The 118,771-nt window shown below is 42.2% G+C and overlaps 1 protein-coding gene across 6 annotated transcripts; it reads right to left on the reverse strand.

The window, feature by feature from the left end:
- Positions 1 to 41,871: 41,871 nt before the first annotated feature.
- Positions 41,872 to 109,180, reverse strand: LOC115654988 (solute carrier family 22 member 15-like). Of its 6 annotated transcripts, none has more exons than XR_004001313.1 (12): positions 108,952 to 109,180; positions 102,673 to 102,819; positions 91,769 to 91,901; positions 87,917 to 88,081; positions 86,070 to 86,199; positions 83,044 to 83,265; positions 72,953 to 73,093; positions 70,434 to 70,519; positions 63,505 to 63,613; positions 45,997 to 46,069; positions 44,171 to 45,297; positions 41,872 to 43,817 (listed from the first exon to the last, which is right to left on the reverse strand). XR_004001313.1 is itself a non-coding variant. In XM_030569932.1 (12 exons), the coding sequence occupies exons 1-12, from the start codon at positions 109,033 to 109,035 to the stop codon at positions 43,791 to 43,793; spliced, it is 1,476 nt and encodes a 491-aa protein (XP_030425792.1). In that variant the 5' UTR covers positions 109,036 to 109,180; the 3' UTR covers positions 41,872 to 43,790. The 6 variants fall into 6 exon arrangements, 5 of the variants coding, with proteins under 5 accessions (XP_030425792.1, XP_030425793.1, XP_030425794.1 ...); XM_030569932.1 differs by having other exon boundaries at positions 45,139 to 45,297; XM_030569933.1 differs by having other exon boundaries at positions 45,134 to 45,297.
- Between the last annotated feature and the right edge of the window lie 9,591 nt (positions 109,181 to 118,771).

The raw sequence follows: 118,771 nt of genomic DNA on the forward strand, positions 1-118,771 counted from the left end.
TGTACCTGGCCAGCTCATTTCCCAGGTTCCCAGGGCAGGAAGAGACGGAGTGACCCAATACACCATAGTAGAAGCAGAGATTATGCTAGTGGTAGCGTTCCTTCTCTACAGGGGTGAGCTATTGACAGCCCATATCTTCTTGCATCGATTCAGCAGAAAGTGTTGATGACAAAGTAACAGTATGTGGTTAAGATAATTTCAGGATTCCTCATCCTACCCCATTTCTCCTTCCTTCCTATGACCAGTTGTCTATATGGATGGAGAGATCCACTAGGGCATCCAGATTCATAGGCATCTCCACCCAAAGGCCAATTCATCTTTAATTTCTTCTTGCAGACCCCACCAGAACAAATATAGCTATGCTACCCAGCTCCAACTTGTTTTGCCCATGAAGCAATGGACATGCACTACGTTGGAAGCTATGTTACCCTGTCCCTGGTGGAGCTTTCTTAGGGCATTCTGCCATTCGAACTTGGTGCCCCTCATCAAATAGCACTGATATGGCTTGGAGGAAGACCCCTCCTCCCCACACGGGACAGCACCAGGATGTCCAACTTAAAGGGAGAGACTAAGTCTAATGCTTCTCCAGACAGCAGGCTGATAATCAGGCTCACCTTTGTACAATAAATAGAACAGGACTGGGGATGCATCATGAACAGGAAGTAGCATTGGTTTATAAAACCTAAGCATTGCTGGGGTTATAAATCAAATTGTTTGAGCAGATGTGTCAGGAAACAAGGCTTCACAGCATTAGGGTGGCTAGGTATTTGGTTTTCAGCCAGAAAGTCCAGTCAAAAAGGGGACCTGACAGTGTTTGGTCAGATCTACTGACTGGACACCACGGGCAGGGAAGGCACTAGGTTGTCACCTGTGCCAGCCCCTACTCAGCCAGGGCTGCCTACCTGCCTCGGGCAGCTGCAGCTCTCAGCTGTAGCTCTGCGAGCGAGTCCCTCCCAACCTGGGTAGGGTTGGGATGGCTAGAGAAGGGAGAAGCAGCAAACGATGAGGGGAGGACAGACAAGCAAATGGGAAGCAAGGCCTTGAGGGGAAGAGGTGGGGCAGGGAAGGTTCTGGTATTCCAGCTGGAGTGTCCAGTTTTTAAATATTACAAAGTTGGCAACCCTACAGCCTACGTAGAATGCAGCATTTACTCCAAGGTGAGCTGGAAGACCCAGGCCTTCAGGGCTTGGTTGTCCACCTGAAGGTAGGCAGCCCCCTCGAGCATGGCTGGTGTTTCCAAAAGGCAGCTAGGTTGCTAGGTCCATTCTGGCAGCACCAGGCTCACTCCTGTGGCCTACATATCTGTGCAAACTGTCACAACAAGATGTGAGTAGTCTTATCTAGCGTTCAAAGTAGGAGTCAGAAGCCAGGAGGCAGGCTGGGTCTGGATACCAGGAAACCAGAATCAAAGACTGGGCAGACCAAGAGTCAGGGTAGGCTGTACTAACAGCATCAGGCCAGTAGAGTGAGTGCAGCCTATAGGCTGTCACAGTGTCCGCTGTGTGACCAGTGCAGGTCTGCCCATGTGCAGACAGGATTCCTGGCCTGAGGAGCATGGGACTCCCGGTCCTGTTGTGGCTGTAACTCATGTGAGGGTTACTAGTCCTACTCTGCCCAGCAACAGTTTGATATATAGTTACCAGTTCTTTGGCAAGCATGCAACACACAGGTGTGTATGTGCGCGTGTGTGTTTGCCCAACCACAGCTCCTGTGCTTATGGGTTTACTTTCATTTCTCTAATAAAAAAGTTTATTTAAAATACTTATCCAAATTCTAGCATTTTTTATATCGGACCAGACAGGTAGCAGGAGGAATCTGCAAAGCAGCACTATCGCCTCAAAAGGAAAAGTCTTAGCCATGCCCAACATCAGAAGGCAGGCAAAGGTTACCACAAGCCAGAGGGCAAACTGAGAGTCCTGGCAACATCAGGAGGCAGGCAAGGCCAGTAGACTAGAAGGTGAGAATCAGGTAGCAGGGAAATAGCACGCGGACAGCACTCCTAAGCAAGCAAAAAATGCAGTTACTTGGATGGGTTCCCGTTCCTCTGGTTGGTTTAAATAGAAGCAGGGAACCTATCAGGACCTGCAGAGTTTCGCCAATCAATCACTCCTTAAATCTTCTCTTTAAGAAATAGCACTTCTTGAGTCTATTTCTGTAAGGCATGTTTTTGTTAACACTGAGTCTGAACACAGTATTCCTGTGGTGATCATTCCAGTGCCAAAGACAGAGGTAAAAAATCTTCCTATTCCCATTTGAGACTCCCCTGCTTATATAGCTCAGGATCACATTAACCCTTTTGGACGCAGCATCACATTGGGAGCTCAAGCTCAGCTGATTATCCACCATAATTCGTAAGTCCTTTTCAGAATCTTGCTTCCTAGGATAGAGTTTCTCTTCCTATAAGTAGAACCTAAATTTTTTTCCTAGATGTATGATTTTATAGCATGTTACTTGCTTGAGCCAACTTACTAAATCATTCAAATTGCTCTGTACCAGTGAGCTGTCCTCTTAATCATTTACTGCTTCCTTGATCTGTGTGTCACTAGCAAATTTTATCAGTAGTGATTGTGTTTTCTTCAAGGTCACTGATAAAAGTATTAGATAGCATAGGATCAAGAACTGATCCCAATGGGACCTCACTAGAAACATACCTGCTTGATTTCTTATTTTCTAGAGGAAATATTCATGTCCCAGGGAGACCAGTAGGGCCAGGATTGAAACACATACTGAGGTGGAGGACATATGACGGTAATACTATCATGAGGATTCTTTGAGAATCCCTATCTTCTTTCAGGATCCTCTGATGGATTCCTCTATAGAGTTCCTACTGAATTCTAGCTGAGCCATCCAGGGTGCAGAGTGAAGATGGAAAGGTGAGGAACATCCTCTGAGAGGAAGAAGAGTAGACTTCATCCATAGGTAAAGAAGTCCTATCCAGAGTACCAAGTCTAAAAGAAGGGATGCCAAATCAGTTTGAGGCAGAGGAATGGATGGCATGAAACTCACATCTCAAACACTCCAGTAAAGGATACTACATTATTTGATCTATGAGTAAATCAACCAGTACTGTGAAAGGCTTCAGTACCAGAATGTTTGCTGCCACAACGTTCATCAGTAGTGTGAAAGTTTTGATCAGTACCGGGATGAAGAGATGGGTGCTGAAGGCGATGCCAATAAGCATGGCACCATGATGGACAGTCCTAGAATCCTGACTTGGATTCCACCACCATCATCATAAGAAGTAAACCCCCCTATGGGAGGAAGGGGAGAGAAGATGACTTACCTGTAAGAATCCATCTTTTGTTATATATAGATAGTGATGGGGTGTACAGAGGTACCTACATGAGTCATAGAATCATAGAATTTTAGGACTGGAAGAGACCTCATGAGGTCATCTAGTACAACCCCCTGCTCAAAGCAGGACCAACACCAGCTAAATCATCCCAGCCAGGGCTTTGTCAAGCTGGGCCTTAAAAACCTCTAAAGATGGAGATTCCACCACTTCCCGAGGTAACCCATTCCAGTGCTTCAACCTCCTAGTGAAATAGTTTTTCCTAATATCCATTGCAACTTGAGACCATTGATCCTTGTTCTGTCATCAGCCACCACTGAGAACAGCTTAGCTCCATCCTCTTTGGAACCCCCCTTCAGGTAGCTGAAGGCTGCTATCAAATCCCCCCTCACTCTTCTCTTCTGCAGACTAAACAAGCCCAGTTCCCTCAGTCTCTCCTTGTAGTCATGTGCCCCGGCCCCCTAATCATTTTCATGGCCCTCCGCTGGACTCTCCAGTTTTTCCCACAGCCTCTGTAGTGGGGTGGGGGGGGGAACTGGACACAATGCTCCAGATGAGGCGTCACCAGTGCCCAATAGATAGGAATAATCACTTCCCTCAATGTGCTGGCAATGCTCCTACTAATGCAGCCCAATATGCCATTAGCCTTCTTAACAAAAAGGGCACACTATTGATTCATATTCAGTGTCTTGTCCACTGTATTCCCCAGATCCTTTTCTGCAGAACTGCCGCTTAGCCAGTCAGTCCCCAGCCTGTAGTGGTGCATGGAATTCTTCCTGCCTAAGTGTAGGACTCTGGAGTTGTCCTTGTTGAACCTCATCAGATTTCTTTTGGCCCAATTCTCCAATGTGTCTAGGTCACTCTGGACCCTATCCCTACTCTCCAGCATATCTACTTCTCCCCCAGCTTAGTGTCATCTGCGAACTTGCTGAGGGTGCAATCCATCCCATCATCCAGATCATCAATGGAGATGTTGAACAAAATCAGCCCCAGGACTGATCTCTGGGGCACTCTTCTCGATACCGGCTGCTAACTAGAATCGAGCCATTGACCCTGACAATCTAAGCAACTTTCTATCCACCTTATAGTCCATTCATCCAATCCATACTTCTTTAACCTGCTAGCAAGAATTCTGTTGGAGACCATATCAAAAGCTTTGCTAAAGTCAAGGTACATCATGTTCCCCGCTTTCCCCATATCCACAGAGCCAGTTAGCTCATCATAGAAAGCAATCAGGTTGGTCATGCATGACTTGCCATTGCTGAATCCATGTTAACTGTTCCTGATTACCTTCCTCTCCTACAAGTGCCTCAAAATGGATTCCTTGAGGACCTGCTCTATGATTTTTCCAGGGACTGAGGTGAGGTTGACCAGTCGGTAGTTCTCCAGATTCTCCTTCTTCCCTTTTCTAAAGATGGGCACTGAATTTGCCTTTTTCCAATTGTCCAGGACCTCCCCGGATCGCCACCAGTTTTCAAAGGTAATGGCCAGTGGCTCTGCAATCACATCAGACAACTCCCTCAGATGCATTAGATCTGGGCTCATGGCCTTGTGCATATCCAGGTTTTCTAAATAGTCCTTAACATGTTCTTTTATCACAGAAGGCTGCTCACCTCCTCCCCAAACTGTGCTGCCCAGTGCAGCAGTCTGGAAGCTGACCTTGTCTGTGAAGACCGAGGCAAAAAAAGGATTGAGTATTTCAGCTTTTTCCACATCATCTGTCACTATGTTGTCTCCCACACTTTCCCTGACCTTCTTCTTGTTTCTAACATACCTGTAGAAACCCTTCTTGTTACCCTTTACATCCCTTGCTAGCTGCACCTCCAATTGTGCTTTGGCCTTCCTGATTATACCCTGCATGCTCGAGCATTATTTTTATACTCCTCCCTAGTCATCTGTCCAAGTTTCCACTTCTTGTAAGCTTCCTTTTTGTGTTTAAGCTCACAGAAGATTTCTCTGTTAAGCCAAGCTGGTTGCCTGCCATATTTGCTATTCGTTCTGCACATCAGGATAGTTTGTTCCTGCACCCTCAATAAGGCTTCTTTAAAATACAGCCAGCTCTCCTGGACTCCTTTCCCCCTCAAGGCTCAACTGCGTTCATGGGCTGCCTTGGGCCCAATCATCCATGCCTGTGTATGGCGTTAACGGAAGATCTAAGAAACTGCTGCCTGGCTAAGGGCAGGAGAGGAGACCTTGAGTTCTCGCTGTGGGACAGAATCAGTGCCTCTCTGAGGGAAGGAGCGAGTTTGTATCTTGGTTTGTTTTGGATACACTGAAAGGCGTGGAACTGTTACATTTCCTAGCCAGAGAGCTGAGTCACCACAAGCCAATATGAATATATAATGATACAGCCAGGGCACAAGGGACCCACGCAGAGCCCACTGCACGTGGGCCTGTCAGCCTGTCCTCTGGCCAGGGCAGTCCAGAGTCCCACTACTGGTGCTGGCTCACCAGGGCCGCCACACAGAGTCCGCTGTGAGCGAAAGCCCGCTGGCAGGGCCCCCAGAGCCCAGCCCGCTGCTGGGATACAATGGCACCACAGCCCCACCAGGCACAAAGGGGTTGGGGATTCATAGATTCATAGACAGTAGGACTGGAAGGGACCTCGAGAGGTCATCGAGTCCAGTCCCCTGCCCTCATTGGCAGGACCAAATACTGTCTAGACCATCCCTGATAGACATTTATCTAACCTACTCTTAAATATCTCCAGAAATGGAGATTCCACAACCTCCCTAGGCAATTTATTCCAGTGTTTAACTACCCTGACAGTTAGGAACTTTTTCCTAATGTCCAACCTAAATCTCCCTTGCTGCAGTTTAAGCCCATTGCTTCTTGTTCTATCATTGGAGGCTAAGGTGAACAAGTTTTCTCCCTCCTCCTGATGACACCCTTTTAGATACCTGAAAACTGCTATCATGTCCCCTCTCAGTCTTCTCTTTTCCAAACTAAATAAACCCAATTCTTTCAGCCTTCCTTCATAGGTCATGTTCTCAAGACCTTTAATCATTCTTGTTGCTCTTCTCTGGACCCTCTCCAATTTCTCCACATCTTTCTTGAAATTTGGTGCCCAGAACTGGACACAATACTCCAGTTGAGGCCTAACCAGCGCAGAGTAGAGCGGAAGAATAACTACTCGTGTCTTGTTTACAACACACCTGTTAATGCATCCCAGAATCACGTTTGCTTTTTTTGCAGCAGTATCACACTGTTGACTCATATTTAGCTTGTGGTCCACTATGACCCCTACATCTCTTTCTGCCATACTCCTTCCTAGACAGTCTCTTCCCATTCTGTATGTGTGAAACTGATTGTTCCTTCCTAAGTGGAGCACTTTGCATTTGTCTTTATTGAACTTCATCCGGTTTACCTCAGACCATTTCTCCAATTTGTCCACATCATTTTGAATTTTGACCCTGTCCTCCAAAGCAGTTGCAATCCCTCCCGGTTTGGTATCGTCTGCAAACTTAATAAGCGTACTTTCTATGCCAACATCTAAGTCATTGATGAAGATATTGAACAGAGCCGGTCCCAAAACAGACCCCTGCGGAACCCCACTTGTTACACCTTTCCAGCAGGATTGGGAGCCATTAATAACTACTCTCTGAGTATTGTTATCCAGCCAGTTATGCACCCACCTTATAGTAGCCCCATCTAAATTGAATTTGCCTAGTTTATCGATAAGGATATCATGCGAGACCGTATCAAATGCCTTACTAAAGTCTAGGTATACTACATCTACTGCTTCTCCCTTATCCACAAGGCTCGTTATCCTATCAAAGAAAGCTATCAGATTGGTTTGACACAATTTGTTCTTTACGAATCCATGCTGGCTATTCCCTATCACCTTACCACCTTCCAAGTGTTTGCAGATGCTTTCTTTAATTACTTGCTCCATTATCTTCCCTGGCACAGAAGTTAAACTAACTGGTCTGTAGTTTCCTGGGTTGTTTTTATTTCCCTTTTTATAGATGGGCACTATATTTGCCCGTTTCCAGTCTTCTGGAATCTCTCCCGTCTCCCATGACTTTCCAAAGATAATAGCTAGAGGCTCAGATACCTCCTCTATTAACTCCTTGAGTATTCTAAGATGCATTTTATCAGGCCCTCGTGATTTGCAGGCATCTAACTTTTCTAAGTGATTTTTAACTTGCTCTTTTTTTATTTTATCTTCTAAGCCTACCCCCTTCCCATAAGCATTCACTATGTTAGACATTCCTTCAGACTTCTCATTGAAGACCAAAACAAAGAAGTCATTAAGCATCTCTGCCATTTCCAAGTTCCCTGGGAAAGGCATACTGGCCATACGAGGCAGGCTCCAGCTGGAAGCCACCGTGCACCTTGGTGGCCTCCCCCGCCGGGCTTCTCAACTTGCAAGGCATTCCACTGAGCGGCACCACACCGCTGCCTCAGGGTGCTGCTCCCGCAGGTATCTACACCAGCAGCTGCCTGAAGGAGACATGTGGAGCCCCGGGTGGAGGCAGTAGTGGTGGCTGCGCCGGGTAGTTCATGACATTGATCTGGGTCATGCAGCAGGCCAGGTGACCTAGGAGCTGGGCAGACTACCAAGGGGGAAACAGAAGCAGAACCACTACTTCACCATGCCACACTGTAAGGAGGATTGTCATGAACAGATAGTTAAGGGTTAATGTCTCTTTTACCTGTAAAGTGTTAACAAACAGGGACCCAAACACCTGACCAGAGGACCAATCAGGAAACAAGATACTTTCAAATCTAGGTGGAGGGAAGCCTTTGTTTGTGGGTTTTGGGTTTGTGCGTTGTTCTCTCTGGGTGCTGGACAGGACTAGAGGTGCAACCAGGTTTCTGCCAATCTCCCTGCTACAGTCTCTTATCTATTCAGAATAGTGAGTAAGTACAAAGGCGGTTATAGTCTTTTAACTTGTTTTTCTTTATTTGCAGATGTGTACTTGCTGGAAGTAGCTTAAATTGTGTTTCTGCTGGAGAAAGCTTCTTTCTATTGTCTATAAGCTAAAAAACCCTGTATATTTACCATCTTGATTACAGAGACAATTTTTATGTTTTTTCTTCTTTATTAAAGTTTTCCTCTTTTATTTAGAATCTAATTGATTTTTTGGTTATCTTTTGTAAGACTCCAGGGAAGGGAGTCTGCACTCACCAGGGAATTGGTGGGAGAAAGGAAAGGGAGGAGGGTAGAAAAACCTGCTCTCTGTGTTTATCTCTGTATCTCTCTCCGGGGAAGAAGGGAGGGAGAAGGTAACATTCCTCTCAGGATGGGTCTCCTAGTGTACCCGGGGCAGGAAAGAGCTGGGAGGAAGAAAGGAGGGGGAAGGGAAATGGTTTATTCCCCTTTGTTTTGAGACTCAACGAATCTGGGTCTTGGGGGTCCCCGGGGAAGGGTTTGGGGGGACCAGAGGGTATCAGGCCCTGGAATTCCTGATTGGTGGCAGCGCTACAGAATCTAAGCTGGTAATTAAGCTTAGAGGACTTTAGGCTTGTACCCATATCCTGGAGGCTAAGGTCCAGAGTTGGGAATTATACTATGACAAGGATAAATTACTACATATGTATGTATATTAGCAAATGGGCTAAGAAAATATACAAAACTAATTCTAGCTTCACTAGCAATGAAAGTGTTTTAATTTGTATTATGAAGCTTCCACTACTTTGTTGTTTCCTGTAGTTAGTTGGTATTAGTTGTCAAATAAGGGAACTTACTCCTTTCAACTATTGCAATACAATTTCAATATCCATTTCTATAATCAGAATATAAGTTTTTAGTAGCATTTAAGAACATAAGAACGGCTGTACCGGGTCAGACCAAAAGTCCATCAAGCCCAGTATCTGTCTACCGACAGTGGCCAATGCCAGGTGCCCCAGAGGGAGTGAACCTAACCGGCAATGATCAAGTGAGCTCTCTCCTGCCATCCATCTCCACCCTCTGACAAACAGAGGCTAGGGACACTATTCTTTACCCATCCTGGCTAATAGCCATTTATGGACTTCACCACCATGAATTTATCCAGTTCTCTTTAAAACACTGTTATAGTCCTAGCCTTCACAACCTTCTCAGGTGAGGAGTTCCACAAGTTGACTGTGCGCTGTGTGAAGAAGAACTTGCTTTCATTTGTTTTAAACCTGCTGCCTATTAATTTCATTTGGTGACCCCTAGTTCTTGTATTATGGGAATAAGTAAATAACTTTTCCTTATCCACTTTCTCTACATCACTCATGATTTTATATACCTCTATCATATCCCCCCTTAATCTCCTCTTTTCCAAGCTGAAGAGATCTAGCCTCTTTAATCTTTCCTCATATGGGACCCTCTCCAAATCCCTAATCATTTTAGTTGCCCTTTTCTGAACCTTTTCTAGTGCCAGTATATCTTTTTTGAGGTGAGGAGACCACATCTGTACACAGTATTCAAGATGTGGGCGTACCATGGACTTATATAAGGGCAATAATATATTCTCAGTCTTATTCTTTATCCCCTTTTTAATGATTCCTAACATCCTGTTTGCTTTTTTGACCGCCTCTGCACACTGCGTGGACATCTTCAGAGAACTAACCACTATGACGCCAAGATCTTTTTCCTGACTCGTTGTAGCTAAATTAGCCCCCATCATATTGTATGTATAATTGGGGTTATTTTTTCCAGTGTGCATCACTTTACATTTATCCACATTAAATTTCATTTGCCATTTTGTTGCCCAATCACTCAGTTTGGTGAGATCTTTTTGAAGTTCTTCACAATCTGCTTTGGTCTTAACTATCTTGAGTAGTTTAGTATCATCTGCAAACTTTGCCACCTCACTGTTTGCCTCTTTCTCCAGATCATTTATGAACAAATTGAATAGGATTGGTCCTAGGACTGACCCTTGGGGGACACCACTAGTTACCCCTCTCCATTCTGAGAATTTACCATTAATTCCTACCCTTTGTTCCCTGTCTTTTAACCAGTTCTCAATCCATGAAAGGACTTTCCCTTTTATCCCATGACAGCTTAATTTACATAAGAGCCTTTGGTGAGGGACCTTGTAAAGGCTTTCTGGAAATCTAAGTACATTATATCCACTGGATCCTCCTTGTCCACATGTTTGTTGACCCCGTCAAAGAATTCTAATAGATTAGTAAGACACGATTTCCCTTTACAGAAACCATGTTGACTATTGCTCAACAGTATGTGTTTTTCTATGTGTCTGAAAATTTTATTCTTTACTATTGTTTCAATTAGTTTGCCCGGTACCGACGTTAGACTTACTGGTCTGTAATTGCTGAGATCACCTCTAGAGCCCTTTTAAAATATTGGCGTTATATTAGCTAACTTCCAGTCACTGGGTACCAAAGCCGATTTAAAGGACAGGTTACAAACCTTAATTAATAGTTCCGCAACTTCACATTTGAGTTCTTTCAGAACTCTTGGGTGAACGCCATCTGGTCCCGGTGACTTGTTAATGTTGAGTTTTATCAATTAATTCCAAAACCTCCTCTAGTGACACTTCAATCTGTGACAGTTCCTCAGATTTGTCACCTACAAAAGCCAACTCAGGTTTGGGAATCTCCCTAACATCCTCAGCTGTGAAGACTGAAGCAAAGAATCCATTTAGTTTCTCCGCAATGACTTTATCATCTTTAAGCACTCCTTTTGTATTTCGATCATCAAGGGGCCCCACTGGTTGTTTAGCAGGCTTCCTGCTTCTGATGTACTTAAAAAATTTTATGACCACCTTTGGAGTTTTTGGCTAGCCGTTCTTCAAACTCCTCTTTGGCTTTTCTTATTACACTCTTGAACTTAATTTGGCAGTGTTTATGCTCCTTTCTATTTGCCTCACTAGGATTTGACTTCCACTTTTTAAAGGAAGTCTTTTTATCTCTCACTGCCTCTTTTACATGGTTGTTAAGCCACAGTGGCTCTTTTTTAGTTCTTTTACTGTGTTTCTTAATTTGGAGAATACATTGAAGTTGAGCCTCTATTATGGTGTCTTTAAAAAGTGCCCATGCAGCTTGCAGGGATTTCACTTTAGTCACTGTACCTTTTAACTTTTGTTTAACTAACCCCTTCATTTTTGTATAGTTCCCCCTTTTGAAGTTAAATGCCACACAGTGTTGGGCTGTTGAGATGTTTTTCTCACCACAGGGATGTTAAATGTTATTATATTATGGTCACTATTTGCAAGCGGTCCTACTATAGTTACTGCTTGGACCAGCTCCTGCGCTCCACTCAGGATTTACCTTTCTCCCATGAGAATGAAGCCCAAATGTAATCTGAAATCCTAACAAAAATTCCTGATTTCTGTCCACACTTTAAAAGTAAAAAAACAAGGAACTTTCATCCCGCTAAACCAGATGTGCATCTGTGTATCATTTGATACAATATTTAATACAAAGATCAATCTCCAGCACTTATCTGAGTTAGGAGAGAGTGGCTGACTATTAAAAAAAAACCAGTACTAACTAAAATAAAAAATAATAGTAATAATTTTCAAAATGCAACTGTTGGCAGAACTCAGGCTGAGAAAGTTGTCAGACAATATTCAACTAATACTTGTATTACTTTTGCTAAGCTCACTAAAGATAGTTATGGGACTCTTAATATACCCCATTGCTGCACACATGCAGGAATGGAAATGTTTAAGTCAGATCAAGACTAGACCTTTTTGAGGCATGAAAACATCCTAACAATCTAGAAAGAATGTTTCTGCAGAAAAGTACTGTATATCACACGCACAAAACAGGTATGGCCAAACACATTGAGTTTTAAATATCCTCTTTCTACACAAGCTGTGCAGTTGACAGGAATATACTGTATAAAATTGTCCACAGCTGTTATATTCTCACCGGGGCTGGTGCAAGGATATTTCATGCCCTAGGCGAAACTTCCATCTTGCGTCCCCCACCCCAGGGATGCAGGGCTGTCTCTAGCTATTTTGGTGCCCTAAGCAGCCCCCTCACAGGGGGGCTGTGTGGGACCCCAGGCCTCCACAGGGAGGGAGGGGGCAGTGAGTGAAGGGGAGTGGTTCTCCCCTCCCCCCAAGCCTGGAAGCCAGAGGAGCGGACCCAGCTGGGACAGGGTCACTCCTCTTACCATGCAGTGAGTGCAGGGTCGGACCTGGCTACAGTCTTCATGGGAGTGGGGGTGGGGCTGAGGTGGAGCAGGGGCGGGGTTGGGGCGGAGCAGGGGTGGGAGCCATGGGGAAGAGCTGGGGAGCCCCCCCCTCCACAGCAGCTCCCTGCCCTGCGGCAGCCCTCCCCAGCCCCCCCTGCCTGAGCAGCCCCCTCTGCGGCAGCTCCCCACCCCAGCTCACCTCTGCTCCGCCTTCTCCCCTGAGCATGCTGACACCGCTCCACTTCTCCTGCCTCTAAGGCTTGCCGCACCAATCAGCTGCTTGGTGCGGCAAGCCTGGGAGGGGAGGAGAATTAGAGCGCGGGTGGTGTGCCTAGGGGAGAAGGCGGAGCGGAGGTGAGCTGAGGCAGAGAGCGGTTCCCCTGCACGCACCCCCTGACCCCTGTTACTTGCTGCGGGCAGCCCTCCCTCCGCCCCCACCCTCTCAGCTCACCTCCACTGCACCGCCTCCCCTGAGCGTGCTTTTGGTGCCCCCAACTACTTGGCGCCCTAGGCGGCTGCCTAGTTCGCCTAGTGGTTGCACTGGCCCTGATTCTCACCAAACTCTTCTGTAAATAGCTTAATGCATGTCAAGGCTACAGTCAGGTCTATTGCACATGATCTTCAGCACATCTTAATTGGCAGTTATGTTTTGGAGGTACACTAATTTACACAAGCTAGGATCTAGTCATTTATTTTTAGATAAAGCAAATGCTGGCAGATGTAACTGCTTAGGGGAAAAGAGACTGAAATTATACAGTATTTAAGTGTGCAGGATCTACACAGACCAATTAATATGCAACACATTAGGTGCACTAAAGGCATGTGATTTCTGAAGTGCACTATTACCCCATCATGTAGACAAGTTCTTAGTCTTTAATCACTATTATATTTTAAAGAGTCCTGTATTACAATAATTTAATATTATGCTGGTTATCTAAATCTTATTCAATGTTTTTCCTCTAACATACATTTTGTCAAAGTTCAAAATTCTTAGTTATATCAATTCACAAAGTCAAATGGACATAATGTTTTGATGCGTTAAATGTAAAGATATTTCCTTAACACCTTAATTTTTATCTTGTTAGAACAAATAAAAGTTCAATGAATGTTTCTAGTATTGTGCCAATGCTGTAAAGATTTACCAAAAAATAAACCCCTGAGTAGAGACACAGTGCTGTGCATTCAGAAGTGAGCAATGAAATGTTATTAAAATTACTGGAAACATGTTACTCTCCACTCAACAGGAGTTGCCAAGTCCTTAAAAATACACATTGGGCTTAAAAAAAAAAGCTTCGCACTAACATTAAATAAAATTTGCTATATGCAAAGCCAATCTGGAGAAAGGGAATTAAAACACACTTTCTGATATTTTAGCCCTTGCTGCCACCTGCAGTTCTCATAAAAAAAACAGTGTTCTCTCATTAAAAGTTTCCATTTCAGAGCCCTAGACACTGAAAATTGAGGAACCATTTCAAGCAAACTAACTATAAACTCTCCATTACAGAACTGTGGCAACAACTTAAATAAAGCTATTGCCATGATTATCAATTCCAATGTAAGTGTTGTACCTCATTTAATATCCACATTACACAGAGGAATACAAGAGGCCAGACTCTGTTCTCATTTACCTCACTGTATATTAGAGTAATACTGTACTGAAGGCAATGGTGATAGAATGGCATAATACCAGTGTGAAAGCAGAGTCAAAACCTGTATCTTTTTGTTAAAGCCAACTGTCTTACCAGGAGTTTCACAATATTTAGTGTTTTTCTAAAAGCCCCAGTCCATGGAACATGATTAAAAGAGAATCTTAGTTTTCATTTTTAAGTAGTTGTGTGATTACAAGGAAAAGCTTGAAAATCTGAATGCTACACTCTAGGCTCAAAAACTAGAAGGCAAATAAAGAGAACCCAAAATGTATCATTTTTAAGATCTCATGATTTTTAAGCCAGTATTATGACCCAAGTTTTGAACAGTTGTGGTCAGTAATACATCTCATATTTAGCCCTGTAGATTGTTGTTGACGGCATAGCCTGCTTTGTAAAAATATGAAGGATCATGTATACTCTATGCGGTGCATTTAATCTAGATCTTCAGCTAACTGGCCTGAGGAAGCAGTCTGTGGGGTGTGTCCATTTATCTTCTCCTCAGTACTCTGGCCCCTTATATTCATTTTTGGAGGAAACTTGCCCAGGGTCACTCCACATCTGGACAGTTATCAGGATACACCTAGATTCTACTTTGCATCACAGCAAGCCTAACAGCCCCTTGCTTTGGTCAGCAGCAGGACTAGAACCTGGCACCAGACCTGTGCAGTCTCCATTATGACTGGGAGGCTCCTGGGATCAGCTGCTCCCCAAATTACTCTTGTCATTGAATATTAAGCCTGATTTGGGGAGCACAGAAGATATGCTAGTCTGAATAACTATGGTTATGGCTACTCTAAGCAGGATTTACCAGGTTGGTCCTCCAAGACTCCAACCATAGAAACCCATTGAGGAGTTCTCTACCCAAAAAAATGTAGTCCAGAACATTGTTTCCTCACACAGCAAGTTGCAACTCTAGAGGGTCACAGAAAGTAATGGAGGGGTGGTGGATAGAATGGAAAATGTTATTACTATTTAAATCAAAGAAAGTCCGACTTCTCTATACCCCACACACTCTTATCCTTCAAGGCCACGTGTTCTCCATCAACCTCTCAAAATACCCACACAAATAAATTGTATAGGCTTATGAGTATAGTTTTTACTCTTATTTTTATAGCAAGTGTAAACAGGTTACAAGAGTGTTTTGACTTTGAAAAAGAGATTGACAATCTGAGAAGGCTGAAAAACACTAGTCTATCTAGCACATCATCTCACAGTTAGCCATAACTTGGAGCTACGGCTAGAGCACCATCTCTCACCCATGCCTGGGAGCAATAACTAGGGAAAAGCAGATACAGCCCATCCCACAAACCAGGATGCAACTAGAGCTAGACACCCACCAAGGGACCAGTCTCCCTGCCAGACCACCCCTCACAGACCAAAGAAAGGAGCAACTGGCACTAGGGGCTAGCAACCCCACCCCAGCCTTCCACCCACTCCAAGGTTAGAGTAACCACTGTCAGAGATGAGAATGTGAGTAGTAATACCTACTGGCTACAGCAGAAGTCAGGAATCAGTACCAGAGCCAGAGCCAAAGGTCAAAGCCACGGATCAGGAATCAGAGCCCAGGGCCAGGATCAGAGCCAAAGACAGAAGTCAGGAATTGGAGCTGAAGGTTAGAACCCAGATTACCTGGAGTGAAGCAAAGGTAAGGCCAAGGCACGAGCAAGACTAAGGGTACATCTTCACTACCCGCCATATCGGCGGGTAGCAATCGATTGCTGGGGGATCGATATATCACATCTCATCTAGACGTGATATATCGATCCCCGAACGCGCTTATATCGATTCCGTAACTCCACCAACCCGAATGGAGTTGTGGAATCGACAGGGGGAGCCGCGGACATCGATCCCACGCCATGAGGATGGTGAGTAATTCGATCTTAGATACTTAGACTTCAGCTACGTTATTCACGTAGCTGAAGTTGCGTATCTAAGATTGATTTTCCCCCATAGTGTAGACCAGCCCTAAGAACAAGCAGATACAAGGGCTACTACAGCCATAGGCAAATGTTTAGAGTAGCTACTACATTGCTGCTGCTGGGCTTAAAAGCTGATCTGCTGACACTTCTAACCAATCAGGCAGTATAGCCTGTCAGGCAACCTACTACAGACCAGCTGCGCTTGTTAAATTGCCCAGAGATTGGCTTTGCTGCCGTGCCTGCTTCCCTATTAACTCTACTGCAAGCCCTGATTCCTGACACCCATCAAACAGCACCCAAAGTTTCCTGAAGAACAAAGTCGGGGAGATGGTCCCAAAAGCCTGCCAGAAGTATAGCAAATCATATATTCCTGAAGCTCATGCCACACTGTAGCCTTGGCAGGCTTAAGTTCCAGCAATCAGAATATTTGCTGTTGTTAATGTAAATAAGGCAATACATATTTAGATTTTCAAATTAGGGTTTTGAGTCATTTGCATAAAATCTCCACATTTTTATGCTTTCAGCTTTGACAGGCATTCCTGGGACCTTCATGCTACAGCACAGATCATTACCACTTTACAGAGCGTGAATAATATCAGAAAAAAGTTATATGTTAACAACTTGTGTGTCCATGTAATCCATTCATTGCTTTATGGACAAGCAGTCAGTTCAGCATCCAAATCCACAGAATATTCCTGTATGCTACAATTTCCATTTTGATTGCTGAAATGTGAAAGATATGTATTACCACACACCTCTTCTGTGATTACACACATACAGCTGCTGAAAAGCACAAGTTATTCCAGCTAAAGTCAGCATCAATGCAAGCTCAAAATGTTTCATTCTGATCCACTCTCTGCAATTATATATTCCAATTTAGTGTTTTGTTTTGTGGTTTTTAAAGATTCCACTAACTTTTCCTCATATTTCTTTCAACACAGGTAAAGATCTCCAGATCTTCTTTTTTATTTTTTTGCAACACAGCAGCATAGAATCTGAGCCCAAGAAGAGATGATGCTGTCAGGTTTTCAAACACATAAATAACATGACATTTCAGAAATATGCAGTACTTATTTATTTATATTAATCTGTCATTAATATTCCGGCATTTGGAATAATATTTAATAAAGCATTTTGGAATGGAGTTAATTCCTGTTTTCCCCAACTACTATTTTTTATTAAAATCACCACCACTCTCCTAATTCTCTAGATCAGAAGGTAGACAAGCAACTTTAACAAGATTTGGTGCTGTATCTCAAATCAGTGTTACTGTGTGCTATATCTGAAATGCAAGCTAGAAATCTGGCTGTATCACACTGGAAACACCTCACCATAGGCGGGCAAACTGTGGCCCGTGGGACTGTCCTGCCAGGCCCCCGAGCTCCTGGCCCGGGAGGCTAGCCCTAGCCCCTCCCCTGCTGTCCCCCCCACCCCTGCAGTCTCAGCTCACTCGCTCCACTGCTGGCGCAATGCTCTGGGCAGCTGGGCTGAGTTCCTGGGGCAGCATAGCTGCAGAGACCGGCCTAATTCGGTCTCTGTGCTGTGTGGTGGAGGCGGCAGTGGCAGCAGACGGTGGGGGCATGGCTTGGCTCCAGCTAAGTGGCTCAGCTGTAGTGCTGCCAGCCACTGATGCTCCAGGCAGCGTGGTAAGGAGGCATGGACCAGGGCAGGACATTGGATAGAGGGCAGGGGAGTTTGGGGATGCATTCAGGGGACAGGGGTGTGGATAGAGGTCGGGGTGGTTGAATGGGGTCAGGAGTCCTGGAGGGGCAGTCAGGAAGGGGGGGATTGGATGGGGCGGCAGGGAGCAGTCAGGGGCAGAGTTTCCAGGGGCAGTCAGGGGACAGGGAGAAGGGGTGGTTGGATGGGACAGGGGTACCGGGCGACGCGTCAGGAATGAGAGGAGGGGTTGGATGGGGCGGCAGGGGTCCAGGGGCCGTCAGGGAACAGGGGGAGTTGTATGGGGCAGGAGTCCGGGGGGGAGGGGCTACGACCCCCTCCCCTAACCGGCCTCCACACAATTTACAAAATCCGACACAGCCGTCAGGCCAAAAAAAGTTTGCCCGCCCCTGATTTAGTGTACGATGGTAGTTTCCAAAGACTCCGGCTATGATCAGGGCCCCACTGTCCTAGAGACTGTACAAACAGTGAGAGACAATGCCTGCCCCAAAAAGCTTACAGCACACCTCCCAAAAATTCTGGATTTCCCCCAACCTCCTGTTCCAGTTAAAGCAGGGCATTTCCCACATTCAGGGATATCTGGGGGGCAGTTTGCCTCAGGCCCCCCATTTGAGAGGGCCATCAGATCAAATGGCATTGCAACCTGGCACACAGGGTCTTAGTGCCACTCAGGTTTGGTCTGGCCACCTCTCTATCTCCATTTACAGAAGGGTGGCCAGGTCAAACCTGAGTGATGCTGCTTCCTGCCTTAACCACTTGAAATGCTAGGAAGTATGTTACAGTCTATATAGTTAGGACAGATGGGGAGAGGGGGGCAGAGAAGGAACAGAAGCTTGTCCAAGGCCACAAAGCAAAGAAAGGAATAGAACCCAAGTCTCTGGTAGTCCAGTCCAGCACCCAACCACTGGACCACTGTGCTTCTCTAATGCTTACCCACTTATCTAGATGTTGCAATCAAATCTAGCTTCAAAAAGACTCTACGTTTGTTGCCCTGTATTAGAAATAATTAGGGAAACAATGTTCTTAAAATATAATACCTTTATGGTAACACTACTGACACTTGTTTTCTTACGTCAGCCCTGTTTCCTCATTTCTAAAAACCTTCACTCCAGCAGTAGGCAAGCAGGAATCAGAGGGGTAGCCGTTTTAGTCTGTATCCACAAAAATAAAAGACACCTCGTTTTTGTGGAAGCAGGAATGGTTCTCAGTAATAAATACAGTGATTAATGTGCTGGCATTTATTATGTCTACACTGCAGTTAGAAGAGTGTTTCAAAGTGCGAGCAGACAGACTCATGCTAGTTCTGCTCAATCTAACACACTAAAAATAGCAGTGCAGCTTATGGCAGCGTGGGCAGTGGCTCATACCTACGCAAGCTAGCACGTCTGTCTATCCATGCTGGGAAGCATGCTCCCAGCAGAGGTGTAGACATACCTATACATAGGAGCTAGTTCTCCTCACACTCTTTAGCTTACCTAAGGAGCACTAGCTTGTCTTTAGATGCATGAAGCAACAATATAATGTACTGGAGACAACTTGTTTTTGAAATGATAGATTTCATTATTCTAAGCAAAGGAAGGAGTGAGAGTAGCAGAACAAGGACAATGGGCTTCAGAAAAAAAGCAGACTTTAACAAACTCAGAGAACTGGTAGCTAAGGTCCATTGGGAAGCAAATCTAAAGAGAAAAAGGTGTTCAAAGGAGCTGGCAGTTTCTCACAGAGACAATATTAAAGGAACAACAGCAAACTATCCTGATGCAAAAGAAAGATAGGAAGAACAGTATGATGCTAATGTGATTGTATCAGGAGGTTTTAATGACCTGAAAATCAAAAGGGAATCCTACAAAAAGTAGAAACATGGACAAATTACTAAGGATGAGTCCAAAAAATGGCACAAACAGGTAGGTACGAAGTCAGAAAGGCTCAGGTACAAAACAGTTACCCCTAGCAAGTGACGTAAAAGGCAATAAGAAGAGGTTCTATAACTACATTAGGAAGAAAAGAAAGATGAAGGAAAGTATAGCACTTTTAAAAATTACGAAAGAAGTACAAGTAAGTCCTGAAAGGGTGGACTTTTGCAAGTTACATTTGCAGCAACATCTAGCACAATTCTGACAAGAAAGCAGATTTTCAAGTTAAGAGCACAAAGTCTGGTGGTTTTTGGAAACTTAGTGCCATCCAGTGCATCAAGATGAACACTACATGATGTATACAAAGATGCTAGTAGAAGGAAAATTAGAGAGACAAGGTGGGTGAGGTAATATCTTTTACTGGACCAACTTCTGCTGATGAAAGAGAAAAGCTTTTGAGCTTATATGAAGCCCTTCTTCAAGTCTGGGAAATGTACCCAGAGCACCACAGCTAAATACAAGATAGCACGGATTGTTTAGCATAAGTAGTTACTGGTTACATATTTCAGGAGGCCATTCAAGATGAAGTGGCCTGTTAATGCCCCGTAAGTCATAAGGGGTAATGGAAGGGGATTGGGAAGAAGAACAGCAGGAGAAAGAGGTTGTTAGAGGAAAAGTAATTTTTCTGGCAAGTATTGTGTACTTGCTAATGAATTGTCACTAGTGGAAAACTTACGGTTTTTATCAGGATACCACAGAGTAGGGAACTTTTTTAAAAAGGTTTCTTTACTATAACAACACTGGCTAAAATTCAAATTGAAAGAAGTCAGACACATTTCAGTAGGGTTTTTTTTAATGTTTATTTTAGAGGTGATATGATAAGATCCCTGACATGGTAGGGAGACAAATTGATGAATGATAAGATTATACAGCAGAAGACAAATAAGTCTTTCAGATAATTCATATAATTTTATCAACCATGTTTCTATGCCAGAAATAGAATGTGAGGAAAAAAATTTTCCTCAAAAAATTTTTAAATACAAATTAGCATAATGTTGAATCTGTGCCCAGCACAGGCTGACAAGAAATAACTGTGGGTTTTTTTCCTTCCTATTTGTAAGATGCTGAGAATAAATGGAAAAAAGATCAGGGAGTTACTCAGAACTTCATTACTTTTTAAAAATAATTGCTAGAGCATTTTAGCTGCAAAGGACAAAAATAAGGATGAAAGTAATCTTCAAATGATCTAGTAATTCTATGTGATTCATTATTTTGGGAATGACCTAGCAAAGCACATTTTCTCTACATATAAGACTGAATCCAAGTACCCTTTAAATCAATGCAAAACTCCTCTTTGACTTCACTGGGAGCAAGATCAAGCCCACTATAAAATGACAAAAGAAAGTGTAAGACCTGCTATTCCTCTTTCCCAGTTCCTTAAAGAATGTCCAGTTAGCTGGACATGTTGGGTATAACTGCAATGGGCTAAAAGTTAAACTTGCACCAAGGCTCTGAGGGTTTTGCTATTCATTCATTTAAGAGGATTCTGCTGTTTTAGGTAACTTATTGTAATTTGATAAATGGAGAATATGTTTTTAACAGATCTATTCTTACATAATATCCATTTTTATTTCATTTTACTTTTTGTGTTCTTGAGGTTTATTCTTGTGTTCATTTTCAATGTTTTCAATGTATTTCTGGGTGGATTTTGGTTCGGTGCATGGAAAATATAATTTTAACTTTCTATTCCTTTACCAGGAATCCAATCACTGTTACCTCTGTGTACTTGTTCCACTACTCAGCACGTACCATGAACCAGAAATTCTAAAATGAAAATCAGATTTGGAAAAAGGATTATTCTGAAAAAAAAATGCTTATGTTTGTACCTCATAAGCAACAAAATCTTTTCTCTGAAAGATGAGGAGACTTCTCCTGATGGGAAGAAAGCAAAAGGTAATCATGTACTGTAATGAGAAGGATGAAGAACACGAATCAAGTTGTCTCAGATGAAGGCATATGCAAGTCATTATAAGGGTGAATCACACAGTAGGTGAAGCTGTAAGCCAAGAATAGCAAGGAATGTGAAGTGAGAAGAGAACAGCGATTTCATATTGAAAGCAGCAAAACAAGAGTAGAAATCAAGCCTTTCCAAACCATAGAGTTTCTGAAAGCCATGTTTCAAACTCTGACTTTTATTTACATATCCCATAACATGATCCTTTCATGGTTTTATATTGTAGAATGTCTTATTGTCTAGCTAAAAGTATTCATCAAAATCATCAGTATAATTTATTGTTGTAACCTGAAGTAGCAAGTCGATCAAACAGTATTGCAAAAATATTCTGTCCTCATTTCCAGATATAAAGTCAATTAATTTAAATTAGATTAATCATTTCAGATACTGCAGTGACAGTAACCATATAAATACCTGGAGAGCTAGACAGAGAGACAGACGTGTTTTGTAAGTCCATGGACTTCTTAGATACAAGCCTAATTGTGATCTCAGATATTCAGATATATTGCCACATTTATGTACAAAGGCAATTTTACTCAGCACAAAGCTAATGAGCTTTGAAATTCATGAGAAATAAGTTCATAATGTATGAATCATGCTGTTTGTCATTACCCCAGTCTACCACCATATTTTCAAATTGGAAAAAACTGTACACAGGCTCATAGGTTCTTTCCTAGTAAAGGTTTTACATTCACCATTGGAAACTGGTATTTTTCACTTAGCACATAAAAAAATGCAAATTATGTCATGCCACACAAATGAAAAAGAGCTGTCTAGCCATAGTGGCACAACAATGTGATGCACTTGTGAAAAAGGCTAATATCATTCTGGCGTTGTTAACAGGAATGTCATGTGTAAGACATAGAACATAATTGTCATGCTCTATTAGGCAATGATGAGGCCTCAGTTAGAGTACTGTGTCCAATTCTAGGCACCCAAGATTAGAAAAAAAGTGGACAAATTAGATAAAGTCCAACGAAGAGCAACAAAAATGATAAAATGCTTAGAAAACCTGACCTATGAAGACAGACAAAAAAACTGGGCATCTTCAGTCTAGAGAAAAGAAGATGAGGGGGAAACCTCATTACAGTCTTCAAATTGACTGTTATTAAAAGGTTGGTGGTCAATTGTTCTCCATGTCCATTCAGTGTAAGACAGGCCTGCATAACTCGTAAAGCGGCGAGGGCCACATTACTCCAAAGGAAACAGCTGAGGGCCGAAAACCCCCGGCCCCATGGAAACACACCCACCCCAGCACTTCCTGGCACCCCGTCCCAGCGACGCCCAGCCCTGCGGAAATAAACCCTTCTTCCCCGGTGCCACCCCACCAAAACAGCTGTGGGCCAAAAAGGAAGGTTGGGGGTGGGGAGGTGATACTTTATTTTAAATCAACCAGAGGCTCCCAGCTGAAGAGGTGGCTGGAAGCCCTCAGGGGCAAATTAAAGGGCCCAGAGCTCCGGTGGCCAGGGGAATCGGGAGCTTTGCAGGGCTGGGGCAGAGATTTAAGGGGCCCAGAGCTCCTGCCCGCTGGGGGGAGCTCAAGCCCTTTAAATCCATGCCCCAGCCTGGCTGCCGGAGCTGCGGCTGTGATTCAAAGAGCTCTGGGCTGCCTGCAGCTGCAGGGAGCTCTGAGCCCTTTAAATCCCAGCCCCAGCCTGGCCGTGGGAGTGGTGGGGAGCCTTGAGCCCTTTAAAACTCAGCTGCAGCCGCGATTCAAAGGGCTCAGGGCTCTCCGCGCCTGTGGGCAGCCCAGAGCCCTTTGAATCTCAGCCACGGCCAGGTTTGCAAGGGCTCTGAGCTGCCCGCAGAGCGTGGTGTTTCCCATGTGTGTGGGATTTAGAATCTCCTCGCGGGCCGCACAGTGAGCCTCCGCGGGTTGCATGCGACCCACGGGCCATATGTTGTGCAGGACTGGTGTAAGACAAGAAATAATGGGCTTAATCTGCAGCAAGGGAGATTTAGGTTAGATATTAGGAAAAACTTCCTGATGGGCAAGGGTGGTTAAGCTTTGGAATAGGCTTCCAAGGGAGTTGTGGAACCCGCATCACTGGAGGTTTTTAAAATCAGATTAGGCGAACACCTCTCAGGGATCATCTAGGTTTACTTTGTTCTGCCTCAGTGCAGGAGGCTGGACTTGATGACCTCTCAAGGTCCCTTCCAGCCCTACATTTCTGTGATTCTATGATACATACAAACAATATTTTTAGTTGGAAAACCACTATCAATTCATCAATCCATATTTCAGCTAAAGGAACATGAACTGCTGAAGCAAAACTTGCTCTTCAAAAACACCAAACTTGTTTATTTTTTTTGTTGGAAAATGAACACTAACAAAAACAGAATTCCCCTTATAGACTTGGGGGTCAGACACGGAGACACAATAACCTGACATTTCCACACACTTATTTAGTTTTCCTGCCCTTTCTAAGATGCCTTATTGTTGGATGAAGAATGAACTAGAAAGGCCTTATGTTCAGCTTGACTGACTAAATCCTGAGAACCAAAAACCTTGAAAAGGTCATGTCAAGGTTTCTTTCCCCTACTCTGAACTTATGGGTACAAATGTGGGGACCTGCATGGACACTTAAGCTTAATTACTAGCTTAGATCTGGTATACACTGCCACCACCCAGAATTCCAGTGTCTGGGGCACCCTCTGTCCCCCCAAAACTTCATCCCCTCCTTGGGTTGCTTTGAGGGACTTTACCAATTCCCTGGTGAACGCAGATCCACACCTCTTGGATCTTAAAACAAGGAGAAATTTACCATCCCCGTCCTTTCCCCCCTCCCCCGCCGCCATCAATCCCTGGTGAGTCCAGATCCAATCCCCTTGGATCTTAAAACAAGGAAAAATCAATCAGGTTATTTTAAAAAAAAAAGCTTTTAATTAAAGAAAGAAAAGGTAAAAATTATCTCTGTAAAAATCAGGATGGAAAACGCTTTACAGAGTAATCAGATTCCTATAGACCAGAGGGGCCCCCACTAGCCTTAGGTTCAAAGTTACAGCAAACAGAGGTAAAATCCTTCCAACAAAAAGAAACATTTACAAGTTGAGAAAACAAACATAAGACTAACACACCTTGCCTGGCTAATTACTTACAAGTTTGAAACATGAGAGACTGATTCAGAAAGATTTGAAGAGCCTGGATGTACGTCTGGTCCCTCTTAGTCCCAAGAACGAACAACAACAACAAAACAGCACAAACAAAAGACTTCCCTCCACCAAGATTTGAAAGTATCTTGTCCCCCTATTGGTCCTCTGGTCAGGTGTCGGCCAGGTTTACTGAGCTTCTTAACCCTTTACAGGTAAAAGAGACATTAACCCTTAACCATCTGTTTATGACAGGTCATAAATTTGGCATTTAATATTCTGACAAATCAGTTCTTCACTGGGTCAATATCCAACAACCTTCCCATCATCCATCTCATGGGCCACAGAATCTTCTAAGGTACAAAGTGCTTCATCTGTCCTGCTATTGCACAGCTCATTATTATAACTAATCGAAACACAGAATTTCCCTTTTGTGGGAAAATTTCAACATTTCAAAATTTCAAACAGAAATTCCATAAAATTTTCATTTTGAAAATAATGACACATGGTGCATCTGAAATTAAAATATGTTCTCTGAAATCCTAGTAATTTCTGTTACATGATTGTTTCGAAGACCTCCATTTGGATGCTGAAGAACTGAAAACATAACAACTTTCTCATGGCCCAAACAGACACTGCTGGCCAAAAGAATCTTATCTCAAGTGCACAGAGCCCATAAGTGTGGACGATCACTTAAAAGAGGATAATAAGATTCCCTAAATACTCTCAATTAATCTTCACACAATTTCACCAGTTTATTCTTCAATCAGATTGGGAAGAATGTAATAGGGTTATACATGGAGAAAGATGCTATTAAACATTTTTTCCACAAATAAAACTAGCATTTCCTGAAAGCAAATTTCTTCTTTTGCTGATGGTGTTCACAAATATAGTTTTATGACTAATAATATAACCATAAATTATACTGTACAGTATTCACTTTCAACAGCTCAAGGTTTGGAGATAAGAAAACATCCATGAAATTTCAGGAAGTTAATAGCCTCCTCTTCTAAAAGGTCAGTTGTTTTCTTCTTCTTGCTGAAGAATGTCTAAAGGGGCCCAGCAACTTCCTGCTGAGGCCAATCAAGTTTACCTTCATGAGCTGTTCCACTACTGCACCCTTGGTACTGTAACTGACCCCAGTGCAGAGTATGCCTGAGAGTGTTGTGGTAGTCTAGGCCCTAGGTGTCTGGTAGCATGCTTGGTGTTCCACAGCCTTGGAGGAAAGTGCTGTTGATGCTCCAAGCACTACACTTTTCAGGCTCCAGCCCTCTGCTAGTTCCCAAGAACACTCACACACTTGAAGTAACCCAAGAGTCTTTCTTTACTAGAGTTCCCAGAAATAAGAGATGTAAATGACCTAGGCAACATTGCTTTAAGTAACAGCACAAAAAAGAAACACTTTCTAACTCGGCCACTAAAGGCAACCCAGTGCAGGGCTGAGAAGGTCAGAGTACAATTGCACCTCTTCCACAATGTCTTCTTGCCTGCAAGCCACTATTTCGTATCCTACTGTAGCGACTGCTGGCTACCTGCAAGCAATAGGATGTGTTTCTGGTCAGCTTTCCTGGCTGCTTGTTATACACCACTCGCCCTATAGCCTGCTTCCGGGCTGTGCCTCCAGCCTCCCACCTCTGCCTGGTCAACTCTGACCTAAGGATATTAATTCTCATTCCTGTGGTTAAGGGATTGTGGAGCCCACTACTGGCCAGAAGTTAAACTGGGTGAGAAGAGTGTCCAGAAATAAACTAGCAAGTTACAATACAGAACTGCAGTGTCTGGCATATCTCAAGACTTAAAAGCTTTTATTATGTTGGTTCCCTTTTCTCAGGGGGTCACACTGATAAGTATCCAGCAATCTGCCATTTATCAAGTATGACGAGAAGTGTCTCCAGAATAAACGTGCCCATGAGTTTGCTACAAAAATCCTTGGTGTGCAGCACAACCGTGTTTCTTATTAACTTGTTGTCTACCATGATATTGCTTCATGTCCCAACATCCACAGTAAGATCCCAGTCAAAGAACTTTAGATACTGCTTCACTTTAAGGATCTGAATAAAAGTCAGTGGGGCTATTCAAATGCCTAAAGTTAAGCACATGCAAGGTGCTCTGTGAGATTGGGGCTTATAGGAGTAGAATTTCACACTTTTACAATCTAATTTATTTGCTTCCAAATGTTTTCACACATCTAAGACATAACAGCATGGGGGAAAAAAACTTTGGGACTGGAACAGGTAATGAGGGTCTAGTACAGGGGTTCTCAGACTTTTGTACTGGTGACCCCTTTCACACAGCAAGCCTCTGAGTGAGACCCCCCCGCCTTATATATTAAAAACACTTTCATATATTTAACACCATTATAAATGCTGGAGGAAAAGGAGGTTTGGAGTGGAGGCTGACAGCTCACAACTCCCTCATGTAATAATGTCATGGCCCCTCGAGGGGTCCCGACCCCCAGTTTGAGAGCCCCTGGTCTAGTAGTTTGATATGCTTTTCCAAACAAATATTAAGCAATCAAAATTGACTACTGAGCAAACTTAGCATTGAGGACAGTCCCTCTTTGGGTTTGGAAAATAAATTTACCAAGGACTCCTTTGAGCAGCATACTTGTGCGTAGTCTGTTCTTAGTGATGTGCTTATCTTGAGCTGGATTACTCTTCTAAAGATTCAGTGCTCTTATAGTATGGTTACATTTCAGGCAACCTGATCTCCACATGTCCTCATAGCAGTTGTGGCAGAATCTGATACTCTGTTGCCACACAAGCTTGTAGTTTTGCATTCGTGTAGTCAGCATTTGCTAGATAGGAGGACCACAACAGAGAAAATCTGCTGTATTATAGTCTGCTTTTTTCTCCTAGTCTTTTTAATTATATTTCAATAACAAAATTAAAATATATTGGATCTACAAGTACAAAATAGTACAGTTCTTTTATACTATAATCATAAACAAATTATCGTGTCCATGAGAGAAGTGAAAACAAAACAGGGATACCACACGAAATTACGGAACTAGTTGATGCTAATTAAATGGATAATAACCAGTAGAAAAAGAGAAAAAGCAGGGGAATTAATGTGATCCGTGCTCCAAATGTTCAATTAAGCTTCACTTCTGTGCCCTGCAGTACTCTTCATGCATCTTTGTCCATTTCATCTAGCAGTTTGAATATCACTTGGCTTTACTCCCCCGCAAAGATATGCTCATTTCTGCTGTTTACACCCTGGATTTTGCAAGCTGTACAAGGATGGGTTCATCTTTTTCATCTTTAAAGACTATAATTATAGGCAGATGTTGTCTCTTCCTGAGTTAGATGGCCAAGGTCAGAAAACAACAGAATAGCCCAACAGATGGGTTTCTTTGACGTATCACATAGTCACTAAATTGTAGTGGGGGGAAAGGGGAGAGATTATTTGTTTTTAATGGGGATCTGATCATAAAGATAATTATGTTACTGGAACTAAATTCTCCACCCATTCGTACCCTATATAATTCCAGTTATATTCGATAATTTATGAGGTGTCACCTAAGTCTGACGTCCTGCACAATACAGGCTATATAATAATAAATAATAAGTGATACTATATTGTAAGTCAGCAGAGAATTTATCACAGGAGAAATCAAATCCAGGGGGCAATCTGTTGGACAAATGATATTCCACCTGGGTCGCTGACTGAAAAATGGGTTTTCCAGAATCCATTGTCCCAGGAAAAGAAACAAGATCTGCCCCTTCAACTTAAAAAGCCAATACTAACATTACAGTAACACTATTTTCAAGTATTTTCTTCTTTAAATTTAGCATTTTATAACTTTTCAGTAGGCTGTCCAGCAGCTTCATTGTAAACAGGGATTAAAATAAGGGAGAGTGGGGCAGAGTTTAGCTTCTCTCCTCCCCGATCTTATTACATCACTGTGGCCTTTGGTAAATCTTATCTATACTCCAGAGTGCTAGTCTTGTTCTCCCATCTGTTGGAGAAAAACTCAGTTCTCACTTTTTTGTTTGGGTGCAGCAAAATCAAATACTTTATTATTTCTCCAGCAATTGCAATAGAGGGAGGGAGTGCCCTAGGACACAGGGTTGCCCAGTCCCGGACAGGTCTCTCAACAGGTAAACAATTACAGCAAGCATTTATACCTTTGTTACAGACAATAATAAGCAACAGCTGTATTTTGTTCATACATAGGCCATCCTGCTATCTTATTTTTCTCATTTCTAGAAGACGCTAGTCTACATTTTTGGTTATCAGTGCAAGGTCGTGACAACTTCTCACACAGCTCTTTCCCACTCGCCTCACACCATCCTCGCTTCTACAAGTCTCCCGTCATTAGGGTTACAGCTGGCCTAACTCTTGTTAACTGCTAGCCTGACTGTTGCTATCCTCTACAAATCCTTGTCAATTCTTTCCCTACTTCCACACATCTATTAAGCCAGTATTCAACAATCCCAAGATTTTATAAGTGGCTCATTTTTCACTGTATGCTCGTCATCATCCAAACAGTATTTTTAGTACGGTGCCTGATGACTCTCTCCTTCCTCCTAGACTTGTAATGGATTGCATCTTGTGGGAATTGCAATACATCAGCGGTTCTCCAACTTCATTGCACCGTGACCTCCCATTAGAACGACTGTCACTGTAGTTTCTGGGTAGGAAACATTTACAAAATCCTAGCCCCAGGACTTGAACAGAGGGATTTAAAAAAGATACTGCTGTAGCAGTAGTACTAGGCTAAGCAGTCTATTTTGTACTGTAGAATAAGGGTTGGATAACAACACTCACCAAGAACGCAGCCCAAAGTATGATGAACTGAAGGAGCAGCAGTTGAAAGTTTAGAGAACACTGTGTGATTTCTATACTCCACTTATCAACTGAGTCCTCAAAGTAAAAGTAGTAAACGTCTTATGTCCAAACCCGCCTCAACTGAATGTTGAAAGTCCTATCATAGAGAATATGCATGGTATGCCACAACATCACCGGCAATTATATCTACAGTTTTCTCAAAACCTTACCCGCATAATTCCAGATTCCTGCACTATCAGCGGATTCAGGACTATAGGAATTTGAACTGGGAAATATTAGCCCCAGAATCTGTACCTACAGCCCAGTTTTCAAAGCTTACCCCTTTTCTTTAATCAAATCTCAAATCTCTGCTGTAGCTGTTCACTTAGGAGAGAAGTTGTAGCTGCATGCCAAAAGGGGAGATAGAAGACATTTGCTGGGTAGACAAATTGGCTTGGAGGCGCAGTTGCAGAGATGGCTGAAGAATGCTGGTCCTGAAAATAGAAAGAGTACTGTAACTGTTATCTCTAAGCTGTTCCTGAGAAGCTGCTAAACTGGTTTTTGGGGACTAAAGAGCTAAGTAGACTGCAAGGAAAGAGCTATATAAAATTCTCATTCTCCGTCACATTCATCTTGTGATCCTGGAATGCAACAGGAAAAGACTTGGTGCAAAAGTAAGGAGTCACTTTTCAGAAGGTAAATTAATCAAACATCTCACAGACACTTTGTCAGGTTGGTTCTTTCAGGTGACTACCTACAACTGTTCTTCAGATACTAGCAGATAGCTAGGCAAGCTCAAGTGTGGTACTTCAAAGACTATGTATGTTTAGTTTAGATTTTTTTTAATTGAAGTAAATGGTTTATTCTGAACTTTTAGAGACATTTACTTCATACGTTTTATTTCATAGGTAATCGTGAAGAGTAGTAATTGCTCCACTTGTACTGGTAAACATTCTGCATCATACCATGGATCCATTTGAGACCATCCATCGAACACAGTCATTTTTTCTGCACATGTACTCTGCCACAAACATTCTATTTTAAATGCTACCCATTATTCCTCTATGCTAACTGGGACTTTAGTTATAGAAAAGGACCATTTGCCTACTATCTCATTTTAAAATATCTTCCAAATGCCTTGATTTCACAAAGCCTCTCTAGATTTACAGTGTATTGACTTATGGAGTCCATACAATGGGGAGAATGAATATGAATGAAACTCTATTCCAAATAAAGCTATACATGTTGCTCTGAGCATTCAGATACCCAGCAAGTTATTCAAGACCTTTTCACAGCTGGTATTCTATCTCACTGGTAGTGCTACCAGTTGTCCATTACCTTTCCATTGAAATCAATGCAATATTAGGCTATAATGGGTACATTCAGTAACAAAATAGATAGTTCTACCTAGCTGTACAATGCCCATAATATTTCACAGCACTCAGTTATTTAACACATTTGTCTTTCATTTCTAGGGTTGGGTTTAATACATGGCCAGGATACATATGTGATATGAGTTTTAGTTGTTAAACCTTTGATCCTAGTTATTGATATTTGTGTAATATTTTGGTTTAATGATGGTTTGAAATACAATACTTTCATATCTACAAAATAAATGCTAAACATTTAGTTTCTTATAAGGTTGCAAATGGATGTTGGCCCAATTCTCTTCTAAATGATGGTAGCATGGCTGTAAAGTGTATGTTTTGACCTTCTTCTCTCTTTCACAAGATCAGCCGGTCTTTGGCTCCATCCAATACACAATGTAAACCACAGACCTTATTCCAAAGCTCCTTCCTCTTCTGCAAAAGCCACCAAAAACTTCTCTGGTTCTCATAATCCTCCACTGCAAACCCCTGACTCGCACCAAGCCTCTCCAAATTCAGGGCTTCAAGATTAGTCCCATAATTTAAACAACTGTGAACTTTCTTGCAATACATTCAGATTAGGCTTCAGTTCCGTTTAATAATTTGCAAAGGATTTCCAGCTCACAGAAAACAAAGTTCATTCACCAGTTACAGTTAATTAGCTTCACTTCATTTTCTGACTTGCATGAAGAAATTTATCCAGTTTTACATTCTCTTAAATAATTATTGCAATATTCCACACTACAATTTTTGCTAAATTGATTAATGGCCTAGAAAAAAGTGACTTTTTGGCATATTATTACATGCATAGCATATTATTGTAAAAGTGATAATGTAGTCTTTTGTGAAGCTATTTCTATTATAAATACTTTGTGGTATGCATGCTATAAATCCTTGCAAATTTAATTATTTGTAATTAGTTGTGTGTTTGTAAACCTAACAGTTTAATCATGTTTAATTAGACGCATTGTAATTGAAACATTTGATAGCTGCATGTTGTCTTGTTAAATTGATGAAGGACACCTGGAATGTGTAATTAGTTCCACCACCAAATTAACTTTAACTAAAATCTACTATTAATAATTATTCCCCTTTCTTCCTGGTTGATCACTAGGCAGAGGATCATAACAAATATCCAGTTTACAGCCAATATAACTTATTTGAAAAAGAACATGACTGCATAAGCCCATCAACTACCAACTTTACTCTTCAGAAACACATTCTAAAATACATGGGTGCCTTAACAAAGATGCGTATGTATTTTGCACAGGACATTTTTCAACAGGAAAAACAAACAGCAGACAAAAGTTTATTTGTATTTCCAACACTAATTTTCAAACTCTAGAGATTGCGTGAGGCATGGGGGGTGGGGGCGCTAGAAGTCAAACCAGGGAGAAGCCCTTGAGGATACATTTTCATGTACTTCCTCAGTACTGGGAATTCTTTCATGGCATTTTCAACTAGCAGTCTTAGGCTTTGTCAGCTATTGTGACAAATAACTTGAAAGAGCAGAGTTTCTTCTGTACAAATTATCTGTCAAAACAAAAACTAACAAAATAGTCATATATGATGTTAAGATTTTGTCTTGGTTAATCATAGTAAAAGTTATCGACTGGTTGTGGGCAATAAATAAAATTCATGGGAGCTGTGACTTCTCTGTGACTTTTACTAAAAAGAAAGGGGGAGAGAAGGCAGGGGGGAGGAATGACAGCTTGAGCCCCACAGGGAAGGACTGACAGCCCCGGCTTCAGCTCCTGTTATAAAAAGAGGGAAAGGGGTGCGAAGCCCCAGCTCTGGCCCCAGCTGAAGCCATGGGGAGGGGGTGCACAGCCCCAATTCCATCACCAGCTGAAGCTGTGGGGAGGGGGTGCCAATTCCATCACCAGCTGAAGCCGTGACAGGCAGAGGGATCCCTGCAGCTCCCCTCCGCAGCAGGAGACTGGGAGATCCCTGGAGCCCCTAGCTGCCACAGCGGGCAGGAGGACCGACGCAGCTCCCCACTGTGGCAGGAGCAGGGGGATTCCCACAGCTCCCCACCACTGGGGAAAGGGCAGGCGAACCCTGACAGCACCCCACCACTGCAGAACGGGGTAGGGGAACCCTGAAGCTCTGAGTTCCCGTGGGTGATAGGAGCCCCAGAGCTCCCTGCCACCTGCAGCTGCCCAGTCCCTTCCCATTTTATCGTGGATATTGTTAGTAAGAGTTAGGGACAGGTCACAGGCTTCCATGAATTTTTGTTTATTGCCCGTGACCTCTCCATGACAAAATCTTAGCCTTATCTACGGTACATCTCCAGCCTTAGTGGAAATTACTACTGTAACCATGACTCTGAGCCAATGGATACTTATCCCTGTCATTAGCATTTTGTAACCCTGGCTCATGTTAGGTGACTGGGGAACAGGAAAGATGGCCAAAGCTTTCCTAGCACTGTGTTGCACATCCTTATCACACCTACAGCCCATCTTGTGCACCTCTTCCACTCACAAGGAAAAGAGAAGAAGAAGAGAACAAGAGCCTCTTCTCTTATTTTACTATACAAATTTTTTAAAAAATGTATCTGCTGCACTTAGGGGCAGGAAGTGCCTTCCACTGTCAAATGCTGTTAAAAGGACACTGGGGGATTCCTGCACCCAATCAGTCCTTGTTCAATTAATAGTTACCTTCCCTCATCCTTCTATCTCCCATTTGTACCAAATAAAACAGAAGGAGGCACACCTCCGCCTAATGCTGAGTTCTGTCTGGCTACACTGCATTTGTAATCTGTCTGCCAGGAATCATTACTTTGGCTCCATAATCCCTAAAGGATTTTCCCTGTCTGATTTAACAGTTAGCTAGGGAATACAAGTCCATGTCTAGGGTATTGGGCCTGTTCAGTATAATTTTAGACATTGTTCACTATATCTATCTATTTATATATATATATATATATACACACATATATAGATAGATAGATAGATAGATATCTCACATGAACTTTTAAAAAAAAAATCAGCCCAAAGTACACACATAACATGGAAAATTTCAGCCCAAACAAATCAAGTTTCACAAAGTTATAAGCAACTGAAAACTGGGTCTCATAATGGAAACTGTCAGACAACCCTAACTATAAGCACATTGCTACCTGCACTACCTAGAACACAGAGCATATATGGCCATTAGGAGGTATAAAATTTGTCCATTTCCCTGTACTGGGACTAGGCTGCCACAGAAGAATGATACCAGAATGATGTCACTGAGAAGAACCTGGCCTGAGAGATCTGTGATGAAGGTGGAAGGAAACTGAAGCTAGACAAATTTAGACTAAAAATAAAGAGTTTTAATAAAACAAACAGTGATAGCAATCAAGTATTGGAACAACTTTTGGAAAGTGGTGGCATATTGTCTATCACTGAAACTTTTAAAATCAAAACGTATTGTGACTGAAGTGGATCAGATAGGTTATAAGGTTCTGAATACTGTACGTGTTGCTCTGTGTTCATCATAGATACGTAGAGCTGAAAGAGACCTCAAGAGGTCATCTAGTGCAGCCTCCTGCACTTAAGGAAGACCAAGTACACCTACACTATCCCAGACAGGTGTTTGTCCAACTTGTTCTTGAAACCTTCCAGTCATGGGATTCCATAACCTCCCTTTGGTCACCTATCCCAGTGCTTAATTACCCTTAAGAGTTAGGAATTTTTTCCTAATGCCTAACCTAAATCTCTCTTGCTGAAGATTCCACTCAAGCAGGACAAGAACTAGTGAGTTTAAATAGAGAGCAATTGATCACTGTTCTCTTTATAACAGCCTGTGACTGGAGTCCCAGTGGGGGTCAGCCGTGGTCACCCATTTAGGGTGAACTGCAAAGAATGGGGCAATCCCCCACAAGCTGTTGGATATTCCAATACTTAGGTTACTCAGAAGTCCAAACAACACAGTTCCCTTAAGTGATCCAGCCTCAGGTCTCCATCCAGGTACCTAAGTCAAATATGATGATTTCTGAAAATCTTATTTTATCATATAAAAAAAGTTTCTCCCAATCCCAAAGAATCGGACACATTACCTCTCAGGTTAATGGATGTTTCAGATCTTACCCAAATACATGCTACAGCCAATTTTTACTAACTAAACTAAAAAATTATTTAAAAACAGAGAGAGAGAGAGAGAGTATGGTTAAAAGATCAATATACATAGAATGTCAGGGTTGGAAGGGACTTCAAGAAATCATCTAGTCCAACCCCCTGCTCAAAGCAAGACCAATCCCCAGACAGATTTTTGCCCCAGATCCCTAAATGCCCCCCTCAAGGATTGAGCTCACAATCCTGGGTTTAGCAGACCAATGCTCAAACCACTGAGCTAGCCCTCCCCTATGTTCAGCCATGAGTTCAATTAATTGAGGTTCAAATTCATAGCAGAGCTGGTGAGCTTTGTAGTTGCAAAGATTCTTTCAGACATAGTTCATAGTTATAGTGCAATGTCCAAATATCATATTCTGGGCATACCAGCATAACTGGGACTGCAGTCTTGTGACTCAACTTCCTTTGGTGAAGCGTAAGCAAATCTGAGATGACAGAATCAGTACCCAAGGGTCTTTGTACACAGTGTTCTAGCATCCACTTGACTACACAGTCCTGGTTAAACAATAGGCTTTTGGTGTAACCAATTGCTTTCTAAACACCATCAGTAATTAGTTACACAAATTAACATAGGGCAATTTATCTATTAAGCAGTTTATGACCAACTTCAAAAAGAGACAGAAAGACAATGACATTATTTTACCCAAGATTCATCTAAATGTTAATATTCCCTTTTGATCTCTAAATTAGTAGCTATAGTGACAGACAGGAACTGTCTGTTTACACAGGTAACATTTAAGATAAACACAATTAGTATTACTTCTAACAATACACATTTCATTTCAAAGTTCTAGCCTGCTGAGGATGAATGGTTCTCATTACCATTCACATACCTTTCTAACATGACTTTAAGGGTGGGCTTTGGGTCATTCATCCTGCTAGCTGTTTAACCCTTTCTGGCCATGAGTTATATTTTGTGTAAGATTTGCTGCAATTATATAGCAGTGGTAGCAACAATGGTTTGCATGGTTATATTTTAATTAGACAATGTCACACAGCCCTTAACATATTTAAAGACCATTATAGGGTCCCCTCTTAGTTTTCTTTTTTACAGACTGAACATGTCCAGATTTTTTAACCTTGTCTTCATAGATCAGGTTTTCTAAACAGATCATTTTTGTTGCACTCCCTGGACTCTTTCCAGTTTCTCCACATCTTACCCAAAGAGTGGCACTCAGAATTGGACACAGTACTCCAGCTGAGGCCTCACCAGTGCAGAGCACTACAGTACAATTACCTCAATACTCCTGTTAATAAACCTCACAGTATTGGACTTTTTGCAACTGCATCACATTGTTCACTCATTCAATTTCTGATCCATTGTGACCCCCCCGATCCTTTTTAGCAATATTACTACCTAATCATTTATTTGCCATTTTGCAGTTGCACATTTGATTTTTCCTTCCTAAGTACAGTACTTTGCACTTGTTTCTATTGGATTTCATCCTATTGACTTCAGACCAATTATCCAGTTTATCAAAGTCATTTTGAATTCTAATCCTGTTCTCTAAAGTGGTTGTAATCCCTCTCATCTTGCGGTCATGCACAAATTTTATAAGTAAACTCTGCACTCCTGTCAAGGTATGAACCCCCACTCTGCATCTTAGCGTCCAAAAGATGAGGTACCTGCATGAACCCCCCTAAGCTTAATTACTAGCTTAGAAATGGTAGAGCTACCACTACCCAAAAATAGTGTTTTGGGGCACTTTCTGGCCCCCAAACCCTTCCCTGGGGACCCCAAGACCCAAACCCCTTGGATCTCAAAACAAAGGGAAAAACCATTTCCCTCCTTTCTTCCTCCCAGATTCTCCTCTCCCTTGATAACACTGGGAGATCCCTGTGATTCAACTCCTTGAATCTTAAAACAGAGAGGAAATTCACCTTCCCCACCTTCTCTCCCCATCCCAGACTCTCCCTGAGAGAGAGAGAGAGAGAGAGAGAGAAATCCTAACATAGAGAGAAATCAGGCTTTTCCTTTCTCCTACCAATTCCCTGGTGAGTGCAGACTCCCTCCCCTTGGGTCTCACATAAGAATAAAAAAAAATTAGGTTCTTAAAAAGGAAAACTTTTAATAAAAAAAGAAAAACAGTAAAAATTGTCTCTGTAAAATCAAGATGGAAAATGTTCCAGGGTCTTTCAGCTTATAGACACTAGAGAGAATCCTCCCCCCAGCACAAATACACGTTGCAGCAAACAGAGATACAATCTTTCCAGCAAAAATACACATTTGCAAATAAAGAAAACAATCAAAAGACTAAACCGCCTTTCTAATTGGTACTTACTAAATTGAATAGGAGAGGCTGTTTCAGAAAATTGGAGAATCTGTATACATGTCTGGTCCCTCTCAGAACCCAGAGAGAACAAACAAAAAACCCAGAAAGCACAAACAAAGGCTTCGCTCCACCAAGATTTGAAAGTATCTTGTCTCCTGATTGGTCCTCTGGTCAGGTGTTCCAGGTTTACTGCTAGTTAACCCTTTACAGGAAAAAGAGACACTAACCCTTAACCATCTGTTTATGACAACTCCATTATTCAATTCTTACTTAATACTATGTGACCCAGAACAGACCTCTGAAGGACATGGCAAGATTCTGTCAAACTGAGAAGATGTAAGTCATTGATAAATACTCTTCGAGTGTGGTTTTTTAACCAGTTGTTCATCCACCTTACGGGCATTTCATCTAGACCAAATTTACTTTGCAAATTTACTTAGGAGAAGTATGAGGTTGAAGGGGACTGTTCTGTCACAGAAAAGGATGACTAGTACTGTAGGAACATTCGTGTACTGAATTATCTATACACAAGTGAGGAGTATGGGAAATAAGAACTAAAAATGGCACTAAAAGATAGGGATTGTGACCTAATGGGCATAACTAAACTTTTTTTTTGTTTAAACTCAGCTCCCTTTATTCTCTAACAGCTTGGAAAGAAAAAGTAACAGGTGGAGAACAGTTATACAATGAGTAAAGAATGTCAGGACATTCCCAAACAAGCTCTCGTCTCCTCTTAAAAACAACAGAAAAAACAAACAGTTGCTCTAAATTAAGGTGCTCTAACTCCCTAAAGCCAAACATATGAAATTACCACAGCTTGGAAAGGAGATCTATTCAGAAAAGCAGTTATTTGATTAAAATGATGCTTTTCTGATCTGTCACAGTATGCATAGTAAGTTAGTGAAACTGTTGGGTTCCTTTAGGAGCTTTAGGCTCCCGAAGTAGTAATTGTGCTAATCCAGTAGAAAATAATGACAAAGCTGCAGACCATCCCTCTATTGAAATACCTAAAATGAAAAACAGCAAATATTAGAATAAACTACCTTTTCATCTAGCCATGGGGGAAAAAAACCCAGCAAGGTGGCGAAGCATCTACTGTAATAAGGTGTTAAAACCTAGCACCGTTAAATGCAGGGATACAAACATCGAAGGGAAAGGATGTAAAGAGAGATGACATTATGTGTGTGTGTGTGATGTTACATTCCATATTCTGCATAGAAATATTGTTATGATAGAAATATGGCATAACTAATATGTTTTATGCAAGATGGGTCATATGAGGTATCATTGAAAAGGCTATGATCTACTAACTGTGTTTATCCAATTTGTATTCATGTATCATTTCTGTATCTGGAGTTAGGAATATTGACTGTGTAACAATTACAACTGTGTGTGTACTTGGGGGAACGCTAACCAGACAGTAGGCAATCAGCCTGAACGAGCCGTTTAAGAAGGACAATAGAACTTTGAAGATACTAATCTCCCTCTTCTTGGGATGTTGCTTTGACACTGCAGGGTCATCTGATGATGTCACCTGGTACAGAGTATCACTTGGACACTGCTGGTATTTTTCTGCTGGAAACAACGCATTCCTGCCTTGTATAAATTCTATTTAAGACTTGGAAGTAAGTCAATCAGGGCCCTTTTCCATTGGCTCCCTGCCCAAGAAGGTGCTGAAAGCACCTGAAGAGACAAAGGAACTAAGCTGAGGAAAGGCAAGGGCTGAGTCCATGCTGAGACAGGGGTCTAGTCTGTAAAGAGAAATAACTGGAAATGTAAGATGCAGAAACTCTGCAATCTGCTAAAAACAACATTTAGGGTGAGAAATTACATTTTGTAACCTGTTTCTTTAGTGAATTAATCTTAGATTGCATGTTCTGTTTTATTTGCTCAGTAATCTGCTTTGTTCTGTTTGCTATCACTTATAATCACTTAAAATTTACCTTTTTTAGTAAATAAACTTATTTCTTGTTTATTCCAAAACCCGGCTTGTGCAATTCATATCAGGGGGGAGGGGGCAAAAAGCTGTGCATAACTCCCTCCACATTGAGAGAGAGAGAGGGTGATTTTTAGGAGCTTATACAGAGCTCACTATAGAGAGCAAGACAATATTATTTTGGGGTTTACACTCCAGATGGTGTGTGCGCACTGGAATGTTGGCCATTCCCCTAGCTGAATCCTCCTACACAGAGCTGATTTCAGTCTGTATCTGCAGCTGGGTGTGCTCTTGCCTCTGCTGGAAAGGGGCTTGAGAACCTGGCACAGCAATCCAGTGCAAGGGAAACCCAAGCTGGTAGGACTGGCGGGCTCAGTGGGAACCCAACACAACTGGTGGCACCCCAAAAGGGTGGTCCAACCCGTCAGAGCATGTACGCGTGCATATCTATTCAAACTTTGGCCCCCATATTTCCCGTTCTGGGTTTGTGATGGGAAGGAAAGCAGCAAAAATTCCTGCCAAAAAAGGCCTAAATTCATGGAAGGGATTGCAGCTGCAAAATGTGACTCCAAAGAGATGCAGAGTCAGAGGATGACTCAAAACTGCTCAGAACCAGCACAAAGTTTTTTTCATCTCTGCATAATATTAGAAACTAGTATGTACAAGGGTTCACTGGGGCTCGACCTTCTCCAGGGCGGTGGGGAGCTACACCGGCTCACTACACACAGTTGGTGTTGGTGTTGGTGAATTAGTCTGGCTGTGGAGTCTTCCTCGGCAGCCCTTGCTGTAACCAGAACAAATACTGTAAGCCCAGGCCCTGGTTCAGGGTGAGGCAACACTGGGTCAGGTGCTCAGGCCCTCAAGTTGGAGCTGAGCAGTAAGTACATACAGTATCAAGCCTGGGCCTTAAGTCAGGGCAGGGCAACAAATTCTGAGTCAGGGACTCAGGCTCTCAGGTAGGGCTGAGCACTAACAATAGGCCCCAAGCCTCTAAAGGCCTAGAAGAGAGGGAGACTGCCACCCATGAGTTGGGTGGCGGGGGGGGAAACAGGCCCTCCCAGTCCACTGCATCCCAGCCTGGGGCCCTAGCAGTGGCAGAAGACCCATTGCTTAGTCAGTGGGGATCTTGGCCACAACACACTGACATGGACTCTGGCTGTGCTGGAGCCAGACTACAGTCAGCTGCCCCGGGCTACTTCCAGACTCCCCCTTGGGTAGTACCTGTGTCAGGGTGTTGTTCTCTGGGGGGTCCAGCACCATAGGTTCCTCTGGGTACTGGGCAAGTGGCAGGCCTGGCAACTCCTCTGGGTAGCAAGCGCAGGGTAGGTCCAGCAACTCCTTCGGGTAGCGAGCACAGGGCAGGCCCGGCCAGTCCTGGCAGCCGCCTTGGGCCGCAAAGCTTTCCCAGCCACGAGCTAGGCTGGAGATGTCTGTCCTCTCCGGCAGCTGAGGGCTTACTGAGCTCTGAGCGCAAGCCTTTATACTTCCAGGTCGCCGCCTGACCCTCTGAGGGGCGGGCTCTGAGCTCCCTAGCTCCGCCCACTCCAGCTTCCGGATGGACTCTTCCCCCTCTGGGGCAGCAGGGAGCCACACCGCCTCACTACATAGTATATATGCCTGACAACCATTATGACTTTTACTCTAGAGGGAATTCTGTGCCATTGCACAAGCGCAGAATTAATGTCCCTCACAGATTTCGCCCCCGCAGAATAATTGATTCTGACATACAGGTGAATGGAAGCCATGAGTGGGGTCACACTGCAATTACACCTTTTGGCCACCAGGAGCTAAAGTGGCACCAGAAGAGAGGGGAGCTGGCTCATGGGCCAGAGCAGTCAACCACCAAGAGCAAGGGAGCAAAGCCTGCTTTCCTCACCGTGCCCTGCCCACAAGGCCAGAGGAGGATGCACAGGATATGGAGGGGACATTCAGAATGGTGCATAAGGGATGGCTGGGGGGCAACACAGACTGGGATTCAGAAGGGTTGTAGGGGGGGAAACCAACTGGGGCAGGAGCACAGGAGCTAGTGGGGTGACAATATTGAACCAGAGCTGAATGGTAGTGAGGGTGCAGGGACACATGGGAATGGGGGGGGTGAGGGTGACTGTGTAGGGGTGCAGGCATGCATTGGAACAGGGGAAGCTATACCTGACCGAATGAGAAGTGGGGATACAGAGATACATGGGGACGAGGGCAAATATGCCTGACTGAATGGGAAAGGCTAGGGGTCAGCCAGGGTCTGCCTGAGGGAGGCTCCTCAACACCCTAACACTCCCTCCCCTCACCAAAAAAAAACCTGTTCCATACTTCACCCACCCACATTCAACAACCCTCCAGGTTTACTCCCAGGCTCCTTCCCAGCAGTTACTTCCCTGTCCTCCATTACCTCCCTGTCCTTCATTACCCCTGAGTTCCCGAAGCCTTCTGCACTCCCTCTAAGGGGTCTGGGAAACACATTTCTGTATTGTAGTTTAAATAAATTATTACTCAAAATTTCTATATTAATATGCCTAATAAGCAATCTGTCAAAAAACATTTCCTGAATCTTTTTTGTGGTCTGTGTTATTACAGAGATACTTGCTGATAGGAATTTTCAAATAAATTACCAAAAATAATTGAAAATGTCAGGATTACATTGTGTTAATTTTGATGATAAAATAAGCAGAATTTTGCAGAATTTTAAAATATTGTTCACAGAATTTTTCTTTTTTTTTTTTTTGAAACAGAATTCCCCAGGAAAAGACTTTCACAAACTGTCACATTTACAAAAATCTTAGTAAATGCTGAGCAGGATACATTCCAAAATTTAAAAAAACTGGGAGATATAAGCACATTTTAAATACAATTTATTTTTATTACCTGTTTTCTACAAGAACTGGAATAAAAGGATGTGGAAAAGTCATTATTGAGGCTGATACATTAAACATCTAGCAGAAAGGGGACATGAGTCATTCACCATACAATGATATATTTTTGGAGAGCCTATCTCAATGTGTTACTTCTGATTCTAAGAAAAATGATATGTTTTAAGATTCAATTTTTATTACCAAAAATATAAGAATCAGAGCTTTTCATAATAAAAAGTTATAAATTGATAGAAATATGAGCTCCTCTTTACCATTTCCTTGATGATGTAATTATCCTTTGAAGATGAATCCTCAGTTGTTGTGATTATGAACATTAAAGGAAGGTAAGAGACTACCAGAAAGTATTCAGGAGCTCTTTCACCAACTGAGTTCTAAAGCCCATAAAAATGGAATATAAGACAACTAAATATATATAAGAAAATAAGAATTGTGTGTTTTGTGTTACTTTGAACTTTGGCACAGGACTTAAATGCACATATATAGACGTTGTATGCAATCTAAAATCCTAACTTTCTCTGCAAACTGTATTTTGTGATTTTAAATAATTTTATGCAATTTAAGGATTCAGTCATGCCATTTATAACATACGGATGGACTGTTGTGCCCCTGTAGACTTCACTGGGGTTCCACAGGGGCTAAGCAGTCTGCCCATGTGTTATACCTTGCATACTCAATTTAAATACAAACATTTTGTCAAAATGCAATGGCTTTTCCTTAAGCTTTTCCTACCAGATGCATTTAATAAAAGAACTAAAGTCCAAATGATAGGAAATATCCTTATAAGAGTATGACAAATTTACATGTAAAAGAGACATTAATTTTATATTTATAATTCTTTAAATTTAATTACAATACTGTTTTGGCAAACCAATCATAACAACTATGATATCCCTACTCAAAAACAAATATCAATAAGTAAGTGAAATCTACTGAAATTATGTTTCTATTGCAGATATTTCCAATTCTAACTGAATATAACATTTTTGATTATATATCATATTAGATACATTTTTGATAATTTTCTTCTAGTTCTGTAATTATAGCTACACTTAGCTACTGGTTAATTGCATTGTTTGAATTAATATTTCACAAAATGTTCAGTACTAATTTACTCCCTCTTTCAAATGTACCTCTGGTCTGCAAAGACCTCAGATCATTCTTTCCAATGTTGCAATTTTTCATGTTACATTCTCTGTTGTTCAACTGGGTCTTATTTAAAAAAAACTACTGTATCCAGCATTAAAGTTAATTTACTTCTCTTTGAAAATTCCTGATCAATTTGATTGAGTTTCTCACATTATTAATGTTACTGTTAAGGCAATAATCTATACAAATCTTTGGTTTTTTTGTACGATGAGGTATGCAGTAATTTAAAGCAAATGACAAAGGAAAAAAATCTGTTGAGTACATTAGCATGCACAGGATACAATTATTTCTAACAATTACAAAATAACTGAACAAACCAGGCTGCCCTGCAACCTTCCAATCAGAAAATATCTTTTAAAAAACACTTATTACATACTACCTCAATTTCATCATTATATTTCAATTCACAGCTAGCAGTTACATCTTATAAAATAAAATAATGGAATATTACATTTTTTTTATTAAAAACTGTATCTTCTGTGCCCCGAGTGTGGTTAATTAAGTCATTAAATTAATGCAAGGATTTGCCATCTCTTTCCACAAATTTTGGCAAACTTTTTCCATTTTCTCAGTTGTGCTCCACATAAAAATAAACTGTTCAACATACTGGAAGTGGCATTATACTTTATGCCCCTTGACATTTCCATTCTGGTTTCTCAGTGGCTCCACACCTTCACTATAAAAGCACTTTACCAAAAGATGCTTGATTTTTCACCAGAAAGATGTTTTTTGAAATTTTAAGTGTTTTCTTCTAATTGGTTTACCTGTTAAACAGATGAAATATAAAAATTATTAAAACAATTTTAAGTATCTTATTTTTGCTAATGTTCACAGATTAATGTCAAAGAGGGAAATCAGCATATATTCAGTTGATCAAAATTAAAAAATGAAGTGAAATTAAAAAAACAAACTGCACAAATATAAGAGACTGTGTTTCAATTTCTTTTCATTTCAACTGACTTCAGTACTACCAAATATTAAACTACATTAAGTATATATGGACTTTTAATTTCTTAAAACTCATTAATTCTTTAGTACAATAATTAACATAACTAACAAAACTCATTAATTTGTTAGTGTGTTAAGGACACTTAGTATTCTTTTGTTTCCAAGCTACCTGTGTTGACTTCATAGGATAACCTTTGTTGTTGTCATTAGAAATCCTACCATTCATATTCATCTGAGTAAGACAACATATGCAAAATTTTTGAATGTGTTACACATTTTATATCGTGAGATAATTAAGTTTTGATTCTTCACAGTAAAGTTTGTGTCATCATACAAGTTTGGAGGAGGAAAAACTGTAGTTTCTACAGTATAACAGCGATAGACTGATGCTTGCTGCATCCTTTGAAGAGAGACTTTATGCAAATTTCAGCAATTTGCATGAAGTCACTTCAGTGTTAATTGTAATAATAGATTTCAGCTAAAAACTACAGCTACAGTATATCTTTTCAAATTGTCCTGGTTGTATTTTTGAAACTACCATTGCTGACCATTAATTAGACAAAACTAATTTACTTTTCAGTTTCAAAAGTTTTATTAGGCATTCATCTACTAGAGGAAAGTGTTCCAAATGCTTCTAACAATGGAGGAGAAATAAATAAGGGATTAAACACTCTCCTCAAATATCATACACTTTTTTTTTCAATGTTATATTCTAGTAAGGGACTTGACATAAATAGAAAGGGTACAATGCAATACATAAGAGTGACTTAATTGCCTTATTGCAGAAGTACAAGTTAAGTTATCTACATATCACCTGTGACTATTTCAGGCTGCTTTTTAAAATTATGTTCAACAATAACAAAAATACACCATGGCTTATGTGCTGTATCATATGCACAGGTGAAAATGAGTGCAAGAAAATTTATTTTAAAGCTTTCCTCTTTGACATATAAACAATTGTAAAACTCTATTTAACAAACACAGAGCAAGGATGTTATGAATAAAGAAAAAACAGACATTTAAGATTAACATCCAAGTTCAATAACTTAGAAATGTGTGCTACAGTGTGACTTGTGTAAGATGCATGGAAACTGCTTTAATAAAAAACTAGATTAAAAAAAAGTTTTTTTACTCTGCCTTTTTGTTTTTAAGCATTTGGTATACAGGACCCTGAAGGTCTTCAATGCTCTCTGCAATTGGCTTATTAAGAGTTTCCGGAAGAAGAAGAGTCAAGAATCCTGCTGATACTCCACTGATTCCAAACACCATGAATGGTACAGATGGGTTAAGAGTTTTCTGAAATTAAAAATCAGTGATAAAAACCCAAAATTAATTCATGCTCCAGGATATTTCTAAAAATACTGCAGCATTATTTGTTCATGTTTCATATATTTCAATTAATTATACACAAAAACAAGTTATATCAAAAGGTCTGTTCTTCACAGCATTCGTGTATGTAATATCTATTAACAACAATGGTAATTATTTAGATATACATTATGAAAAGAATGGATCAAAAACTCACTACACAAGTAATTATTCATATCAAAATCTCCATTATGAATGTCTGCAAGCCAAAGAGCATTCAGGTACTAACTAGGTATCAATACAAAATTTGTTTACAAAGACAGCAGTAACAGATAAATACTAGGTAACTCACTTAATGTAAAAGATAAAATGTTAATTTGCTTCTTTCTCAAAGGAATGAAGTTTTATAAAAAGATATTCTATTTTGTAAATACAAAAAAACCCCAAAACACTCAACACCCGAAACACCCTCTCTCATTAGTTAAGTCTCAAATTTGACTATATCAATATCATTAAATAGAGCTTACATATACATTTTGCAGAGGTATATATAAGTATCCCTTGAAAAAGATCTACCTGCCATGTTCAGAATCATGAAAGCAATTCTGAGATTATTCCAATAAACTAGAAGTCTTGCAGGGAAAAAATATCAGTAATTAACACGAATAAAATAAAAAATTAACTTACCATGGATGGCACAAATGGAGCCAAAACACCACCAAATCTGCAAGTCATTGAACAGACACCCAAGCCAGCATTTCTGTTCCAAAGGGGAAAAAAAAGGATGTGTAATTTCAAAATGTGATATGATTAGAACGAGCCCTTAACAAGCAATTCTATTCTCAGGTATATCTCTACCCCAATATAACGCGACCCGATAAAACATGAATTCGGATATAATGCAGTAAAATAGCACTTCAGGGGGGCGGGGCTGCGCGCTCCGGCAGATCAAAGCAAGTTCAGTATAACGTGGTTTCATCTATAACGCAGTAATATTTTTTGGCTTCTGAGGATAGTCTTATATTGGGGTAGAGGTGTATCATCTAAGCTTTATTGTTCTTTTTCAATTGAAATTTATACAAATACTTTTTTAAAATGTCAATCAATGACTCGGGAGAGCCTGACAATGTTTGTTTGTTTGGGTTTTTTTCAGGGGACAGGGGAGAATTAGTCTTTAATGTAATTAATAGAAGTCCACCAGGTAAGTCAACCTGTGTAACAGTAAAAATTACTATAACCAGACAATGAAGAAAATATCCCATCTATCTCCCAAGGATATCCATGCCAAAACCCCCATCTTCTGATGCAATCCAGTACTTCCCCAAAAGTCTGAATAAATAGATAGGATTATGGTTAATAAACAAAGTATAGAAAGCCCATGCCAAAGCAAACCATGGAAAAAAAAGGCAAGTGTGTTTTGAAATACAAACCCTGCTCCTCCATTGTTGACATAGACATTTTATGACACCTTATAGACCATTGTGAAAACAAGTCTTCAGATGCCATCTCAGACAGTCTAAGGGCCTGATTCTGAGATCAGTGTAATTCCAGAGTAACTACACTGTAGTCAACAGAATTACACTTATGTAAAACCAGTGTGAAATCAGAATCAGGCCCTAAATGTTGTTCTAATTAGAGGTCATATAAAATTCACTGCCAAGTTTATTGCTTTGGTTCTACTATATCGTTTATACATTAGGATTGGGGGAAGCACCATATACAGCTTCTCACACTCAAAAGTGGTGGTAAGCTTATTATATCCAATTTATCTGTCATATAGGTAGAATTTAGTGTCAGGTAACTGAAAACCAGAAGAACATTTAACATTCCAGTTCAGTGGATAGAAAAATTCATCAAGCCAAAAGGAAATCTACTCCCCAAATTCTTAAAAATGATGATTTGCAAATGCTTGAGTTTCATATACAAACAAGAAATAAGTATTGATAATATACAGTTGTCTATGTGGTTGCATTACGATGAAAGACAATCCTCCCAAAGGATTTTAAAAAAATGTTAATACATTAACTTTTATTGGTCCAACTTCTATTGGTGAAATAGACAAGTTTTCAAGCTTACACAGAGCTCTTCTTCAGGTCTAGGGAAAGTTCTGTGTAAGCTTGAAAGCCTATATTTCTTACCAAAAGATGTTGGTTCAATAAAAGATATTAACTCCCCTACCTTGTCTCTCTAATAACCTGGGACCAAAACAGCTACAACACTGCAACAAATAGATTAACTGGAATTAACAGAGATTGCTTCACTGCCTAAATATTCAAATAAATTGGTGTTCAATATTCTAGGAGATTCACATACAACCCTGGAGTAAATATTTATATCATAAGAATAAATTATAATGATTTATTCCATCCATCTGAGAGTCTACAGTACATTACTATTGATGAGGCTGAGATCTCACTACAAACATTCTGTTCACAGTATATATTCTTAAAGGGTAAGGTGCTAAAACATATTCTGAATAATCAGATTACTCATTTTCTGAAAACTCTATACCCTATATTTTATTAGGCTATGAAGAATCACTGACTGATATGTTTATGAAGAGTAAAAGATCAACGGAAAATGATTTCTTATCAGCAAACACCACAAAGAGTACAGGGGTGTTCCTGAATGATTTTGTCCTGTTAAGGTAGTACCAATACCCTTACTACAACTAGCGTATGTAGGTTAGTTTCCCCAGGGTTGTGTGAGGCTTTGGGAAGAAAACTGGGAGATGAATAAACTGGTTCATATGAATTTTAAACAACTTTGGGCAAGAGGCCTGAGAGCAATCCTGCCCTTAGAAAATCATGTATAGGGAGGACCTGACATAAGGGCCTCAATCTCCCATACCCTTCAAGCTGATGTAATCGCTCCAAAAAAGTCAGTTTTCACTGACAGGTGATATAGTGAACAAGTTGCCAAGGACTCAAAGTAGAGGACCCATCAATCTCGATAATGCTATACTGAAGTTCCAAAAGGAAGGAGACTAGTGAACTACAGGAAAACCATTAATAAAAGCCTTTTAGGAATCTAGCCATTGGAGGGTGAGAAAATACAGTGAGGACAACACTGGAGAGAAGGGTGATATACAAATACTGCTGTTTTATGGACCCTTGTGGAATTAATGCAAAGATTGTTTTAGAGCTAGTAAATAGTCGAAACAGTGCTGAGAAGGAAGCCAGCTGGTCCTGAGATGTCCAAATAGAAAAACCTTTTCCACTTCAGCTTTCTAAGTCAGTCCAGATAAGATTTTCCTGCTTGGGAGCAGAATGTTCTTTACTTTAGCTCAATAAGTTGTTTCAGTGAATATAGGCCAGTCACATCTAGGCTGTCGGACATAATTATGATAGTTTGGATGTAGAATGACCAGTATTCTGCAAGACTATGTCAGACAGAGCAAAGAAGGTGACTGGGGCTGCACAGAGAGGCTGGTGAGGAAGGCTGTCATCTTACAATAACTTGCTATGGTCATCTTCCTCAGATCAGCTCACGAACCAACTATGGGTAGACCTGGATCACTTGTCTCTGAATGCGTGGCTATCTCTGGCAAGCACTTGATGAACACCCTCAGTGCTATAGAAAGACCAGAGGACAGGACCCTGCACTAGTAGTGAAACGTTCCCATCGGGAATCTGAGATACATTTTGTGAGCTGGATGTTGAGACATTGAAGGTACAGAGTAGGACTTCAAACCTCTTTCTTCTTTTGAATGAGAAAATAATGAGGAATAAAAATCAGAATCTCATGAGAGAGGCTGCTGACAAGGGACAGGGAAGGTGAGTGGGCACAGTGGTAGAGAGATATTAGAACATATACAGTACCGATTGCTAACAAATCTCACGGTATTCCCAGTCCAGGTGTCAAAAAAAAGGCAGTTGCCAAAAGTGATGAGGGGGTAGGCAAGGTAGTGATCTTCAAAAATTTCTGTTAGGCTCTCAACAGTGGTGTAGAAACTGCTGTTCAGAGGACGATGTCAAGTGTGCCGTAACTGAGGAAGAGATATCTATGTTACAAACTCTTTTTTCCTCAGTGGCTCTGATGCCTTCTGTGGATTAAAATGATGTCCCTCTCTCCCATACTATCTGAAGGAAGTTTTAGGTCTATCCAAGGAGAAAGCAAGCCAGAGTATACAAGCCCAGGGAGAATGCAAAAGTAGCTATAAAGTTCTTTAATGAATGAAGGGCTTTATCAGTTTTTGACTTGAAGAAATTGTGGCCCTCAAACAGAAGACCTGCTACGATGATTTGGACCTCAGTAGGTATTCCTGATGACTGGAGCCAGAAGGATCTTTGCATCACCTCAGATAGCTCCCTGCAACCACCACCTCCGCCAGCTCTCAGCTCTCTGCCACAGCTGGGTGGCTGCCCACAGGCTCCCAGATCCCTGCTCAGAGCCCGGCAGTTGCAATGGAGTCCAGAAGCCACCCAGACTCCAGGCATGGAGCTCACAGTGGTAATTGCTGCAGTGGTTGTAAGTCGACCTACGTTTCTAGTGTAGACATGCCCTAGTCTCCTCAGGAACGTCACTATCAAAGACACATTTTGTGAAAACTTGAGGAGCTGCCAACAGGCTAAAAGGCAGCACAGTGGATTGGTAATGTGAGTGTTTCACTGTGAACCTGAGCAACTTCTGTAACCTTAAAATACTGCTACATGAAAGTAAGTGTATCTTAAGTCAAGGGAGCATACCAGTTCCCGTGTCTGGATGGGACAGGCACTGATGTAGACAATCTCCTCCTATCTCTGCACTTATAATACCCACTCTTCTTTCTCTGCAGGTCCTGCTGAGGAGCAGGGTCAGAGTAATAGTGGGTCTGCTGCATGGGCAGGGAGGCTCCCCGCTCCACCCCCAGTGGCTGGAGACCCGAACACACCCACTCCCAGAGAAGCCACGAGGCGTGCCCCCATGGCTGGAGCCCCGAGCACCCTGCTTGCCTTCCCATGGCCGGAGGAGCCCAGGGACAGCCGGAGACCCCCTAAGCCACACCACACCTCCCCTCCTGAGACCCCAAGCCACCTAGCAGGAAAAACTTACGTCTCTTCTAAAGAACCTGAGCTTTTTATATGCGCCATGCAGCTTCCAGGGCAGCTGAGGAGACAGTATGTGTTATTTAGCTTCCTGGGTTCATCAGTAATCTCCCTGGAGTTCAGTGATACGGGAAAGCAAACAGACCCCACAAACCCCACAACCGGCATCCAGCAGCCATAGCTGTGCCAGGGAAGGCTTAGCTTGTGCTGGCTTGTTATACCCACTGTCTATGGTCTGCTGTGGGTAGAAGTGCTTCCTGGAAGGTGCTGGAGTATATGATCACAGCATCTTTAAGGTTGCCCTCAAATCCTTCAAACCACAGAGCTTAGAGACTGCTTGCTCTGAAAAGAGCAAGGCCCCTTCAAAGGACTGGTGCTGTAAAGTTTGTTGGACCTCCTGTGGAAGCCCTGGGGATTGCAACCAGGAGCTCCTGCACATGGCCACTGAAGAAGCCAGGGACTTGGTTGTCACGTCCATTGCATGCAGTGCATCTTGCAGTGAAGCTCTTCACCACAGATTTACCCTCGTCCACTAATGAGAAGAACTCCTCCCAGCTTCTTCTAGGAGGTCTCTAAACTTTGGCACAGAGTCACAGACATTAAAATCATATCAGCCCAAGAGAACATGCTGGTTGGCAAATCTAAACTGCAACCCCGCTGGAGAATAAAATTTCCTACCAAAGAGATCTAATTTTTTGCATCTTGATTTGGGGGTCATGCTTTGATGCCCCCCTATCATTCCCTCTCATTGGCCACTGATACCACCAGTGAGCCTGGAGGTGGGGGAGATAAGAAAAAGAGAAACTCAAATCCCTGTGCTGGCTCATGGCATTTGACATGGTCCTTTTGAGGTGGAGAAAAGAGACGAAGGACTGCCAGAGCGTCTTAATGGGGTCCATAATTGACTGTTGAGAGGCAAGGCCACTCTGGAAGTACCTTCTGTGGCCAAAATATGTTGTGGGCATAAGGATTCTTTCACTTACTACACTTGGATATCCAGGCTCAATATCACCCTCTTTAAAAACATCTGGGGGACACAAAATGACTCCTGAGGAGACTACCTCATTGAGAGAGGATCAAGAATAGCCCAGCGCAGTTTGGGACTGCTCTTCCTCGATCGCTTGTCCAACATGGTCCACCTGAGCCAGCTCTTGGTGCCCAATACTGGTTTTTTTGCCAGGCTCAGGAAAAGACAGTTACTCACCTTTGTAACTGTTGTTCTTCGAGATGTGTTGCTCATATCCATTCCAGTTAGGTGTGCACGCGCCGCATGCATGTTCGTCGGATATTTTTACCCTAGCAACACTCGGTGGGCTGGCAGGGTGCCCCCTGGAGTGGCGCCACTATGGTGCCGGATATATACCCCTGCCAGCCCCTCCGCTCCTCAGCTCCTTCTTGCCGGCTACTCCGACAGTGGGGAAGGAGGGCGGGTGTGGAATGGATATGAGCAACACATCTCGAAGAACAACAGTTACAAAGGTGAGTAACTGTCTTTTCTTCTTTGAGTGCTTGCTCATATCCATTCCAGTTAGGTGATTCCTAAGCCTTGCCTATGCGGTGGGGTCGGAGCGAGACGTTGCGGAATGTAAGACCGCTGAGCCAAAGGCGGCATCGTCTCTAGACTGCTCGACCAGTGCATAGTGGGATGCAAAAGTATGGACAGAAGACCAGGTAGCTGCGCGACATATTTCCTGGATGGGAAGGTGGGCCAGGAAAGTGGCGGACGAAGCTTGAGCCCGAGTAGAGTGGGCGGTGAGATGGCCAGTCAGAACGCAGGCCAAGTCGTAGCATGTCCGGATACAGGACGTCACCCAGGATGAGAGCCTCTGGGAAGAGATAGGCATGCCTTTCATGCGCTCCGCGACCGCTACAAATAGCTGAGGCGAGCGTCTGAAAGGTTTGGTCCTCTGAATGTAAAAGGCGAGGGCCCAGCGGACATCCAGAGTATGTAGCTGTTGTTCCTGGCGCGATGCGTGCGGCTTCGGGAAGAAGACAGGTAGAAAAATGTCTTGATTAATGCGGAAGGCAGAGACCACCTTGGGAAGGAAAGCCGGGTGCGGTCGCAGCTGTACCTTGTCCTTGTGGAATATCGTATATGGGGAGTCTACCATCAAAGCACGAAGCTCTGATACTCATCTGGCTGAGGTGATAGCGACGAGGAAGGCTGTTTTCCAGGACAGGTACAGCAGCGAGCATGTGGCTAATGGCTCAAAGGGAGGGCCCGTGAGCCTAGCTAATACAAGGTTGAGATCCCAGATAGGGGAAGGGCACTTAACCGGAGGGTAGAGTCGCTCCAAGCCCTTAAGGAACCTAGAAACTATAGGGTGAGAGAAGGTCGAACTGCCAGATTCCCCAGGATGGAAGGTGGAAATCGCGGCTAGATGCACCCTTATCGAAGAGAGCGCCAGGCCCTGCTCCTTGAGGTATCATAAGTAGTCCAAGATAATGGGGACTGATACGCCTTCGGGAATAAAGTTACGCTGGGCGCACCAATGGGAGAAGCGCTTCCACTTGGTGAGATATGTCATCCGCGTGGAAGGCTTTCTGCTTCCCAGGACGACCTGTTGCACCGGGGTGGAACAGAGCAATTCGGATTGGTTTAGCCAGACAGCAGCCATGCTGTCAGGTGGAGGGACCGCAGGTCCAGGTGGTGAAGTCTGCTGAATCCTGTGTTGTAAGGTCCGGGCAGAGTGGCAGAGGTATCGGGTCCGCTAGAGATAGGTCGAGCAGCCTGGTGTACCAGTGCTGCCTCGGCCACACCGGGTGATCAGGATTAGCCTGTCCCTGTCCCTGCGGAGCTTGAGCAGGACTCTGTGGACCAGGGGAAAGGGTGGAAAGGCATAAAGTAGATGATTTACCCAGGGAATTAGGAACGCATCCGAGAGGGAGCCTGGGGAGTGACCCTGCAGGGAGCAGAACACCTAGCATTTCCTGTTCTCTCGGGAGGCAAAGAGGTCTATCTGGGGAAAGCCCCACTTCCGGAATACTGAAAGGAGGATGTCCGGACGGATGGACCACTTGTGGGACAGGAAGGACCTGCTCAGGTGATCCGCAAGAGAGTTCCGGACTCCCGGGAGAAAGGAGGCTACCAGGTCTATCGAGTGAGCTATGCAGAAGTTCCACAGTCGCATCGTCTCTTGACAAAGGGGGGAAGATTGCATCCCTCCTTGCTTGTTTATGTAATACATGGCCGTTGTGTTGTCTGTGAAAACTGCAACATAACGGCCCTGTAGGTGATGCTGGAAGGTCTGGCACGCCAGTCGGGCCGCTCTCAGTTCGCAGACATTGATGTGAAGCGCCAGCTCCTGAAAGGACCAAAGGCCCTGGGTGCGAAGGTGCCCTAAGTGAGCACCCCAGTCGAGAGAGGAAGTGTCTGTTGTCAGAGACACAGAGGGCTGTGACGGATGGAACGGACAACCTGCACACACCAGGGAGGGCGTCAGCCACCAGTCGAGGGAGCCCAGAACACTTGGTGGAACTGTGATTATCATGTCTATGGCATCCCTGAGTGGACGATAGACTGAGGCGAGCCAAGTCTGAAGAGGATGCATGCGCAGTCTCACGTGCTTCGTAACGAAGGTGCATGCAGCCATGTGACCGAGTAGGCCGAGGCAGGTGCAGACAGAGGTTGTTGGGAAGCTTTGTAGTCGTCGTATAAAGAAGACTATAGCCTGAAACCACTGTGGGGGCAAGCTGGACGTTGCAAGATTGGAGTCCAGCATGGCCCCTATGAATTCTATCCTCTGCGTAGGTAGCAGAATGGATTTGTCCAGATTGATAATCAGGCCTAGATGGGTGAATAGGTCCTTGATGACGTTTACATGAGCGGTGACCTGAGCCTAGGAGGTCCCTCGAATAAGCCAGTCGTTGAGGTATGGGAAGACATGTATTCGACGATGGTGGAGGGAGGCAGCAACTACCGCCATACACTTCGGGAATACCCGAGGGGCCGAGGAGAGGCCAAATGGAAGGACTGCAAATTGGTAATGTTGACGATTCACCACAAAGCGTAGGTACCTTCTGTGCGGAGGGTAAATAGCGATGTGGAAATATGCGTCCCTCATGTCGAGAGCAGCATACCAATCTCCGGGATCCAGGGAAGGGATGATGGTTCCCAGGGACACCATGCGGAACTTGAACTTTCTCATGAATTTGTTCAGTTCTCACAGGTCCAGGATAGGCCGGAGGCCACCTTTTGCCTTGGGAATTAGGAAGTATCTGGAATAGAACGCCATGCCCCTTAATTCCTCCGGAACCTCCTCTATAGCTCCCATCGCAAGGAGCCTCAAAACCTCCTGCAGAAGGAGTTGCTCGTGAAAGGGGTCCCTGAAGAGGGACGAGGAGGGAGGGTGGGAAGTTGGGGTTGAAACAAACTGAAGACAGTAGCCACACTCCACCGTGCGGAGGACCCAACGGTCTGAAGTTAGCTGGGACCACGCAGGGAGGAATGCGGCAAGGCGGTTGGCGAACTGAAAAGGATCCTGGGAGGTCATTGGTACAGTGCTCTCGGGCGCACCCTGAAAAGTTTGGCTTCAGTCCCGCCAGTGGCTTGGTGGGACTGGAATTGTTACGCCCCTGAGGTCCAGACTGTCGTCTGCGAGAGGTACGACCTCGCCTTCTGGTGAAGTCTTGCCTTGGTCAAGGCGAGGGGTAGGGGCGCTGAGGTTGCAACCGGAAAGATCGTCTTTGAGTCTGCGGCATATGCATTCCCAGCGAACGCATAATTACGTGATTGTCCTTCAGACTCTGTAGCCGAGGGTCCATCTTCTGGGAGAAGAGGCCCTGGCCATCAAAGGGTAGGTCCTGTATAGTGTACTGAAGTTCAGGTGGCAGGCCTGACACTTGCAGCCACGATATACGCCGCATGGCAATTCCAGAGGCGACGGTTCTAGCTGCCGAATCGGCGGCATCCAGCGAGGCCTGGAGGGAGGTCCGCGCAACTTTCTTCCCTTCCTCCAGGAGAGCTGTGAATTCCTGGGGGGAGTCCTGCGGGACAAGCTCTGCAAACTTCCCTACTGCCTCCCAGGTGTTGCAGCTGTACCTACTCAGGAGGGCTTGCTGGTTCACCACCCTGAGTTGGAGGCCTCCCGCGGAACAGAGCTTTCTCCCCAACAAATCCATTCGCCTGGCCTCCCTTGATTTAGGAGCAGGGGCTTGCTGGCCATGGCGCTCCCGTTCATTGACGGACTGTACCACCAATGTACAAGAAGGAGGGTGTATATACAGGTACTTGTACCCTTTGGAGGGTACCATGTATTTACATTCAACTCCTCTGGCTGTGGGTGGTACGGATGCCGGGATTGCCAGATGGTATCCGCTCCAGCCTGGATCAAGCGGATGAAGGGGAGGGCCACCCTGGTTGGAGCCTCCGCCGACAGTATACTGACAACCGGGTCATCCACTTCAGGAACTTCCTCTACGGGCAAGTTGATATTGAGGGCGACATGGCGCAGAAGGTCCTGGTGTGACCTGAGGTTGATTGGGGGAGGTCCAGATGTAGACGTCCCCGCCACTGCTTCATCCGGGGAAGAAGAGGATGAAACCCCGGGGACAAGCGGGTCTTGGATCAACTCCTGGTCTTGGGGGATGTCCTGAGGCAGTGGATCTTGTGGGTCTGGCACGTGGGTTGGAGATTCCTTCGCACCCGCCGGGGGAGGTCTGCTTACTGTGGTCTCTGGGGTCCGATGTTCAGAAGCGTCGGAGCGCGATGGTATATGCGGATCACCTTGGGTTTGGTGATAGGCCCAAGGCGTCGAAAAGGGCCACTGATGAGGTCCCTGGTGGTTATCCGAATCCTCATATGATGCAGTGTCTGCATGGGAGGAGATCGACGGATGACGAGACGGCCACGGGGGGGCAGAGACTGTTTGATGTGGGTCTCTGTGTCCACTCAAACCATCCCTACGCGGTGCCGGAGAACGGTACCGAGAGTCGTGACGGTGCTGGGAGTGGGACCAGGACCTGCGACCAGCGCGGTGCTGGGAGGTCAACCAGTCCCTGGAATCGCCGTGCCGAGATCGGCTGCGAGAAATACGGTGCCGCGAGTGGTGCCGAGATCTGGAGCAGTGCCGGTAGTATCTGGACGGCGATCGGGACCTCAAACGGTGCCGCAAGTACGATCGGTACCTCGATGGGGAACGGTACAGGGACTGCGAGTGGCCGCGGGTCCGGGATCAATGGCGGGACCGGGAGTGCCTGTGGGACCTGGATCGGGACCGGCAACGTTCCGTGGTACCGGGCAAAGGTCTCATGAGGGCCAGCTTGCCTATGGACTGAGGAACCCGCACCGGCGGCGCCGGGGGTTGAGGCAAGCTCAGGCTCCGTCAAGGCAATGAAGTCCCGTGCCATGGAGAACGTCTCTGGAGCGGAGGGCACAATAAGCTCAACCACGACGCGAGCCGGGGAGCTGGTAAGCACCGGACTCGACGGCTCTTGCGAGGCCGGAATCAACAGTGCGGAGGACGTCGGTGCCGCAGCAGTCGACGGTGCCGGGCAGTCCAACTTGGCTAAGCGCTCAGACTGCGGTGTAGATATAGCAGCCGCAGGAGGCTTGTGCTTCTTGCTCCGTGGTGAGAGCGAACGGTGCCGGGTGGGAGCTTGGGCTGGTGATGGCTGATGTCGAGGAGCCTTCACTGTTGGCGTGCGCTCCGGTGCAAAGGAGGCACTTGTTCCCGGTGCCGCTGACGGTGCCGAGGACTAGGGAGTCAACGCTGCCTCCATCAGAAGTTGTTTTAGGCGAATGTCCCACTCTTTTTTAGTCTGGGGCTTGAACGCCTTACAGATGAGGCACTTGTCCGTAAGATGGGATTCACCCAAGCACTTAAGACAGGAGCCGTGAGGGTCTCCTGTGGGCATCGGCCTATGACAGGCCGAGCAGGGTTTGAAGCCCGCTGAACCAGGCATGTGCCCTGGTACCAGGCGAGGGGAAGGGGCTAACCACCGCTCCCTCTGAACTATCTACAATAACTACTACAGAACTAATAACTAAACACTAACTATACTTGAAGAAATCAAACTATATACACAATTACAATAGAAACGAGCGAATCGCTAGGGAAGTGGAGATCAGCTAAGCTGCGCTCCACTGTTCCAATGACCGACACGGGCGGTAAGAAGGAACTGAGGAGTGGAGGGGCCGGCAGGGGTATATATCTGGTACCACAGCGGCGCCACTCCAGGGGGCGCCCTGCCAGCCCACCGAGTGTTGCTAGGGTAAAAATCTCCGACGAACGTGCATGCAGCGTGCACACACCTAATTGGAATGGATATGAGCAAGCACTCGAAGAAGAACTGGTGTTTTCTGTTGAATAGGTGCTGTGTCTCTCTCTGAGGCCACTAAATATGAATGCCTTGAATATGGTCTGGAAACCAGGAAGGGGGATGCCACAGATGCCAAAAAGGCCACTGGACAGGTTTAGGACCCCAGTGACCTCCTGGCCACTGTGACAGACCGAGGCCAGTGGGGTACAGGAGTCTGGTAGAGGACAAATATACTGGTCATTGGATGAGTAGTTTTCTGTTCCCTGAGTGACCAGAGCAGGGGCTCCACTTGGGTAATCAGGAACCTGCTACAACCAATTAAGGTAGACGGGCTCATTAGAACACCTGCAGCCAATCAAGGCAGGCTAATCAGGGCACCTGGATTTAAAAAGGAGCTCACTCCAGTCAGGTGAGGGGAAGCCAGAGGAGAGGAAGTGCGTGTGAGGAGCTGGGAGCAAGAGGCACAAGGAGCTGAGAGTGAGAGGGTGCACTGCTGGAGGACTAAGGAGTACAAGTGTTATCAGACACCAGGAGGAAGGTCCTGTGGTGAGGATAAAGAAGGTGTTTGGAGGAGGCCATGGGGAAGTAGCCCAGGGAGTTGTACCTGTCATGCAGCTGTTACAAGAGGCTCTATAGACAGCTGCAATCCACAGGGCCCTGGGCTGGAACCTGAGGGTAGAGGTTGGGCCCGGGTTCCCCCCAAACCTCCCAACTCCTGATCAGACACAGGAGGAGTTGATCCAGACTGTGGGGAAGATCACTGAGGTGTGCAAATCTGCCAATAAGCGCAGGACCCACTAAGGTAGAGGAGGAACTTTGTCACACCACCCACTCGATAGTGCTCCAGCTGAATGATCCTTGGCAGGGTAAGTAGTGCCTCAGAGGGGAGTAGTGAGAGCAGTTGTGATGTTGGGAAATGTAGGATTCAACCTCCGATTCAGAGCAGGACAACTCTCCTTCCGTTGACTGATGGTGCCAGTGACTGGTGCTGAGTTGGAAAAGGAAGCCATGTAGCAAGTGTTGCAGGCTTCCCCTTTGATGGTACTGAAGGATGAGCCATATGAGGCAGTCAGGGCTGACCTGGCACAGAGTCCTGCAGCGATATTGTTGCAGCTCCCAGGTCTGCTGGTACTGAGAGCACAGATTCCTGCACTATTGGCAATATCAGTATTGAGAAGCTCAAGAGACCTCTGGCAGCAACAAATGTCTCCAGTGTAACTGGCACCATGACAGTGTCAGTACAGTGCGGTGCTGCAGATGTGGAAGTGCTCCCTTAGACTTCAGACTCAACAGTACCTGCCTTGGTCCTGGAGTCAATGGTCCCTGTTTCTGCATTGCCAGAGAAGAGATGTGCTTGGACTTTGGCAGCACTCTGCTCTTAACTGCACCTCTAGCAGATTTCAGTCCCAGAGATCTACTCTCAGCGGTCTATTTGGAGGCCTTATGCCTCTTCTTAGTCTATGGGGATGGTGAGCAGTGGCTGGACTCAGGCAAGCAGGAGATGCATTCTTCACTGAAGCCAAAGCACTCAGTTCCAAGTCCAACTGACCTGGCTCTGACGGAGGTCTGAAGCCCGCCTCCATAAGTAAAAACTTTAGTCTGTTTTCATGGCCCTTTTTTGTGTGAGGCTTAAAATCTCTGCAAATCTGGCAGCGATGCCAAACACTTCAAGTAGCCTAGGTGTGGGATGCTCACAGGCGGTGGCTTACTGCAGGAAACACAGGGCTTCAAGTCCAGTGACTGAGGCATCCCTCTGTACCGGGTATTGGATGAAATCATCAAGTGTGGTAACATTTAATCTAATTACACTAATAATTAACTAATAACTTTAATAATACTATAAAACCATTTGCAATAAAATCTAGAGAGAACCCTTGCAAAGGCAAGTCCGGGTAGTAAGAAAAAACTCCAGGGGCTTGAAGTCAGCTGGGCCCTTTATATTACTGTAACTGAGTCGCAGAGAAGCACACAGACACTGCAAGGGTTCACAGGTGGTAAGAAGGATCTAAGTGACAATTGGCCCTGCCTCCACACGTTATGACCTGGGAGTTGGGAGGTGGAGAAAAATCTAGGGTTGGGGTGCGGCTGCAACAGACATTACTGGCCAAAAGAATCATCTCACATGTGCCTGGGGTGTTTGTGCACCCAACAGTAGAATCAATATGAACAATCATTTGAAGAAGAAATAAGTGTTCTTAGTAGGTACTATAGCTTTGTGTTGGTTCTAGTAAACTATATTTCTGGACTGAGTCATTTTCTGCCATTGTTTCTATTATAGAATTAGTCTCTGGACCAGCAGGCAATGCATATCTGTTTTTTTGGTTGCTGGGTTTTTTTTTCCCCTATATTTTCTGGATGTTAGGAGGCATATTAAATGTCTATGGTACTAAATAGGTGTTAACTGAAATTAAAACCTGCATGTATTTTACTAGTAATAAAACTGAAGAAATGAATTATACTATGACATCTCTGGTTTCCTCTGTTTTTAAATTTTTGCTTTTGAACAAAATATTTAATTTAACAACATACAGCATAGTTACATTTCAATATAAAATGAGGAAAGGAATATTGAAGATGTCTGCAAAACTTCATAATACCACGAGGTGGTGCTAAAGTTTTGTTTTCAAATTAACCATCTGGCACAAAAATTGAAGTACTAGTGTGACATTTTTCTTGTATAAAATAATGAAAATATTTGAAACTGATTAAAATATCAATAATATATAAACAAACAATCACTAACCTGTAAATGAAAACATTTTTAGTATGGGACCTGCGATGCAATAACGTACTGTTTTATAAAACATAATCAAATTTCAAGAACGAAAATAGTTTAGAAAAATGGTACTCTTCCTTGTTCCACTCCTGCTCTCCACCTCTCCAGACATAACATGTGGTTATTTTTGTTCCAGAAATAAGTGTACAGATTCTCCAGGGGGACAGTGCTGTATCTGATTAACAAGCCCTGCCCCCCAATCACAAATGACTTATTTCAATTACAATTGAGTATTGGTATAATTCTCGGTAGAGCTGCTGCATATCTGGCAATAGCAGCAATATGACTAATGAAATAAAATGTTTAAACCATGTGATCACTGTGAAACAATCAAAAGCCAAGAAATTAAAAAACTTATCACTCCAAGCTTAACGGACACAATTCAGACTCAGGAAGAATGATAAGTACAGGACGAGGAGGCAAACATTAAAAATACACAACATTTTTGTAACAAAACCCAAATTCAACTAGTTTTCAGGTGATTTAGTTATAAACCTAAAACTTGGCCCAGGTTTTCAAACACAAGGATTTGTTTCATGTAAAGCTCCTCCCATGGTCTGTGACAGAAATTGCAAAATCCTGAAGAATCAGAGTGTACAGATCTCCTTCAGTTGTGATATCTTATAAGCTTAGAATAATGATGAACCTTTAGTGCTAAGTGCAGTTCAAGGTGTTGGTCACCATTTGTAAAAGCTCTGACTATCTACGCTCTCCTGACCTCTACAGCTAATGAAGTCATCAAACTGATTTTTACTATTTGAACTCTGAACATTATTGTCTGGTGTTTGGTCCAACCTCTTCCAACCTCTCTCACTCACATTCCTTCCACTAACATCCTCACTCTCCTTGTCTGCTTCTCCTTCCTTCCCCATTTCACTCAGCATCCCCTTTTCTTACTATTTACTCACCTCCTACTGCTATTTCTCCCTACCCTCTAATAAAGAAAAATGAATAAAAGGAAAAAGAACAGGAGCTAACAAGCTGTGTGCCTACCATATTTCTGATGACTCTGCTTATACATGGTTGCCCCTCACCTTTTTTCTCTTTATCATTTTATTGTCCTTTCTGACTATAAGCTTTCTGGAGAAGGAATCATATCTTACTTTGTGTTTGTTTACACAGCAGCAAGCACAATAGGACTCAAATTCTGATCAGCATTTTTGGGGCACTACTCCCATATAAATGATATTTTGGCAGCAGAGGGGGAGAACAGGAAGGGTATTGTGTACTTCACTTCTGTAACTTGGCTGTTAACTTACTTCTGATAACAGGTGTGATAGCTTTTGTCAACCTATTGTGAATTATTTAATATATGGTTGGTATTTCAGTTCACTTGTTTGCATATTATATATCTGTTAAACAATATGTGGTTGCTAAGGCTCTATATAAATTATTTGTTAAAAATTTTTAATTAAATAACAAGAAGGTATAAATAAGTAACTGTTTTTCAAAAGACATCACATAATTACTATATAGGGGACTTTAATTATACAGCAGTGTTATAAGAACTCAGCTTTTTATTACATGTGCCATATCAAAGAATTAAGTTAAAATGTTCTTCCATCATGTTAATTAAGGTGTTTTGTATAAGAGCAAGACAAAGGAGAAAATCATGGAGTAGAAATTTGTTTTTATGAATAAGAATTTTACTAATAAAATTAGTGATGGAAATACGAAAAATATATCTAGGGTTAGTTATATTTAATTAGGGAAGGATTTTTGTTTTCCATATTTTTAAAGTGGATTTAGTTTTTGTGAAAGTTGCCAGTTCAAAAGCTATGGGGAATGAAGTCCTCAACCCATCAAATGGTGTAGAACATGTGTCCGACATAAAAAGTATATTTAAGTAATAAATTTTACTATCAGTCGTTTTGATAAGTATGAAATCATGTTATTTTACTAAAAAATTAACAAACAGAAATTATAATAACCCAGCCACCAGTCAACTCCTTTTGTGTGAAAATTGTTTACATCTACAAACATGCTTTATCAACTGTTTCAGACTCTTTAGCCTAACTAAAAGAAGGCTGAGGGGAGATATGATTGTTCTCTATAAATACATCAGACAGAGCAATACCAGGGAGGGGGAGGAGTTATTTAAGTTCGGTGCCAATGCTGACACATGAACAAACAGATATAAACTGACCATCAGTTAGTTTAGGCTTGAAATTAGACTTCCATCAGAGAAGTGAAATTCTAGAAGAGCCTTCCAAGGGAAGTAGTTGGAGCAAAAAATCTAACTGGCTTCAAGAATGAGCTTGATAAGTTTATGGAGGGTATAGTACAGCGAAACTGCTACAGTAGCATGTAGCTGATCTGTGACTACTAGTAGAAAGTATCTCCAACAGCCAGTAATGGGACCCTAATTGAAGAGGGTTCAGTGTTACTACAGAGAATTCTTTCCCAGCTATCTGGCTGCTGGGCCAGGGCACCACCAGGTTAGATTGGCAGACATCCTGGGTTTTTTGCCTTTGGCTGCAGCACAGGGCATGAGTCACTTGCAGGTTTAAACTCATCTTAATGGTGGATTCTCTGAAACTGAAGTTTTTAAATCATGATTTGAGGACTTCAGTAACTCAGCCAGAGCTTATGGGTCTATTACAGGAGTGAGTGGGGCAAGATTCTGTGGCCTGTAATTTGCAGGAGGTCAGACTAGAGAAGGGGTTCTCAAACTTCATTGCACTGTGACCCCCTTCTGACAACAAAAATTACTACACAACCCCAGGATGGAGGAGTGAAGCCTGAGCCTGCCTCAGCCCCACCATCCCAGGTGTGGAGGCCAAAGCCAAACCGCACTGCCCCAGGCGGGAGTGGGGGCAAAGCCTAAGCCCAAGGGCTTCAGCCTCAGGCAGTGGGGTTCAGCTTCAGCCCCAGGCCCCAGCAAGTCTAAGACAGCCCTGGTGACCTCATTAAAATGGGGTCTCAACTCACTTTGGGGTCCAGTCCCACAGTTTGACAACTACTGGACTAGATGATCATGATGGTCCCGTCTGGCCTTAAAGTCTATGAATCTAAATATTTTTATTTGAGCCAAGGTTAACAATTAATGCAGTAATACAAATTTAAACAAATCATTAGCCAGAAGTTATATTTCCTATGCCAAAAATGATTCAGATCTAAATTTTCAATTACCTCACTACTGTTGGGTAGAGTTCAGAAGTATAAATATACACTATGTTGAAGGCAGCACTGATGGTCAATTTTCCACACAAAGCTAACAGAGTTGGACTGAAGAAAAAACCTTTGGAAGAGAGAAAATAAATAAATGTGAATATAAAGAAATATGTACACTTCTCTGGGTTTTTTTGTACTAAGTTGAAAATATGGCCTTTTTCAAGCGACTTAAAAATAAGTATAGCATTTATTTTTTGCTACTAAAGTTTGTTCTTCCAGTATAAAAGCTATGTGTCCTGTCACTTAACAAATATCCTCCTGAACTGGGATAGGAAGGAATTAAAGACCTCTTTTCTGTAGAAAAAAAATTCCCCACAGTTCATTAATTACGTGTAGACCTTTTAAAAAAAAATATTTTAAACCACTTGTAAATAGGTTTTGCATAGGAATATTTTTTATAAATGTATTGTCTGACCTTGTGCATTCCCTGTGGGATCATAAATTGATGCTCCAGGTGATGTACTCAAATTTATGATGCTACTTCGGCCATGGCTACACTTACAGTTCTGCAGCGCTGGTAGTTACAGCTGTGTTCGTACAGCTGTGTAGGGCCAGCGCTGCAGTGTGGCCACACTGACAGCTACCAGTGCTGCAGTGTGGCCACATTTGCAGCGCTGTTGGGAGTGGTGCATTGTGGGCAGCTATCCCAGCATTCAAGTGGCTGCAACGTGCTTTTCAAAAGAGGGGGGTGGGGTGGAATGTGACAGGGAGCGTGGGGGAGACAATTTTGGAGCTGACACTGTTCTCAGCTCCCTGCCTTGCAAGTTCTAAGGACTGGAAGACACACACTGCCTACCTTCAATCATTTTAAAAGTTCTGACCCCTTCCCTCACCCCTCTCTTATTCACTAAATGCAAATTATGCACTCCTAAATAGCCGTCAGACCAGAGAAGCATCTGCTCAACACGGACTCCCCCTCCCCGCCGTGTGAGCGTGTTGTTTCTCTCTTCAAGCAAACAGCTGTGAACATTCCAAAGGAATTCCCCTGCCTGCCTCCGCTCGCTCAGCAAACAGGAGCTGTGTTTGTTTTTTAAATAAGCAGTTTGGCTGAACTCCGAGCTCCCTCTTTCTTCCGGTTTGTTGTGGACAGGAATTCTGGGATACCTCCTTATACCCCGGAGACCAATAAAAGTGCTGGTGGTGTCCACACTTGCTGACCAGCGCTGCATCACCAGCGCTGGAATCGCTACACCCGAGGCACGACCGGGTGTACAGCCAGCGCTGCAAGCAGGGAGTTGCAGTGCTGGCTGTGCTTTGCAAGTGTGGCCACATCCTGAGTTGCAGCGCTGTAACCCCCTCACCAGCACTGCAACTCTCCAGCGTAGCCAAGCCCTTCATCACATATACAGGACTTCATCACACTGACATACGTTTTTCTGATAACTAAAATCCTTGCCTCCAGAGAAAACACATATTCTGTTTTGTGACTAAGATGTACATTTCTGACCAAGAAGTCTCTACTAATGCTTTTTGGGAAACCCAAGGTTACTAGCAATAATAATGACATGAGCGAGGGAGAGAAAAAAAAAGAAAAGGTGGGACTTTTTAAGGTAAAAATTAAATAAAAATATGAATGTATTATGAACAGGGCAGGCTCCAGGCACCAGCCCAGCAAGCAGCTGCTTGGGGCGGCCAATGGAGAGGGGTGGCACGTCCGGGTCTTCGGCGGCCATTTGGCGGCGAGTCCCTCATTCCCTCTCGGAGCGAAGGACCAGCCGCCGAATTGCGGCCAAAGACTGAAGCAGCGACGGTAGAGCTGTAGATCACAATTGTGGTGCTTTTTTTTTTTGCTGCTTGGGGAGGCAAAAACCCTGGAGCCGGCCCTGATTATGAAATACAAAATCATGGACTATGTGACTGAATTCATAAGCCTATTCAATCTAAAGACATACATGGTCTAAAAGTTTGAAATTCTGTAAGTAAAAACAAGAACACTGTAATTGATACCCTAGTCTACTAACTAGATAGGCCTACTACTCCCTTGTATTTTTCCTTAGATAACAACACACTTTTACCAACTTATTTGCCTTTCACTAAACACACACTCAATTGATGCTATATTGACTGGAGAAGAGTGCAGATCTTTTAAAATCTGAAAGAATCCAGTTTAACTCTCCTGTTAACATGATTTTACTTCTACCATTTTGATGAAACAAACTGTGACACAAACTCATTTGTAAAAAGATGTTTTGGGTAGAAATCTGGATCTTCAATTTTACTTGCTAGAAAAGAAGGAAAAAAGTCAGAATTATGTTCCAAGAACTGTATTTCAGATTCTTCCTCCATTTCTGGGTTCAACTTCTTTGGATCAAGTCATGTTGGCTAAGTAGTGGAAAAGATAGTTTCTCAATTGTTTTTTATTTTGTCCTGGTATGATTCCAATTCTTTTTAACTGGATCAAGCCAGATTTCTACTGGACCTGAAATACTAGTGTTATCAGCATATACACTGGAACTCTGAAACTTCCTTCTATTGCTTTTCCAAGTTTCATGTCTTCCTGCAGAAACCATTGTAATGTAAAGGGGATACAAAGGTTATTCAAAAAATCTTCCACGTGCTCAATGCAAATATCAACATACATCTAGTAGCTGGATGCAAACACAGAAACCCAGTCTTCCTGATAATTCCACTGAGTGTCACTGGGAAACTGGGGAATCAATTTTCTTTTTTTCAATCAACAAATCATGAGACTGATGGTGTTTACAACACTTTTTAAACTCCACAGTGCATTTTAGAACTTCAAATATTACTGCTTTTTCAGTGAGGCTTAAATGATGTGCTGAACAGCCATACATTAGACATTTAGGATTATTATACCTGAGATGTTATAATGTTATTGCTCAGGCAAAACACAAAAGACTCACTTGCAATATTTCCCTTTGCATTCCTGGATGGCATCATTAGCAACTCGGGCACAATATTCCATGATCTTTTTTTCAGAAGTATTAGACAGTATTGAATACAGTTTCTCCTGAATGGATGTTGATAGCCATTAGTGAGGCAATTCTAATTTTTAACCAGCAATTTCACATCAAGTGTCAAAATGAAACCTTTCAGTTCTTCCTTTATTTCTTCACCTGAAGCACCTTTTAGCAGTCCTGTGAATTTAAATCTGTCTGGAGGAATATACCCAAAGGAAAGTTTTTCACATATTTCTGAAAATGGGTAATTTTGTGCTACTATTTTGGGCAGAATTCTGTGAAAATTATGTTAGAAAATAAGAAAGTTCCAAGTTTCTTATCAAGCTCAAATCTTTGCCATTCAGTTATTTTTTATGGTATAATCACCAATTGGTTGACCTTTGCAATTTTTTGTGTGTCAGAGATGACCAGAGATTGCTCATAAATGAAGCTGATATTAGGCAGCTGCTGGAGCACCTGGAATAGTCACTATGACTATGCTTTTATGATAATTGCATCAAAAATGTTGCACATGAAGGATCATCATACACATTAATATTTTACTCTTCTGCTTCAGTAGGCAAAGTTTCATTCAACGGCACTTTCCATCTTGAAGAACCCAAATATGTGTTTATATTTTACTTTAGAAGAACTAACCATGCAGGAAAGTGTAACCCTCAAAGTCCCTATTACACAGATTAAAATTCTGTCTGGCACTCACAATCAAACACTAGAAAAAGTCCCAGGATATGATTAATTCAATATGAATTGCTTTTTAAAAAAATGTTCCCTCCCAGATATACAAAATAACTTTCAACTTCAGTGGAACATTGACATCAATGGAAGAGCTGCACAAGTTAAAAGAACGTTCATGTGTACTACCACACAAATCTGAGTAAGTAATTTTCTCCTGGTTGGAACTTACTACCTTTGTTCACCAGAGTACATTACGAGAGACGAAAATGAAGGAAGCTGCTCCCACCTCTTAGAATCATTTTTGAAACCAAATAAAATTATAGCTTAGTTTGCCCAACCTTCCAACTCAGAGTCCCTATGAATGAATGTCTTAATCCTAAAATAATGGGAAGGAGAAGTGGAGGGGGGACTATAAGAGAGTTCTAACTGTATTTTAATTTTAATGACTGAAGAGTTGTAATTTGTCTTATTCCACATGTGAACTTATTTGGATCTATTTTGGTTGATATACAAGCTGAGCTATCTAGAAATCAAGTTTCTGACAGATGAAGGCATGAAGTGCGTGTGTTTAGGACCTAATTATAAATTTAAATCCACTATAATAAAATCAAGATTTTTGTGTTAAATACTTCAAGGAATGCAGACTCAGGCTAATAAACATTGCTTTGTTCTAATAACTACAAGGTCAAATTAGAGAGGGAATAATCCTCACTTCATGCTGGGAACTGAATCAGACTGTATGATGCTGAGAGCTGAATGGTTTAACTGACTACAATCATTCTGGGCCAAGAACCAACTTTACTCAGACTAGGCTAGAAACTGACACACATGGTAACTTTATCAGTTAACCACAACATCGAAACTCCAAACAGAGTAGGTTTTATGAAATTCAGCAGTGCTTCAGCAACCATTACTCTGTGCTAGTGCACTATCTTTAAAGATGATTTTTTTTTAACTCTTGCTTTGACACATGGATGAACAGATCATCATACTGTTTTTAAAAAATCATCAGAAAAAGTAAAAAATTAGTCTGGATTGAAAGGGACTGAAATGAAAGTCAGTCAGTCACATAAAATAGCAGAAACTACTAGTTATTTTGGCCTGCATATCAAACACAGATATTACTTTTTCTTAAATCAGTGTATTTTAAAAAGTGGTTCGAATTCAGTGCCTATGGAAAGCTGATATTCGGGGCTGCAGCCCCACATTAGCAGAATAAGATACCTGTTCCGCTGAAACTGACATCAATGTTATATGGTTTTAATAAATGTTTGATCCTTCACTTGCTCAGGGGTATAATATAAACTGAGGCTGCAATTGCTCAATGCAGTTTAATACTTCAGACTGAGTGCTCTTACATTCTATTACTATTGTACTGAAGTGTGTTACATCTTAGCCTCCTCAAGCACTCATGCAAATGAGATGTGTATCTCATGAGGCTATCCCATTAGGAAAAATTTTACATTAAAAAGGAAAAAAATGCTTACTTGTAATTCTGTTTCTCTGAAGATATAATTCCAAAAAGATTTCCACTTCTAAGCCTTAGGTCATTACCTCAAGCCTGGAAGAACTCCCTCAGCACTTAAATAATTTTGACCCTTGAGGTTCGAAGTACCAGGATAGAGAGAGAGTCAGGTCCCCTACTGGCTGTTGCATGCTGGATATAAATACTTCTCTTTGAACATTCCAGTCAGTTCCTTTGGTTTCACAGGACATAAAACTCTCAGGATGGTCATCCAATTAAAAATGGTTAATTAGGACTCAAAATAAGTCCCACCCCCAAAACACAAAAACTAAGTGCAAACACTGAGGCACCTTAAAAAGGGACTAAACCCCAAATTCTGGGGGAGTTACAATCACTGAATGAGAATTCCTTTGTAAAGGTATCTCCAGAGAGCAAGACTTACAAGTAAGTAATTCTTTCTCCTCTAAAGATCTTATCCACAAGGATTCTTACTACTAAACAGTAGGAACTGGGGTGAATGTCCCAAAAGAAAAAAAAAGGTAAGGTTGATACATGCAGCAACAACATGGCTATTGCCAATAACAGGAAGCAGCCTTAGCTTTAATTACGACTGAGTTCAGCACTTTGGTAACAATCACCTATCTGGTCTTGGTCAGGGGAAGGATCTACACCAGCATGCGAGGTGTTAGCATTGAGTCCTGGAGCTCAAACGCTGTGGCTAGGTCAGGTTTACACTTTGAGAATTTACCCTTTGCAGTGCTCTGGTCTGGCCTTGGGCTAGACTTAGAGAAATCCCTAGGATGCCTTTAAGAGGGATTTCAGGCACTCCAATATCTTTTTCAGTAAACTGGGTAACATCAGCAGGCAAATTTGACATACCCACATATCAAGGTCAACTCCTAGGCAAATGACACATCAAATACAGTTATGCAAACTGGACATAATCACGTTGCACTAATGTTTCAAATGTTCACAGCACTTAAAACTACACCTCTACCCCAATATAACGCTGTTCTCGGGAGCCAAAAAATCTTACCAAGTTATAGGCGAAATCGCGTTATATCGAACTTGCTTTGATCTGCTGGACTGCGCAGCCCCACAACCCCCGGAGCACTGCTTTACCGCATTATATTTGAATTTGTGGTATATCGGGTATATTGGGATAGAGGTGTACAATCCCTTTCTAGTTTCCATTCTCATATTATATTCTATTCAGTACAAACTAAAAATTCATATAGACAATGACTTGTTTATAATGCTCTATATTCTATATGCTGAAATGTAAGTACAATATTTATATTCCAATTGATTTATTTTACAATTATATGGTAAAATGAGAAAGTAAGCAATTTTTCAGTAATTATTTGCTGTGATACTTTTATATTTTTATGTCTGATTTTGTAAGCAAGTAGTTTTTAAGAGAGATGCAACTTTGGGGATACGCAAGACAAATCACGCTCCTGAAAGGGGTACAGTTGTCTAGAAAGGTTGGGAGCCTCTGCCAAACAGTATCTCAATAGTAACACTACTACTTTGTAACATTAAGTAAAATAAAATGTACATATGAGTAGATAGCTCAAGATTCTACAATGAATCTGGTAGGATTTTTTTAAAACTACTGTAATAATTGTAAAAATACTATTTGTCACAACTTTATTCAATAGTTTGTACCATGTCCAGTTCTAATGCAATCAGAATATCTCCAAAATATACAGAGACTTTACTAGCCCCCTACTATTTCCTAACAAATTAGTTGAGTTTAATTGTAAAACCGTTATCTGTAGATAGACTAGCTCAAGTTTACTTAGACAACAGTACATACTCACCAGAATTATCAGGTAAAAAGATGGTAAATATACATGCAAACCCAGCAAATATCAGAAAAGAAGTTGTAGTTTTACGTCTTCCAGACCTAAAAGGAAAAAGAGCACATGGTTAGATAAGGTTAAAATCTAAACTCATCAAGACAGAAAACCTGCCGTTTTGTAACTGTCAGTGAAAAGCCCAGGGCTGTAATAATAATTATTATAGACATATTGTACCATGTTTCAGACAGTGGTTTCAGTTACGTAATTACATATTTTTTTAATTACAGTGCATTACTATTCACAGAAACTGTTTTCAAGCAAAATGTTTGATTTTTTCTCTAAAAAGTTCATGGTTCATGAAAACTGTCAGCTTCTGCAACAAATGAGCGAGGGGGTCCTACAAACAACAGCCTTATTTACTATACAGTCTTGATTCATTCTGTGAGCACAATCCATTCTGTGCAAAGAATGAGGCTGGGATCCTGTGGAAAATATAATACATGATCGAGTAATTAAGAGATTATATAATAATGCATACACACAAGGGGACTGAATTAAGGCTGGATAGGCAACCTTCATTCTGGCCTTTCTAACCCGAGTGCTTGATTGTGCAACCTTAATAGTCTTTTACATAGTTTTTGTTGTAATATAAAGTAAAAAGTATAAAATACATTTTATATTTAAATCTTGACAAGAATACATACGACTCCACAAAGGCTATTTCCATACCTGTTTATGCTGGAATAAAAGTGAAGTGGACCTGACTGAGAAGAACCAGCCAACAGTCACATTTGCAATATTATATTATATACAACTGATATTAATTTACAAAGGATTACAAATATATTTTAATCTCAGTCTAAGTTAGAAAATCACTGATAGTTCATCTGAAAAGTTAAATATATTTCTAGAATAGGGAACAGGCCTATTACTCAGTTTACACTGTAAAATATATTAGCTATATCTACATATTTGTCTTAGCAGCAGGAGAATTTTGGATTCTTTACAATCAACATAGAACATTTGCGTATAAATGATCCTTTTCACCCTTTTGAAACAAAATGTAACTATCTTAATGCACTGCAGATTAAGCTTAATACCAAACTTCAGGCTACCTGGCTTGTTACAGATATCTTTTAAACTTTTATAACTACATACATCACTATGCCCTCATAATAATAGATAAAAAAAAAAGTTCTCAAATACAGATGAATATATTTTCAACAAATTGTGCAGGGACTAAGCCACTAATGTCCCATGAATGTGTGTTAAGCAGTTTAAACTGGAGTCCTTGATCATTTTAGTTTGGCAATCTTATAAGCTCAGTGAGCTTTTCCTCAAAACTTATATGTAAAATCCTGGCCCCAATTAAGTCAGTGGAGTTTGCCACTGATGTAAATAGGGCCAGGACTTCACACAAAGTTCCTTGAATGGCAGTTGGGCTGCAGTCCTACATAGCTGCGGATTTCTAGAGCTAGTGCTTAGCTTTTGGCACTGACAAAAATTTCTATAACAGAGGGCCTCCAAATATGGAGAGAAATATGAAAAATTATGGACGAAGTGATTATGACTTTAATAATACTAAACTAGTTTTTATTCGTAACTGGCTTCATTTTTAATGCTTGATAAAAACAAGCTAAGTTCAAAGTTTTTGCTACTTCAATTTGTTTAGTTATTTGGGTGTAAAATTTCTAACTGAGATATGACTCCTGTGGGAATTCTGCACCACAGAATTAATGTCCCCCAACAAATTTCTTTGTCTCTCCATACAAAGCCCCTCTACAATTAGATCCTGCTGGAATGAGCCTGCCTTCCCAAACCTGGTGCACCTAGCACAGAGTGGCAGGGCCTGGAGTGTTTCTGGAACAGGCCTGGCCCTTGCACTGTGTCAGGGTTGGGTGCAGCCTCACCACTGAGTCCCTGCCCAGAAGTGGGAGGGCTGCAAGCTGATCTCCCAGCGCCATGCAGCCAGTGGCCTGTGCGCCTCACTGCCACACTGGAACCTTCATATTTATTTATTGACAAAATTTGCAGAATATTTTTTTAAATATTGTGCGCAGAATTTTTAATTTTTTGGTACAGAATTTCCTCAAGAATATGATATATAAAAAGAGTATTCTATCCATAATGACAATTATTTTACTCAGATTTTTCCAAAAAATAAAGTTCATCCTTAGGCTGACACTAAACATTGAAAAATTCAAGCTAATAGGACAAAATTAGATGACACCAAAAAGGGAGGAGTGGAAAATGCTAAACACATTCCTACCTTAAGTACAGGAGGCCCTACAATTAACTGCCTCCCAAGAGAAAGACAAAGAGCGAGAGGTAACATCTTTTATTGGACCAACTTCTGTTGGTGACAAACTTTCAATCTTACACATAACTCTTCAGGGAAAAACAGTTTCAGAAATACATAGTATCTTATCACTTAAAAAAAAAGTCTAAAATAAGCTTTTCCCTATTTTTTATTTTATTTATATATATGATTCTAGCCTTACAATATAGACATAAAACTAGAAAGTTACTATTCTTACCAGGATTTCTCAATAAAAAACATGCAGAGAGGAAATGCCGGAACTTCTATAAGGCCATAAAGAGCTACATTTAGATACAGATTTCCTCCTAATTCACCAGCACTGAATGTTAGGCCATAGTATACAAGGCTGCAGACATACCTGAAAACATCCATAAAGTTTGATTAGTTTTGATAATAAGCATTTAAAGCTAAGATTTTAAATTAAAATTTGTTTAAATACGTACTAGTAGTACAAAGAGAATTAGTTCACACACAGCATTATGGATCCCATTCAAAGAAAGAAAAGATACCACAGATTCTACTTAAAGTCACAAAGAAACCCAATCTTCTTGCCAAAGTACCACCATAAATTTATATATATATCTACATATATCTATAGATACCTATATCTATAGATATAGCTACACACACACACACACACACACACACAACCTGGGGAGATTTTACATTCCGTAAGTATTTTTCAAAACTGTTTAATAGCCTAAACAGATGTTAGCTATATATTTAATAGAACAGAAGTTAAGTTCTCAATACATCAGACAAGTACATGAAAGTAGAACATACTGTTCAGCCTCACGAAAATATTTCATGTGACAAATATAAAAAGGATAATAAAGTATATTGTCCAGCTAGGAACAAAGATTCACTCTCATGGATCAAATATACTACCTCTTTTGATCCAAGCAGTCTCCCAAATTCGGGGTGTTGCAGGTTGTTCCAGTTAGAAGTTGATGATGGAGTCAGGTATTTTCTTTGATGCTGTCACTGTGCCTCAGTGGGTCACAGCTGAGAATGCGAAGTTCAGGACTAACTGCTGAGAAACAGGGCAGACTCACCCCAAACTGGTGGTCATTCTATCATTAGATTATACCAAACCAGTAACAAAAGTAAACTTCTGGACTAGATTGCTGGCTTGTGAAGTCCCTCTGGTAACTTCTATTGTTAGATGTTTGGCTGCATCTGTGTTCTCTCTGTGTGCTATCCCAGCTCTGCACAGATAGTTGGCACAGCAGACTTGACTGAACGGTTCAATAAGCACAGACCCATTCATAGTGAAGGAACATGGTCAGGTTTATTGTTAATGAAACACAGTTCTAATGCCCTGGCTCAATAGTTACGGGCATGGGAGGCGGGTATTGTAGGTTGGAGGAGGCTGGGCCTCCCCATACAGCCAGGCGTGGGCCTGCCCATGCTCTGCCCCCAGCTCTCCCGTGCAGTGGCCCTGGCTCAGGCTGCTCAGCCTGCCCTTTTGGCACTCCTGGGCTGGGGAGAAGGCGGCTAGCCTGGGACAAGGGCTGGTGGCTATGGTGGGGAGGCTCTGGGCTCCGGCAGGGCCTAAGGCAGAAGGGGCAGGGTTGGAGGCTAGCCTTCCCCGCCGGGCAGTCCATGTGCCACCCATGGTTACAGGCACACTAACACGTTTGCCCATTGCAATGGACTAGCTCAGTTAATGGCAGAACTTCCCATTATCCCCTAGGCCAGCCAAAGACACTCACTCTGAGATACCTCTTTATACACTGATACAAACAAGTTATATATTGCCCCTCTGAAATGGTGAGGTGTCACACTCTGGCATCTTTAGGTGACACTCATTACCTTGTACATGTTGGGTCAATCAAAACATCTCTATCCATTATGCTGGCATCCTGACCTTATCTTTAAGATGGGTCAGCGTGTTCCTATTATCTTCGGGGAGTGTGTTGGTATTGAGGTGTCCTGGTACCACCTTTCTGGAATGTGTTTGCATATGTGTTCTGTACCTAGAACTTCTTAGTAATGTGTGTTTCTGAAATATCCACGCTGTTCTTGCCAGATTCCGTGAGCAAGGCCTGTCTCTTGCTCACAACCTGACTTTGCTTTATAGCAGCAAAGCTTTGACCACTACTTCAAACCAGGCCTTTGATACAAGGGCTTATGTCTCAGGCTCTCTTTCTACTACAACTTCCAAAAGTTTTTGTTGTAAATCCACAGTCCAGAGAATCAGAACTGGAAAGAAGCAAAATGGAGATCTCAGGGGTATTTTATATCCTCTGCCATGGGCCTGGAAATTTATTGTCTCAAACAAACCTCACAGCCCAGTTTGTGGAAAGTTACTGACACAAGATGGAGTCCAGGGTCACAAGAGCATATCACATGTCCTTACATGGCTTGATGACTCACATGGGATAGCCATTGGCCCCTTGGAGGCTGGGGCATCTACAGGAAGAGCTATCTGGGTGGAATGAGTTTCTTCTACGGTCCACTGAGAGAGCTAAATGTCACTGATGAGCCATCAATACATAGCTGTTTGGTCCTGATGTAAATCTCATCTGGTGGGTGTTACCCAGGAAGACAGCGCACATGTATGATGTCAGTACATAGCCAATATTTATGACTTCAGATAAAAATAATGATACATTTAAATAAACAGGATAATCATACTTAGCAAATCATAACTTTTTCATTGACACCTCACGTGACATACTTTGTACAAGATTTGTTGCAATTGTAAAATGGTGGCAATATCAACGATATAAATGGCCATATTCAATCATTCAGCATCATAGATGCAATCTTTTTATTTATAAGGAATGTACAAAGTCCTCTTTGCCACAAACACAGGAGGAACCCAGGAGATAGGTGTGAGGCTGAAGGCTAAATACTTTGTTTGCCAGCACCAAACCCAGAAACCCTACTTTCACTAGGCTTCTCTCAAGGTCACAAACCATGGCTGTCCAGGCTGTGTATGTCTGTCTCTTCCTATATTACTGCACACGCTGAGTAACCTTTTCTTCACTGAGTGATGTCCCTATGGGTGCTCAACTGTAGGCAACTGTATAGCAGTGCCCCTAGTTGGAAGGCTGGGGCTTTGGAGTGGCATTTAATGAAGATGATAGGACAGTGCATCCTAGCAGAGTATTTGATGCAGTGTCCTGAGTAATTGTGTAGTGATAGCTAAACGTGTCCACTAATACCCATGTGGCCACTTTGCAAATGTCAGCAATCATAACATTGTTGAGAAAGGCAATGAAGATGGAGAGAGATTAGGTGGAATGTGCTCTAGCTCCAGAAGGTTGTCAACTGTGTAGCTGGTAGGACAGAAGTATACACTGCGAGATCCACTTGGAAAGGTGTTGCTTAGAAATTGGGCTGTCTTTTGCTCTTTCAGCTATTGAGAGGAATAAGCGTGGAAATTTTAAGAAAGGTTCAGTTCTGTCCAGGTAGAATGCTAATGCTTGTCTGACATCCCGGGTGTGCAGTGTTGCCTCCTGCTGGCTGCTATGTGGCTTTGGAAAGAAGCAATAAAAGTGGGTTGGTTGTTTGGTTGAGATGGAAAGAGGATGACACCTTGAGTAAACATTTGGGATATGGGCATAGTGTAACCTTGTTTTTATGAAAGTTCACGTATAGGGGGTATGCCATGAGTACTTGAATTCCATCAACCGACCAGGCAAATGTGATAGCAATAAGAAATGCTGTTTTCATAGAGAAATGAACACAGGAGCACATTGCCATTGGTTTGAATGGAGGTCTAAGAAAGAGAGTGCAGAACAAAGCCGGGGTCAAATCCCATATTTGAGGGTAAAGATTCTGGAGGCCTGTCAGGAATCCTTGCATGAATGGGTGGTTGAAGACAGAATGGCCATCTATCTCGTGGTGAAAGGTTGTGATGGCTGCCAAATACACAAGAATGGAGCTCATGGATAACCCTGATATTTTAAGGTGTAAAATATAATGCAAGGTAAGTGGTAATGGAGTGCTCATTGCCTCGACATTATTGGAGGCGCACCAGGATTGGAATCTAGTCCATTTGTGGAGGTAAGTGCATCTATTCATATCAAGCCTGCTATTCAAGAGTATTTGTTAAACAGCTTCCGAACAGGTAATTTCTGAATCCTGGAACCCTAGAGAACCATGCCTTCATGTGGAGCAGCTGTGAACTGTGATGGAGGATGTGACCCACATCCTGTGAAAGGAGCCACAAAGCCAGACACACAGTGATCGCACGGCATACCGTCATGTGAATGAGGTAAATATATCAGATTTGTTATGGCCACGTTGGAGCTATAAGGAGGACTTGGGATTGGTCCCCTTGGATCTTGTGGAGTACTCTGAACAGAAGGGGGAAGGGAGGAAAGACAAAGTCACTGCACTTCCCGCTTAAGGAGGCATGCATCTCCCAGAGATCTGCGTCCTAGACCCACTCTCAAGCAAAATTGAGGGCAGCAGGCATTCTCTGGATTGGCAAATAGATCTATGGTGGGGAATTCCCAGCAGCTGAAGATGTGCTGAAGGCCTTGCGTATCTTGTTCCCATTCTTGATCATGGGAGAATCTCCTGCTCAATGAGTCCACAGTGGCGTTCTGGTGTCCAGGGAAGTATGCAGCTGAGATGGTGATGCCGTGCTGGATACACCAATTCTATAACTTCAGTGCCTCCAAGCATAGAGAATGGGACCTTGCTCCACCTTTCCTGTTGATGTAGAACATGCAGGCAATATTGTCTGTCATGACTCTGATAGTGCAATGTGTGATCAGTGGGAGAAAACGGAGGCAGGCATTACGGACTGCTCGTAACTCTAGATTAATATGTAGAGTGAATTCGGTTAAGGACCATCTGTCCTGCACTGTATGAGTGTGAGGTGCGCTCTCCAACAGATTGAGGAGTCAGTTGTTAGTATCATGGACAGTGCTGTTTGAAGGAAAGGGACCCCAACAAGGATGTTTTTGGGCTGTGTTCACCAGCGTAGTGAGTCCTTGACCTTCATAGACATGGATAGAAGTTTGTGAAGGCTGTATCTGTGAGGAACACAGACTGTACGTAGCCATACCTGGAGATAACATATGTGTAACTTTGTATACTTTACTACGAATGTGGCAGCTGCCATATGGCTAAGTAGCTGAACACATGTCCTGGCTGAGATCTGGGGACAGGTTCTCAACATGGATACAAGATTGACTATAGCTAAAAATTTGTGAAATAAGAGGAAGGCTCTGGGTTGTTTGGCATCCAATTGTGTCCTGATAAGCTCCAGTTGTTGCACTGGTGTTAGTATAAATTTCTCCAAGTTTTTGTGAAGGCCGGGGCTCAAGAAAAGGTCTATTATCATTCAGGTGGCGTGAAGGGCATCAATTTCAGATGAGGCCTTGAAGAGACAGTCATCTAAGTATAGAAATATTATGATGCCCTCTTTGCGCAGGTAGGCAGCCACTACCACAAGGACTTTGGAGACTGAAGGGTTGTGCAGAGTCTGAAGGGCAGTACTTTCTATAGTGATCAGTCCTCATGATGAATCAGAGGAACCTATGGACAGGGCATATTGTGATCCGACAATACGAATCTTGGAGGTCGAGGGCTAAGAACCAGCCCCCTGTTCCAGTGCTGGGATAATGGTGGAGCATTGCAGTTTGCCGAACTTGTTTAGGTTTTGAAGGTCTAGGATCAGTCTCCACCCGTTGGATATCTTTTGGATCAGAAAATAATGGGAGTAAAACCCCTTCCCTCTGTGCTGGGATGGGACCAGCTCTATGGCTCCCTGTTGCAGAAGGTGGTTTATTTCTTCTCATGAAATGCATTCGTTAGAATGGTCCCTGAAGAGGGAAGGGGAGGGAGGGTGGTTGAGAGGGCTAGATAGGAATGGGATGGAATATCCTTCCTTGATAATCTCTAGAACCCATCTGTCTGAGGTAATCTGCAGCCATGATGGAAAGAAACGGGCTGGACGGTCGCCAAACTGGCAGGATGTTGGAGATGGTTGTTGTGACTAGAGAAGGCTTCTTGGGGCCTTGACCACACCTTCAAAATTGTTGTTTGGCCAAAGGCGTGTGAGAGATAGCTCCTGGAGGAGTCATATGTCTGCATTTGGTAGGGGGCTTCGATCAACTTGTTGGGTGTCCTACTGTCAATGGGGAGTGTACTGCAGTGATTGGGATTGTGGGGGAAGTTGGTATTTCCCTGGTCATCTCTTCAGCACTTCATGCCGAGAGAACAGAGAGTTGCTCACACATCCTTAAGAGAGTGTAGGGATTCAACTGTATGCTCTGCAAATTATTTGGGGTCCTCAAAGGGTAGGTCCTCAACGGTGGTTTGTACCTCCTTAGGGAGGCTGGAGAGGTGCAGTCATGACACCTATCTCATGACTACGGCAGTCGCAATGGAACTGGCAGCGGTATTCGTGGAGTCCAAGGAGGCTTGTAAAGCCGTATAGGCCAAGAAATGTCCTTTGGATACAATGCCTGGAGTTGCTCCTTTTTGTCATCAGGAAGGTCTTGGCAGAGTTCCTATATTTTGGAATAACTGAGATAACTGTATTTGGCCATAAGAGCCTCATAGCTTGGTATTGGAATCGGAGCATAGTGGATGAACAAGCCCTGCGACCAAATAGGGCCAATCACTTCCAATCCCTGTCATAATCATGGAGACTGAATAAAGTTTTGAGAACTCCTGGTCTAGACAGCAGACTGGAATCACCAATATAATTTAATCTAAACAGAGGTTGGTATTGTCCCTTTTCATGTACAGCATTGACCACTAAGGAATTTGAAGTCAGATGAGAAAAAAGAAAATTCCATGTCCTCTGCGAGAATGTAATATTTTTTGTCTACCCACTTGCAGGTACCCAGGATGGATGCTGCGGTCTGCCATAGAATCTTGGTGGGGTTGAGAAGGACCTCACTGACAGGGAGTACTATTTTGGAGGATGAAAATGCATGCAGGATGTTTAGCAGTTTGTGCTGCTGTTCCTTCACTTCCTCGAAAGGAATCTGGAGAGAGTCTGCTATCATGCCAAACAACTTCTGGAAGTGTTTAAAGTCATCAGTTGACGAAGGGAGTAGAGGCATGATAGCCTCATCAGGGGAAGAAGAGAAGAAACAGAGTGGCAGCAGAACTTCCTCCACCAGTTCTTCTTCCTCATCAGCTATGGAGAGAGGCTAAGTCTCTAGTAGTCAAGAGAACAAAGGAGATGGCAAACCTGTAGGCCTTCAGCTTTGCTCTATGAGACGCTTCCCAAACTATGCTCTATACATGGCCCAAGGATCCCAGTATGGCCAATGTGGAGGGAGTAACAAGTGGGGTTCATCCATGGCAGTCCATATCAGGACCCTGGTCCAATTGTGAATAGTAAGGACATGTAGAGGATGCTTTTTTTGCCTGTCCCGAGTATGAGGGCGGGACAGAGTACTCCTCCTCTCTTCCTTGCTGGGAATGGGCAGTGCAGTCCTCAGAGAGGAAAGAAAGCAATGCTGTGATTCCAGATAAGAGGACAGAAGTGGAGGGAGGTTATGTCTGAGTAGTGGTGACTCAGGCAGATTAGATACAAGCAGGTCCTTGGAGTATCTGAACTCTTGGATGGGGAGGGAGGAGTTCATCAGCACTGGTTGATGTATCCGTGCCAAGGGAGAAGTTCATTCTCTTGAGCAGTCAGTAGATGGAGTTGAGCTCAGTGCCGAAGGTTTCATCAGTGCCATGGTGCCCGAAGTTGATCTGATCGGAGTGGCCAGCACCGTTCTTGAAGGTCTCATGTCCTGTCAATGTTGCTGACAGCTGTAGGTCTGCCTGCTTATGGTCTTTAGATCTGTCCTTAGCTCTGGCAGTACTTGGATGGTCCCTGGAGCTATGTCCCCTTTCTGAGGATGTTGAAACAACTGACCTGGCAGGGAGTGAAGTTCTGGTGGCCAGAGCCTCAGACAGTGATGAGGGAACCTGTTTCTTCCCATCAGCACAGGAAGGGAAGATTTTCTTTTAGAAAGACATGGCAAATCAGGGCCAGTGAATGACCTAGCGGAATGTGAGAGCTGCCCAGGGGAAGTGTCTGGGCCAGGGTCTGATGCTAGACACAATTATCTCTCCATAAGAAGTCATAACCAAATGTCCCAGTCTTTTCTGGACCTGGCATTCAGGTTGTGGCAATGAGTATACTTTTGCGACATATTAGAGAGAGAGAGAATGAGAAAGGAAAGAACTACTAAACTACACTAAAACTAACAGGTAAGACACTATCTAACAGGTCAAAATAAGAAGCAGGCTCTACTGCAGTTTCCATAAGAACGACCATACTGGGTCAGACCAAAGGTCCATCTAGTTCAGTATCCTGTCTTCTGACAGTGGTCAATGTCAGGTACCCCCGAGGGAATGAACAGAGCAGATAATCATTAAGTGATCCATCCCCATCCCAGACCAAAGGCGGTAGAGAAGGAACTGGGCAGTGGTCAGACTGCACAGCGCTATATCTAAAGGACCTAAAGGATAAAGAAATCCAGACTAATTTTTTTTTCTGGCATACTGAAGACTTACAAAAACATAGACTATTATTTAGTCATAGGTCAGAAGGTCAGTAACAGGTGTTTCCTATCAGCTTCAACGAAGTTGGAGCTCTTCCTGTGACTTATTGTTGCTCTGGTGAAGGGCCTTTATTTTCAGATGTGTGATCTCCTCTCTCATTATGCTCTCATTTTTTAAACTGTGCTTGATGCAATCAAGGACAGAAAGCCCAGTGCATATGTTGCCAAGAGTTCATCCACATTTGATATTTAAAAAAAAAAAATGTATGCACCTGCATTTTGTCAAGCACTGTAGTAATTACAGCAGTAATTAGAAGACAAAACGGTAAGAAACTAACAGCAGGAATGCAAGAGACCTACAGGCCTACATAAAACAGCTTAAGCATTTAGCATAAGCATAAGGCCTTAGGGAGCCTGAGTAGGAATAGGTTTCAGAGTAGCAGCCGTGTTAGTCTGTATCCGCAAAAAGAACAGGAGTACTTGTGGAGTACTGTGGCACCTTAGAGACTAACAAATTTATTTGAGCATAAGCTTTCGTGGGCTACAGCCCACTTCTTCGGATGCATGCAATATGTTACATTCCATGCATCCGAAGAAGTGGGCTGTAGCCCATGAAAGCTTATGCTCAAATAAATTTGTTAGTCTCTAAGGTGCCACAAGTTCTCCTGTTCTTTTTTAGTAGGAATAGTTGCTCAATAAGTTAGCATAAGTAAACTAACAATGACCTTAAGTCACAAGATGGCGTAAGACTTTGTTTATTGCTCTGTAATATTCACAAGTGTTACAAACTGCTGGTAGGTAACTACAAGAAGGCAGTTTATACCAGTTTAAAGTATTTTTGGAGGGGAACATTAGCAGATGCTAAACCGCAGGTAACCATAGTAATCTAATTGACCTATATGTTAATCAGCTTTGCTTAATTAATGTACTAACCTATAGGATAATGACATCCCAATATTATCAGGGTGAGAAAGTTAAGATATGGTAAAGGAGGGAAGAGTTATGCATAAGGACCATCAAGGCCTATAAAACATCTGATCTTAGGTACAGCCATTGGAGTGCTTCATCAGCACACCAGAGCTGGACTGGGATCTGTCTCAACTTTTAGAGCTCTCCTCAAGGATAGAGTGAGTATATAGCTGTAATGGTGCCAGTCGCACTGACAGTGTTATATTATATAACTTTACTTCTTTGGATGGTTTTATCGGACTAATTATAATAATAAAACTTGTACAGTTACAGAACGTCTTCCCTGAGTACTCTTGTCACTGCAGTGCCCTACAGGCAATAATTCTGACAAGAACCTAACATATTAGAGTGCTAGATGGGTAAACTAAATCAATAGTCTAATCAATAATTAATTAATAGATCAGGCAACATGTGAAAGCTGATGACTAGATGGCGTGCCCATACTTTGCCCTCACTTACATCTACATTGGCCTATTTTTAGCTCTCTGTTTCATTTTTACACCTACATTTTGACAATTCATATATTTAGCATATATTCAGTCAGAATGTAAGATGGAAACAATTTTTATTAATTTCTGCATTAGCATTTACTTTTTTTTAATGTTTTGTTGTCTCCAGCTAATGTCTTATTAGTCTTTGGAACAGTTTCCAGATAATACAACTAGATCAAAGGCATTACAATGTAATACCAGCACAATTTTTCAGAAAGCCAATGCCTGGAATTACTAACAAAAAAACCCTCAGAATTTTACTTTGAGAAAGCTATTATTAAATGAAGGGAAGAAACTGAAAATCTTAATCAGTTTCTAATCTTTGACTAATTCATGCCATCTCGGCACACCTCCTTTTTATTACTTACCAGATATACATCAAGATGATAGTTCGGCACCGAAGGACTGGGTGTCTTACTATGTTTAGGACACCAGATGCTGAGTCATTCTTTTTCATTGTTCCTGCACATGGTTTCAATTTTATAGTCAACCTTTCTTTTCCATTACCACAGGCCAGATATTGAAGCACATCCTCTGCTTCTGCAGTATTCCCCTGGGAATACAGCCATCTTGGTGATTCTGGAAGCATACTACCAAAGAAAGATACAATAGTGAAAGTTCAGTCCTACCAACAAAGTACTGTATCAATTTTCTTTCTCTGCAAAACACCTCAAGTGTCATCTTGTAAAGCAGTTGTATATTAAATCCAAATATTTGAGATCATCTAACTTATAAGTACAAGCAAGTTAAAACCTAGATATTTTCTCAGCCAGTTTGTATCAGGTACTCAAATTCTTTTTTTAAAATCATGTAAAATATTGTGGACAAAATGCTATGATGTCCAAGTATTTTTAAAATGTAATTTAAAGACAAATCTTGACTTCTGCTGACACATAAGGGAACAAAATAAGAGAGTACATGAGAAACCTTTTCAATTCCCATTCACTGTGCTGCCCAAAGCAGAATTTTGTCCTTTTATGTTAAAGACTGTCTTAACTCTTCACTCTCTAACAGAATACCCACATACTCACACCAAAGGAAAATACCTCACTTGGTAATTACCTTGACACTATACCTCAGTACCAATTAATCTCCAGTCACAAAAAAATTTGGAACTTTAGTTCCATAGTAACATCAAATTGTTTAAAGCCAACTCCAAAACAGTAAGAATTATAATGAAAAATAGTAATATTGAATTGTTAACACATTTCATTAATCCAAACCGAAAAAAAAAAAAGCTAGAGCAGAAAATTAGGCCTTGCTGTATTTGATTATAATCAACATAATCTATTTCACATTTGCTAGTCTAGCAAATAAAATAAAGTTTCAGAAATTCTCTGTTCTTCAAAGTCAATATATCTAAAGGTGATAAAGAAAGGCAGACTAATTTTTTTTCCTGGCATACTGAAGGCTTACAAAAACAAACCTGTTTGCCACAAGACAAAAGCATACAAGATATCTGTATAAACAGTATAACTTAGTATTTACTTATTTTGTATTTTAATATTTATTTAATTGCTGATTTAAATGATAACAAGCCTCCTAGATAATGTTTGGCAAGTGAGGAATCAACTTCTACAACAGAAAATTCACTTAAAGACACCATAAGCTAGTATTTCTAGAAGAGACAGACCAAAGCTGAACTGATTTAGTAAATATGACAAAAGCAACATTAATAAACTAGGCTTTAATATTACACTGGCACCAAAATAATACTGAATTGCTACTTGTCTTAACAAACAGTATATACCCAATTTAAATATGTGGAGTATTATTTATTATTGCAGCCTAGTTTATGTTGTAGATAGGGACCTGAAATGTGCAAATGGACCAGAAGTCACCTTCACCCACCCCCTTTTTTTTTTTTTTTTTAAATAAAAAGGACAAAGGTTTTCCTATAGTACCTCTGACTGACAACAGTTTTACCAACTGAAGTGCAGTGTAGACATAGCCTAAGTAATTTATCTTTCATTTTTGTTTTAGATGCTACACTCTGTGTCTCAGAACATGAGTTTTACAGACTAAGTTGCATTGCTTGCAGATTTAAAGATCTTATTTTCCTCACTGGGAAAACAGTTCTAACAAATAGTTTTAAAATAGCAAATCAATTAAATCTGATACTCAATGAAGTCTAATTTTTTTTGCAATAGTACAATAGTCTATAGTTTACAGACTATTGTACTATTGCAAAAAAAAAAAAAAAAAACCACTAACCCAGGAACCAATCCTTGCAACAAAGCCTGATGCCAACTCTGTCCACATATCTATTCAAGTGACAACATCATAGGACCTAATCACATCAGCCACGCCATTAGGGGTTTGTTCACCTGCACATCTACCAATGTGATATATGCCATCACGTGTCAGCAATTCCCCTTTGCCATGTACACTGGCCAAACCGGACAGTCTCTATGCAAAAGAATAAATGGACACAAATCTGACATCAGGAATTATAACCTTCAAAAACCAGTAGAATACTTCAACCTCTCTGGTCACTCAGTAACAGACTTAAAGGTGGCAATCTTGCAACAGAAAAGCTTCAAAAACAGACTCCAACGAGAAACTGCTGAACTTTAATTAATATGCAAACTAGATACCATCAATTTAGGCTTGAACAGAGATTGGGAATGGCTGAGCCATTACACGCATTGAATCTATTTCCCCATGTTAAGTATCCTCACAAGTATCCTTGTCATTATCACTACAAACTTTTTTTTTCTCCTGCTGATAATTGCTCATCTTAATTAATTAGCTTCTTAGAGTTGGTAGGGAAACTCCCACCTTTTCATGTTCTCTGTATGTGTATATATATCTCCTTACTATCTGTTCCATTCTATGCATCCGATGAAGTGGGCTGTAGCCCACGAAAGCTTATGCTGAAATACATTTGTTAGTCTCTAAGGTGCCACAAGTATTCTTGTTCTTTTTGCGGATACAGACTAAAACGGCTACTATTCTGAATCCTACTTCACTTAACACACAAATCAGAAGGAAGAGGTTAAAAGATTTCCTTGTACCAACACTGATCAAATGGGGACATATTTAATGACATTAAGGCAAAGCTTCTGGCGTCTAATACTTCTGTTCCAAGGAGGTTAACATCTCTACCTACATGATAAGGACAGGAAGGGTAGACTTCTTTTGGCATCTCTTCTTCAAAGTCAAGTAAAATCTCAAAGCCTTTGTTTTATTAGTGAAAATATCTGACAAAAAAAAAAAACTCTTCCACCTTTGACCTCATATATGCACTAATCTTATCCTGCTTGGAGTATAAAACATTTGAAAAAAATCAACCGTACTTCCATTGCTCTATCTTTCATTGACAAAATAAGGTATTTTTGTTAAATTGCTACACATTGTATTTTTACACACATAACAAATTTGAACTACTTACAAAGAAAGAAGAAAGAAGAAAACCCCTGGAGAATTTGATACAAATGCAAGGAAGCGCCATTCTCGTATGTAGTAACCCAGGAAGGCATAAATTGCTATGCCGACTGCAAATGTTAAATTTGTTAACGAGCCTGAAAATAAAAACAAAACAAAGCTCTACATCAAACAATGACAAAAGCCCACACTCAGATGCCTCAAATTTCTAAGCAGTGAAATACACTAAGTATATAGTCTTCCTACAGTACACAAAGACTTTGCAACATTCTTGTGCAGTTGTCATATTGCTTTGAGTTCATTTGAATAAGTTAACTGATTCTGACATTATATGGATTATGTACATGTATTTACAGAATTTTAATATTTAATTGTTTTGTGGGAGGCAATCAAAGCAAAGCTCAACGTAAAAATAGTGTGGAGAAGCTGAGGTGGGAGAAGAAGTGAAAGGAAATACTCTTAACTGATTTAATTGGATGCATGATGACAATCTGGAGTGGTCGTGAGTCAGACAAAATTGGTAGAGACCTCTAAAACTGGAAGGGTAGTTAGTATTGTATAGAAAAGCAAAGAACTTGAGTGATACTAGGGTAAACTTACCAAACCTTTCTGAAGAACATATATCTATAAAAGGTGCTATGGAAAATATGTAGTCAATGTCAATCACAAAAGCCTAAGAATAAACTTTTTCAGTCAAGTATGTGAGATATAGTACTAAACTGAACGTTCTCAAACAGTGGTCAATGAAGCCTTGGCCACTGCTGGCAGCTAGAAGCTCTTCTTTAGCACTGCTATGAGGAACATTATTCATTAGTTCCCCCTCCCTACCAGCCATTGATCTGTTCTTCATCACCCCCTACTCAACAGCTGAGAGGTACTAAAACAACAAAGCACCTGAAATGGCAAGCAGCAGGGCGCGGAGTATCTTTTCAGCCCATAGGGGCCAGCCCTGTAGGGGAAAAGACTGGGAAGAGCCAAGTAGACAAACAGGAGGCAGACAGAGACAACATGAGTGGAAATGTAGAGAAAAACAAATGGGAAGGACCGGGGGGGGGGGGGAATATCAGTAATTGAAAAAACAGGAAGACAGAACAAAAGAAAAACCTACTCCCTCATTCCCAGAAGGCAAGAAAATATAAAGAGACAAGAAAAAAAAGAGTGTGTAAAGACTGAAGAAATAAAAGGGGGAAATAGGCTCACAGCCACCACAGTTAAACATTTAGGGCCAAGTTCTACCCTCAGTTACTCCAGTGCAAATCCACTAAAATTAGAGTTTCTCTACATTTACAACATTGTGATGGAGAGCTGAATCTCAACATTTATTATTAAATCTATGTTAAATATTCATGCTGGCAGAGCAGAGAGACATTTTTTAAATATTGGATTCAGTACAGAATATGAAAAAAGCACCAGATATGTGCTAGCTTATTTTTGTGGGACAAGAGAAATCAACTACTTTAAAAAATGGTGATGGGGTAAGAGGGAAGTGTTCTTGCCATCATAAATATTTTCTCAAAACACTGATGGTGAAATTGGGGGAAAAGGGAGTTTCTGGAAAAAAAATTTGTAATGCAAAATAGTCCACAGATTATTTTGGGAATCATTATGCTAACCTTGAAATATCACCACTACCCTGTTGTTAATCACGCTGGCCCCAATCCTACAGTCCTTATTCAAGCAAAATTTTGCTTGAAATCATTGGCATTTTGGGTGGAATATTGTATTTATTTGACTCATTATAGTCTTTAATATGTACTAAAATAACTTCATACATTTAAAATTATTTCTAAAATTGCAAGAATTTACAAAAAAGAAAGTTTTGTGTAAGATATTAGCATCATTCTTAAATCTTACCTGTTAATGCCCAGTAAGACTTTCCTACATATTCTTGTGTCAAGACAAAAGACACTAGAGACATTCCACCATTCATAATCCCAACAATGAAGCGTGACATTGCAAAAATTTCATAACTTGGAGCAAATGCTGTGACATATCCAAAAATGACATCAAAGAATAGACCTGAACAAAACAGAGTATTAAAAATCTGGTCTATCAGTCTTCTCAAATAGTGTAAATTCAGAAAAGAGAGAAGGAAGGAAAGAACAGGACTGAAATACTTACCATAACTAGTGTTCTAAAAGTAATACACTGCTACCCTGCTATAACACAACCCGATATAACACGGTTTCACATATAGTGCGGTAGCGGAGGAGCTCCGGTGGCACTTTAAAGGGTCCGGGGCTCCAGCTGCTACCGGGGAGCCCAGAGCCCTTTAAATCAGTGCTGTATTGAGTAACATGAGGATTCCAAGGGGCTCCAAACTGTTAGTATCTATTACCTCATCTCCAAGTCACACAGCTGAGGTTTGTAATACCAAGAATGGAGATCTACAAGAGGAAACTTACCTTTAGACCAATGTTTCCCAAACTTGGGACGCCACTTGTTTAGGGAAAGCCCCTGGTGGGCCAGGCCTGTTTGTTTATCTGCTGCGTCTGCAGGTCCGGATGATCACGGCTCCCACTGGCTGCAGTTCGCTACTCCTGGCCAATGGGAGTTGCTGGAAGCGGTGTGGGCTAAGGGACGTACTGGACCTGTGGACACAGCAGGTAAATGAACCGGCCTGGCCTGCCAGGGGCTTTCCCTAAACAAGCAGCGTCCCAAATTTGGGAAACGCTGCTTTAGACAATACTATCATTCAACACTAGACCCTTCAACTGGAAGTACAACTCCAAAATAAATGACCATGACATGAGTTATCAATTGTAATCCGAAGATTAAGTCCCGATTAATTAACTCACAACAACACTCCTACCTGTCGGAGCTACTGGTAACTAGACAATCTGACTGGTTGATAGCAATTCAGTGATAGCATAATAATCATGTAACTTCATAGTGTTCTAAAATATACTTTATATTAATTAACAAAATGGTTTAAGAAAATTACCATCTGCAGAAAATGACGATCACACAACTAAATTTCTTTCTTCAAAATTAAGTACAAACATTGACCTACAATCTTCAGTTTTGAACTTTAGATCTAGAGGGATGCTTCATAAAAAAATTTAGAAATCAGGAAACTGAGTTCATAGGGAACAATGGGCACAACTGTTTTATTTCATACAAAGGTTAAAAATGCAAAGAGCAACTGTAATTTAAGAAAATAAAACTGTGTCTCAAGAACCTTTTAATGTCAGCTGGAAAGGGGCACAGAGGTAGTTCACAGAGGTTATAGGTAGCTCCCGAGTCTGGCATGTATATTCTAATTCTCCAAAGAGAGCCACGTGAGGTCTCTACTAAAAGCTTATGTCAGTCCTGAGCCTCATAATCACAGAGAGATGTACCTGTGGATGACATCCAAGGAGCTGTTTATATGTACTGAAAATATGTTTTAAAGTCTATCACCAACCAGAGAGGAAAACAGGTTTTCTTCCAGACAGCAGGTAAGATGTGTGTATCTCTGTCAAAATGTAAGTTAAGCATTGTAAGCCAACACAGTGAAATTCCAGTTTACAGAGTCAAGAGGAAAGGCAGCTAGAGAATAAACTACAGGGGGTCATCCTGACTCTGGGGTACAAACAATGAACATGGGGAAATACAAGAAAGCAAGGGAGACCCCACTTTATCCTGCATCTATAAAGGAATTGAGTAGTATGATTACATTCATGAAAACAGGTTCTCAAGTAGGCTTGGTTGAAAACACTGCAAAGGACATGTTGGATGAGATAAACTTATTTAGATTGTAAGTTAGCCTGTTAAGTTAAATTTAGTCTCTAGGAATCATGTCAAGATTTTGTTTCATATGTAACCCTTCTATTTCCACTATCCTTACTCACTTGCTTTTAAATCTTGATCTTTGATAATAAACTTATCATTGTTTTCACTATAAATATATCTCAGTGCTATGGTATTATACAAGGAGCTGATTCTAAGTTGAATCAAACAAGTTAGCGTGTACATTGTCCTCTTGGGGACAGCAAGCCTAGTATTTCTGTGAGTGTTCAGAGGATAAGGGGAGGATAGGCACTTTTGGGGAATGCTTTGAAGGGGCTCAGGGACTGATTTACACCTATTGTTAACCAGCTAGGCAAAGTAAGGGCTGGCCTAACAGACTGGAGGTGTCAGGGAGCGGACACCCATTTAAAGCACAAACAAGCCTCCCTCTCGCTGGAGGCAGGAAAATGATAGGATGAATCATAGCTCTGGTACGCCAAAAACCATCACAACAAGGTTTTACAGTAATAATACGTGAGTTAAGGAGATATAATTAAGTTTCTGGAGAAGGAGGAACTGTGAAAAAGCAAGATGGAATTAAAAAACTCATGATAAAAGAACTATGATAAACTATTAATAAGGTTTCTTTAAAGCATATGGAAGCATTGCAGTATGTGTCTGTTCAATCTTGAAAATATCAGGCCAGGACATAGGCTTTCCTTAATACTCAAAATGGTTTGTATACTATCCTTTATCCAAATAGAGTCCCTGATGCCGTGTGGTCTTGTGCTACACAAAGGGGTCCTAGAAATGGAAGTAATCTTTTCTGAGAAAAGCAAAAGCAGCCCAGGATTTCAATGGGACTGATTGAGAAATGTTATAGGGATGGTAAAATGCTACCTCCGATGTGAGATTGCAAGGGAGTGTGGCTGAAATTGACATTCAAAAAACCTGAGAAGTGAATTCCAGTGGGTTGAAACTATGCTGTTTAGACTACACATTAGCATATCTTGACGTCTTGGCCTGAGAAGTTAAAAGCTTCTACAGAGAATTAGTCCCAGTACTACTAACTGTATCTATACGATCGCCTTTAGTTTAAGTAGTAGCATTAGTGATTTGGGATCCAAATGTTCAAATCACAGCAGGGCTGAATTTCTCACACACTGGCAACAGTGTCTCTTGATGAGCTTAAATCACTTTAAAAGCACTAGAGGGACAAGGTGGATGAGGTAATATTTGTCATTGGATCAACTTCTGTTGGTGAGAGAGAAAAATTTTCAAGCTTACAGAGAGCTCTTCTTCAGGTTTAAAATAAGAACACTCATGACAACAGGAAGAAAATATCTTGAATTATGTGCTGGAGAAAGACTTCTTAGTTTTACATATCTGAAATTGATGGGTCTATGTGTTGCAAATTCTACAAGAAATTGCAACATATGTTCTCATCTTTTTATGGATGGGTGATGATTTGTGAAAACCCATAGCACCACCTCCCTTTATAATAGACAATAATTACTGGAAGGCTGGAGAATGTAAGTTAAGTAGCATTATAGCAGGCTAAGAAGTAGTAAATTCAAAATATTATGCTGAGGTTTCAAATATGAAGAAAACTCTGGAAGTTTAACATATTGTGCTATACAGTATAGCCAATTTCAGAAAACCTTTGAACCAGAAAATAGATTGCCAAATAGTACAGATAAACGACACAGACAGACCACAAGTTCAAATGGATTTTTTTAAACCACAGCTGGTGGAACACCACAATCAACACAAAACAATACAAGCTTTCTTCACAAATGCTCTTGCCTTAGAAATATTTCTGGTCCCCATCAAGGAAATAAACTTTTAATTGAAAAGTATGATGAAATACATATGCTGTGTACTCCCAATGGAAAAATATTAAATGCTCTTATTCTGGCCCTCATTTCCTTCAGATCCAGATATTATGTCCAAATTGAAAATGTGTAAGAAACAATGATTTTACTTTTATCTTACCTGACATGTACACTGGTTTCCTGCCCAATCTGTCAGACAATGGTCCAAAAAATATATTTCCAATAAGCAATCCAGCAAAATACAAGGATGATGCCAGGTTTACTTTATAGGCCTCATGTCTGATTAAGTACCACTGTTGAAAATAAAGGAATTTGTAGTTTAAAAACAGTAATACAGATTCATTGGCTTCTTGAAAATATTGAAGAAAACTTAATATTTTTACAACTACGGAATATCTCGTACCATTATTCTGTATTCTGGCCTTGTGTTATGTTCACTTGAGTTTTGTTTAAAGCTCCACAGCAGATTATGGCCTAACAACTTTTTAAATGTATATACTTCTGTCAAGACGTTTCATTACAATATATTTCTCATGCTACGTTTCAATGTTATATGTTCAAGCAAATTAGAAATGCATCACAATAAACTTTGGCCCATCAACAGCAACACAGTCAAAGTTATTAGAAATAGGAGAGACTTAATTTTTAATAATATGAACTGGAAACCTTCAGACTTGTTTCTGAAGCACAGGCTTACAATAGTAATATGCAATTAAGGCAGCTTAAAATTGAAAGATAGCAAAAAATGTTCATCAGGAACAAAGCAATATAAAATATGCTTTACTTGACTATTATCTTGCCCTGAACAGCGTTTATCAGACCACCAGAGGTCCATGGAACCCTATCTAGTAGTCTGCAGAATAAAACACTGAAAACCAAACAGAGAGGGATCAAGGGATTGCACGGGAAGGTGGTGTAAGAGAATCATTCTCTTATGAGAGGAAGTTTGAGAACCATTAACCCACATTACTCTATTCTGTAAATGTGGGACAGAATTTATTTCTCCTTGCTCTGCACAAAAGGAGACTCTTTGGGTGAGATGGTACTGCAATATACAAGTTTTACAAAATATCAGACACTTTTGAGATTTCCTGTTAGCACACCAGGAACACACAACAGATTGTGTTAAAGAAGGAGCTTGACTTCTGAACTTACATTTTTGTGTGAATTTACTTCAATTGTTAATTTTAAAGATACATTTGAAAACAAAAATACAAAGCAAAAACCAACATCTAAATACTTGATAAGTCATGATTACGCCTATTAAGTCAGACAGACAATAGGGTAAATTCGTATTCGGACATTTAATATACACAATCTGATTATTTGTTCAAAAATCATTTTGTATCAAAGAAGTCCTTACTACTGACAGCTATTAGATGGCCTACATCAGGAGTTCTCAACCTATAGCTGGTGACACCCTGGAAGATAACCAAAAGTTTTAGGGGGTTTGTAAACTACCCCCTTTTTCCCTATTTTTCCCTTGCATTTTATATATATATATATATATATATATATATATTCTCTAGTCCTTGAAGTTGCAGAGATAATTGAAAATGTGCACCAAGCATAAACTGAAGCAGTGATACCAGCCTGCAAGAGCAACTCTGAAAGGTACGAGCTGCCCTTTTCATCAATTCTGTAGCCACAGAATTTGACCTTTTCCCCCTAGTATGCCCTGGCATTCAGCATTTCATTGTTTTGTTTTAGTCAGAGCTCAATATTTTGGTTTGGGCCCTCTGCCCAGCTGAGACCTGCTGGCTGTTGCCTCTGCATTCTCAGCTTTCCCACTCAGGGGAAGATATTTGGATCATAGTGCACACCTCCTGCACTGTTCCATAGAGCCAAAACAGCAAGGCAGACATGGCTACCCTCCATTTCTTCCCTCTTCTATGGAACTTTCCTCTCTGCTAGCCTCTGACCAAAATGCAAATCAGAATATTTCAAAAGGGTGGCTACAGTATCTGACAGAGGATTCAGGGGCATATACATAGCCACTAAAAGGAGAGGACACCGCCATTTGAAGGCTAAACATACATCTTTCCAAAATAATCTCCTGAATTCTTCAATCAAAAGTTTACAAAATTAGGTGACCTTCATTAAATAGCAATATTGTAAACATGAAAGCCCTTGGAGAATCATACTTGATGTCATCACAAATAACAAATGCCTCAAAGTCTCATAACTAGGGAACCACTGATTGTTCCCTTAGTCTCAGATATTAGAATCAGTTGCTGTCAGGCCAATCAAAGCACTCAGCCCTCTTCAATATCAGTCAGCAAGATGACAAATTAATGACATGCTGCAGATGGTTGGAAACAGATGTTAGAAGCCAGTAGTTCTCAACACAGCTGAATGAAACTTTCAATATTTGTCCAGTATGAGCAGCATGAAATTCCTGTTTTGAAGCTTTCCTGCAACACCTGCAGTTGGGACTGATTGGTATTGCTGTACTTGATATTCAACACTGATGATGCCAGAGATATGACAGGAAAACACACTGGCTTTATATCTAGGATAGCATACCAAGCCATTGAAATACGTTGATCAATTCAAGGGGAAGCTTTTGGCAGCACAGAAAATGGCAACAGAACTGAAAACAGGTACTTGGAAGAGGCCGTTAAAGTTATGAACTTTACAACCTCTTATCTATATTATGTGAAGAAATGGGCACTCAATATGCACAACTCCTCTTCCACAAAGAAGTTTGTTGGTTTTTACTCTGATGTTTTGAATTTCTAGTCTGAGCTCAGAGATGACCTTTTTTCCCTTGTTTAATTTGACTCTGCCCTTGCTGACTAATTCACAGATCAGCATTCAATTAATTATTCTGAATGTTTGTTTCCAAGAATGGACCATGACATGGGTTCTCAAATTGGGAATTCCAAAATCCTGGAGTTGAGGTGTCGGGCCGGGGATTCATAATTCCTGGGAGATTGTAACCACCTTGTACTTCTCTTATTGCTAAATGGGAAAAGAGGCCCTGGGTTAAATGTTGCCATACCAGGTCAAGTTTGAGAACCACAGGCTTCCATGAAGTATGCTGGCATATTCAGCCACATACCTAAAACCACTACCACAATTAGCACAAACTAACATTGTGGTTGTCAGTCTCTCTACAGAGGTTAAACTAAACAGGTATGGAAGTGAACTATCCTCTCCATCCCTAGATGTGGCCTCGTCAGGTCACAGTTAGAGCAAATTGAAGGGGAGTATGGGGAAGCATGAGTATCATATGAGATGCATGACATCTGGCAGTCTGAGAAAATAACTATGGAACTCCAGGATGACATTTTCACACATACATATTTCATATCTGAACTTTAAAATTGAGCAACTACTGCAAATTCACAATAAAATATTCCATAGCCATCTTCAGAGGATCCACACAACCAAGTCCTAGCATCTTTTGCAAAACAAATTACACACACAGACAATTACTGTTGCTCATGTATATAATATGGAAAATAAATAAAATAAAATAAATAAAATGAGATCTCTAAAAAAATATATAGATAACGATCCCATTAATTTCAAGAAAATTAGAGATTTTTTAAATATTACCATTAAACAATGTAAATATAAATTGATAACAGTTTAGCATTATTTTTTCCAAGTGAGTTTGCAAAACTCATCAAATGATCCGATCATGACAAAATGTAGAAAAAAAGAGAAATAATTAAAAGTCAAAAGCTGAAAAACAAAAGTATATGATAACTAATGGCAAAGATCAAGTCTTATTTTATATTGTAAAAACATACTATCAAAACATTAAGAAATGCATTTGAAATCCAAAAATCTGTAATCAATCAAGTAATTATAAATGATATATGTTTAACTAACTTCTAGATGACAATTATTGTAGTTAAGTACGAAGCCTGAGAAAAACTAAAAATCTGCCAAATATTATTTACTGTGTAACAAATTATTGGGCCAACCATGCAAAATGTTGACAGCCCTTCAACTCCCATTGACAGTAGGTTCTTTATGTTTACACTGAGAATAGATTATGTAGTCCTTACTAGAGGAAGTAAAGCCCCTCTTGAATAAATCTGGAGCTCTGCTTGAGGAAAGACAACAGAATATAACATTGGTTAAGTGACTAACAAAATGTAAAATGGAATGCATAATGACCATATTTTCACAGCTGGACCTCATATTTCAGTCTGTGGCTAGAAAGTTTTGGGTTTGAAATACATGATGAAGTCCTTGATATGTAGGTGAAACATCAAATTAAAAATACATTAAGTTATATCGAGGAATGTTTATCTAAGAAGAAAGGGTCTGAGCTACAGGAGCCATTGCCTTGATAGTAAAATTTAAATACAGAGGATCAAAACTTGCATTGTAAATGATGGGAGAGCAAATCTGTAATTATGCCAGAGAAAATATCTTCACTTCCATATCCCTAATTCAGATATTTAACTTTCGGAGTGAAAACTAATTTTCTGTAGTTTCTCACCTTTACTCTCAGAGCATTTTGAGACCGTTTGGAGAAAGAGGGGAAAATATGTTTACACCAATTAGTTTTCAGACAATTCTTGTGTGCAAATGTAGAAGTCAAAAAGAGCTTCTTTTTAAAACTTGAGAACTTACCAGGGACGTGGTCCTCAGTAAGAACAAATGTTTAAAGTAATGTAGTAATGTAGATTAGAAATAATGACGTTATAAATGTCAAAGTGTCATGTGCAGTATTGTACATGAATTTTCAGTTGTGATTTTAAACAATGCAATGAGAGACAATGCTCCAAATAATCATATGCATATGTGTGTCTTAAGCATTACATATTTTATTACAATGTCATCTTCAAAATCAGACTGATGCCTATTTAAATGGGGACAGAGTACAACAAGAAGGATGGGAAATCTCTTGTGTCTCTTCTCATGTTCTGCAAGTCTTTTAAGTAGAGATGTCCTAATTTCTTTTTTCAAATTAATTTTCTTTCATTTAAAAAAGATAAAGCATATATAGTTATTATATACAGAAAAGTCAGGAAAATCTAAGTTGTAGATCCACAAAACAATCTTAATTCAGCGACATGATATAATATATTTAATACACAGTAAAGGGTATATCAACTCAAATAAGACAGAGGTATTGCTGAAGAAAAAGGGCTAAACTTGGAGGAATATCTAGGAAATGCAACCTCAATCTTCATTAATGGCATCTTCCAAGTGAATGTCAGGACAGTCTGAAAATGCAAGACATTTAACTTCTCATGGACACAGAAGCAGTAGCCAGAAACATCGTGTTTCACCTTCTACTACCCAGGAGACTGTGCTCCTTTTTTCCAATGGCAGACTTGTTCACCTGGTTTGTCACCTTAGAGCTAGACTTCAGCAGCATGCTATAGCTTGATGTGATGCTCGAGCTACAGATTGCTTGCGGCTCATAGCATACATGCTAAACAAAGCAGGCTGGTAAAAATAGATGATTTTTTAAAAAAATACAAAAACAGATTTTTTAGATTTTGTTATTTAAATAAGTTTTTCTTTTTTTAAAATGAACCTGTTTATAATAAGTTTAGGCCTTAACATATTTTACATTAAATTCAGATTTCATTTTAATCTCTTACAACATTTAAATAAAAATAAATATGCTGAATCCATGAGCCTCTATCAAAACCTTTGAGTTAAAGGCTGCTTTTCTATATAAAGAAAGAATCGGGGGAAAACATCCAATTTTTGAGGTCAAAGTTTATAAATATGGCACAAGAGGTTATGTACTGTATTAAGGTCTTGATCCTGTGGGGGACCCAAGGGCAAGAGACTGGCTAAGTCATCACAAGTGTTGGGATCCAGCCTCTGACTCCAGGAGACACCATCATCTATCTCATCAGCATCATCCATTTAGCCCACCTGGGTGGTCTCATACTCCTATTTTATAGCTTCTCCCTACCTGAGCTCTGACCGTGTTAGTTCTCCAACTATGAATATTTATGACTTCACTCACCATAGAAACTTACTCTCCAGCTCATGGAAAAACACTGAAGTTTACATATCCAAAACACTGAAGGTTGTTTTGTTTAATAAATATAAATTGTATATGCTGTTTTGTGCATTTAATTAAATTCCATTTACCATCCTAACGCAGCTTGGCACAAATCATGAGCAAAATGTTAATTATCTAGTATTTATCATTCAACATTTTCTAACACACTAAAAATGTACAATTAACAAAAATCTAAAAATATTCAGCTATATAATTGCTTAAATAAATGTATATCGTTATAGTATACCCTTCTAGGTAGCAAAAACACATGTACCAAATCTAGTATAAAGGCTCTATATAGTTGTAAATCTGCATGTTTTAATGTTATATCAAACAATGAGAGTGCACCTTTCTTTAGAAAATAACTGAAGTACAAATGGAAAAGTTGATTAAAACTGATGACATAAATTGAGGTTTTCCACTTGGTGATTTACATCTTATACTGTATGCAGTGTTGTTGAGTCATGTCAGCCCCAGGATATTAGAGAGACAAGGTGGGTGAGGTGATTTTTTTATTGGAAGAACTTCTGTTGGTGAGAGAAAAGCTTTCAGGCTTATGCAGAGCTCTTCTTAAGGTCTGGGAAACATAGGCTATGTCTACACTGCACATCTTACAATGATGCAGCTGTACCACTGTAGCCACGCCGTTGTAAGGTAAGCAGTGTAGCCATTCTTTGTTGCTGGGAGAGAGCTCTCTCAGTGACAAAATAAAACCACACCCAATGCAGGGCAGTAGTTTTGTTACTGGGAGAACATCTCCAGTCAACAAAGCACTGCCTACACCAATGCTTTTCATCCACACCCCTAAGCAATGTAGTTATACCAAACTAACACCTGTTGTAGACAATGCTATGTTAATGGGAGGGTTTCTCCCATCAATATAGCTACTGCCTCTCATAGAGGTGGATTACTACACGAAGAGGAGGTGGTCTCCCCTCAATGTAGTAGCATCTTCATGAAGCGCTGCAGCTGCGCCACTGCAGCATTTTAAACATAGACCTGACCTCAAGTGTCACAGCTAAATACAAGATGGAACAGATTGTTTAGCACATGTAGTTAACACATATTTCAAGGGACAATTCAAGGTGAAGTGGCTCAGTAGGGCTCATCATCAGAAGCAAACTCTTCACAGATACTCTGAAGTTTCCTAAAGAAAAGCTTTGTGTAAGCTCCAAAGCTTCTCTCTCTCATCAACAGAAGTTGTTCCAATACAAGATATAACCTCAGCCACCTCATCTCTCTAAGAACATAGTATCAGAGGGGTAGCCGTGTTAGTCTGGATCTGTAAAAGCAGCAAAGAATCCTGTGGCACCTTATAGACTAACAGACGTTTTGGAGCATGAGCTTTCGTGGGTGAATACCCACTTCTTCAGATGCATGTCATGCGTCTGAAGAAGTGGGTATTCACCCACGAAAGCTCATGCTCCAAAACGTCTGTTAGTCTATAAGGTGCCACAGGATTCTTTGCTGCTTTCTAAGAATATAAACTGTCATGCTCCAAACTGACTGTCAATACAGTTCTTAGCATAATTCAAGTTGCTAGATCTTGTTTTCAAAGCCCTGAAAATGTCATGAACAAGACCCCTCAAGGCACTGTCTCTCACAGGGAGAGACCTCAGCAGTGGAATCAATTCCCATATGAGGCGAGTCCAGCTCTTGCAGCCTTCTGATTGTGTTTCCGAAGAAATTCCCTTAATAGCCAAACAATAAAATAACTCCAGCAAGTGAGCATACAGAAAACAAGCTATATCCAGACACTTTTATGTGGCTCAAAATACCGAGGAGGGGAAATACCAGGCCAGAAGAACCATGTCCATAATTTTCAATGTATGTAATAATGCCAAGATACCACTGTGATTGAAACTTTAAAAATGCACTTTCTAATAAGATATTTAAAATACCACCACATACTGGAATATAAAATACAAATGAACAAAGCTATCGTTCTTACTGCAACCATTTACAACTTCCTGATTTCTGTACTCTTAAATAACTACCCTGATGTTGTATTGACACAGATTTTGCATTTAAGGGATCTTTCAGGTGCTTTTTTAATCTAATACAATTAATTCTGTGTCATCCTACCAATCATTATCTGAAAGAATTATGCATTAGGCTGTTATGTGTATAATAATACAATACACATGGAACCACCAAAACTACGTGGTCTGAACAATCTCAAGGATTTTCTTCAAAACTGTTGTAGAGTCATTCAGTTTTCAACATGGATTACTTGACTGTAAAGTTCAGATATGCAAGCAATCATCTTTTCCTTTTCATAAGTTATTTCTCAGTTCAAATTTGGTATGTTTTATTTATTTTATACTGTTTTATTATATCGTAAAAAAGATGGGAAAGGAAAAGTTAGGGAAGATGGAACATATACCTACAGAAATATCTGTAGTCAGTTGCAGGTACATTACGAATTTCAATAAGCAATTTATTTAAAAATTACAAAAAAGTTAATCATAATGCTAAAATAGATATGCTTTTAAAGTTTTCTACAGTCTCCTAAAATTCCATGGTGAGAGATACAGTAGCATTCCAAAACAATCAGGCTTATCTAATGTTTTTAAATTTTTGAGAATCTGTTTCTTAGTCCCGAAGGTATCTCTGCATTAGTGCTGAATTAATAAAGACCTCTAAATATATTAAGAATATTTTGAGTCCTTTATTATTCTAGACTGGAGAATTGTGTTTATCTTTAAATATTTCTGCCAGAAAGACTACTACCTATTGCTCATCCACATGATGTTTTTCTTTTGCTTTATACATATATATATTGCTGGAAAAACTCTGTTAAAATACCACCTCATTACTGAATTTCTTACATGTAGGTTCATAGTCTCTGTGGTGCTTTTGCTGATCACCGATATAGAAAGATTACTTAATACATATACATTTTTAAAAACTAGAAAAAAAATTCTGATACCAAGTCCCACTTAAATCTGCTTATCACCTTACAGAAAACTAAGAAAGAAGTGTTCCGCTTGAATTAGAGGATGACTACTTGTTAAAGTTTATCAGTCATATGTTCTAAAATAGTCTTCCTTTGTTTTATTCTATTCTTCAGTGCTTTTTGTAGTCTTCTAGAAGCTTGAATATAAAATTGTGATGGTTTTCACTCGTGCGGAGCGTTGTCTAATGGCCAGCACTTGGGCTCTTCAAAATGCAGAGGAGGTTCGGGGGAGGCGGAGGCAAGCCCTCCCACTACACCAGGCTCCAGCCCAGGACTTTGTGAGGGTTATCAAAAATCTGACAGCCAGAAGTGCCTTAAGGCTGCCCTCCCTGGGCCACTTCCTACCACCTCACGGTTGTCCAAAGTTTGCTATCTCTAGTGAGAAGATGCACAGCGAATCAGTTCACCGCTTGGCACCTCCTTGTGGCCATGCGTGGCAGCTCCCTCTTTCTCACGGCGTTGGCTGCCTCCTCCTGTGGTTTAGCACTCAGCCAGGTCAGTTCCAAGTCTCTCCTCCGCTGGGGTATTCCATAAACAAAACAAGAAGAATTGACACAAACAAAGGCCCCAGGGGTGGGGAGGGGATGGAGAATGCTTCCCTTTTGGGTTCTATCAGAAGCAGGTCCTCTGTTCCCTCGGGGAGGGACCTCTGGACAGTTGTAGGGAGAGATCCTGCCTTTCCTCAGCTCTGTTCACAGGAGCTGCAAGTCTTCTCTCTTCCCTGGTCTGTCCCTAAGTGTGTTGTTCTGCTCCCAGGTGTGGTGGGGTGGGGCTGGCCTTGTTGCATTCTTTTTGCTCACATTTTCAATATCATTCTGCTTTTAAGCTCAGAGGGGATGGACATATTGAAAAACCCACCAAAACAATCACAAAATCTGTCACACAGACCTGAGTCAATGTTGCATCATTTCTCCAACTGCATCTAGTCCTTAAACCCTTCCAGACAAACATTATATGGCCAAGTTTTGGGACAGCAGTAAGAGAGGAGAAACAGATGAATAGTTTCTCTAGATCAGCAATTCCCAGACTGTTCAATTACCAATTCTTAAAAAATTGTTGTGAAGTGAATGGATGGGACATCACACTCACGTACCACAGTTTGAAACCCCCTGGCCTAGATCACATTCCCTAGCAAGATAACTGAAAATTGCCCATGGCAATCAATCAGTATAACTCATTTCTACTAGAAGCCACGCAACTCTCTCTAAAAAACTTTTAATGCAGGCAAAGATGTTCCTAAGGCAGCTGTATTTCCTGGGTGACCCAAAAAGTAACACAAAGAACACCTAGCTTTGAACAAATGGAACAAAACACATAAAACTAGAGGGCGAAGTGCTATATTCAGTGCCCAAGATGCAAACCCTGGTCCAGTCTACCCCCATCCCTCAAGATGGCATGGATATTTTGGGAAATCCAGAAGTGTCGTGTGAACTTAGTTTTCAGAATAATTTTAATCCTCCTATAGGGAAAGCTATGGGAGGACATGATGCAGCTATAGTCAAGATTTATTACACTGAATAATCAAAAACAGAACAAAAAATTAATTCCAATTCATTAGCTCTTCCTGAATCATAAGTATTTCTTCAGAGGCTGAATTCATTCTCAGTAGGAAACTGACTGTATAGTGGGCTGATGTAAGATTTCAAACATGTAATTAAATGGTGTAAGCTACAATAAATTGTCCTCTTTAATGAAGGGCACAAAAAGATGAAAAAAAATCCTAAAAATCATGAAATTAAGACCATAAAGCGAATTTAACCCAAAGCATTTCACTCAGAAGGATATTGAATTTATGTGAAGTAAAGCCAAAGATAATAGTATGCATAATTTGAACAATTAGATTATAGATTTAAGAAAACTGAAGAAAATAGTAATAAAGCAGAGACATGTGGGTTCTGGTAAATTCAAAAGTGAGATGCCTGGCCCAAGTGACCTTTTTATTTTCAGCAATTCCTGTGTCCTCATGTACAGAAGAATTACAATTTGTGCAAGCAACATATTCAACTAAGTCTTCTTCAGGCTTCACAAGAGAGAATCCTGCACTGATTATAAAGAAATAAACCAGAAACACAGAAAAGAATCATTAAGAAATGACACAGAACAAAGTACTTGCCTCAGTTGCTATAGATGTGAAGTTATCTGCAAATCGGACATGTCTGGCAAGCTCCTCTGTGCTAGCAGGAATTTCGCCCTGGTCAATATGATACTCTGGCACAGCCCCCACTAATACAATAAGCATAGACTGACAGGCCACATATACCTAAAAAGAAGAGACAAACAATTGTTTAGGATAAACAATTTACATGATATTTTGCCCTCTTTCATCAAAAATACTTTAGCCTCTTCACTGAACTAATATTTACAACTTGAGCTACAGTGGTTCTCCTAATTCAAAAGCACAACAGCTCAGTGTATTGTCTTTGAGTCCCTAGGCAGGAACGCATAACCAAGGGCATTTTTCAGGGACAGCAGTCATGTCATATTTAAGATTTTCAGTAGGTTTCTATTAACATTTTGATTTTGCAACTCTCCCCCAAATTTCAAAATTCTTCAAACTTCTTATTTGCTGCTTTGCAGCAAGAACACAGAAAGGAGATTATAAACTACTGTACTTTACTAGGGACTTCTAGCTGATCTAGCACCCAAGGCCAAAATTTAATTCAATTAAAGTTTGTTTCCAAGAGTTACTAACATTTTATATAGCAACATCACTAATGAATATCAATTCCAGCAACAAATCAGTACAGCAAACCAATGGAGTTAGAAACCTCTAGCTTTTCTCCTTGCAGAGACTGAACCTGATCACTATGGAGGTTAGATTGGGGTGGGCAAATAGCCGCATACGTCTCTTTTACAGTTAAAATGCATCTCCAACCCCCTCCCCCATGCTCCACCTAACAGACTGGTGGGGGGGGGAGGGCAAGCTTGGGGATTCTGCGCAGTGGCAGTGTGGTGGGGCTAAGGGATTCTGCCAGAGACAACCAGTGCCTGCTGAGAGTGGGGGAGCACAATTTAAAGGTTTCCCTAACAGCTGGAGTCACACTCATAAGTCCCCAGGGATGCCCCCTCTTACCTCAACTACTACTCCCTGCAGCTCCCAGGTATTAGCTCCACATGGAAAATCAATGGCAAACAGCTGGAGCTGCCACTTTAGCTTCACGGGGAGAGGCGGCAGCAAAAGCAGTGGCTCTCCCTGCATCTCCCAGTTGTTTGTCACAGCCTCTCCCCTGCAGCTGCAGCTCCCAGCTTATTGGCTCCAGCAGCTGCCATGCAGGGAGGGGGCCCTGCAGCACAATGTGACTGAGTGGGGCCAGCAAGCCCTCGCAAAAATCTGGGAGGGCACGTGTGCAGAGACTCAGGGCTTCAGCGCGAGTGGGGCTGAAGCCCCAAGACTCCCCATCCCCACAGGGCTAAAGCTTGAGTCTCCTGCAGGTACCTCTCACAGTGACAGGGCTGAGGCCCCAAGACCCCTCTCCCTGCAGGGTTGAAGCCTCAAGCCCCAGCAAGGGCACCCCATAGGGCAGAAGCCCCACCAGGGGTCCCCCAGCTCTCAAACTTCTGAAGATTGTTGTATGCAGTTCAGAGGGTCTGTAAGCTTGGCCACCCCTGGGCTACATAGTAGAAAAAGAAAGTTTTCCATCAAAAGGCTCATGAGACTCTCTCTTCCTGCAGGCTTCAGGAGGTTCACAGTAAGTTTGAATATCTTGTACAAGAAGTGCAATCTTAGTTCCGTGTTTCTAACTTTTTTTCTTTAAACCAACTTTCTTGAAAAATAACATATACTCAAACCTTAACTACTTTTTGATGTTGTATTGTCTGGAAGGAACTCAACTCTGGAGCTATTTTCCCTCCACAGGTCCAGCAGGGCCCAATATATCTTGTCCTGCAGCTTGATTTGGGGATTGGATCTGTTTATATTTGGATTAGCAAATGTGTTTACATGCCTACTCATAAATATGATCAATGCAGTTTTAGAAATAAAAAAAAATAAGTATGCTGTACTCTGGAATGATACAAAATGATAAAATCTCAAGCATTAGGAAAAATTGTAACAAACCAAGTAAGAGAAGTGTTCAATTAAAAGGTCTATTTAAAGAAACATTTAAGATACACTATTCATAGACTAACAGACTTGAAGGTCAGAAGGGACCATTATGATCATCTAGTCTGACCTCCTGCACAATGCAGGCCACACAATCTCACCCATCCACTTCAATAACAAACCCCTAACCTATGTCTGAGTTATTGAAGTCTTCAAATTGTGGTTTGAAGACCTCAAGCTGCAGAGAATCCTCCAGCAAGTGACCCAGGCCCCATGCTGCAGAGGAAGGCAAAAAACCTTCAGGGCCTCTGCCAATCTGCCCTGGAGGAAAATTCCTTTCCGACCCCAAACATGGCGATCAGTTAAACTCTGAGCATGTGGGCAAGACTCACCAGCTAGCACCCAGGAAAGAATTTTCTGTAGTAACTCAGATCCCATCCCATCTAACATCCCATCACAGACCACTGGGCATACTTACCTGCTGATAATCAAAGATCAATTGCCAAATTAATTGCCAAAATTAGGCTATCCCATCATACCATCCCTTCCATAAACTTATCAAGCATAGTCTTAAAGCCAGATATGTCTTTTGCCATCACTACTCCCCTTGGAAAGCTGTTTCAGAATTTCATTCCTCTAATGGTTAGAAACCTTCATCTAATTTCAAGTCTAAACTTCCTAGTGTCCAGTTTATATCCATTTGTACTTGTGTCCACATTGGTAGTAAGCTTAAATAATTCCTCTCCCTCCCTAATATTTACCCCTCTGATATATTTATAAAGAGCAATCATATCCCCCCTCAACCTTCTTTTGGTTAGGCTAAACAAGCCAAGCTCTTTGAGTCTCCTTTCATAAGACAAGTTTTCCATTCCTCGGATCATCCTAGTAGCCCGTCTCTGTACCAGTTTGAATTCATCCTTCTTAAACATGGGAGACCAGAACTGCACACAGTATTCCAGATGAGGTCTCACCAGTGCCTTATATAACGGTACTAACACTTCCTTATATTTGCTGGAAATACCTCGCCTGATACATCCTAAAACTGCATTAGCTTTTTTAACGGCCATATCACATTGGCGGCTCATAGTCATCCTGTGATCAACCAATACTCTGAGGTCCTTCTCCTCCTCTGTTACTTCCAGCTGTTGTGTCCCCAATTTATAACTAAAATTCTTGTTATTAATCCCTAAATGCATGACCTTGCACTTTTCACTATTAAATTTCATCCCATTACTATTACTCCAATTCACTGAGAAATTGATTTTAATATTACCTTTTAAGTTTTAAAGTTTATACTTCACTTCTGTCTTTTTTAATTGGCACTCTTTTTTTTAACAGTTTGCATATGAACCATGTTAATCAATGGAAGTTATTGGGTATTTAGATCTTCTGAAAAACCAGATGAGCTAGAGACAGCTGCCTGGCATCAGCCCCCAAGACTTACGGGTAGAACAAAAACTTAAGTGCTTCTTGAGCCAAAGACAATCAGTTCTGAAGAAGTTATAAAAGTACAGTGAGGACTAAAGAAATACTACTGTAAGCACAAGTAGCCGTGTTAGTCTGTATCCACAAAAACAACAAGGAGTCCAGTAGCACCTTAAAGACTAACAGATTTATTTGGGCATAAGATTTCGTGGGTAAAAAAACCAACTTCTTCAGATGCATAGAGTGAAAGTTACTGATGCAGGCATAATATAATGACACATGAAGTGAAGGGAGTTACCTCACAAGTGGAGAACCAGTGTTAACAGGGCCAATTCAATCAGGGTGGATGTAGTCGACTCCCAATAATAGATGAGGAGGTGTGAATTCCAGGAGAGGCAAAGATGCTTTTGTAATGAGCCAGCCACTCCCAGTCCCTATTCAAGCCCAAATTAGTGGTGTTAAATTTGCAAATGAATTTTAGTTCTGCTGTTTCTCTTTGAATTCTGTTTCTGAAGTTTCTTTGTTCAAGAATAGTTACTTTTAAATCTGTTATAGAATGTCCAGGAAGATTGAAGTGTTCACCTACTGGCTTTTGTATGTTATCATTCCTGATTAATAATACAATAAGCATGCCAAACAGTTCAATTACAAATGAAAGAGAATGTTAGATTTCAAACAGAAAGCAGCCAGCAAACTGCCAAGGTAACAGCTATTCTGTCTACATCAAGGTCCTAAATCAGAGATGGGCAAACTATAGCTGGGGGGCCACATCCGGCACTCCAGATGTTTTAATCTGGCCCTCAAACTCCAGCCAGGGAGCGGGGTCAAGGGCTTGCCCCTGCTCTGTGCAGCTCCCAGAGCAGTGGCATGTCCCCCCTCTGGCTCCTACGCACAAGGGCAGCCAAGGGGCTCTGCATGCTGCCCCCACCCCAAGTGCCACCCTCTCAGCTCCTACTGGCCGGGAACCACAGCCAATGAGAGCTACAGGGGCAGCACCCGCCTGGTCACAGCTCCGCATAGGAGCCAGAGAGAGAACATGCCGCTGCTTCTGGGAGCTGCTTGAGGTAAGTGTCTGCACCCAATCCCCTCAATCCCCTGCCCTGATCCCCCTCCTGCCCTCCGAACCCCTTGGTCCCAGTCCGAAGCACTCTCCTGCACCCCCAACCCCTCATCTCCAGCCTCATCCTAGAGCCTGCACCCCCAGCCGGAGCCCTCACCCCTCCCACACTCCAGCCCCCAATTTTGTGAGCATTCATGGCTCACCATACAATTTCCATTCCCAGATGTGGCCCTTGGGCCAAAAAGTTTGCCCACCCCTGTCCTAAATCATCTTCCATCCTTGAGGCTCATTCCTACTGGAAGAACCAAACCCATCTATCTAAAACCACGGAAGATGCTACCTCTTATCTCTGGATGAAATCTAGAAAAATGATAGTGTTTTCTTAATGTGAGAGGTTTACATATGCCCCCAAATACCCCACCACATCTCTGACAATGCAAAATGCAAGGAGCAGCAAACATAGGGTCCATCTGGCAGCTCCATCTCAGATCACTGCAGAAGAAATCCTGAAGAACAAGTGGTTTTGTGATCAAAAAGACACTGGTGGTTTGTTTGTTTTCTTTGCATTTGATTTTTAAAAAACAAAAGATTTAGAATAGTAAACTTCAACACCTTCATCTATCTCATGTGAGTGGAGCCATAAAAGATCAGCAGCTTTTCCAACACCATCCATGCTTTTTTGTTACACTGTAGCTACAAGGAAATCATCCTGGGGTTAATCTTGAAAGGCCAATTGTAAACTTCAGCTACAGAAAAATATAGCAATTATTCTCCACAATCCTACAGCATATTTAAGTACTATCCCAATTTTACAATAGGGAAAAATGATATGTAAAGAGCTTAAGGGACTTGCCCGAGATCATACAGCAGGTCACTGACAGATACAAGAAGAAAACACAGAAGTTCTTGACTTGCAGTATTACGGCTCAACCTCCTGACCTACAGTGCATGTCAACATATTCACAGGCTAAAATATAAAAGTTACTACCAAAGATTATTTGTATACTGACTCATGCACATCCAGGCTTCTACCTTATATTAAAATAACACATGTAAATGTTTCCATCCTGGCCTTCCAAAGTCCAAGAGAACTTCAGAAGATAAACAACCAATGATAACATCCGCTTAAAAGGATAAAGACTGGTTTGCACTATAGGGGATGTATGAACAGGGAACAGCCTAGTTTAATATTCCATAACCTTCTTGCCTAACGATGTAAAACTATTCTGAAAGAAATTTCATTTAACTACTATTTTTATAGTACAGTATCCACCTGATTTATTTTGGAAACACTACTAGATAGGCTGGACTCCACTTAATTATGTGAGATAGGCTGGACTCCACTTAATTACGTGAGAGCCAGAGAGCTCCTGTCTGGTGGTTATTGCAGGAGGTTATAAAGCGAGGCCAGCAGCGTTCCCCGCCAGGAACCGAGAAAGAAACCCAACCCCGCGGCTGCGAGAGGGAATTCCCTCCTCTCCCCTGCCAGCGAGGCTGAGCTAATCCGCTCGCGCCTAGGTCTCCGCGGGGACCGGCTCACGCTGGCAGGGGACGCAGCGCAGCCACTCAGGCTCCAGTCCTACACCCCCGCCCCCCGGACTGGGCTCACGCAGGGTTTAAACCACGCACCGCCAGCGGCGCGGACGCACACGTTTGCTGGAGCTAAGGAAAGAGGCTTCTGCGTCCTCAGGGCAGCCGCCACCGTCCCTCTCGTGCCCCATGAAATCGCTCGCTGCCTCCTCGCTCCACGCCCAGCGCCCCGTGGCGCCCTGGCTCGCCCCCCCGCGCAGCGAATGAGGGCAGGTCACCGCCCGCGACCGACGCAGGCCGGGCTGAGCAGCCGCGCGTCCGCCGCCCCCTCCCACCTGCAGCAGCACCAGGAAGGCGGTGAGGCGCTTCTGGCTCCGGCCGAACTGCCCCACGGAGCCGAACGCCTCGTCCAGCTCCATGGCTCCGCGGCATCCCCGCCACCAGGCGCGAGCGGGGCGCCCTCTGGCGGCAGGAAAAGCCTCAGCTCGCAGGGGAGGGAAGAAGCGGCGGGCGAGGAGCGCTGCCTGCGTCAGCCACCAACCGTCTCCTCGCCGTGCGCGAGGCTGAAGCGCCGCCCCCAGGGGGGTCCGCCCAGCCTCCCAGGCGAGGAAGTTGTGTCTCCCTGGGGCCAGGACCGGCGGGAGGCAGCGTCTGCGGAGAGTAACCTGATAGCGTGAAAAATCGGGGCGGGGTATTAGCCTCGTATATAAGAAAAAGGCCCAAATATTGGGACTGTCCCTATAAAATGAGGCTGACCAGGTTCCTATGTGCCCCAAACAGCAGGGGCAGAGCCGGGGGGGGGGGGGGGGTGGTCCCCTGAAGCACATGGCCTGAGAAACAGAAACTTAGAAAGCAAAATAGTAGTGAGGCCATAACAGAACCCCCGCAGTGGGGCAGGGAGCTGAAGGTTCTGCCTGTGTCTACACTGCTGTGTAAGCTTGGGGTTGGAACTGAGACCTACCCCCTTTCCATCTGTGCTAACCTAGGGCTCAGGCCCTTGGTCCACAGGAATGGAGCAGCCACACCTGAGTCAAGCTGGGACTCAGGCTTCAAGCCCTGTTGTTTCACAGGCAGTGTAGATGCAGCTCCCCTAGAATTGTACTCTGGGATTCTACCAAAAGTATCCCACAGGCTGACTTCCTCTGGCTGACTTCCAGAGGCAAGTTTGGTGGGCAGTTGGGTTTTCCCATATTGCACCACGAACAAAGGGCTAAGCAGTCTGGGATATGGATGACTAGACCTGGGCTTGCATAATACAGTATAGATCAGGGAAGCCATGGCCAGCACACCCCTCGCCCACACCGCTTCCTGCTGCCCCCATTGGCCTTGGATGGCAAACCATGGCCAGTGGGAGCCACGGTTGGACGAACCTGCCGACGCAGCAGGTAAACAAACTGGCCTGGCCTGTCAGGGTGCTTATCCTAGTGAACTGCATGCCAGAGGTTGCTGACCCCTGGTATAGATGTTGGAGCCCTATCCTGGGGTAACAAATAAGTGTAGACACTTAAGCCTTAATTTAACAAACCGAGTGTCTGTTAATTCAACTTCAGCTAATCTTGGGCTTACATTGCAGTGCAGACATCTGCTCTGAATAGAGGGACCAGATAGCAACTGTGAAAAAAACGGGATGGGGTGGGGGATAATGGTTTGGAATTACATAAAAAAAAAAAGTTTCAGAAAATATCTGGTCACCCTAGCTCTGAGACCCAGTAGGAGGAACCATGTTACAGCAACTGTGGGTGGAGCTCAGATACCACAGCAGTGGGTTCCAGTATAAAATAAACCCTAGCGTAGATTTAGAGGAACTATACAAATGACAGCCAGCATGCTGAAAATCACACCATTTCTCCTGAATTAAAATGTATTGCTGATGTAGCCATTGTCCAGATTAGCCTTAGCTTCCTTTCCTTCTGTGATGATATTCTTTCCCCCCATTCTGAAAAGACACACACAGTTGGCATCTGGCCCAGTTACCACAGGTGATCTTGAATTTGAAATTGTAGTCCAGCCTCATAGCACAACGAGATGCCCTAAGCTCACAAAATTGCCATCACACAGCTTACTTGTGGCGGTCTGCAGTTCCCATAATATGGGGAGATTTTGGCAAACCAGTAAGGTGCCTGAAACCACTATTGCTTATTGCTAAAAGCAGCCAAATCAGCAGGTTGTAAAGTGGCCATGCAGCAGGCTTAGCTTAACCAAGGCAGGAGGGGAGGGGGTTTTGGGTGCCACAGAAAGGGCAGCTTGACCCTGCATCCTTCTTGACATGAATTGTGTTGAAGTTGCTGATACATGCATTTTAGGGGCCTCCAGGCTGCAAACTCTGGGGAAAAAAACCACACCTGCTTAATCAATAATCAGAAGGAAACCTCTTGCTTGACCATTGAAACAGCTTGCTTAACAAGTTTTCTTTAAGTGACATGTCATTGTATTACTAATGTATAAATAAGGGGGGAAAGTTTGAAGTAGCTGGACTCTCTCCCTCTGGATGCATCTTGTGTTCCCCGTCGGCAGATGGGCTGCCACTGTGCCACTCGAGAGCCACACTCAGCTTTGGTAATTATCAAGGGTTGGGGGTGTTTTACTAACCTGTTACAGACATGTGTAAGTGCTTGAGACTAAGTAAAGTTTAGCTTTTTATGTTGTCCTGTTTGTGCCAGCCATCTATTGTTCGGACGACCATGTCTCCCCTAATTTATTTCCTGACACCACCTCACACAGAGTAAAAGTTTCCAAGAGCTTTGGGTTGAAAGAACGCTGGGTAACACCATCTGTGGCAGAAGCATTTTGAGAGGTAAGGAAAGATTTCAACAGCAATTCCTTCACAGGGCAGACCAGGACACCCATTCTTACTACTCTGTGCTCCTTAGTGGAGGAGCCCATGGGGGTAGCACTTCTTCACCAACAAAATCCATTTCCAAATGTCATATTACAGTATTTTTTTCTCTTGATATCACTGCTGCTTCTCTGATGCTCTCATCTGTATCTTTTGCCACTAATTTCTGTTGCTCCCAGAGTCAGTTTAACTTCCCTTAAAGTACCATAAACTCCACCAGAGAGGTCCCTTGGGGCCATCTGCCTGTCCCAAGTCAGGATAAAGGAGGAGGGTTGGGCGTGGGGCTAGCAACTCCACTCCGTAAAAAATCAACCTGCTACAGAAACGCCAAAAATAGAGACAACAGAGACTTTTACCCTGGAAAAAGAAAGGTCTTCAATTCGAAGATTCATGACGCTGAGTGGTAAAAGCCGTGAAGAAGCCACTAAGCCGATTACCCTTCTTGCAACCAGGAGGATTACCATAGGCACATGGAACGTGAGCACCATGTACGAGTCAGTAAAGACGGCGCAGGTTGCAGCAGAGATGAGCAACAACCTGACCCTATTAGGCATTAGTGAGACAAGATGGACGCAAGCGGGGCAGAGACTACTGTTGACAGGAGAGTTGTTGCTGTATTCAGGACATGAAGAGAGCGATGCACCCCACACACAGAGAGTAGGCTACATGTTGTCCAAGCAGGCACAGAGAGCACTGATTGGTTGGGAGGCACATGGTCCCAGAATCATCACAGCATCCTTCAGAACTAAAATGAAGAGGATTAAGATGAATGTTGTTCAGTGCTATGCTCCAATTAATGACAGCGAAGAGGAGGAGAAAGATTATTTGTACAACAGACTCCAGAAAATATTAGAGATTCTCCCAGACAAAGGCATTATCATCCTTATAGGAGACTTTAATGCCAAAATTGGACCTGACAACGCAGGATACGAACAAGTCATGGGGACCCACGCTCTGGGAGAGATGAGTGAGAATGGAGAGAGATTTGTGGATTTGTGTGCACTTAACAACCTGGTCATAGGAGGTAGCATCTTTCCTCACAAGCGGATCCACAAGAGTACCTGGGTATCACCAGCAGGCACGGCAGAAAATCAGATCGATCATGTCTGCATTAGCAAGAAGTTTAGAAGATCCTTGCAGGACGTTAAGAGTTAGAAGAGGAGCAGATGCGGCGTCCGACCATCACTTAGTGGTGGCCAGATTGAAGCTGAAGCTGAAAAAGAACTCGATAGACGCATCAGACAAAAGAGTGAAGTACAACGTCAGCCTTCTGAAGGACCATAAGATCAAGGAAGATTTTGGACTGAGGCTGAAGAATAAGTTCTCAGTATTACAGGATCGGTCTGAGGAAGAGGAAGACAGTGTACTAAACAGATGGCAGAAAGTGAGAGAGAGTCTTAGGTCAGTATGCCAGGAAGTGCTTGGAATTAAGAAACACCAGCAGAAAGAGTGGATCACAGCAAAGACCTTGATCAAGACAGAAGACAGAAAGAAGAAGAAGGCAGCAGTCAACAACAGCAGGACTAGAGCAGCAAAGGCCAAAGCTCAAAAAGAGTATGCTGAAGCCCACAGAGCAGTGAAGAGGAATATCAGGAAGGACAAGAGAGAGTATGTGGATGAACTGGCAGCAGAAGCGGACCAGGCAGCATACAGCAGTAATATGAAACAGCTGTATGATACTACCAAGTGACTGTCTGGAAAGTTCAGCAAGCCAGAAGGTCCCGTTAAAGACAAGCAGGGAAAGTCTATAACAGGAATAGAACAACAGATGAACAGATGGGCAGAGCACTTTGAGGAACTCCTGAACAGACCAGCACCACCAAATCCACCAGATATCAACTCAGCTAACGAGGACCTCCCAATTAATTGCGATAAACCAACCAGAGACAAGATCAGAAAAGCCATCACCATGATGAAGAATAGGAAGGCGGCTGGACCTGATGACATCCCAGCAGAAGCCCTGAAAGCAGACCTGGATGCTTCAGTGGAAATGCTGTACCCCCTCTTTGAGAAGATATGGGAAGAAAAAGTGATTCCGGTAGACTGGAAGGAGGGATATCTCATCAAAATCCCCAAGAAAGGAGACCTTAGCAACTGTGCCAATTATAGAGGAATCACACTCCTGTTGGTGCCAGGGAAGGTCTTCAACCGAGTCCTCTTAGAGAGAATGAAGGATGCCATCGATCCACAGCTGCAAGATGAACAGGCAGGTTTCTGGCAGAACAGATCATGCATGGACCAGACAGCAACGCTTCGTATCATAGTCGAGCAGTCTATAGAGTGGAACTCCTCGTTGTACATCAATTTTGTTGACTATGAGAAAGCGTTCGATAGTGTGGATCGAGAGACCCTTTGGAAGCTCCTTCGGCACTATGGCATCCCAGCAAAGGTGGTCAACTTGATTAAGAACTCATATGACGGTATACACTGTAGAGTGACCCATGGAGGGCAGCTTACTAACAGCTTCCAGGTGCAAACTGGAGTCAGGCAAGGATGCTTGTTGTCACCACTTCTCTTTCTTCTCGTCATCGATTGGATTATGAAGACATCCACCTACAAGCGTAGGAACGGAATCCAGTGGACGTTGTGGACCCAGCTTGATGACCTGGACTTTGCTGACGACCTTGCACTCCTTTCGCACAGTAAACAGCAGATGCAAGAGAAGATCAACGTAGTGGCAGCCACATCATCACAGGTTGGCCTCAACATTCACAAGGACAAGAGCAAGATCCTTAGGATTAACTCCACTAGCAATAACCCAGTCACACTGAATGGAAGCCCCCTGGAAGAAGTGCAGTCCTTCACCTACCTAGGTAGTATCATCGACCAGCAGGGTGGCACAGACGCAGACATCAAAGTAAGGATTGGTAAGGCAAGAGCAGCTTTCTTACAGCTCAAGAACATATGGAGCTCTAGAGAGCTGTCTTTGGCAATAAAAATTCGACTGTTCAACTCCAATGTGAAATCAATCCTACTGTATGGAGCTGAAACCTGGAGGACAACCAAAACAACCATCAGAAAGATCCAGACCTTCATAAATAGCTGCCTCAGGATTCTCCACATCTGCTGGCCAGACTCCATCAGTAACATCCACCTCTTGGAGAGGACCTGTCAACTCCCAGCAGAGGAATAAATCAGAAGGAGAAGGTGGGGTTGGATAGGACATACACTATGCAAGCAGCCAACTAACATCACCAGACTGGCACTGCAGTGGAACCCTCAAGGCAAGCGGAAAAGAGGCCGTCCAAGAAACACCTGGCGACGTGACCTTCAGGCTGATAGCAAAAAAATGGGCTATACTTGGAACCAGTTAGAACGAATGGCCCAGGATAGAGGACTCTGGAGATCTGTTGTTGGCGGCCCATATCCCGATTGGGGTGACGGGCATGAGTGAGTGAGTGAGTAAAGTACCATAATCCCATCAACTACAATAGAGTTGGATTGGAATCTTAGGGCTTGTCTACACTGGCAATTTACAGCACTGCAACTTTCTGGCTCAGGGGTGTGAAAAAACACCCTCTGAGCGCAGCAAGTTTCAGCACTGTAAAGCGCCAGTGTAGACAAGCCCTAAGATTCCAATACAACTCTATTGTAGTTGATGGGACTATGACACTGTGCTGTGACCACACAAATCATGTCAAAGCACTGCCGCGGCAGCACTTTAGCGTTGCCAGTGTAGACTAGCCCTTATGCACAGCTTTAGAGAGCTCCTCCACAATTATAGTGTCTGTTAAAATGCTTAGGGTTTTTTTTTGTTTGTTTTTTTTTAAATATATCTCCTGTAAGTTGTATATACACTATGTGGATGGCTAATTTGGAGGTCACTTAAGATTTGTTGACCCTTCATTTTATGTATAGACAAATTCTTACCCTTAATTATTGATACTGAGAGTCAATAAATTATTATGGTCTAAATAGAAGTAAATAACTTGTAGAATTCCCATCAAGTGGTAGGAGATACATAGTTATATGGCTATTTGATTTCTTATTAGTAATGCTCCCTAAAATTCTCCTTTGTAGGTCCTGTCAGGTCTGTTTTTCCAGGTTTCAGGCCACAAGAGATCCTGGGCAGTACTTGGCCAGAGCTCAGGGTAGAGGTCTGCTCCCTTCCATTGCCTGCCCTTTTTTGTGGTGCTCTGCTTCCCCTTTTAAGCCCCATCTTCAGTTTGTGCAGGCTTAAAAGCAAAAAGGTGATTACATTCAAGAATGAATTACGGTGCCATGGAAGGAACAGTGCCTCTTTTCCCACATCTTTGAATTTACTTTCCTTTGTAATGTGCTTTGAGTTCTATAGGTGAAAAGAGCCAAGTATTTCATTAATGGGATGTTAACTGATGCATTGGAGGGTCTTTCACCTTCCATATTCATGGAAACAGTATTGCAGAATCTGACTGACAGAGTGAATGTAGAATTCTCATATTATGCTTGGGAAGAGGGGAAAATGCAATCCAGTCCTCTTCTGCTCCCCTGGCCCTCTGCACCCTCCCAGTTCCTTGCAGATCTAAATCCAGTGATCCCAGCTGTAATTTGTAGGGAAGAAAAAGAAAGTAGTTTGTTGGGAACAGAACCGTTGTTCTGCAGCTCCCACTGGTATTATTGCACCTTGTCTGCTACACTGAGCCCATCTTCTTCTCTGTACATAGTACTTCCTTAACCAGTTGCAGCGTGTGATGGCAATGCAGTATTGAGACAGACACTAAACATTTGAAGGGGAAGAACATTGATAAAGAACTGTGATTCATAGATTCCAAGGCCAAAAGAGACCACTGTGATCTAGACTGACCTCCTGTATAACACAGGTCCTAGAACTTCCCCAAAATAAGTCCCAGAGCCAGAGCTGTCACATCCATAGGGTAGACTGGGGCAATCACCATGAGCTTCATGCTTCAGAGAGACACCATGGGGGGGGGGGGGTGTGCAGGGCAGCCCAGGGGACTAGTGGGGGGCCTGGTGCCAGCAGCAGGGGTTGGGCCCATGCCCTGCACTCACTGGCCCAGGCATTTATTTCTTTTTCTTGCCCAGAGCCCCTCAGGCTCAGTCTCTGTGGTAGCAACAGTGAGCAGCCCAACCCCAGCCCGCTCCACTCCGCCAGCTCCCAGCATCGCCTGCTCCTGCAGGGTCCTAATGCCCCCCATCCACGAGTGCCAGGCTGACCCCAACCCCGCCCTTCTGCCTCAGACAGACTCTTCCTTTTCCAGCAGGATCCTCCCCAAGCACAGGGAGCCTCCTAGCACAGGTGAGTGCCAGCCAGGAATCTTCATTATCCATGGCCCAGCATTGGTGTCCCCACAGTGCCCCACATCTCCCTCTTCCACTGCCCTTTCTCCCCTCTCCCAGCACTTGGTTGGGTCCTCCACTGTCACTTCCAGGCCAGGGCCAGGCCTTATCACTTCCCTCCTCAGAGTCCTCCTTGCCTTTCCGCTCTCCAGCCTTGGGGTTCCCCTCCCTGCAGTACCAGGACCCTGGGGTTCCAAAACTCTCCTTTTTCCACCACCCACCAGGACTAGGGTCCTCCATCCATCTGCTTTTCGGCCTCCCTCCCATTCCCAGCCCCCAGAGAAAACAAATCTTAGAGCCCTTCCTCCATGCAGGAGGGTCCTGTTTATATATCTATCGTCTAGTTCCTTCACAATACTATAATTTTGAGTTGCAAACATGACATGGAGAATGTCTGAATGGGAACAAAAAAACAGCTTTGCTAATGTGTGTGTATGTATATGTAAACATTTGTTAATATTAGGTTTGGTATACAAAGTTATTTTAAGCAAACCTTTATATATGGAGACTAGACTACCTGTGATCTTTTAACTGACATCCTACCAAAGATACTGGTAGCAGTCTTAGAGGAAGGTGATTTATGCACCTCATTGAGTAGGGTATATTAGGGACTCCCCATGTTACACACCAACCTGCCAACTTCAGGGCCATCCCTAATTCCCCCTTTCTAGTCCAATCTGACTGATGCCAGCCAGCTGAGATCAGTTCCCTAACTATCCTGCTTAGAAAGTTGTGCATCTCCTGACTTCCTAGTCTATGGCTACGCATCACTACAAGAGTCTCCCAAACACCAGAGACGTTCAGCACTATTTCTAGCCATCATGAGAAGGCCAAGGAGGAGTACACTAAGCTGGTGTACCTGGGAGATACTGCATTGGTACCTCAAGAGCACCATACAGACACCGCTGAATGAGAGATGGGGAGAGCTGGGTCATAGGGAGCATGAGAGCAATTGGAGCTCCACATAGGTCTCTTCACCCAGAGACCCCAGGGCGCAGCCTGATGGCAGCTGGAAAGCCCCAGGAACCCTGTGCCCAGGGCTGACAGAGATGCTTCCACAAGTGCAAAGCTGACGTGGCTGCAAAGTACTGGGCTCTCTGTGTACTGAGCCAAGCAGAGAGATGCCCCTCAGGCACACCGCTGGCCAGACTGCTACCTTTCTCAGAGACTCCTTAAGGTATAATGCTCCTGTGTGTACAGCAAGTGGCCTCTTTCCCCAGAGGCTCCAGACGCATGGCTCGAGCTGCCTACCTGCAGCTGGAACGGAACAGGGCCAGACAAAGAACTCAACTTGCTCGACGCCCCACGTGCCAACAGGCCCAGCCCTACCGAGCCATGGCAGGGGCAGCACAGGAGGAAATGTGCTGCTTCCCACCAGGCAACTGCAGCCATAAAAGCAGCCTAGGGAAGGCAAGGCTGGGGCACTGCCTGGAGTCACCTAGCTCTTCATGGGCCTCATTATGCCCTACTATGTGAGGGAGAGGAGTATGCTGTCTGAGGAAGTTGGTAGATCTGTTACTTCTGCATTTGTGTGTAAAATTATGGGATATTAAATAAAACTTGGGGGGCAAGTGCCCCCCCTCCATAAATGGTGCCTCTGCATAAAAGCAGTTTCAAAAGAAAAAGGAGTAGGAATGAAAGGCTTTAAGTATGTTAATTAAACATGTCATTTTAACTTAAAAAAATCTACCTGAATAGCCTAATTGATAGAATACCTAGGTAGACTTGCCGTTTTAAAAAAACAACCCCCACCCAAAAAAACCTGAAATTTCCTCATCAGATAACTACATTCATTTTGTTTACACACTTAAAAATGTTTTACCTCTTTCAAGTCAATGTTAATGGAAAAACAAGCTTTCATGCACACAATAGCTTCCTGTCTCTCTCAAATCAAGCACTCCAAAAATATTTATTGACAATCTAACCATACATCGAACATTCTTTAAGGAGCTCTCTACAGTTAGTGTGCTGTTTCAGATGAGGAATTTATAATAAAGTACAAACAAGTTAGTTTCTAGTAAGTCTGCAGTTTACTTTACATT

This window comes from Gopherus evgoodei, chromosome 7 (genome assembly GCF_007399415.2).
Source record: "Gopherus evgoodei ecotype Sinaloan lineage chromosome 7, rGopEvg1_v1.p, whole genome shotgun sequence".
Taxonomy (NCBI): domain Eukaryota; kingdom Metazoa; phylum Chordata; order Testudines; family Testudinidae; genus Gopherus; species Gopherus evgoodei.

What these genes read in the sequence shown, in the direction of transcription:
- LOC115654988 (XM_030569932.1), bottom strand. Translation starts at nt 109,035, where the DNA reads ATGGAGCTGGACGAGGCGTTCGGCTCCGTGGGGCAGTTCGGCCGGAGC. An exon ending in GAAACCAGTGTACATGTCAG is followed by an intron (nt 88,082 to 91,768) that starts GTAAGATAAAAG and finishes TGTTTTGTTCAG; the next exon opens with GTCTATTCTTTGATGTCATT. An exon ending in GTCTTACTGGGCATTAACAG is followed by an intron (nt 86,200 to 87,916) that starts GTAAGATTTAAG and finishes TTTTATTTTCAG; the next exon opens with GCTCGTTAACAAATTTAACA.